Raw genomic sequence first — 144,179 nt, 5'->3', positions numbered from 1 at the left:
CCCCTCCTCTTCCTGGTGGTCTGAGATCTGGGTCAGAGCGTGAAAGGTGGCACTCCTGCTCAGAGTGTCCCCAAGACTGCAGGAGCGAGTCATCGGCCTCTGTCACGTAAAACAGGCTTCAGTTAGCATTAGACTGGAAATCCAGCCCAGTCTAATCAATTTACAGCCAGTAAGTATTTTCATGAGTCGAAATACACAGTCGCAGTCTAAATCAGATAAAGCACAGTTCTTCCTGGAATGTGTACTGACTCTCTGTAGATACCTTTAAATACATTAAAGGTGCATGTGAGGGCCTTGTTGGCCATAGCGAGTGCATGTGATTTACAGTACGAGGAGATCGTGAAAAAAGTTCATTGCATTGTCTTCATACCCGTCGGTGAGTAAATGCGTCCATGTCGGTGGCGTGCGGGAGCAGACAAAGATCAGCTTTCAGCATGTCGGAGCAGCTCGCATCTCTGTTGCTCAGGTCATCTGCGTAGTAATAGGAACAGTAAGTCAATAAATTCATTTGAATTCATCCCAGTTAGCCCTATCTTAGTTGGTCTCTGTCTGGGAGACAAGCTATTTAATGAGGTCCTTGTTTTCAGCCTTATAAGCCACTCTAGTCTCACGGTTATCGGCCTTGTCGGCCTTTTTTCTGGTGCACAGGTCACCAGGTCCGTTTGCATAGCATTAGCTGGTGCTGATACTGGACGCAGCTAGATGGGGTTGCGTGGCAACCCGTTAGACACACTAATATCTGTCTGGTCGATGACATACTTCTCTGACAACCCAAGTTCTTTCCCACAGAAAGCCCGTATTCTTACATTTTCCAAATGTCACTTGGTCAGCGAGCAGATATCTTTTTTTGCCGCTATCATAACAAGCAAGACGAATGAGGCTGAGAATATGGCATCCGAGCTAGGCCCCGACTTTCTCAGGAAACACATTGCTGTGATCGGGATAGATGTTGGAATGTTTGCCGCTCTGAGTTAAAACTACTTTAAGTTTTATACCTTTACAGATTGAAGCCTCGAGACCCCCTATGCAGTTAAAAAAAACAGTCTTTTCAAATAGTTTACCCAGCGAAAAAATTCAGCCTAATTTCTTAAACACATGTTTTTCATTTCAGGGGCCTATTTTTGAAAGGCTGGTTTGACATGGACGGGACTTTAGATGGAGTCAGAATCAGATAAGACAGTGTAATTGGTTTATGTGTGTCAGCAGTGGAATCTTGTCTGGGTCCTGCAGAGACAGTGGAGTACAAAGAGGGGGGCAGCGAGCTGGCACTCTCTTCATCACCTGGCTGGTCTGTGAATCACTCTGTAGAGGCTCATAACGTCTGCCTTACAGCTACGCAAATTCAAAACACAACTTTCTTGACTCGAACAACCGAGGGGGGGGAAGAGATGAGTCCTGGCTGAACGTGAGGACGCGCAGGAGCACCCTCCTCCAGCTGACCTCAGACACAACAGTGTTTCTGCGAATTCCTGAGAAAATCACTTCCAGTCTCGCTCTGTGACTTCTTTTTACCATGCATGGGAGAGGGGACACAAGATGGAGAGCTGTCTGAGAATGCTAATGGAGGGTGGCAGTACACCCACCCTACCACAGCCGGGTTGAGACTTCACACAGCCAGGAAAAGCCCAATCAAAACAGAAGGACAAGAAAGTTTGGGCAGAGTTAGGGACACAGACATGTTGCCTTAAAGGGTGAAATCACCAGTAACAGAGAGATGGACATCATCCCCGCTCTGAGTTGGCTCAGGCAGGACAAGTCAAAGCATGACTGAGTTCCCTTACCCTTGACTGGTCAGCACAGACAAACACATTGCATGCTTACACACACACAAAGATACACTGAGCAGTCGAAGTTCGCTGAGTGATGAAGTTTGACAACAGCACACACACAGGGTTAATGACAAAGCAAAGCTTTAGAGTCAGAACTTTTCAGCACATTTCTGTAATGGATAGGCAAAAGCGATGCTTATCGTTTCCAGTATTATTGTCCTCTTCTGGTTTGAAAAGAAATTAAGCTCTTTGAGAGACGACCGAGGGAGGAGAGCATGCTGAGTCACAGGAACCCAAAACCTGGGAACCGCCTGCCCGGCCACGCACTGGGAATACACACACAATGGCTAAAAAGGGATTCCAACAAAGGGGAACTTCTGCAAGTCCCAATGGAGGCGTTCGAGGTACTGTAGCCATGTCACATAATGACTGCAATTTCATCTGAATGGGGAAATGAGATCAAAACGAAGAGACAACACATGAGCTCAACAGCTGGATGGAACAAACCATCATCTGGTGCCATTTCCCCTTCACCTGGAGTTTAAATACAAATACTTTTTAAATTTATAAACTCACCCAGATTTGTTCCCCATTATAGAGAAAGAAACCAAGACAACCTTTGGGACAAATGATTTTGAAATAAAAAAAATAAGAGAGCATTGTGGAAACACGACTTGTCATTGTCTGTAAAGCGCACGTGTTAGTAATGACGTTAACGTTCCATCCAGAGAGCCAGCATGTACACTATCAGGACACTAAAACTGAAACAGCTAAATGGCATTAAGACGTCATTCATTTCATTACACCTGTGTGTTTCCCACTGTGACATGTCAGAAGGACTTCTGTGAAAATGGCCTATTGTTCCAGGCCATGTTTAGCCTAGCTTAGCAGTTAGCCTCCTAAAAAAGAAGAAAATGTACGTTTCAAAAGCTCATAATTTGTCTCAATAATATGTTTTATTTTCTTAGCTTAGTATCTATAGCCAGACACTAATAATCACTGGGGTTTTGTTCAGTGGCTATGTTTTAAAAGTATAATTTATAATAGTTAGGGTAAGCCTGGGTTAGAGTTGCTCGAAGGTACAGACAAAGCAAAGCTAGCTGCTTCCCGTGTTGAGGCTAAGCTAGGCTAAGCGTCACAAAGCTACTGTACCTCGCTGTTAAACACACAGACACTGATTCGACGTGAATCTCTCGTCTCCTGGGGAGTCGCTCTCTATCTCCTAGTGAGAAAGCAAACAACCGCATTTTCCAGAATATCAGAGCAATCCTTCAATGGAACAGCACTGGAGATGTTATCCCTGTTACACTCACTTTTCTGAGGGCACTCAGGGAGAGGAGCCACCTGGCAGGTGCTACTTAATAACGTGGGCTCTGTTCTCTCTCCCCCCCTCTCTTTGGTTGGCACAGCCTCCCCCTCGTCTCCTGACTGATCTTTTAGGCTCTCTTCAGGCTCATCCGCACTATCAGCACTGACTGTGTTCTCAGCCAGTGTGAGCTCCCCTGTTGGCTCCGCTGCCTCCACACGGTCCATCTTTTCCTCATAACTCTCCTGCTCGTCAGCAGCAAAGCTGACATCACTGCCAGATGTGTGCGCCACACTCTCCTCTGAATTCACGTCAAAGAACTGATCATCATCGGCGACGTCAGAGGGAGTGGGTGGGATCAGATTGATGGCAGGTCGTGTCAGGAGGCTTCCAGAAGCTGCCGCGCTGTTAGCGTTGCTTGAAACTAGCAATGGGTCCCCCTCCTCTTCTTCATCATCCTCACCGCTGGTACACGTGACGGCTGGTTTGGCCTGGGGCAGTACAGGGAGTGAAGACAGAGGCTTTAGTCGTTTCTTTTTCAGAGCCCTCGGGCAGGCAGACACAGAGCTGGCTGAGCGGGCCGTGCTGTTCCTGGAGGTCACGGGGTCCTCCTCAAACAGGCTGAAACTGGTGTTAAATATCCCCAGATCCTCCACCGTGATCTGGATAGCCTCCCTCTCACCTGATCCCCGCTGATCCAGGTATGGATGCGGAGGGCCCCCATTAATCTTCCTTTCCTGCTCCTGCAGAGGATCCTTCTCCTCACCTCGCAAACACGAGCAGCAGAACAGCCTGCGTGAAAGAGGTTGCGTGCTCTTCCTCCACGGGCGCCTACGAGGCCGTTGCTTCCCTGCATTTGCACTCGCCATAGCAGTGGCTGCCTGACTGTACACTGGCTATACTGCTAAACACGCCATTCTGCAGTTTGATCAGATTAACCTCTGCAGACTGTAAGATAAACAACCATCTGCATCTCTGAGATTTAATGCTGCCCTGCGATAGAAGCCGCAGCATCTGCATGCAAACGCTCATCAGCAACATGTGTTGCTTAGGAGAAGAGTGAAAAAAATGGGCCAATTCATGCACTCGAGCTCAGGTGAACAAATGAAATGAATGCAGGTCTTTGATATGTAAAGCAGCATCATTGTAGATACAGCTCTGATTTCAAAGGCCTCTAATAAGACAGCAATACCCTGCCAAAACAACATCTTTGGGTAAACTATATGTAATGTAGATAATAACAAGAAATTTAAATCGCTTAAAATTAAATCATGCATTTGCATGATTGTACAGTGTGTGTGTTTGTGTGTGTATTAGTGCACGTGTCCATGCATGTGATTATATTATTCGGTGTAAATCAGTGTTCAGTTTCTCTGCGGGTCATCTGTCGAGGACTTACTGCGAGTATGGAAGCAGGTGTGAATATGGGCCGGCGGATGCTTGGCTCATACAACCCCTATGGCATCAGATGACATTTCCTTCATTCCGCAGGCCCGGTCCTGTTCTCTGCTACATGATAAGTCATCCAGCTTCAGCTTAAAACCATTTTGCCACACCACCCACATTGAGGGCTTGTATGAAAAGACGATATCCGCGTTTTTTTCTCACGCCCATAAAGTGACAGTAGAGTGATGGGAATAATTACTGCTCAACCAGTATCCGCCTCTCACCTTGCAGACTCTCTTTAGAGTGAAAGGAAGCTGCTACTGTTCCCTTAACATTGCTGTCTTCAGTTTTCTCCCATTTCTACCCCCATCAGGTTCTCCCTTGTAAGAAATTTAGCTCATGTGTTTACAAGCCAGTTTTCAAATGCTTAGCTGCTACAGTGTATGAAATCTAGATTAACTTCCTAGGGTTTTAAAGTTATTCTACATATCTCTCTTCTGTTATAAAAGTTAGCGTCAGTGCATTAAATTACCCACATTCACATGGAAAACTCAGCTCTATGTTTAAATCTAAAATCTACCACAAAGGTTGCCTTAATTGGGGTTTTAACAACGCTGACTATTTTTTCCCTTATAAAAGCTGACCTCAGACACAGTAACTATTCTCAAATTAGGCTAAACAATTTGTTGGCATGCAGTAGTGTAATTTCTGCACACTAACAGCAGATATGAGCAGAAGTAGTTAATTCTGTTTGTCTAGATAAGCTGAGCTTTTCAGGTAATGAAGTTCCAGGGAGACTTTGTTGCTAGGCACGAAACTACAGCACCCCTAGGTGATTTCAGTGGGAGGCCAGCTGACTATTGACAGACCTGGGGCAAGGCTGAAGGCTCTTTGTAGTGGAGTGAAAAGTGCTTTTATACCCATGTCAATCAGAGACCCACATGATGGAATCCTCGAGAAGAAAAGGTGATCTGGAGTGAACAACATGGCCTCACATTTAGCAGCGCATGAGAAAATATTTGGGTTCAGTGTTAACTCACATTTGAGCGTGACACAGTGAAGCTCAAAGGACACAAGCTGAGAGCTACAGTACATTTGGAGAGGTGAGGAGGACATGCATCAGAGAAGGGAAACCTTCCCTCCACTTTAGAACAGCTGCAAACCATTTTTGGAATTAAGCATTCAAGAGAAGAGAAACAAAAAGTATATATAATGTATGTAAATTGTAAGGCAGTGTTGAGAACAAGTGTGCATTGTTAAAACATTGTGCAATATTGTTAAAGGGGGGGATTTGAAGGACGGGGTCTGTGACATAATTCTTAGCAATACTGCATGGCCAACAAAGGGGGGCAGTAGAGAGCAGATGCACAACACTCACAGGACATAAAACAGAACCCACCACTTCTTAGAAAGACCTCCTCTGGTATTCACAAGTCTGGATAAAGTTAAATCACACAAGTGCTTTTCATTCGCAGCCGAGCGAGGCCAGCTTTCATGATATCTTGATCTGGTATTTGCAAGAATATCAAGTTTGCTTGTAATCCGTTTTACATGTTGTTTGAATATACGTAAGCGGTAGGGGAACGAAAAGATGTATGTAGGATTAATGCTCCATCCCCTTTATATGGGATATGTTTGAAATTAGCTGAAAATCTGCGACCTTACTGGCAGATTTATGAAAAATTTGCTCCTTGTGATATGAATGTTGAGAGACAGTGCAAGTGACGGAGCAGACAAAGATGAATGCCTCACAGCTGCCATAGCCTGGGGCCATTTGTGGGAGACATGACTGAGGCAGACATGGGAACCCATTGGTCTCCTCTGTCTGAGTGACGACGTAAATTTAAACTATTCTAATTATTTGTCTTTAATTTAGCCTAAAGGGTTTATTTGGCTTTGTCCATGTGTGCGTGGAGTTACATCACCGGACTTCGTTGCACTCGGTGAGTTAGTCTACATGTCCAGACGTAGGTCCGTGAGCATCTGAGCATGCTCTGAGTGTGTTTTTACTGGTCTCCCTACCAGAGAGTGGTAGATTCTGGACAGCCCCCAGACGGCCGTGCAGCCAACATCAACACCAGCCCTCAGCTCTCTGAAACACCCTCACCTCTTGCTCAGTTGCAGCACAGTTAAACATGTTGAACATTTCCTGTGACAGTCATGTTTCCATAGGCATTGAGACTCTGGATCTGTGGTGAACATGACCCTGTTTGGCCATACTGAGGACTCGCACAGGCACACACACGCATGCAGACAAAAAGGAAAGAAATAGGGGCTTTTTTTTTTTTTTTTTGCCGCTCTAGTTCACAGACGAGGAGAATGCTTCAACCAGCCTGTAATTGCATTTACTAAACAAGACAGCAGCATGAGTCACTTTCCAGAAGCGAGGAATGTCACCTCTTCCTGTGAAAAGAGGAGGAATTGAGGGCGTTATTGCTTCAGAGCAACATTCAGAACCCTCTTTATATCGTCAAGGATGTTGAGCAACCGCAGAGGCCCAAACAACGCGGCGGCGTTCTCAGAGCAGCGAGGGGGGTCTACAAAAATAAGCATATTCGGCCGAGGATGTTGAGGTCCCGATTCAGCAGATAAATCAACACGTCTCGAATTGAGCCTGTTCACCACCGAGTCTCACTTAAACAGATGCGTCCATTTTGCTTACACAGATCTTCCTGTTTGTGCTCGCCGCCACCAAACCTCTTGGAAGTCGGACAAAGTGTGGCAAATATTTGCAGTTTCCCCTGTGGCTGATACCTAATAGCATGAGAAAAGACGTTCGGCGGGGGGAAAGGAAAGGGCAGTGACCTTGAGAACTTCTGGGTTGAACTTTCCCCTCCACCCCCCACGCCCACCCCCCAGCCCTATGCTCCCTAATCAATTACTGTTGGCAGTCAGGAGACCACCAATGATTAGCAGCAGCAAGGCAGACGTGGTTTGGGGGTTGGAGGGTGGGATGTGGGAGTCTGGGAGGGTGGCGCGTGGGGGAAAGAAGAGGAAAGAGGTTCTGGAAATGGCTTTGATCAAAACGCTGCCTCGAGAAAAGCGAAACGCAAGAGGACCCCCCAACCCCCGCGTTTTAAATGACCCTTGAACAGTTTTATTTATCTACGAGAATGAAAGACGGCATTATTTTGCATTTTATTTGCGAGGCTGTCGCACGTGAGCGGACAGCTGGACTTCCCAAACGCTGTTTACACTTGCACATGCCCAGTAGAATCCAACCGAAACCAGCGGGCACAAAGACAACAGCGCAGAAACGCCACACATAAACACAAACCTTTTTTGTTGTTCGGGACTTTGAAGCAGGAGGGAAATAATTTACAGGCTTTTTTTTTTTTTTTTATGAGAATCTGGGCCGTTCCCACGCCCAGTGTGGCAGGAAAGCTCAACAAAATCATTTGTCTTAGATTGGCTGATTGGCTTGCTGGAATCTGAGTACGTCTTTGACAGTGATTGAAGTTTAATTTGATGAGTGGAACTCTCCCACCACACCCAGCCACAACTGCCCTCCTCTCACTTCTATTCTTCTGCTCTCTTTTTCCCTCCATCTCGGATTCTTCCGTCTCTCGTCTTTAAGTTTATAGGTTTATCTCTTTTGCAGAGTGAGAGTGAGGCTGACACAGAAAAGGGGCCCACACTCCCGCAGACGTCAGAAATGTTTGCGTCGTTAATTCTCTCCTCTTGTTTTACAGTCGGCGGGGGGTGGGGGGGTTGTGGTGAGAGACAGTTTGTGTGCGAGGGGGAGAGAGTGAGAGAGATAAACACAGAGAGAAAGACTAAATAAAGAAAGATAAAAGGGGGGGGAAAGAATAAAAGACAGAGGATATGAGCAGGAGAGTAGCAGGGATGCTCTGACTTCATACAGCACAGCAGACTGCAGCAAGCTCCCACAAACCTGCTTTACAAGATGTGGCTTCCTGAAGGGCTCTCCACGGCTAGCCCTTTCTCCAAATCTCCCTGCACACAATTAATGCCATTATGAGCACCACTGGAAAGCTTCAGCTAAACAGTTGTGTCTACAGCTTTCCCATGGGAACACCATTCTGTGTAGATGCCAAGCACTCCGAAGTGATACGGTTATCTCTTTTCACTGATGTTCTTCCTTAGGGACTTGCGCTGTTGAGATAACTTTGAGGAAAATAAAGCAAAATCAAATTAAGTTTTATCTGCAATTTCAGAGCCAACGAGGATTATCATGATACATCGCTGAGCAATGCAGGCTGGACTCTGACTCGGGCCGTTTTGGAATCCAGTCCGCGGTATTGTTTGCTGCTCCGGGTTTGTCTTTGTCATGAGATGTTTTTCACAGCCAGACAAGCATGGTCACTGTGATGTCCGCAGCCAGAGCATCTGAGCCTCATCAGGCAGGCATTTCAAAGCTGCTGTCATGGGTATTTAGAAAGGGGCAGACCAAGGACAAAGGCCGACTATTGGCAACTTGTCCATTTTGTAGCCCCTTTGAGGTTTCCTAACGATGCCTGTGCCCTCATAGAAATCACTGCAAATTAATTTTAACACTCAGTGAAAAGACAGATTAGTGCCGATAGGATGGCACAAAGGGTGTTAAATATGGCGAGCAGCATGCTGGACCACAGGCCAGTCCTGGGACACATTACCCACAGCTGCCAACACTGACCTATTTTCACCAAACCAGCTTAAAGATTTTTTAGCAGCCTCTATTGTGCAAAGGCCCTGCAAAGCACACTATTGAAGTCTTATCTGCATGACCCCCTTTGGGTACGGTGCCCTTTGATGCCTCTTATAAAGGCAGTGATGGGGTTTTAATTAAGTGTGGCAGGTGATTAGATGGTCCATATTGATCTGGAGAGTTAGGGGCAGATGTTGTAAGAGACAGCCAGGGGGAAATAGCTCTATAAAGAACACAAACAAGGGCTCAAACCATTGTGGTGGAGACTTCAGCGACAGACACGACCCTCACTCTTAAACCAAGAAAGAAAAGTGATTTCAGATTCAATTATCTTCTTCGCGGGAGGAAATAGTAAGCAGATGGCAACAATAGTCACGGGCCTCACCACAATCAGCACTCTTCGTGGACATCTTTTCTTTGGGACAAATTTACCGTGGCCTCATGAGGTTTTCATTGAAGTGTTAGCACTAGGAGGTGAAGCTTGCCAACAGGTCAGTGGCATTACAGACATGACAGAGGTCCAAAGCATCAGAATATTTTATGTAAACTCCTTCTGACACCATACCCCTTCCATAAAAGATTTGCTTTGTCTGCTCGCGTTTTGTCAGTTTGATTCGCAGGGGGAGAAAGGGAGTTTTTTTGTGCACCAGAGCTATGCCTAATGTCCTTTAACTTCCTTTGCTGCATATCATTTCATATTAAGCAAGTATTGACATGGTCGACCAACGTTTATACGTGTCAGCATGCAGGTCAGTCAGGAGAACTTATCCTCTGTCATGCTATGAATCATGACCTAAAAGAACGCGAAGAGCGGCTAACCAGTTACAAGGTACAAGGGTTTGGGATTGTTTTTGAATGGTTCACAAGATGACTAATTTGCACTTTATACAGTTCATGGGAGAAATTTATGAAGACAAAGACTTGGAGGCAAGTCTGAGTTTGTCTGCTGGCTACCACTATGGGAGTAGAGTGAGAACCATATTTGAATGACGACCAAGTTTTGTAACACAAATAAATTACCTCCATTTAAGGGTACATAAATCTGATCTTTTGGAAAGGCAGTGACCCTTTTGAGGGAGCAAAGGCTAAACTTCTAGTTAGATTCATACCATTGCTGAGTGAGAAGGGAATGTGTTTACTTTTAGGAAATAGCCAAGAATAAAACAAATAGGACCGGGGAGAAATCCTAAAACGTTAATTGACGAAGAAGTAAAGAAAGATTCAGAGGGTTCAAACAGACAAGTTATCTAAAGACTTGGTTTATAAAACAGCTGTTACACTGTGTTAAGCCCTACTGTACCAATACAGCTCCCTTTGTACTTGGCATGTCTTTAACAAGAGGCCAAAACTTTGAGTAATAAGCAGTGGCTGACACATAAACAGCAGCTTGTGCAACAGTCTTCAGTCTAATCCTTGTTGTGGATCATCACTCATTATTGTCAACATTTGGTGATGTGTGTGCGCGCTGCCATATGTCCGTAGATTGGTGTTAAGTTGTGTGCAGATGTCACTGATGCCTGAGGAAAAGGCTAGAACGTCTGCAAGGTTCTTAGTTCTGTGCCTGCGCTGATTAACAGTCAACTTTTGAAGAAGGATTTGTATGCGTGCTATTAATTAGGACAAACCAGTGGTGAAAATATGACTAATTTTGTTTGTATTTGTGTTATGCAGGTCGTTTTTAGAATGTCAGCATAAATAACGCTATTAAAATGTGTGTGAGTGTGTGTGCAACAGTGTGAGAAAAGAATGAACTATAGGCAGGTTTTAGCGAAATCAGACCAGATCTAAAAATAAATGCGTCGTGTCACAGAAGACGTTTGAGCCTGTTTTTCCTCTTCACTCCTCCGGCCTGTCTGATGGGTGTGATATGCTGTTATGCCACAGTAAAACCATGAATGCAAGGTGTGCTGTGATGTCTGATGTGTTATTGTGTTCTTCCTCTCTTGCATATTAGCAACTTTAATTTACTCCTGATATCACAAGATATATTTAGGTGATTTGTGGTTTTTGGCTTGTGTGTGTGTTTGCATGCTTATCTGTATAGATCTCAGGGTGAGGGAAGCCCATTCAAGACCGGAAAAAAATCTTTATTTTATAAGTGACTGAGCTGGAAAGAGGCACACACACACACACACACAGTTCATTTTTCCCTCCATCACTCACTGAAATCTATTTATGAAGGCCTGGCAGTGCTGATGCAGGATGGCACAAAGGCCACCTTTGAGAGCATAATATCACACATAATGTCACTCAGCACCTAGAATGGCTTTAACAAAAAGCCTGGAAACACAATGGGATCAAATGTACTGTATACTTATTAGTCACCTGTGACAGCCGTGAGTGTTCATGCAGATCGCCAACATTTGAGGAACCAGGGCAGTGATCCTTTAATTTCCCAGAATGAAGTGAGGACAGAAACCTGAACCCTCTCAGCGGCTAAATTGGGAAAAGGCAGCACAATAGTTGCTCATTTCCTCCACTGAATAGACTTTTGAAATAACCTCAAGCGTATTCATCCTCTTACCATTATTAGAATTTGCATGACACTAAGTGCTGTTCGTGTTAGGAACCCGTAATGGTCCTATTTGTAGAAATGATGCTCTTGTCATTTCGCACAGGAAATTACAACCTGAGTTACTGTCTGGTGGTTTGTTCATTTACAAATTCCATTAACCCGTCACATCCTGGTTTATCTTTGCTCCCATTAACTCTTACATATTGAATATAGTGTCTGCTGAAGTGTTTCTAATTTCTAATATTTTTGGGATCCTTCGTGCTTCTGTTTTGCTGTGACAGACGTATAATCTCCTCTGTCCTCCGTGCTGCTGGGGTGCGAGAAGGGAGTATTTGTGTTCTTTTCCTCCCGTGCTGACGGTCCTCTCAGGAGGCCTTTAATGCTGCATGTCTAGTCACGCTAGACAGCAGCAGACTGTTTTAGTACTCAGGTTGCTGAAGGCTGCTCTCTCACCTTGACCCCGCTGAAACTGGAGAGCTTGAATACTTTCTTCCCCCGTTTCTTCAAATAGCAACATCAGGGTTTTTTTTTTACACAAGGATAGTATGGTCAACGCAACCGGAAAACCACTGTTTCTGTGTATTCAACAGGACTTATAATCACAATATATCTGCCTGCTGTATGTATCATTTCCTATTATTTATTGTTCTTTCCTCTTCTATCCTTTGCCTCTTTTCTGTGTTTTCCCCTGTTGTTATTGAGATTGAGCCTCTTGTTTAGTGCAGCTGTCTTCTATTACACTGTTTGTTGTATCAGTGATGTACTTTTGGGTCTTTAGGAGCTACTAGGAGCATGTGCTCGTTGCAACCAAGACATTTTTTGCAAGGCAGCTGGAAAAAACAAACAGCAAAAACAACACATTGTCACATAATATCCAGACAGCAAATATATTTCCATGACCAAGCAACATGTTTTATTTGAATATCAATTAAAATGGAAAATGCGTTAAAATGAAAAATATATTTATTGCCTATAAATTGAATGGTCAAATATCCTGTAATATAATAATTTCACAATTTTTCTAATGTTTTTGTGTCACCCTAAATTACAATTTAATAGATGCAAATAATAGTAACAGTAATATTAATCATAAAAATAGTTGTTGGCCTGCTGTTTACACACGTGAACACCCTTTATATCAAAACAAAAGCATAAAACATTCTCTCAATTGTTGTTGAATGCACTTTTATCAATCTCCATCATGCTGTACTTTACCATTACTAGCCATACAGTACCCGCCTTACAGAAAGACCACTGTATGTGCTGAGCCTTTATAGATATAGCTTGCATCAGCACTGTGAAACAGAGTGTTGATCATCTCTAAGCATCTGTTTAAGCGCAGGAAAGCAAAACCCCACTACAGCAAATCGTAGCCCGTTCCAGCTCCCTTATAGACGGCAGCTCAGACTGAGGGTCAGCTCGGGGGTCAAAAGGAGGGAACAGGTCCATATTGTCAGTTTGATTAGGACTCATACGCTTTGACAAAACCCTGTCCCCAGCAGCCCCCTCGCCTCATCCCGGCCCTGGGTGGAATGCAGGGGAATCTGATGGCAGACAGGAAGTCCTTATTGTACTAGTGCAGAGATCCCGGAGCCAGACAGCATACGGGAGCGATGTCATCCCTGGCCGGGCCAGGCATATCTTTGTGCTTGCTCACCGCGTAACAAAGACGTAAATAAACACTGTTACACCCACCAGTCTTCAACTGTCATTTCAATTAGGCAGGGTAGTGATCGAAAGCCGCGGCCTGTGTTTTTCCCAGCCGTGCCGTTACCTCTGACCCCTGCGGCTCGTGCCTGAGGTGATTTTCTTTATTAGTCCATGGGGTCAGTATTTAGCCCCATCGCCATCACTAGCTGGCTGAAATCTGCAGAGTCAACACTCTGCCTTCCTGGCTGTTAGCTGCATTAACACAGTGAAGCCCCACAGCCCTCCCACTCCCACTCCCCAAACATCCTCCCTAAGACCAGATAACATCTCTGTCCTGTGCACTCATGAGCCGGCCAAAAGCCTGTGTGCTGAAGCTGGGCTTCTGCACATGTTGATGCAGAGAGGCTTTCTAGGAAGTCGATTCAATTTCAGTACGTGACACTGGACAAAGGTTTTACCAACGCTAACAAGTTCAGAGTTAGAAAAGATAAGAATCTTTCTTGGCCGCTTAAACTGGTCTTACTTTCTGTGGCTGCTGATTGATTTTATTACCTTGAACTGTCTTTCAACATCCAAACAGCCTGAAAATAAAAGTTATTAATAGACAAAGGGCTAAAGTGTACCTTGAGGCTATAATTTATCTCATAGTTTTTGTTTAAATAGATATATGTAGGTTCCCCGACCACACGCCATATAATATTGGAGGTCTTGACTTTCTAAACCATCAGTTACAACTAGAAATGAGGCGAGGAAGTTAGCAGAGCTGTGACCAAATGATACATTTTCCAGGAAGCCAAGCCTTTGGGATCGAAACAGTAAACGTTTTGTTACTGGCAATAAATCATGACATTGTTTAATTAGCGTCCTCCAAATTCTCATTCATTGCGGTGAGCCTCTGAGATGTTTCCCTCTCTGGCTTTTACTCACATATTTCTCAAGATATTCCACCCACCAATTTTGCCACTGAGAGAGAGATAGAGGCAAATGGTAATTACACAGGAGGGAAATCTGGTGAGGAATAAAATGGGCCATTGTGATAATCCTCTAGGAGGGATTTACAATCCCTATCAGATAAAGAAACAGCCATTTGCTTATCTGGCTTTCTGGGCAGCTTTTCACATTACACACTGTTTTTTTTTGTTTGTTTTGTTGTTTTTTTTACCATCTAACAGAACGATGTGCGTAATTACAACCTCTGTTGCAGATAAGACTCAAAATCCATCATTTAAACAAGTGCAGTCTCACCAAACTGTCTCCTGCTCTCACTGAAACAATCTTAAACATTGATGAAATACCGTTCCTCCCACTGTTCTCCAACCCTGGGCTTCACCTGAACCTAATCTCACGGGGCATCTCAGCTATACAAAACCCTGTCAACTTGAGTAAGACGATGCCTTGTTGGTGGCGGTCTCTAAAGACCAGCGGGGACAATGGATCAAATACAAACCGAGGGGCTTTGAACTATTATTGTTACTCTGTTTCCCTCTTTTGCCCAAGCCTCTGCTCCTGATATCTCGCTTACTATCCGACTTAGTGAAAGTGCCTCATTCCAGAGCGGGAGGAAATTTCTGATTTGCCTAGCTCATCTACCTGTGACCTAGATAACAGCGTTTGAGCACATGTAGATTTAACAGCCTTCATACTGGCTTACTAGTGTGTTTAATCTGATAAAAATCGACTTGGAATTCCCCTACATCCATCTGGCTGCAGGGTCATAAAACAAATGCAGTTTGGAAACCATGGGTGTGTAGGTAGATCACATTCGCTTCAGAGGAAGAAGAAGGATTTGAGAGTAATAGATGACATGTAACAGGATTACATGTGATCCAAATGATTATAAATTTCAATGTAAAGACAACCCTTTAAATTTCTCATTCTTTGCGTACGCGCCTGTAATCGTTCAATTGTCTTTTCCCCCTCGCTTTTACGCGCCCTTTAAACATGAGCCATGAAACATTAGTCATCCGCAAAGCGCTTCGACGCAAGTGTACTCAGGAGAGGAGCTTGGCAGATATGATTGCAATATTTAACAATAACAGCCTCATAACGGCACGGTCGCAAAAGAAGTCATAAAATTTTCATTATGCATTTTCAGACATGAGCCATGCTCCGACAACTGTCGCAGAGGAGAGGCAGCTTGGAGAAGTGGGAGCTTATTTGTGTGTAGATATAGAGCGCCGCCAGCTTTCATGAATAACACAATAAAACAGTCTGCACAGCACTATACAAATCTTCCAGGTTTCCAAAGGTTTGAAAAATGGGACTTTCTTTCGCAAGAGGAATCCCGAGGAATCCGATCCTTGGATATCAATCTCTGTCTGCGTGATAAAGACACTGATGACAGAGGAGTTGATCACTGGCCTAGGGTGGGGTCCGTGCATATTTGTCTGCAGTTCTACAGTAAATGCTGCTGTCTCCACCCAAACTCAAACCACTCCACAGACTTGTCTTTCTCCCCGAGCTGTCTGCAGACATCAGTTCTAACATATTGTACACGCTGCATTCACCTTCGTTCCATCAGCCAGTTCCACAGGACAGGACCACGAGGAGCCTCGGCTAATGAGAAAACAACATGTATGTAATCAGCTTGAGAGAACGGGGGGAATTCTGCAGACCTCAGTAAAGCTATCGCTGGCAGAGGCTGCTCATGATACAGGCCTGTCAGTTTCTGCCAGCTGGCACAGGCGCCCTGGCAAAACCGTGCCTGGTGGTTAATGGATCATAAAGGTTTGCTGGGAGCCGCTTCACAGCTCGAGTTGATTTAGCAATGTAACACAAACCCATTAGTGCAGCGTTTGTGTGTAAGCAAGCATGGCATTCAGACTCCATGCACCACGCAGGCTCCATGTAACAAAACACAGACTTACAGCCCTTGTAAATCATCAGGTCTGGGCAACGTGCGCAAAAAGGCAGCTACTCATTTCATCAAAAGAAATGATACAGCTTATCACATAATCACTGTAGAATTATTGGCATGCCCAAGGCAATTACTCTCAACTTCTTCATGTTAAACCATTGGAGCAATTTCCTAAGCATTCAGTCCACAAGAACGATCCATTAAATTCAGAATGATGCCAGTGTTTGTAACTTATTATAAGTTACAAGCGCTGCCTTCAACCCCTCTTGAGAAAACTGCCTACATTGTTTTGCCTTCTAGTTTCATAGCACTCCACACGTATCCAATATTAACAATTCTGCATCTCAAAGCTGAAATTAAAAAAAAAAAAGGTTCTCGCTTACCTTCATACAAAAAGGCCCTAGATCATCATTATTCCAGGAGTGTACAGCTAAAACTGAAGACATTATTCAACCCTCACTTTCTGTTTTCGAAGATAAGTGACACACCGTGGATGCGTTGGCATGAGAACAAGCCTGGCTGGCTGACAGAAAGGGATTAAACAGTATTAAGAGTGTCCAGATGCAGGGCCACGTGCTTGGACGTGCTGACACACTGCACCGGAGGGCGAACGGTGATCAGAACCATTAGCATCATCTCTGTATCCATCCTGCCACTGCGTCGCATTTGCACATGGGATCTTCACAAATCAGCGCATGTAAATAAAGACAGTTAGATGCTAGCTACTGTAGCAAACAGCTGAATCTCTGCTTTTACACATGCGCTTTGTATCCATTCGCTGTCTGTAGGTCTGTTGTTTAAAGCTGATTATAGTCCGCCAGATGGACCCCAGAGCCCACACCCAGTCTGTCACCAGCCCACCCCTCAGTGAAGGATGCACATCTGGGTCACAGCTACATTTGAAGATAACAGATGAGATTTTGTGAGTATAGTGTTTGTTTTTCAGATTTATTCATCATGGTCATTGCTGTGGGCTTTCTGGGTGCCATTACAAGTTAATCAGCACAGAATCTCACACGAGGACACCCACAAGATGATTTCATTTTCTTTTATGGCCCATTTAGATATAATTTTTCTATATAATCTACATTTCCTCTGAGGTCATTGTAGGAAGGCAGAGTTTATGAACCTGTAGTGTTGTTACAAAGGCCAGAAACTCCCCAGCCGCAGCTCTGAGGCCGGCCCTGCTCCCTGGACGGCCTCCCCTGGAAGTCTCCTGTGACCCCTCAGACTTTCCATAAATCTGCTGAGTGATTGCGGTGGTCAATTAACACTCTGTGAATTGCTCCCGGTGGAGAGAACGGTCACATCCGTAACAGCAAGAAACCAAAGCCGCGGGTTCACTCCGAGTTCTGCAATAATAACACGGTGGACCTGGTACAATGAAAAATGGGTTGAGGGCCCAAAACTATAATAGCAGCTATTGTGCTGGTGGTCACACAGTCACTCAAGTGCAATATTCAGGAAGGCCATTTCATTACATCCAATAGAGCCTCAATCATGTGTAAAATTTGCCGTTTGAATGGGCTTGCTATCATATCAATCATCAGTGGCTACAGTGAAGGCTAATGGAGGTCCTTTCTTCCTGCTGACTCCTTTGGCTTAATTTAGTGTTTTTTTTTAATCAAGGCAGGTCTTTCACTGATTATTGTTGTGCTCAACCAGGGTGCTCACACCAACATGTTTCCTCCAGATTAGAAGAAAATAGAGTTTGTTCTGCTGGAGGAAAGAAATCAATCAAAGCGTGTTTGATGCTGAACACAGCAGTAGAAACAATATGTTTAATGTACATGTCCTGATTTCGGACAAGAACTATGGTCGGCCCTGCTAAAGACTGAAAGAGCTAAATTTAGGAGAACAACCTTTTTTTAATTTTTGTTTAAGAATATATGAATATGAAGTATTAGCGGCTGAAAACTGAAAACTTTTTTTCCCCAGTTTCTGTATCCGTGTATCCTATGTATCCTTTTTACCTCGTGCCTCCATCAGGTTGACATTTGTGGTTTTGAGTAAAATGTCTTTTGAGTGAATTGCCACAACATCTGTGATCTCTAACTCTTTATTTTGGCATAATCAGCAAGTCAAATTTGCCTCTTACTACCTTCTAGTTGTCAGCATGTTAGCATCATCACAGTGAGCATGCTCAAGCATCGCTTTGCCTAAGTACAGCCACAGAGCTGCAAGCATGGCTGCAGACTCTCAGTCTTGTTTTATGAGTAGATTAGATAACAAGTAAGCAGTGCTCTTACACATGAACATATAAAAATATGAGCATTCAGTGTGCTTAAAACAAACTATTTTACATGACGAGTCCTCTGATTATATCTAAGAGCAAAATGTTTTGCTTACAAATGGCATCTAAAGAAGGGCCTTGTGCTGGAAAACATCACAGCATTAAACAGCATTAAATTCCTTTATTCGTAGCCTCCTCCTGGCCTCATCACACCGTCTCTCCGATGTCTCTGTAAGAACTCTGTGGCTGTTGCACGTCTTAGTTTTCTCATGCAGGGAATGGGGATAATGGCTCACACGGTACGCTTCCAATGAACTAACTGTCAAAATCTTACAAGTACTTCATTTGAAGCACAGTGAGGCCTTCACATGTCCCACGCTCCTCCTTCCATTATGGCCTCTATCAGGCATGAATGGTGCCACTTTATGAATGCATACATGGGGAAGTGTACAGTCGAAGATCAGAGGATGCTGACGTTTGAGATTCACTCAGCAGCTGCAGGAAGCACAGGAGGCCCCAAAAGGGAAGTGATGCAGTCGGCATAATCGCACCGATGATTCACAAAGGCTGCTGCTTTTTTCAGCAGCTTTTGTGAATCATCAGTGCACCCACAGTATTTCATCATCACCGAGAGATTAGCTGTTAGTAGTGTAAATAAGGTTTTTTTCGAGTAGGAATAAGCCTAACAACTGGACTTTGTTTGTGTATCAAGTATGAAACACTACATGCATTTCATATATACCACAATTTGAAGTTAAATGACTGTAATTTGGTTATTCTGGGGAGTCTTGGCATATTTTGCATAGTTTATTGTGCCAGTAATGAATTTGAATGGGACAAAAGTTTAAAAAGAAAATAATAAGCAACCCCACTTTTAATTGAATGCGCAGCTTTTGTTCCTCAGCCCCAAATATTCATTACTCTAGGATGACCTCATCTGTGGTCACAGTCATGGGTGTGTGTTGATGGTTGAACACTTTTACTTTGTTTAAAGATGTTGTGACTTGTGTGGAAAGTGTGGAAAATAGGTGGTCAGTACCCCCACAAACCCCTTAATTTGCACTTTGTCGGCCTTGTTTTTTACGATGCTGCAAACAATTATGTATACAAGGAACGTCCCATAAAAGACACTAATATAAACACTTTATGACTGCAGACAATCTTTTCCCCAGCACAAAGACATTATAGGAAGTAAATACATGACTTCATCATCTATATATTATCTCTGGAGTTAGAATATACACCCTTGCAAGGTGCTTGGCAAGAAATTAATAGCAGACACTTGCTTTATTCCAACATGTAGTGCAGAGGCCGGTCCAAGTCCAGTCCGGCTTTGTAGAACCCAGCTGTGGCTTTTGGTCCCTAGTAAAATGTTTTTACGTCTAGACGTTGCACCAAAATAGAACCACTGAATGGATTTAGCTGAGTGTCAACCATGTCCTACCCACAGGATCAGTGTACTTTCCCATGAGTGGAGAAAAGCACTCTTCCGTTCTGTTATTTGACTTAACAGTTCAATAGACCTATCAGCTGGAATAGTGATGTTGACACAGCAATAAGGACGGGTGAGATAACAATGATATCTGATCGGATCTAGATTTGTAGGCACGCATGCAACACTGCACTGCAGTATTTGTTGTGGATAACAGAGTACAGTTGATTCAAATTCAAATATTTGAGCAGAAGAAAAAGCTTCATTTGATTGTGTGTAACAATTAAAACTACAGCTGCGACATTTAGGAAAGCCCTGCATGTATAATCAAGGAACTGAGGCAAGGCGAGGCTCATTTCTGTGTGGACTGTGCCAGTAAAAGAATGTACTTAGTGGGGGAACAATGATTGGAGGAAAAATGATTTCTGAAAGAAGAGAAAGGAGCAGACTTGGATGAGTGCTATCTTTGGCTTCTCCCGGTGATGAAAAGCAGGGAATGTGTACATTTCAGAAATTGTCCAAAAACTGTTATTTTACTGGTCCTTCAATAGTCTGTTTCTTTTAACTGCTGACACATTGTTTGCCCAACATGCCTCTGGGTTTTGTTTGTATGCCTCTGTGCCGGTGTTAGCCATGGCCGGAGGCATTATGTTTTTCATGTTGTTCTCCATCTGTCTATCCATATATTTTCATTTTTTTTTTATCATGGGACGAATCATATATATATATTTATATTTAATACCTGAATTTATTTTTATTTACATTTGTCTTCTTCTTTCTGCTGTGAAGTTGTCCATTTTAATGTGGAGACCTATGGAGATTTTTCATTTTTCTGTCTTTTCTGTCTTGCTGCTTGATTATAAACCATACTAATTGTGACTGGAGCAAAGCAGGAAGTCTGGTGGCTGTAAAGAGCAAGAAAGTCTGCATTTTGAGAAGGATGTGGTGAATGGAAACAAACACAGGACTTTAAGCCAAGAGACCACTGTGTGCGTCCGGTGTGAAACCGAAAATCAGCATTGACCCATTTTAATTTAGGCACGTCACAGTAACAAACTTATTTTAACCTGCGATCTTTTCCTAAACCTGACTGACAACGTGTGTTGCCTAAACGGAAGCAAACTGCAGCTGTTTAACAACGTTAACGCTGTGAGGACGATGGTCCGGTACAATGAATGTCTGCCTTCATGGGAACTCAAAACACATTTTTGGCCATAACTCAAGAATTCATATGCTAATTATGACAACATTTCACACTAATTTCTCACAGAATAATATGATGACACATTTCATATCCAAAGGGTCAAAGGTCAGCTTCACTGTGACCATAATGTTCTGCAGAAACCCTTTTCTGGCCATTATTCAACACCAGAACTGAGGAGCAGATGGACTGTGACCTTATTTCACATTTGATCAGATGATTGCTGATATTGAGCTTCAGGGGGTTGTTGTTGCACCATGTTATAAAGCTCTCCATCAGTCCTCTGTCCTCACTGGAATCTTACATGTCAGTAATGGTGATATCATGCATTTCACCCAAAAAATACACTTAATGCCTTTTATTAAGTTCCTTTAAAGTTGTCACTACGTATATTATGAGTCTGGACACATATGGATGTAAACTACAACTTCACTGGCTGGCAAGGGGATACAAATGTGATGCGGTAAATCATACATTCTGAATTGCTCTGCAATTTACATTTCCAGTTGACTGTTCCTTGCTAAATTTCTTTGGAAAGGTGCTTGCCCAGTGAGCTAATGAGTCAGGGTTCAGGAATCCCCTCATTCACTGCTAATGCACAGAGACAAACAGCGAGGATGGATCGGGGTCTCCAAACATTCTCCACAGGCTTCATAGAGCAATCAATTTATCACAGGCCTGGTAGAGCGGTGCCAAGGCTTTTAACTGCAACACAAGACGCACTCCGTGCTGCTAACACAGGGAGAGCATGGAGATTGATGGCCAGATGAAGCTCTATTATGACTAACCCCACTTGGTGGTTTTCAGACGGTGCCGCCGGGCCGCTTTTGCAGTGCCAGTGGTGCTGGTGGAGCAGCGTGACCCTGCCAGTAAGAGTGACGGGGAGGACTTGCGAGTGGCACAGCGACATACTGAGGATGTTTTGTGGAGTCTGAACGATCTGATCTGCATTGTGTTGATCTGCAGTCAACAGACAGTGGCCCAGCTCTGGCAGTGGTCCACGCTAACAAATACCAGATTTAACTGTGGAGAACAGATAGTCTCCACTCTTATTCTGAGTAATGTCTGCCTCTCATTCATTTGGGCGGCGCATGAAAAGTTTTCAGACACCGGGGCCATGCCAGAGGTGACATCACACCATATTTTCTCCTCCTATGAGGCATACTGCTGCAGGATGTTAAGGAGGGTGACATGACAAAACCACCTCTGCCTACCAACGCGTACGTGTCGACGCCCTTTTTATGTGCGCGGTGTGAGAGTGTGTGTGCACTTGCCTGTGCCAGACTGTACGTGTTTATGATCGTGTGTGTTCAGCGTTTGATGATAGTGCAGGTCTGTAAAGCCGTTTTGCAGAGTTAAATGGAGTAGGGGTGAATTGCTTGAATAAAACATTTATTGGACCACTGTGGCATTATTCTATTTTCTCTGAACTTTTTTAAAGAGGTAGAATAACTCATATTTCTGAGATCTACATCCAAGAAATAGCCGTTGATGTCTGGGGTTACGCCTGATGAGCTTGCAAATTACAACTATTCTACTTTAGAGGATAAAATGTCCCTTATTTCAGATTCTTGCCCTTTCCTTTTAGTTTTTAAATAAGTTTGCTTGCGATTGCCTCACATTTATCCTTTAAGCCTTGATACAATTAAAAGACAAACGTATATACCTTGTTCAACTCTACATGTCTTCTCAATTAATCTTGTTAAAACATTAGGAAAGCAGTTGTCTAATCCATATTATTACAGATTATTATCCTACCTTTAGCATTTTTTCAGGCCTTTGTAGACCACATGTTTTCTTAACTCGCTACTGGCAATGATTGTGATTATACACTTTTATGTTCCATCCATTGTAAGCTTACTCTTGCCTGAGCCACTCTGCAGTGTAATTTATATTTCAGCACTGACTGCAGATAAAGACAAGGGCCTTTGTGTCTATGACAGATGGAATGTAACCAGGAATTAACCGAGCTTCAAATGGCCTAATACAGCTAAATAATTACCCATGATGATTGCAGTTTGTTTAAGCACTAGATAGAGAGGGCCTCAGAGGTCTTGTGTTTCAAAACACTGTTTTGCATCACGTGTTCTTGTTCAGATCATCACTTAGGCTAGATTTGCGGTAGTCCTTGCGGCTGATATACGGAAACATGAAACAGGCATCACACCTACAACTTCCCCCGTGCAATCAGGGCTTGTCTCTGTGGTCATCACGGTGGTTGACTCTCAAGTTCGTTGTTTTAAATTCCCCTCTTAACTGCACATCATTTAGTTGTTAGACTGGGAGGGGGAGAGTGATGTAGGAAGCGAGACGATGGGGAAGGGGGAGTGTGTTTGCGAGGTTTTTTTTCTCCTTAACTTAGTCTGTCTTCCTGCTGCATTCCCTTGTCCTCAGTCTGCAGTCTCTAACAGAAGCCTCTTCAAGGAGAGGCTGGTCGAAGTCAGACAGGGATGGTCCTGAAAGAGGCGTATTGTGAGGTCACATTCTTCCCAAATGCAGGCAGGAGCCAAGTCAGTAGCTGGCGGAATTACCCCCATGAATCATGCCCATTGTGATGCCTACCCAGGATGAGAACATGGAAAGGAATTAGGTATGGCAGAGCCTTATCAGCTTCCCATTCGGAACCGGTCGGCCGTTCGGCGCGAGCAGCCGGACAGCCTTTCCCATCCTCGCTCATGTAGAGTGTCCGCGAATGTGGAATTCCTCCACTGCCATGTGTTGTTACTTAAGGGTGTGCTGCAGCCAAGTTACTGCGCACTTTTCCATCCACGCCCGTCCTCCTGTCTGTGCACTTCCTTCCCTCCCATTTACCCAGAGATCTTTGTGGTAGGTCCTGGAGTTCAGGCAATATTAGGTTGCACCTCTTAAAACATGTCAGGCTTTGTGGTGAAAATTAAAGAATGGAAAAATGATGAAATGTAACATTTTGCTTAGGGCTTTTTCACATTTAAGCAAAAGGGAGAGAAGATGAGACGGATGGAAACACATTTGACAACTTTTATCATACTGAGTTTATTTTTCATGTACGGTCCCATTTATTTCCTCTTAAACAGCTCTCTGCAGAGTCCATGTTAAGTGGTATGTCTTGGGTGGCATCTTTGGTTTTAAGATCGACCAGTTGTCGCGCCAGTAAAGCGAGAAAGACGTGAGAAACAAAATATTTTCGCAGTACAATTTTGAGGGATTTTATATATTATTTCACCTCAACTTTCCATTTGCATGCATTCATAAGTTGCTGCTTGCAAAAAACAGAAATCCCCCTCAACTCTGCTCTTTGTCTTGGGATGAGAGATTCTTACATGATATGACAAATGAAGTGAATTTCATGGTGAACAAAGAAATGTGTTTGTCATTTTTGTCAAGGAGGATGAAAGAGATAGACATCGAGAGTGAAATGCTGTAATAGAAAACACTCCACAGCTAAGGCATGCGTCCTCACTCAAAACCAACCCTCTGGTGATTTGAATGAAAAGCGCCAGCAGAGGATAAATGAGTCTGCTGCATGATAAACTATGCAACGCAGCTATGGAGCCTCACATGACTTCAGCTAAAGGTTTTAGCCCTCCAGGACTTCGTGATGGATGGTAAACAATCCTGAACCATTCTGAAGCTTGTAGGAATGAGGTAATAGCAGCGAGACAGGAAAATGGACTTTGCCAGGAAGTCTCATGTCAGCATTTTCAACTGTCCCCGAGAACAAAAGAGAAAGAAGAAGAAGAAAAAAATCTTGCTGCATGAATCAAGCCATCCTGTATCTGTCTGTGTGTGTGTGTGTGAAGTTTCCATCAACGCCGGGCAGGACAGGGTGTGGGCAGGAGTCACCCCCCCACCCTCCTCCAGCCCCTCCTCCCAGCCCTCTCTGCCTGGGAAGGGCAGGCTGGGTGGGGCTGGCAGAGCTCGTGAGGGCCCCCATACCTCATAAGGGCATGACACAAGCACTGACTGCATACATCCGGGGAGTGAAGTCTTTGTCATAACACAGCTCTCCGCAAAATAAAATAAACACACGAGAGGGTGAAAGGAGAGGGTGGGGAGAGATAAGGACAGGCAGGGAGCCAGTGGGAGCAGGTAGGAGGGAGCGGAGAAAAAAAAAAGTTGTGCAAAACAAAGAAAGGGAGTGCGGGAGAAAGGTGGCGCATGAAACAAAGCGACAAGCCCCCCCAAGTTGATTACTATTGAGTAAGCCCCGAGTCCATTAGGCCAAATAACATCCAGGTGCTGCTGTGGCTATGGTGGCTTTTTTTTCACTGGGGTGTAAACGACCTGCTCCTTTTCATGCTCCAACACGGGAGGCCGGGAAACAGGCCAGACAAGCGCCATCTCCCCTGGGCTATTCCTCTCTCCCTCTCCCCTCCATCACCTGAGTCCCATCAGGAGTCCCGCTGCTCCTCCAGGCACGCTCTGTTCATCCGCCGCCTTTGACATCACCCGACAACATTGTTGCTCTCTCATCTGTGTGTGTGCGTGTGTGTTGAATGTGGGTGTCTTCTCTCCCCGCTTTAGACCTCCCTCCATTAACTGTTGCAGTTCTCTTGCCACAACTGAGCTCGGGGGGCCCCCGAGCTCACACCAAACACGCTTTCTTTTTCGCGAGTTTAATGAGGACTAGGAGAAAGAGAGGGGGAAAGAATGCTTGGCAGAAAAAAAAAGGTGGAGGGATTTTTCAAAACAGCCACAGAGGATTTATTTGACAGAGGCAGAAAGGAGAGAGAGGGAGAGTCAAGAGACATTCTGGATGGGGGAGACAAATATGTGCGCATGGAACCACATTACACCCATGTTACCTCTCATTACTTCCAGATAAGCAGCAGTACACCACAGCTGGCTGCTGTCTCTCAGTAATGACCACTATAGTACAAATTAGTGGCTGTGGCCAAGCCCAGTCTCTCTGGCTATTAGACCTGGACTCTGCATCCTCCGGGTCTGTGTTTCACAACTCGAGAGAAACAAGCTCGAGTCATTACGTCCCATTTGAGGCTGCAAGTCATTCAGGCCATAAAGTCCCCCTTTATTCTTTATTCTCAGAGTCGTGAAGTAACTGGATTACAGTAATCTTGTTACAGAGCATAATAAGTGCAATCCATTAGAGACAGAGTCAGAATCACCTTTACTGGCCAAGTACACGTTTACAAGCAATGTGACTTGGCAACATTGGTGCTAAGACACACACCTACGCACATGTATATAATGGCAGATGGAGATGGCATAGGACAGGACACCAAAGGGGAAATTGGGACAGGACAGTGCAATTAATATGTATGATATTCAGATATAACACTGGACACTGGACATCTATAGTGTAACAGTAGCTTTATTGTTGTTGTTTGTGTGAAAGCACAAATAGTATATTAACAACTAAATTATACTCTATTATATATTAAAGTATGATTAATATGGTAGAAATATTACAGTAGTTACATACTGTATATCACAGTCCTCTACACGTCTCGCCACCCATTCTTCCAAAAATATACCTTCATTTGGTTTATTAAGGACTGTTTAACATGTGGCGCCAAAATCTCCCATAGGTGTTCCATATAGGCCATAGCATATAATTCACATCCTTTTCAAAATCATTAAAACATTCACCTTTCATGATGTTTCTGTACTCATTTGTTCAGGTTTATTCTTTGAAGTGGAAACACTTTAAATAGCCTTTATTGGTACTACTATCATCACTGCTGTCGGAAAGACAATAGGATCACTTTGGTTTTCCACAGAGCCCAGCGACGGCCAAATTAATGATGCGGCGCATTTGTTTCCAAACTGAAGCGGAAGAAATGAAAAGCTCAAGAGCACCTTGGAATTAAGAGAGAAAAAAAGGAGTCACTGAAGAGGTAAAGTTAAATTGGCATCATTTCATATGGACTAATAACATAGTTTGAGTATTGCTTTGTGCAAACACGTAACTACAGCAGAGGTTGGCGTTGGGGAGGAGGGAGTAGTAGAAGAAAAATCAGGAGAACAAGTGTTGACTTAGTTCATTTAATCTAAAACAGAGACATGAAAGCAGACAGAGATGGTGCCACCCAGACAGGATCACCAGTCAGGAGTCAAGATTTTCCTGGGAGATCATACACGGTGGCAGATAAAATTGCTTACTTTGCTTACTACTTCATTACTTCAGAATAAGAACTTAGAGCAAAAAACTTGTCTATTGCAAGTTTAATTTATCATATCCTATAGTTATTTTATATTTAAATTTTATTGGTCAATCTTTTTATGCCAGTGACAACGCTCTTGTTAGTCATTATAAAGCACTTATTAATGCTTTACTCTGGGGGTTAGGGTTGTTAAAATTCTAATTCGTGTGCAATAACTTCCTTAGTCCCTATAAATAAGCAGTAATTAGGAGGTTAGGGACAGGTTAATTAGGAGGTGAGGGAAAACTCTTGGTTAATGCACTAATCGTTGTAGAAATGCAGAATAAAGTATTAATAAGTGCTTTGTGATGACTACTAAAGATTTTTCCCGACCACTAGAAGTACTAAAAAGTTGATAACAATCTCACCTCAACTTCCATTTAGTAACTGTTATTGAGCTTTCAGTCATGTCACATGATCATCATCAGCAGACGTCTTTCCATGGAGCGAAGTCAGAAGAAAAACTAGTGGCAGGGCTCAGTTTGTGTCACGAAACGTTCATGAGACCATAAAGTAAAAGACAGACAAAAGGTAGTAAATAGATGGCCACCACAGACTCTGCAGAAGGCTTTGCATGTATGCTCAGGTGACTGTAGAAAGATGAAGGTGCTCAATCACTCCAGCCTTCACCATTGCCCTCATGTCTCCAGCAGACCTTCGTGGGGAATGTATTGTGCATGTCAAAACAAGAAGTCCTTGCAGGTAATGATCCTGCGAGCCTCCTCTCCTCCTCACCACAATATTTGCACTGCTAGCTGCTGCTTTGTGCCCCCTGTTTACCCCTTTTTCTCTCAGAAGCGCTTCACCTCTGGTTCGCCCCTTGATTGTAAAACAGTTTGCATTGTAGTACGAGCTCCGTGTCGTCCTGTGTCAACTCCCTGCGAGGATGTCTGTGAAACATTCACTCAGCGGGGATACGAGCAGTTACAGGAGGCTGCATTGGGGCCAAACCAGGCAGAAAATCCACTCATCCCTGTGGTGACCATTAGATGTGGTATGTTGACGTGATACAGGACCGGGTGGCGTTTGAGGTGAGGAGGCCTCGTCAGAAGACACAGCTCGCAGTCTTGAGGATTTCAGCCTTAAAACACCGTGACAAGGAAACAAAGCCGAAGCTGTGATCCTTAAGCCCCGTAATGACTGTGTGCATGTCATCCATAGGGACTGATCTCATTTATGTTTGCAGTGTTTAGGTCTGCGAGCCTCATGCTCTTGCCTGCACTCTATAGCAGTGTTGAGGGAGTGTCTGGAATCTGTCCAGCTCCGTTATCGCTACAATACAGAGATGTGAAGATGGGTGTATCTAGATTTGTGAGCACAGTGAGTGAAATGTGCGAGCACAGTGCTGGGTGGAGATCACAAAAGTAAAGGTGTGTGTGTGTGTGTGTGTGTGTGTGTGTGTGTGTGTGTGTGTGTGTGTGCATACCATATGTGTTTGTTCATATTTGTGTTTGTACATGCCACTGCTCCAGAGTTTGTGTAAGGCATTTATCTCTTACTGGAGGCCTCCAGGAGGAAAATCTGTTTCAGCACTGAATAAATGTTATTTATGGCCACTTTGACAGATGCTCATACAGGAACTGTGTACACGGAAGCCAACTCCAAGCACTTGGCATAAACAAACCAAGTGGATAAATCCTAGTTCAAAAAGCTGCTTAACATTACCGTGAGAGGATCTTGCTTGTGCGGAGAATGAGGAACATTGTTTGGAATAGTTCAAGGAGCTCTGCTGTTTGCTTTAAACAGAAAGTTTTGTGAATGAGCGGTTTGTTGAAAACATGCAGAGATGGGAAAAAGACATGAGGACATCACAGTGTTGAAAAAAATACAGCATGTACAGTAGTCAGCAGAGAAATCTCTGAGCTCGCGATCGACACTCCTATGACTTTTAGCCTGTCAGTGCCCTGGTCAAATGCCTGCCACCATGACCTGAACCCTCCCATCACCAGTGCATGTTCTGCCATCCTGCCGCCTATGATGCAATAACAGTAAACCCACACTTTCAGTGGAAATCAAGCGTGTAGTGACAGATCAAAAATTACTGCATCAGCTTTTGCCAAAACAAGGAGTCACTACTGGCATGGCGGTATCACCCGAGGGATGGGACTGCACAACAGATGATCATCTTATTATGTGATTCATTTCCTTTAGGGTCTTGTTCATCATTGGCGTCACATTTTAAAATTCTCATGCAACAGTAATTGGAAGGTTGCACAGGAGGACCAGTTGCTTTTACAACGCAGGATTTCAACACGGATAGCAAGTTGGACATGCACCCGTTTAGGCGGTAGCACCTACACAAGTGGATTTTTGCAGTGTAGATTTTTTTCACCTCCTGGTTGTGTCAATGTGACGAACCCTCAGCGTGGGCGAACTTGCTGTGTCTTTGTGCTAAAACCCAAACCCTTTTGGCTCTCCTTGCCCCCTCTCTGCCCTACTCTGATGCACTCTGTTCTACTTCAGTAGAGCTGCACACTTGCATTAACCCACTTTATTATACTTTATTATGTTTGATTTGCCCAGTAAAACACACAGTTCCCATGGCAATGACGAGGCTCTGCAGTGAAAGCCTTATTTGTTTGCCGGATGGTTTCCTCACCCTCACTGGTTCACTGCCTTGGGTTGGACTCACATGTTTGGTGGATTTGATGAGCGAACAGCAAATGTTCACCGCGTGTTGGAAATGGTCCATTTCTGACCCAATTCTCCGCTCTACAGTGTAAGCTAAAATGCTGTATTAAAAACAACATACTGTAGCTGGTGTGGCAGGGTCATTGGAGACATCATGAAAAAAGAAGTGTGTGGCATTTTTGCGTTCATTGAGTGCATTCCATTTACTTTCCAAATTGCAGAATTCCCCAGGCTTGAGCACATGGCAATGATAGGTACTGTAGCGTATTGATGCATGCTTTAAGTGCCACATAACCCATAATTAAAGCCATGTGTGCCACGATGCATTGTGTTTTTGAAAGAAAATCTAAGACAACAAGGTATCAGATCTGACGGCCAAAATTAGAGTGCATTCCACACTCAGCCATTAAAAATTAGAAATCCAACACTGGTGACCAGCAGATTCCTCCTGGGATTTTTTTCCCATTGCAGTGAAAGAAAATGCATCATCCTGTTTAACTGCTCCGACGGAATACAACATCATTAGCAGGAGGTTCTCAACCAAACTACAGGGCATTTTTACAGTGGGACTGGCCGAATAAATCAGCTCTCTTGGAGTTCTCAAACTAAGTAGGTTTTACTTGGCCTCTTTGATCTCTGCAGAGCACCTGCATCCGATGTCTCAGGGAAAATCCTTTAAAAGTCAGAGGCATGTTTATGTGGCTGCCACAGAGACCTGCTTTCTCATCACTTTATTATCAAGTCTTTTAACTCCGTCTGTAAGAAACCAGACTGAAGCTCCTGAGTGGTACCAAAGCATGAGCATGAGGAAATACCTAAAGACATAATAATCATTAAATGATTAAACCAGGAAAGGGGGCACTGAGTCATCTCATGTGTATTCAGTGTAAGTGCTGCAACTCTCAGGAGGCACCTGTGTTCCATCAGGATGCCATTAGAGTCTAAAAAGATCACGTCCAGGATCCTGCAAACATCCTGTTTCTCCTCGCTCTGTGTGTATGTGTGTGTCCATGTGTACTGTATATGTGTGGAGGAGTAGCGGGCAGGGAGGGGGGGTACTAGGCTAAGTTGTTTTGTTTTAATCAGTTTCGCCTGTAATCACACTACTTGGAGTTGGCAGGCGATGAGACTGGAGATGGGCCCGATGCGGGTAAAATGACTTCCTGTCTCTCGCTCTCTCACTCTCCGCGGGCTGACTCATAGCTGGGGAGCGGCCGTGCGTGTGAGTGTGAAGACGAGGGGAAGTGAGCTCACTGGTGGGCCGAACTGGTCCTCTTGGGGCCAAATCGCTGCCCGCTAATTAACCACAGAGTGGCCCCTTCCCAGCAGCACCCAGCAGGGAGTCCGCTCACCACAGCCACTGAGCTAAGAGAGTCAGTGGTCGCCGTGTGCAGCTCTGCAGTACTTTCTTGCATGAGCATGTGCACAAGTGTTGATCCTCTCACTAATCTAAAATGTACCTGGCAAAGCGCAGCTGGCATCTCTGTTCAACACTTTGAGTGACATCAATTGTTTTCTTTGAGCGTCGACCTTGATGATCTGGCTGTGGTCCTGGGGCCGTGTTGCCCATGTTGCCATGACAGCGTGTACCTTGTGTTGTGTAATGTGTTCCAGATGGATAGGTAAAGCCAAACATACTACATTACACCAGCGTCTGGTAGAATAATCTTCTACCACCTCCAAAATGCTTTCCTTGGATGCAGAAAGGAAGTGATGATCACGATTTACAACAATCTGCTTTGATTTCTGGAAATCTAGACCACCACCTTGTCTTGGCTGGCTGTGACTTATAATCTGGCAAGGTGGGAGTCTGTGGCTTGAAGCTAATAGGCAGCCAAGCCCACCCACACCTGACAATCAGGGGTAATATCCAATAAAAAAAAGGCAGGCATGAAGTGACCAGGGATTTGCTTTTTTGATTTTTACTCACTCTTGAAAAGTCAGGGTAACTATTTAGCAGCTCACCGCGGAGTTTCAGGCATATTTTCGTTCTAATGATGGTAAACAACATATGGTGGTCTGGCTCACGAGGGTAGCAACATGCTGATCGACAGATACTTTCCAGGAGAATATGTCCAACAAGGGTGCAGGAACGATTAATGTGGTCAAGTAAACAGAATGATCTTCTTTTTGCTTCTTTTCTTCTGGGGTTGAGCAGGACCTCGAATAAACTCTCTTCAATATGGATTCTGTTCAGCAGCATTACAGCAGTGCAGTTACTGTACACAAAAAAGCACAAAAACATTTGTATGCTTTAGCTTTTAACTAGTAAGTTGCACTGTTGTGTGTGTCTTATTTGCATTCAAAGTTGAATATTACTGCAAATCAAGACTGAGATGTAGCAGCTTGAAGGGAAAAGATGATTAAGGTGATTAAGAATTAACTTCATCAGCAACATTTCGATTTAAAAATCCTGGTTTCTGGTGTGGACACTTCTGTCTGAAGTGATGAATCAAAACTCAGCAGCGAAATACAAATCCCCCCCTAAACACTGTGGAACTGTGTTCAGTCGCATTACCATGAGAATTTGTGGGTTTCTCATTACTGGTGATTTCTTTTTCATTTTGGACCACACATGAGGTAACATGATAGACATCATATGAGATTTATAAGACTAATATTGATATTGATACTTGTTTTAATGAAGACAAATTACATAGACATATAATAATGTCTCCGTCGCCCGTTTGGCGCTCCCTCTGTGCACTTTAAAATAGAATCATTGCTATCTGTTACAGCACCACTTGAGAACCAGTATTGAGAGCCGTATGACAGCCATTGACGGTAAACGCGTTAAAGCTTTGCATCATGGGATGTGTCATCAGTTGAGCAGTTGGCATGGCACTATGTTGATGTAATATGGCAGTCATTATCTTCCAAACTCCCTGCCAAAGGAGGAATACCCTCTCAAATGTCAAGTCAGATCATCTCTGTGGAAAACCGCACTGACTACAAGAGCCAATTTGTCACACTGCAGCTTGTGGCACCACACCAGCTCCAGTAACATTCATCATTGCCCTGATTGGCCCTCATTAGGAGAGCAATAAAATGATCTGACTCCGTACAATCCCACTAATCATACAGATATTGCATTTTCTTTTCATTGTCAAATCCAATTGTTGGCCAGAGGATTAATTCCATTTTTGGCCTGCGCTGCAAATGACTACCACTTTAACTTTAATTGCCAAGAAAAATAAATGCACAGGAATTTGTCTTGGCGCTATTAGTGCGGAGGCAGATGGACAATATACAAACCGTACTGACAGACATACAGTAGAACAAGGACAGCAGGACCTCACAGACTGTGTACTAGGGATGCCACAGTCTACATGTATATACAGTGCTTAAAGAAATATATATATTTCAGCATAAACTGCCTGCTCTAAAGTTTGTTTTTAATCTGCAGGTTGCTTTGAATGCAGATGGCATGGCCCCCTTCCATGAGTGTGGCCTTCAACCCAATGCAATGCAAAAACATTCTGTTCATTGTTTTCTTTAACATAAATTAGTTCTGGCTTTGCCTTAAACTATTTTATATTGCAATGTTCTGTTTTGCTTAAGTGAAAGACAGTGTGTGTGTTTGTGTGTGTGTGTGTGTGGGGGGGGTGCTGATGATTATTCTGAGCTGCACTGAGCAATGCTATTATTGCACAGGCATGTGAGAATATAGCTAGTTTTCTATATCCAGAGGGCAGGAATGGGATGGCTCCCAGAAGCATCCGGAACATACCTTTCTGTTGTGATTGGGCTGAGATTAAACTACTGAGGTTACAAACACAAATGTGGACCACATATGAATTAATGCAAACTACAACCATATGAAGCTGATGGCAGACAAATGAAAGAAGGAGGAAAATAGACAATGACTGCAAGGTCTATTGTAATTAGAAGCAGTGGGCCTGCTGGAAATACCCCACTGAATTGATGAGATTGATTTTGTCTCCGTCTGCACACACACATCTATAAGTACACCCTTTTGCACGTGCAAATGTACATGCACACGCTCGCATGTGCATGTACAGAGCTCTGGAGGATTTACTTTTCCTGGCATGCCTACCATACTAATACTTTTATACAGTGAAGTGAAAAAAAGAGGTTGTAGTCAGGCCCTTTTGCCAATAGCTGTTGCAATACTTCTCTCATGCAGAGTGAAAATTTGGGGTTGGGAATATGAATCCACAGTGTTACAGATATACACTAAGTAGGCAAGCCAGAAAGTTTTCTGTAAAACCACCCCTGCATTTCTGGTCCCATTTAACTCGATGAACAGTGTGAATACATGTTCTGTGGAAAAACATAACACAGTTTTTAAAAATAAGCTGCTGAACTTCTTGGATTAATTGAAATGACAATTCAGTTATGTCTCGTCTCTAAATACTCTGAAAGCAGACTGCGCTCAGTTTCATACGGTTAATTCCTTTCATAACATATCAATTGCTGTAAATTTCCCTTACTGAGATAAGGAAAGGTAGGAGTATGGGAATGTAGAGCAGGGGTTGTAGGGAAAGCATGTTTCTGAGGGAGAGCCCTGCCTTGATTTCCCTTCAGAAAATAATAAACCAAGCCATTTTTGTAAAGGACGCACTCTTCTTGCTCAGGTTTGTACATACAGCTTAGCTTTCAGTCTGCTTTCAATATTGTTCCACAGCAGCTGGCAAGCTACAACACACACCTGGGTAAACACACTATGCTCTAGCTCAGTCCTGTTCTCTCCCTGCCTCTCGGTGGAGCCGATGAAGATCATTGGCTGTCGCAGGGGCCTTCGTTTATCTTCATTCTTCATCCTGCTCCCTTTCAGGCTCACGGGGCTCATCTGCGACCGCAGATCGAGCTTGCCTCACCAGCACTGTCCATCCAGACACCGAAGGGACGCCACGTCGAAAAGGCCCACCCAAAATCCCTGCAAATCCTCCCCATGCAGAGCAAGCAGGACTCACAGCAGCGTGCATTACCTCAGGAGGCTGACATGGCCCAGCCCCTCCGCTCTGGACTGGAGGGCTCGTTTACAACCAGGACTTTGATTGTATCAGCCCTGGTGATGTCAGCCTGCTCCGCTGCTAACAGCTTTCTGCCACTCTCTCCCAGCTCTCCCTCTATGTCAGTCCTGCCAGCAGATTAATCCATTCCTCCCCACCACACACTCATCACTTTCCCAACAACAGGCACAAACTCGTACTGCCGAGAGAGGGATACAGGCTATTAATGTCTCACCTGACTGAAATTTACATAGTGCAAGCTGCTCTCACCCAGTCCTACATTACTATTTGGTGCAGCAATTTATTTCACAGTATTGAAAAAGCCTGCTCCTGTGCTGACCTCCCCTCAATTGCAGCGTGGGCCTCCAGATGCTGGTGACTTAACCCCTTGCCTGTAAAACAAGAGCAAGAAAAACACCCTGGTTATGATGACTATATTGGTGGCCTCGTTCTCCCAGGGAGCAGAGGCTTGGCTGAGGCTCTGTGCGACTACAGTGGGCCAGTGGGTATTAGTGGTTACTGTAAAGTTTTTTTGGGACTCATTTAGCTTGGTGTCAGACCAGTGCGCCTTCACTGACCCTTCCTCCTCTGCTGTGCCCCTTGTTGCCCCCCTGCTGTTCCCCCTCAGAGTGAGGAACTCCATGTTAGAGGTTTGTAGATCTCACCGTTATTTATTTATGAGTGTTTAAATGCCACAGCACCCTGGCAAGGGCTTTAATGGAGGTGAGACACTCCCATGTCGCACTACTCCCCTCAGTAAAGTTTTACAGCGTCCCACCACACTCTCCAGAGAGGCCAGGGGAAAGTGACGCCATAGCCTAGGAAAATACTCTGTACTCATGCCTGGGCTGACACTCTGGTGCAGTAGAGTCGGGGGGCTGTGAGGTTTTGATGCTCCTTTCAAACAATTCCAAATGCTGCGGTGGTCAAATATCACACCTTAAAAGCACAAGTAAGCTGCTAAAATGCAGTCAAAACAAAGGACTGTGCCACATTTGATAGCAATTATCGTAACATAATGTCGCTCATGTAATGGCGCCCTCTCGACTTGTGCTAATCAGCCCACAAGCCGGTTGTATCTGTCAGGCTTCACCACCACTGCGGCTAATGGATCCCTACTTTATCATATTGATTCTCCCTGTAAAGCCAGCCCTCCTGTCAACCCACCCACCTTTCCCCCCTTCCCTCATATGGCCTTGATGAGATCCAGACTTGGTGTGGAAGCATATTAAAGTGGCCCAACAGTGTCAGCAGGAGAGCTAAATGGAAGGTAGTGAAATCTTTTGAACCTCTGTTACATTATAACAGTTCTAAACACATCCAGCTGGGTCCAAAGTTCAGGGAAGACATAAAAGCGCCATTGCATGTTACCTTGGTGGATGATAATAGCCGAGCACCACTAAAACTACTAAGACAGTCCACAATCAAAGGGCCCAGAGGAAAGACTCCCTGCACTTCTTACTGGCTGCTAATGGCCTGTGTGTGTTACAGACAACCTATCTGATAGTCGTTATATCTCCTATAACACACACTCTTTGTGTTGTAAAGACAGGGAACTTTTTCGGTGTTAGTGATTAAACTCCATTAACTTGGGGTTAATTAAAATACAAAAGACTTAGAAGAACAGTAATTACCCTGTGCCAGCCAGATAGGTCACCCTTTAAGCAAGTTACAGCACACTGATCTTGATGGGAGGCTGCTCATGTCGTGACTTCATGGCTGCCAGACGTCTTTGCAGACTTGTTTTACAGGAGTTGGACTGCTGACATTGACAATATTGCTGATTCTGTCTATGTTACAGAGGAGATGAGCTGGGCAGACATAGCAGAGCGAGGCCAGACAGTATACAACATGTGTGTGTGTTCCTTGAGCTATGTGTTGGCTGTGGGCTCCTCTGCGGCGTTTCAACCACACACGATAAATATGAGCTTGTGGTGAGGCCGTGGTGCCCCAGGAATGCTCACATGTGGTGGAGCGGCTCTCACCACCATTGACAAGAGAGTTAGATGGCTTTTGGTCATCAAGATTCCTGGTGGGGAGAACTACATAGGAGGCCATTTGATTTCAAGACTTGAGGCCGTGGTTGCCAGTTTCCTTTCTGGCTCACGTCTCTTACTAAAGCGTGTTATTTGTTTACTCCAAACTCTGACGAAGCAACCAATCACACTATTGTTTACTGGCTGACTGATCTTGGTCAGGGCCAAAAATGCACTTAATCACCAGTTACCAGCATCTGAAACAAACATGGAATGGCATGGGGGACAGCAATATTTCCCAGATCAAGTGCAGCTATGAATGTCTCTCCATATTTATTTATACAACTCAGAAATGCTCTCACAGCCTCCATGAGGCCGAAGTTAGCTCCGGCATAGCTGGATTGGCCCGAAGTGCAGGATCTGGCCAAGAAAGCGAGCAAGCAAGAAGTTTAGCAATCTGTGTAAGATGCCAAACATAATATGAGCCGTGATAAGATCAGTCTTAGCTGTGAAGGCATCAATTTAAAACCCGGAGGCAGCTAGACTAACCACACCCAAAAGACACATGATGCCCACCGCCTATCTGCACACACTCCTTCGTATTTTGCTATCTTCTGGTACTTTGATGTAATTGGGCTTGACATGACCTGTCCCTCCCAAGCCAAAACTTACTTTAACATGTTCAATTCCATCAAACTGGCCAAGTTAGACGAAGCCAACGATATCTACGATGTGTAAATTGATGCACAGCAGAGACAGTTTTATAGAAGCCACCGTACCAAAAGGAAAAGCGTTCGTCCTAAATGTTGTTTCAGCAATTTGATATCAAGAGTCCAGAAACATAGAGCCAAAGTCATTTGTTAACATCAGCAGTTGCGCCAAAATATTTCTATGGATCTATCATTCATTCCTTACAGAGCTCATTAGATGCTGGCATAAATAATACAGCGGCTGGACTTGAAATTATTTCATGAGAACCAACAAGGACACAATCATCAAAGGGATTTAATTGGGTCAGTTATGCGGTGGTCAAGCTACTAAATCCATTTTCTACCACACATCAATAGTAGGAAGAAGTCAGTGTAATTCATCGGACTCTAAAATGCCCTCTTCTTCTACACATCCGTCATCGGAGACTAATCTGTTGTCTCCCATAACTTCATGGCTGACAAGGGTCATTCGCCTGAGGCCCCGGCGGAGACTATATCCCCTCTCTGGACAGATGCAGTGGCATAAGGGGGGCCCGGATGCCCCCCTCTCCTCCTGCTGACCTCTCCCTCTCTTCCAGAGTCTGAGAAAGGGTCCCGAGGTTGAGAAGGTCCTGGGGACTGGACACATTGCGGCATTAATTACACACTCAGTTACCATTGAGCCTAATGTTTGGCCTCCCCCCCTGGGGTTAACTCCTTCCTGACAAGCAGGGAAAGTAATGGGGCCTCTGTGGCTCGTTTGCCAGCAGTCAGCCAAGACAGCTCCTCTACGTCCTCTTCCGCAGCCCTGTTCTCGCTGACTGACAGCAGCTAAATGCTTCAGTCCCGCGTCGCTTCGCAAAGGGATCGCACACAGGGAGGAGGAGACGGAGATAATGGGAGGTGTGAGGCGGTGGGCGACAGGCGGGACTCTTCATCCCATCAAAGGCTTTTTCGCTGGTGGGTTTGTGCAAACAAAGATCCTTTTTTGGGGCGTTATCTGTCGGAGGCTTCTCCTGCTGACACCCTCACTGTGCCCGCGACTGTGATTGGCTGAGAGGAGAGAGAAAGAAGAAAGAGAGCATCGACAGGATATCCCCCCTGGTTAACAGCAAAGTAAACACAGTAGAAAGAGAGAGAAGGAAATCTACCTCTGTCACACAGACTCGAGGTGAGATGCTTGCAGATGTCCGTCCATGTATAAAAGATTACTTCCTGAACTTCGGCGGGGCTGGCCTTCTTCTCCAAAGCGCTGCCGGCTGCAACTGTAATCACAAGTGTCTCTGCCTATTGCTGAAGTAATCCGATTTCTGTTGACAGGGGCTGTAGTCGGTAATCTGATAGGAGAGTACTTACAATATCAAGGCTTGTGTTTCGTTTGATTAATTCATAGCCTACAGGGTCTGTGAGATAGAGGGAGAGCGCAGCATGAGATCATGACCCTGGAATTCTAAACAATAACCATCTGTGGTGAACCGTGTTGAGCTCGATCCGACTCTCGCTCTTCCTCCCTCGCTTCCTTTTTCTCTTCCTCCCTTCTCTCGCCTCGGCCTCTCTCTGCGAGGGAACTCGTCAGAACACACCCACACGTGAAACACGCACACGGGCACCTGCAACGGCCGCTTTGCACAACCAGCCAGGAACCACATATATGTCGCGACATGCACGCTGTTAAAAACGGCATGCTCCTGGATCTGAGGCACATATCACCAAAACACCTGAGCGTTCGAGAGCGAAACTCCTGTGTGCTGCACAGCCCTCTGCTTGAATCATTTTACTAGCAAAGTTGAGGACAAAAGCTTTCCTGATTTATTTTCCCTTTTAGAATATCATGTAATTTAACAGTTACTTAAATATAATCATCTTGGCAGCAGCACCCTACAGGCTGTTAGTGTTAACAGCAAAGAAAAATAATCCCTGTTCCATGTTGTATTTAATGAATTAGTCCAGTGCGCTGCGCTGGAAAAAAAAAAATGCTCCTATGTTTCTACATGCTTGACTCTGACATTTTAAAAGAGGGATGGACTGAATTAAAAGTTTGAAGAATTTCTTTTCTCCGCTCCCCAAAAAAAGGAAAACAACACGTCTGTAAATGTCAGAGCTCTTCCAGCATCTCCTTCGTTGTTGAGGAAAAGTGACGTGGTTTGTTCTCTTTCAGCTGGTTGCCACAGGGCTGCGAATGATAGATGAAGTGTTACTTTGCGGACTATTTTTAACTTTTCCAAACCGATGTTCAGACGTCCCATCTGGACAGGGTTAGGGGCAAGGCAGCACAAGTTCTTTGCCATTAGTTACAGTAACAGACACCGTGAGCTCTTCTCAGAGGTCAGAAAACAAACATTGCACTTGTTTATGTGCCATGGCATGATGAGTGCAGCCTGGTTAACAGTTTGGAAGAGGTGATGCGTGACTGTTTAATATGCTTGGACAAAGTTGTGTTAAATGTTGAAGGGTCGGTTTAAAAAGCCTCAGAAAGCCTTTTCTGTTCATAAAGCTGAATAGCTGAACTTCCACAAAAGTGACAACATACCATATCAGTGTTTCTGTTCAGAACAACAGGTTATTAGACTGTGCAAGAGGTCTGCACTTGCAGCATTGATGCTATAAAAACTAGTGTTGGGAAGGTTACTTCTGAAGTGTAATAGGTTACAGATTGCTAGTTACCCTGTTAAGAATGTAGCAGTAAAAGTCATGTTACTATTTTAAATACTTTATTAAAGTAATGTAACTGGACTTTAAAGGTGAAAAGTCCCAAAAACATGAACTGAAACTAGGTGTAAACCTCACAACAGTAGCCTTCGGTAGTCTTCAGTGCACATAAATAACATGGCGGGATGGGAGGCACTTTATTTTAGGTGACTGATTGCAGTAACCTACCTGTTTCCTCAGGTTTGACATGGAGCATTCCTGTGTTGACAGCATTTTCACCTCTGGCAAACAAGCTTCACGCTGGGAGAGGCGGTGCAAATTCAAACAAAGGAGCCAATAAAAAAGAACGTACAAAATATGAGCGCATGCTGCCCAATGGAAGGAGCCTGCCTGAACGTAGAGACAGCTCCTTGTGAGCGTTGTGCCCTTGAAGGTGTTGCACTCGAATTTGTCTCGATGGCCGAGTCCCTGATTTTTCTTCTCAAGAAAAAAATGCATATAGAGGATGACCATTAGAGTGATTGAATACAATGAGGGAACTTGTTTCCTTGCCCTTTAAATATCCTTCAATAAGTCCAAGTCCCATAGTTCTTATATGACTCTGCAGTATAATATTTGACGAAAAGCGATTAAATGAGTTCGTAAACATCTTTTTCTCTCCCAGCCACCTCACGTGCAGATTTCTAAAATTACAGGACCTACAACCGGCCTCCACGGGCTTTGCTTTGACCTTTGACCGAACAGGATGAATGACCTGTGAGGGATGTCTAGCTATCAGCCTGGAATCTCATAATGTTTATGCTTTAAGGGGTGCGTCAGGATGAGACTGTTCGGCTGAGATTCTTTTAGAGAAAGGGAGGTACGCCCTGCCTCACGGCTAGAGTTGAATGTCAAGTGTAGATACGCTGCAGAACAATGCGGCGGCAACACCGTCTCTAATGAAAAATGTCCTCCTGTCTGCAGCTGGAGCAGAAGTGGCCCCACAGAGCTGCTCTAATACGCCACATTTCCATTCTGTTTTTCATTTCCAGACGGACCACAAGGTCCACAAATAACTCTATATAGCACATAATGCATTTTATCAGCGGAGGACTCTCACTTCATACCACTATTTTTGATTTTATAGTGAGAAAGGGTGTTCCCTTGATTATGGTTATGCAGCGAACAATAACTGGAGTTAAGTTTCCCTCTGTGCGCCTCAAATAGCGTGTCCACCGCAGAGAGAGCCTTAGGTTTTCAATTACACTCTCAAAGTGGTCCCCGATCGCTCCCCTTGTCACAGGTGGTGGGATGTATGTGGAGGGGCAGAACCTGGTGTTCCATTTAAGAAATATGTGGGAAAAAGTCACTCTGAGCCCTATTTGTTTGGAATGTTTTATGGTTGCAGATGTAACTCCTACTGCGCCAACGTCACTCTGAACTAACGGCGTCTCTGCTCTGCCTCTAACCACTAATTACAGCAGCTAAGCCCCTCATCAGATGTGGGACTAATTAACACGTAGCGTAACCAAAGAATACAATTTATTTTATATTGTACTTCACACATTATATTGTAAATATAGAAAGACTGATGCTAATTTTCATGATGTTTAAAAGCTAAAACATATCTTGAATGTTGATACAGCTAATGAGCAGTGTTTCAACAACCTCCTAAATTAAATTTACCTAAACTCGAGCATAAACACTTTCCCTGTCAGTCTCTGTCACCTTGCGGTTGGCACTTGCCCGGGTGGCCCCATATTGCTTTGGTGGGAGCCTTGGGGTACACAATATTATGAAGTCCCACCCACCATCTCTCTCTTCACACTCATCTGTTTTACATGTGTTATTTGGGGGGGCAGTAAGCCACCAAAGTAGAATACAAACTTCCCTCTCAAGGAGCTTTGTGTTTGAGAGAACAGGAGAGAAACAGAGTAAGAGACAAAGAGAGAGAGCATTGTGTCTGCACTCCCAAGCCAGAGAACCACGGTGCTCCACCAGAGGACTCTGAAGGGGAAGCCCACACAGCAGGAACAACAGTACAGTACAGCGTGATGGGAAAACATCCACGGATTGATTTTCACCAGCTATAACAGAAACCCAGAAGAAGAAAAAAAAAGAAAAACACTGACATGCATATCATGCTTAAATCCGTCGAGCTTCCTTTGCTATATGTCATGTGTAAAGCTGTATCCTGTGGTTCTGCCTGGTGGTCAGGCAGAGTGTCTGCAGGGGCCTCAGGTCCCTCACCAGCACTCGCAAGCGAACTGCGAGCTTTACCTCGGACAAGCAAAGGTCAACGGAGAAAGAATCGTTCATCCCTGTTTCACTGATGTTTCATTTTCATACTACAGCTCAAAGTCTTGATCTGCTCTGAACACCATGTGGGAATGTGTGACGAGTCATGAATGTGCCATGAAGGATCACACACTCAGCAGTGACCATGTATTCATACACACATGAACAAAACAAACAAAAATGAGTTAATCTTAAATTATTTTATATCTTCTTGGAAACACGCTCATTGGCTGTCTTACCAAGACTTGGATGATGAAATCGATAACTTTCTTGTATCTGTATGATAACTATGAGGTTAGCGTAGCTATCTTAGCTTAGCATAAAGACTGGAAAAAGGGGGGGAAAGCTACTTTGACTCTGACCAATCAGGTAACAGTCTGCCAGCACCTCTCAGTATAACTATTTAGCACTTTATATCTTGTTTTTCTATTCCATTCAAAACATGAAGTGTAAAAATGACACAGGAGATTATGTGACAGATGATTTCTTGGCCAATGCAGAAAGCAAGTTGCCTGGCAACCTCTCAGCGATGACAAGGTTCCAGGATGCCACGACGTGTCATCCTTACACTTTGGGTTTTTTCACAGATTAAACAAATGAGATATAACATGTTAATTAGTGAGCTTAACCATGCTACTAGCTTCATATTTACCGTACGGACATGACAGTGGTATCAATCTTCTCATCTAGCTGTCAAGAAGAAAACAAATAAGCATATTCCCCAAAATGTTGACTTTTTCCTTTAAGGAAGTGTGCAAGGAGTTATGGCTGCTTGAGCCATATGTTCTGGTCAAGTGCTCCTTTTTTGTCATCATTTAAGTCGTCCCCCCCGCATGCAGTTACATATTTAATCCAAAGATATATGTGTCCTACGTATCAAACCTCTTCAGCTTTTGTCCAGATGTGCAGCAGTGAGTATAGAACCAGAGCAAACGGCCTCTGAAACTGACCCCTTAAAAGGCAGCAGCGCCCTTTGACCCCTTCCATCCTTCCTCACAGGAACACACTTCCAGACACACACACACTCCTTACCCTCGTTAGCAATTAGGATTCATTAGAAACTGGAAATTTAATTAGTGGTTTCAGTTTGTCATCGGGCAGCATTTCCTCTGTCTGAAAGCCCACCGCACAGGCATTAGACACCACTAACGCCTGTTAGCGAAGAAGGAGTTTGAAATGGAAATGCTGTTGTGGCCGACCTCCACACCCTTCTATCATTTGTTTTAACCGAACCCGCCCAGAAATAAAATTACTCAAATGTAAGGGGATTTTCAATTATTTTTTCCCTCTCCTTTCTCTCTTACACTGCGGTGCTTCTTTTTTGCAAGTGGAAAAGCAGCACGCTTTGCGGAATCCAGTCGCCCACGCACTCTGTCAGGACACTTGATTCCAATTAGATATTTTTCTTTGCTTTCTTGTTCTAGCCTGTCTGGGCCTCCTGCTTTTATCCCTCCCTCTGCCCTCCCCACTAACTCCCTCACTGTTGAACTCTCCCCTCCTCTCTCCCATTTCCTCGCTCGTGTCCTCATTCTCTCAATCTCTATCACAATATGTAGTTTTGTGAACCGCAGTACCCTACTTTGCTTTCATGTACTCGCACATACGCAGATTTCTCACAGCCCGGCATCCTGTGACCGATTTTAAACTTTGACACCGCCACAAACACGTCGGTGCTGTAAAACGCTGTGGCACGACTACTGCAGCAGAAAAAAGCAAACAGTTTCCATAATGATAAAGCAAGGATTTAGAGGTGGCTTTAGAAGTTTGCAAACCGCCTTTGTTTTGCTCCTAGGCAGTGAATATTTATTAACCTATGGATCCATTTGATTACAGTGTGAGGTCAGCTCCGTGCTGTGAAGGTCCTCCCACACATTCACTAATGACAGCCTAGCCATGGAGTGCATACAATACATTTCACCCAGAGCGCAGTAGCCACACGCAATTCTTCATCCAAATTACTGTAATTAAAACATTCCACAACCCTTCATGTGTTATTTCTTCCTTCATGTGCTGTTGTTTCTTGTCTCGGCTCTCTTTTAATGCGACAAATCAAATGGAGGCTATTAGTCTCACAGTAGCTGAGATTTGCATTCTGTGTTTGGAAATCCTCCTTCTGTCTAGCGACACTAATAGTTCTGCTGACTCACACGGACTACACGCAGCCCAAATGCAGGAAAGAAAAGTCTCTCCCTGTTATTATTAGCCTGAGAAAGAAAGTCAGTAACATTTCTGCACAAGTACGGGTTGGTGCACCAAAAGGCTATCTTTGCTAGCACTGAGTCCATTTGATTGTCACAGGCCGCAGACGGATGATTTAGAGTGCAACTCTTCAGCCTAAATTGCATCCAAGCGGGGGGTTCCTCTGCAGCGTCCAGCCCATCGCTTCACAACTGCGGGCCTGAAGTTTCTGCTCCATGTTGCATGGAAGTTTCCAAGAACCGAGCTATTGTATGTGTCAGCCACATTTATCATGTAGTAGTACAACCCTGGAACATTCTGTGTTGCAGTTTGCAATTTCATGGCTAACCACAATAATCGAATAATAAGAATATCTAGTATGTTTAATTTTTTCAAAGTTGTATCTTTAGAGTTTGGCTTGCAGTTGAATTTGTTACTGAGCTGGCATGGCTGTGTTTCTTACTATGCAATTGCTTGATGGTTGGCTAAATTAATTTCTATTGGAAAAGCTGAGCTTCAGAGTCACTTCTGGTTACCCACCTTCAATTAGTCATGATTTTTGGTGGAAGAGATGGGCCAGCTGAGGCAGTAAACTCTAATTAGGAGTGATACTCAGGGGACAGATTAGTACTGAATGTATGTGGATGTGGGGGGAGGTATATACACACTTGTTTATCTCTCACCTTCAGTTGAACGTACAGACTGCAGAGTAGCCGGTGTTGTGCAATAACAGCTATGCTGGGCTGTAGGTAGCATGCACCGCTTTCAGCTAAGAAAACTTCTTACTGCTCACTCGAGGTCGAACCCTTCATCACACAGAAAAGGGGGATGGATGAAAACGCACCCCCTGGTCAAGGAGAGAATACATTCAGTAAGTCAAAAAATCATCAGATTGCCTCCAAACCCAAAACACATCCACCTCATCCGGAAGATAATATCTAATGTCGTGCATGGCCTGGATGTAGATAGCAGATGGACCTGCAGATGGACCTCTCTTATGTACTTTCCAGATGACAAGATTTACCCACAGATTCAGAACCCTCAATTGCACCGTAAAGCAACCTATGCTCAGCGAAATTACATTTGGAAGATGGCAGGCAAAACGATATCAAACAAATTGATTTCGGCCAGAGAGAACAGGAAAAAAGTACGGGGCCAGATTTAAGTGGAAAACCTACATAATTACAGTAATCTGTGCTATATTCAAGGCATTTTGCTTTCCTTACTACTTGGAAAAAGAAAATCAAATTCATAGCAAACTAAAACGTGGAATGATTAAATAATTGTGTTTACCATTAAATATAAATGTCCTCCTGCAGCTCTTCATGCAAGTAACCGTAAAAGGCAGTAAGAATGTTTCCAAGGCCCTGGAAGAAGTCTTCCAGGATTTCGGAAGTGCCAGCAGGTGGGATTCTGACTATCCCTGAATATCGTTGAATCTAAATGAGGAACACATGCCTTTAGCCAAGCATTAGTTTAAGATTGTTTCAAAATCTTGCCCCAAGAATCTCCTCCCAGTGCGCTTCAAGGAACCGAGAGGAAATGTTGCATTGACAGACGTGTCATCGGGGAAAGTTTGGACCACACAGGAAAATCCTTCATGGCGCTTCAAGGACGGAGCCATGCAGGCATGAAAAATCTGCAACTGGAAGAGAAGCCTAGCCTTGCACTCTGCCTCTTAAAATGCACTCGCTCTCCTTGAGTGTCTCCAGAGTGGGACAGATGCAACAAGGCAAGGCGACCTCTTGGAGGGGTCAAGGAAAAACACAGGGACGCTTGGAAGCCGGGGGGGTATCTATCATTCACTGAAGATGTTGGCACCTCAGCAGACACACACACACACACACACACACACACACATGCCCGAACATGCACTAAGAAATCGCCCGCACACACTTCTCCATCCTCTTTTCATGACAGGAGGTCTCTAATGAATGTGGCACTCCGGAGACCCTTGAGAGGAAGCAAGGCCGCTCTCCTTCAAACCGCTGACTCTGCAGGGCACAGAGAGGCCCTCGCACGTCTGCATTTCACAAGATAACCGGATTGCAAAGCCGTCTCCAGACAAGTGTGCTCTGTCAAGGGCTGAGGGCCGTTTTTATGTCTCCCTGTCGCTGTCTGACAGAGACGTGGAAGGTCGGCTCTGAAGGAGCGCCTGTTCGTGGCTATTACAGTCGCTGGTACAGTGATGGGGCCCCTTTGACGTGACAATACCCACATTATCCATCTCTCCCTTTGTCTGCCTCTGTGATGTGCACCAGGCACTCTGTCTTGATACCCAACACACACTGTCAGCATGCTATGGCCCCACTCAAGTGACTGTATAAATTCAGATTATGGAAGAATTATTCTGGTCTGTCTGGCAATTAAATACACTCATGTGTGGCTTTCTGGGGCAGCCAGCCAAGCTCTCATCGGCACCAGTCCCAGTCCGATCTAATTCTACCAAGCGCCTCCCTTTGTCTGTGGTAGTACATTTTTTATCAGAAGGGAATGTGTCTCATAGGATTGAAATATCTCTTTCCACTCACGCCTCCTGAAACCTTAAGTACAAAAGCAAAGGCATAGAGGATCTCTTTTGGTCTGTGTGGCTGCGTTGGTAAATCCAAACAAGATGAGGCTGTCTCACAGTCATCTGGAGTTTGTGTGACAAAAAGGGATGTCCAGTTCAATTCATTGTTATTTAATACTCATCGTGGCTTGTTCCCCTAGGAAATAAAACGCCAAGTTCTCCGTCTTGACTCCTCTGTTGCTGGAGAGTGTAATGAGCAACTGGCGGTGGATAAAACACAGTAAAAATCTATTTGAGGGCCAAGTGGATATTCTGAGACATGGTGCAGGTTGCCCGTGGTCTCTGGGTGTGGAGAAGATACATGTTTATTTTGGAGTTGAGTGACAGTGAACACAAGCGCAAAGGCTCTGAAGTCTCAGGGACAGGAGACATCACGTCAGAGCTCTCCTCACCGCAGTGGGAGCCACTAACGAAGGCTCGCTCCCACCAACATGCTTGTAACACACACACACTCTCACACCATCACCTTCAGAGGGGACCCACCACCCTGCAGCAGAGCCTGGCCCCTCGCCAGCGGAGAGGGAAGAGGGGGTTTTAAGTGCGGAGCCTGGCCTGGCCTCATCCAAAACGCAGAGACCACTTAAAACACATTCCTGCAGCTATTTAACACAGCGGCCCAACACAGCTCAACAGCTGAGGTCTTCCAAACTGCGAGAGCAGTTGAACCGGCTGAGGTCGGGGTGCAGAAGGCCGATACTGTGTGGGGGGCTGTGGGATTAAGCTATTACCTTAACCACGGGAAGTCGATGAAATATGAAACCTAGTAATTTCACCAAACCTCCAGTTGAGCTGTGCGTTTCTGCACAGGTCTTTCTGTCAAACTCTTATCTCGTACTTTAATTTTCGGGACACCACCACTTATCACGGTCATCTCATTGTTGAGGCTTGCAAAGAATCATCAGATAAGGAAAGACTTGACAGACAATAGTGGATCAACTCAGAGAGAGACTTATAATCAGTAGAAACTATGATCAGAAACCAAGAAGCCAACCCTCTGGTACACGATGCCCTTATATGTAAAACTGCAGAGGTACACAAGCTGAATGGCAGCATAAAGCTTTCATGTCTGACAAGTAGAAGCTTGTCACATCTGGACCCTGCAGCCATATACATTGACACACCTACAGAAAACATAATTACAACTAAAGCTTGTAAGTTATAGTTTTTTGGCACGATGTTCAGTCTTTCTTTGTAATAATGAAAGGTTTCGTCCACTATTCCCTCCACATTAAAAATGAAGGGATGGTGCTCTGTAATCCCACAAGCAGGTGCCTCAGATCGGCTGCGTAGAGCTTTATTAATAAGAATACTGTTTCTTAATAGACACATATAGAACCTGCAGCCATACTAGCAGCAGGTATAATGCTTACTATGATCACCATCTTATTTTCGCGTGTTAGCATGCTAACAATGCTAACAATTAGCACTAAACACAAGGTGCACCTGAGGCTGATAACGTCATTAGCTCTGCAATATTTGCTAAGAGATCAAAGTACCGGACTGATGATGGCGCAAGATGAAACGCTAATGAATCATCAAAATACTACAATTACGCCTGAGGAGAGCATGAATGTTGGCAGTCAAATTTGGCAAAAAACCAAACAATGTCAAGTCATTGGTATTTATCCACCAGGGACCATGAATGTCTGTGCAAAATTTCATGGCAGCAGACCAAGGTTGCCACCCCTAGAGCCACTAGTCAAACATAGGCCTTAAAATACTCTGAAGTTGGATGATGTTTTAGTTTTTAAATTCAGTGCTTTTATGTTCAACATCTAAAGATGTCGTCCCTTTTGCCAGATAGTTTCCTCAAAGACTAAATCATCTTTGCGCAGAAAAGACAGAACACACAAAAGCTCCATTTCTCTCGGGGACACTTTGAATAAAGCTTTGAATTATTTTCAACTTGAGGGGCAGATGAAAGGTTTTTATTCCTCTGCAGATGCATGTCGACTTCAGGGTAAAGTACTCCCAACTTACGTGCAGTTACAGTTAAGTTTAGACTGCGAGTGATCGTGATTGTAAATGAAAGCGTGCAACACTCGGCGCTCTGAAAACTCACATGAAGGCTTCAAATAGAACATTCCAGTGAAACAGCTCTATGTTATTTCGCTTCCTTATAAAACATCTGGTCTCACTTTGCGGTTGATTATTATAGAGCCTCAGGCTACCTGTAGTATCATGTTGGACGATTAAGTCACATCAGGACAGTACATACAGTAATCTCCATTTTACTCAGGACCCTCTCTAATGATCTGATGTGACCACAGGGCGTTAATAGCCTCTGTCAATGCCCACGTGAACTCGGTACATTTTACGCAATTTCGAGGGAAGCATAAGAAGCATTCGACTGCAATGTTAGAAAAATAAGGAGTAACTGAGGTCACTATCTTGCAGAAGAAAGAGAGAAAGTCCCTCTGGTTAATCTGACAGAGGTGGTAGTTGTTATGAGGAGGACAGATAACACATGGGAGCATGTGGAAAGAATCACAGTCGCAGTCTCAAACACACGCGAGTGCAGGCACACAAACTTCCTGTCACAAACACTTCCTTCGCGCACTTTAACACATGCAATATGAAATTCAACCCATTCAAACACGCCTATATACACCAGCGCTTTTATATCCTGGTTTACCGCACAGCTCGCCTCTTGCACAAACAAACTCTTGACTCTTTCTGTCAGATGACTTGTTACATACTGTATGGTCATTTGCACGCATGCACATATGCACACACACACACACTGGCCTCTTTTTTGTTTTCCTTTTGGTCCTGCACTGGAGCATGGACAGGCCAAAGCTCACTTTTCAAGAGGGGATGCTTTGAGTTCCAGAGGGGTGCACATGAAAGAGTAGCAGAATATAAAGGAGTGCCCAAGGATACACTGCAGCGCTCAATGTGAGGACAATTTAGCCCTGATGGAAAACCTGGATCAAAGGCCTGGCCTCCATAATTGCACATTCCCCAACAAACACTGTTCCATTTGAAGAGTGGGCCAGACCTCCGGACTCCTGAGACCTGTTCCCGTGCACAGACACAGGCCGCCCCAGTCCTTTCACCTTGCTATGTTCTCTATCTCAATGTCTCGCTAAAAGATTAGAGAAATGCTTTCATTCCAAAAGTGCTCACGATTTCTCTGTGAATGTCAAGATACTGACGGAGGCTGAGCCAAACGGCCCTCGAGGTTTCGTCTCTCTTTTGTTAAAGGTCACCGAGTCATGGTTATCGCCATGGTGAGTCATGGTGTGATATGACAAGACTCATACTGAGATGCAGTTTACTCAGTACTTTAATCTCTTTGCCCTTTTCTTAGGTGAACTCGAGGCTGCAATGTACGAACATCACCAGTAAGGACACCTAAGTGTTGTGGTTGCATAAGAAGTTCACAAATTAATGACTGCATCCCACTGCTGAGACTCCAAAACAAGTTCCTGCTTTCCTGACTAATTCTAATGATATTAGGATGATCTGTTTAAACCCGTGGGTTTATCTTTATGAGAGAATCCGTTGTGTGCAGGATATACTGTAGCTCTGCCTGTGCTTACCTGTAGGAGCTGGGCAGGAAATTGATTTATAACCAAATGTTTCTTGCTTCCCTGAGCGCTGCCTGCAGGTTTATTTTCTTCTGTACACAGGTTCAAGCACCAGAATGCATTTTCAGAGCTTGTAAATCTTGCTTGGACATCTTGACTGTGCTGCAGGTGGGAGACCTCGGGATATTGTGGAATGTCTTGGCTCTGCTGCGAAGGAAACCATCAGCAAAAAAAAAAAAAAAAAAAAAACAAGCTGTAAATATTACAAGTCAACATGGGAAATCTTCAAGAAAAACTGACTCTTTCACTGTCAGCATTTTGAGAATTTTACTTTGTTTGCCTCTCGAATACTCACATTACCAGACGTTGTTTTGAGTCTTAAATCCTCAAAAGTCACAACTCATATCATAAACCGGTGGATAAGACAATGATCTACGTTTTGTTTGCGCTCATGTTGCCTCACTACTGTATTCCTTCCTTTTGCCCTGTCGCCGTACATTACAATCAGCATACTGATGCTTGCACTGAATCTCTCCTAACACTGCACAGGCAGCGGCAGAAAACCAGCGTGGTTGAGCAGGCACTGACAGTTCTGTCCATGAGAGCCTGTGAGTGCTTACTCCAGGACTTCTGATGGTTTTATGTTGCGTCTAGACTTTAATAAGTGGTTGTGTTTTCCTGAAAGCGCACCCCAAATCCCCCCTGAAAGACCTATGGCGATGCTTTAGTAATAAAATACTATATGCATGTGTTGTTGAGCTGGACTCAAATAAACATGCTCCTAATAGACCCGCATGTGGCAAACCTACAGAAAGTGCCCTGTCATCAGAAATATCACTCAGTTTGTGTGTGTTTTTCTGCATGTTCCGACATCCTGGCACATACTTTGAAGAGGTTTTTATGAAGTAGACGTCACATATGGAAATACTACAGTGTAGACAGCATAAATAATTTGACTTCTTTCCTCAAAACTCTCTATGATTTTAACCCTTGAAGTCAGCATGGGAGCGTGGAGCTGCATAAACAAACCTGCAATTAATATCGAGCAACCGGAGTTTGACCATAGCGGCAGCTCTCATCCGCTGTTTCTTAGCTTTAAAGCAGGACAATGTAATTTTGGAAAGAAACAAAAGCACATTCCTCCTCTCACAGATGAAAAAGTTGAATTCATGTGTTATAAAACACACACCCGCTTAACATAATGCAATACACTCTGGGTATCCAGTTCTAGCATTTAGTATCAGCTCATAATTGTCACTTGTGGACATAGTGGCTGCTTTTTAGCAAAGCAAAGTTTTAGACTCACTTTAAGGTTCATTCCAATGCAGCTTTGGAGGAAGAATCATGACTAGTGCAAAGTCAAATGTAAATAAATACCTCAGTTATCAGAGAGCCTGACAGACTCCAATCAACCCTATATTTTTGGGTTATATATATGAGTTGTACATCATATTTTGTACTTTATTGTATCCTATTTCAAACTGACTGTGTGTTTTACGTGCTCCTCCTCCTCAAGGACTATAAATAAGAATTAGCAGTAACTTCGGTACAATTTTGAATAATGTCTGGTCCATGTGAAGCTAAAAAAAAGTACTGTAAGCTGCCTGTATTGTTGAAATATAACCCTACAGCTCGCCAACAGTAGTTTATGAATCACTGGGGCCATTAAGATCTAGACACACTGATACGCATACATCTACCATCTGCAGCTCACCTGTGACCCAGGCCTATTATAGTTGCTAACCAGATGGACCATCAGATAGCCCCTCTCTCGGGACTCTGTAAGTGTATAGGCCTAAGTCTCCCATTCAGCGCTGACCTATCGTTAACCTGGGAGGATTTTCTTCAGTTGTCAGTGAAAAGCATTTGAGCGGGTCAGATTGAATTTCTCCTTTTCTGACATTCAAGTTCAAAGCAATCGTGTCGAGTAGGTAGAGAAAATAACCGAATTTAAGAGCTGGCTTGAACATTTTTCAAAAGAACCACGATGGGGTTATGATGAAGCATAATGATCATTTCCTTGCCGCTCTAAGCTTTGAGGGGAAGAAAAAAAAACTTAGACGACTGAGCATGTCCAAGTTTTATTCCTTCTTGGCTTCGGCGAAACCTGTTGAGGTGCTAATAACAAGACGCAGACTGTCCACAGGCTCGATTTTGACAAGTCCACAGTCTCCATTTCACTGAGAGGGTAGATGACTGTAGAGATGAAAGCGGGGAGGGGAAGGGGAGGCCTTTGGTGTTAATCAGGTGCTGATTGGCAGCTTGGGAGCCTTTAAGAGTTTGGAAAACCTGTAGAGAAAAGGGTCATTATCCCTGAACACCACTGCATTTACTCCTTACTGTTGTCAGTGGCAGCACTGAGATCAGGTCAAAGATTGATCCATACCCTCTTTAGTTCAGCAACACCAAGGAGAAAGAGGGTGCGCCTCTGTCTTATATGTTTCTTAAAGTTAAGTATATTTATTTTTCTGCAGTCATAGTCCCCCTGTATTAGTGTGTGCGTGTGCATGATTTTTGGGTTTTGACTGTTAGCTGCTTGTTAGCCAGTCCCGAGCCCCATCTATGATTTTAGCACTCAGTACAATACTCACTTTTTTCTGTATATTTTGGCAGTCTTGTCATTCACTGTCACCACATCTGGACCCATGACAGAGAAAACACTAGCCAGATGCCCCATTCTTTCTCTAATGCATGACAAACACAACGCTGAGTTTGCAGGATCTAACCCAGCACGTGTTGAAATCACATTAATGAAAAGTCACTCCTAGTGTGAATCAGTGCTAACGTTGCCCCTAAACTCCACCGGGTGGGCTGCAATGCCTTCCGGCCAAACATGGTCGTGGAGCTGATCGCTGCCATTGTAGACAATGCGTGCAATTCCAGACGATTGTATGCTAAGTTGTAAAGGGAGAGGTATCGTAAATCATTAAAGGTTGATCACCATGTGTACGGTTTGGAGGGAAAAAGGGAAAAAAAACACTGTATTTGTATTCGCAGGCTACAGGCCGCAGTGTGTTGGTCTACTGTCAATAGCGTACCACAGCATGTTGACATCATATCTAGCAATGCCCACATGTATCCCCACCACTGCCACGGCAAACTATAGCTGTACTGCCATTATTACTAAAAACCTGTCTTCCTAAACCACCAGCTAAACCCTGTGACTGAACCGTACCGAGGACAGGAAGATCTCACCCTTTCATGCCCAAATAAAGCCCCTCTCCAATAAATATGTTCTCAAGATCTTTTCGGAAATGGGACACAAGTCGGCTAATTGCAGGGGTGGCAGGGGTTAAAGACTTCCCTCAACGTTTCAATCTGTCACTCCTCGCTGCTGCATGCTGGGACCAAAGCCTGGTCCCGAATGTGGGAGTCCATCTGCGCCTTTCCAAGGACGCTAAACTGTAGACACCCCAGAGAGGCTGCCACTGCCGCCTCAGAGGAAGCACACAAACCAGCTGTGTGCCACACACACCCTTCACACTCGCACGGATGCCTGTTAAATTCATCACGCCACTACTGCGCTAACATCTCAAATAAAAATGCGATTTCTTAATCAAAAACGCCTCTCAGACTTAAAACTCCACAAACTGCAGCTAACACATTTTCTCAATAACGCTGCTCCATTTCCATCTAAAGTAATGTCATTCACGATAAACTGCTGGCAGCGGCAAATGTTCCTCTTTATCCTGTTGGGGCCTCAAAGTTATTGAAGTCTCACTCATGCCTGTTTAACCCCGGGCCCTCACAGGATATGGCATGAATTACACGCACACACCACACTGCTTAGATTGTAATCTTTTGATAATATACAGCCAATTTCCACCATGTTACATGCAGCTGATTGGCGCAGAGTTAGTGGAGCAGTCCACGCCTCCTTCGGTGTCACGCTGAAGTATGTGACAAGTCCCCAGTGGTACAATATAAACAATCACATAATGAAGCTTTCATCAAGATGCTCGCAAAGTTTTCTCCTTTGTCTCAGACTAATCATTGTTTCTTTTTTAATTAGGCAAACACGGCTCTTTGTATACACAATTCTACATTTGCAAATTACACTTTGATTAGCTTTTTCTTTCAGATGTTGCGAGATAGCAATGCAGATGGCTAAGGAGGGAGGGGGCTGTTACATATTTGCTGCTGTCTTTCAACACTAAATGAGGGGTGTTTTCTGTCTCTGGCAGTTTGTTTAACCACTTATATGATTGGATTGCTCATTAATTCTCATTCTGTCACGTCCCAGCATTAATCATGTTTTAACTGTGCCTTTTAACAGCCACCCTCAACATCTGTCTAATGATTTAATGTTGACATATTACACAGTGAGTTGTTTTTCTGCCACTGATATATTCTGATGCTTTGATGCAATGAAGCGTTGTAATTCATTTTAACCAAATTAGTGCTCCGCGACATATTAGATTTGATATGGTGAGGCCCGGGCACATTCTGCGAGGAGCGAGTCTATAAAAATGAGTATGGCCCTTAAAACAGTTAGAGGGGAAGTTGTTTTTTTGTGTTTTAAACTATCAAAGCATCTTAAGTCATGTACAAAAGCCATTTTTGTCTGTAGGAAACAATGATAAGAAGGACAAGCAGGATGTAAGAATGTTCAAGATCCTTATCATTATTATCCTTAGCTCTTCCCACCCAACTTATCTTGATAGGCCGTCAACTTTGAATTAGCACTCAACATGAGGCTGAGGTGAACAAATGTCAATCTTTGCTGTTTATTTTTTCTACTTTTTTCTTCATTTTTTTTTGCTTCGTACTGCTTTCTGCATGTGTTATTGTGCTATGATTTCCAAACTCTGCAGCCGCTAGCCTCAATAGCCACAACCCAGCTGACTGCTGGTCACCACACCTATAGGAAACACACCCACAGGACATGGTTCATGCCTCAAAATATTGAAAATATTATCCACATCCATTTGTTGGGTAAACAAATATTTTGCTGGCCAAAAAAATCCATCAACTTATGTGAAACGTTCAGAGGCTTTTGCAACAAAATTGCCAAAGAGCATCACACGCTTTGCAGAAACTCTGGCGAAACAAACAAGAGTCTGAGGGTCTTGCAGCTCTGCAGATTTTGGTTTTTGTGAGTTTACTTTTTGCTTTTTGCTAATATTCATACTTTTTCTCCTCATCTTTTCTACCGTGTAACATACAGCAACAGTTTCAAATGCACCTTCCCTCATGGTTGCAGCATATTCTCTTGTTTTTGAAAATACTATTAGTTGTAATCTGCAAACCTTTTCTCTTCAACTTTTCCAGAAGCATCTCTGCAAATCTTTACCTTTGCAAATTTCATTGCAAACTTTTTGTCCTCACAATTTGACTGGCATTTCCATTCAGATGTTCATATGCAAAATTCAAAATGCTCATAAAACACGTGGAAACTCGTTCTATTTTATGGCCTGCAAGGGAGTTAGAAATGTACACACAAAGTCACAGAGGCACAGCATGTGAATGTCAACTCTGTCTCCTAAAAATTATGTTCATAATCAACTAATTTGCCTTGCCATTTTGTTGGAAACAAACGTGCGTTTACATGTTTTATTGTCAAGACGAATTCTCAATGGTGAATGTTACACTTCCTGCATCAGAATAAAACATAGCCAATGAGCATAAATCAAATCGCAAATACATGTCTTCACATACATATTTGCCAAGGACTGATAATGTATTGTAAATCTTTTCAGTTTGTTCATTTATAATGACTTTACACTTTAAAAAAAAAAGGTGCATGTTCCAGCTTTAAGACGAGTATATGAATGGTTTGACACAGTGGAAGGACGGAGGCCAGCTGTGGTTCTGATCCAGCCGTTCACTTGTGTGGGTCCAGACAGATCAGTGTGAGGGAGGGTTTGCTGCTGTGGGGCTGCTCCACCTAATCCCAGGGCTGCATTACACAACCAGTCCAGTCAAACAGCACACAGACGTGGGGACTTCCCCTTCCCTCCAAAGACGTAGAGGAATACTGTATTGCCTCATGCACCACTGAGGTAATATCATTACTTCAACCAAATGCTGCAAAGTATAACCTGAATAGCGTCTTAAGTGTCCAAACCTCATTGTGTGAGAGTATATGAAAGACCAATTTTTCCCAAGAAATTTAAAGCAATAGCATTTCCATAATTTTTGGATTATTAGTGCATCAAAATACATCTCACGGTGCTATTTAACAAAGTTTTCGCTGGTTGTAACATTAGTCTGCTGAGAGTTCTCCAACAGAGCATTACCTTGACTCCTGCCAAGAGTATCGAACAATGCTCTTAGTCATTTTCATGATTTTGTCTGATAGATACCAATCAAAGTTTCTGTAGGGGAAATCCATCACATGGGTGTGCAGCAGCTCCACGAGGTATTGTCTTTTGCACGCAACTCTGAAATTACTGCTATCCACTGTTACTGGCGCTCTTTCAACACCTGCAGGGTGTTAAGGGGTGTCATTTCTAAAACGGCCCAGTACTCTGTGGGTAACAGTGTTCATATCTGTTGGAGCATGGCTCATAAAATCCACCACCTATTATCATATGCAGTTCACAGGGGCGTAACTGACCCTTCGCCAAACCCGTCCTGCAACTGTCCAATCACAGCCAAGTAACTCTAACCAGGCCTGTCAAGCTTTGTAATTCTCTACATGTTGATACGGTCTTTATGAGGCTCTAAGGAGAGCTGAGAGATAAGAGATATGAGGGCGGCATCTTTAGTTTTTAAAAGACCTTAAACACTAGAGCAAACGTGTGAGGAATGGATTAAACTTTGTCTTTAAGTGCTCCATAAGCTGCAAAAAATTTAGCATTTTCTTTTTAATACCACACTATGGAGCAAAAGTAGGTCTACACTGAAATACACAAACAATGCTGCTCTTTTGTGTACATTACATGCATCAACAACTGGTGAGGATGTTGATGTTGCGCCTGCTACATGTAGCTTTAGCCTCAGTCTTTTAGCATTATATCATTTGTGCAACCATCAAGTACATATTTAAGACCCTTTTGCAGGGCTCTCCTGAGAAAATGTGTCACATGGAAATGTCACCTGGAGACGGACTTCTCACCTGAATCACAGAGTTTGACCGCTCACATTAGCTCACATTAGCTCACATTAGCTAGCTGCACTTATACAATGCGCTAGTCATCATTTTAGCCAGCGGGGGCTTAGCGAACAGTCAGTTATCTGTGAATGTGGTTAAATGATGATGAGAAGTCTCTGATTTTCAGCACTTTCCATTAACAAATGTGACACTTACCCAGACCTTCAGGTCAGGTGTTACTGTAAGAATTAAAGTCAAAGGCAGGTTCATTTCTCTTCAGTAGCATAATGAGGAGAAGAGTCTGTGTAAAAAGTACAAACTGGATCAGCACTGACATATTTCCCTCGATAGATAAATATGAACTTGAAGCAAAGCGTTGGGTCTATCTCTGAAAACAAACAGGGCCATATATTTCACTTGGAATAACAGAGATCAGCTGTATCAACACTGGTCCTCCTACTGCAGCCAGCCACCTCAAGTGAGAAACCATCGGGCCTGAGAACTGTCCTCCGAGTGCATCAGAGCAGACATGAGGCACAGCCGTTGTCATTCGGCTGAGTGGGATACTGAGCTGATCAGGGTTTGACACCAAGGATATCTGGTTTAATGAGCAATCTCATCTTGATACGACTGTCAACTCCAGAAGAATGTTCAGACGGAACACAAATACCAAATCTACAAACAGACGGAGCTGAACGGCACTTTATGGCTGCTCCGATTTGATGGCAGTATTATGTTAGCGAGGCCGGCCTAACTTTTCACTCGCAAATAATCTGACTGCTGTTTGCACTGGCACAGCTGTTTGCGTCGCCTTTGTTCAGCTGTCTGTGCGCTCCCTCCCTTTTCCCGCTTTGATAACATAATACTCTGAGTATGTTTCTGAGGGGCAATAAAGTGAGAAGGAGCCGCTATCTGCTCTTTGATTGAGCAACAGCAGATTTAAACACATCCCACGAACCTGGAACACTCTACCAGCCAGTGTTTTCTCTCTCTCATACATCCTGAGGCGGTCAAGTGTGCGGCAGGGTTGAAAGGCTCAGAGAATTATTTACTTTTTAAGTCAAAACTGTTCACAACACCAAATTTCCAACCAGCCGACTACCAACAGTCAACCTTTGCCTAATCTTAAACTAGTCTTTCTACTTTTAACCATAGCCACGATCTATTCCTAACCTTAATCAAGTCTTTTTTTAAAAAATCAAGCCTCACCAAACATTAAACATAATGACAACAGATGATAAAATGATCATATAAATAATTTTCGTAATGCATTTTGGAAGATATTGTATTCAGAAGTGTGTATGTGTTTCTTTTTAGTACAGCTACACAAGCAAGGAGCTGCTTTGTGTCTATTTGCTGCCTTAAATTACCAAAAAAGTATGCAAAAACCATTGGTAGCAAAGTAACGGAAGCAAAACAGGCTTCCATTTATGCTTCCAGGTTGAAGCATAAATATTAAACTAATTCAAGTAGATACATAGTGTTTACACACACACGCACACACACTAACACACACACACACACACACAGGATGAAAGAGCTTTTCCTTTTTTGCACTTGGATGACAATAGCATATTTGGGTTGCAGATATTAGACCATTTTAGAGGGTTGACTCCTCATGTATTTCATTATATAGACTAATTAATCTGGTACATTTTACTTTACTGACCGCTTTTATGTAGATTTTTTTTTTGTTTTTCTTCTGCCACATGTTCAGTTTCAGTTTTAAGTTTCAGAAGCTTAAAACTTGCTTGAGATAATCTGTCGTAGTGAACATTGAGATCATCATCATCAGTTTATTTCTCCATTTCACTTCTCTCAGACTGATCAGCTCGTTTCCATCACTCAGCTTGACGAAGAAATTTCACACAGTCAGCTCTGTTTCTGCCAACAGTGCCCCCAATTCCGTGTTCAACATTCCCGCCTTGAGCAGGCTCCATAAAAGAAGCTACTGTGAGTCAGCAATATCCTTATCGTTATCATCATAACACCTCCGCCTCCCACCCCAAAACACCACTTATCTTGACAAGCTGTCAGCCTTGACTCAGCATCCAGTAAGAGGCTGAAGTATAAACACGTGCTAAATCTTTGCCCCCCCTCTTGTTACTGCTTTTTGCATTTGTTAATGTCTTACGATTTCCAACTCTGCGGCTGCGAGCCTCCGTAGCCGCAACCCGGCCGACTGCTGGTCACCACTCCTATAGGAAACACACCCACAGGACATGGTTTACGCCTCAAAACGTTGAAAGTATTATCCGCAGCCATGTGCTGGGTAAACAAATATTTCGCTGGCCAAAAAAATGCATCAACTATACTGTTATGGAAAAGGAAAAAAATTACAGGGGAGCTTTACTAGCTGTTCTCGTTTCTGTTGTTGCTTCCCACTTGTCTGCTTATTACTTTCATGAACTGACGCTGACTGATTATATCACCTTGCTGATAAGGGACCGGTTTTGTCATGAAGTCTGTTGGACTGACATGTTTCCTCCGGCATGTGTGTGTCCGAGCACACATAGTATATAAGATGTATTAAATGTGTTTTATTTCATAGAAGGTCAAAGAATTGTAACCCAGCAGATCCACCTTTGACCTCACAAAATCCTTGTCCCTGTCAGCACTGCCTGCTCATGTGCGTGCCATCAGTGGAGCTGCTCAGCGTGTGTTGATTGATGACAGTGGACTCTCTATATTAGAGCCTTGTTTGTAGTTTTGGAAGTTGTTAAAGTATACACATCTAGACTAAACGCGTACAGTAAGAAAAGGGGCTCAGACTTTGGGAGCTGCAGGCCTCATACAAGCATGACCGCGTGCTTAGTCACAGACCTGCAGGCTATGGTCGGGGGGGGGGGGGGGACTCTGTGTTTTGTTTCAATCATCAAAGCTATTGGGTTTAGGGTCTCCTCTCTGTGCCTATCACTCAGCAACACTCAGGGCCACTCGGACCCTGAAATTTTACTCCGGGCGGCTGAGAGGAGCGGGCGGTGGGGCTGAAGAAAACGTCTCCCTGTCCTTGCTCTGCACTGCCGGGGGTCAGTCTGCCATTCTTCTGTTACACAAAAGACTTCTTCAAGTGCCTGTGTGACAATGGACTTTAGATCAGTGGAGCGTAATGATTGCTGGTTAACGTGAATGCACTCCGTATTAATTGAGCCAGAATTAATATGAAGTTTTTAGCGTTTTTTATGAGTTGGCAAGGAAACTTGTTAGTAGCGTCCAGTAACCATGACTAAATGTTCCTGCTGTCCTTCATTAATTTATTTGTTGCATAGCAGACATTATTGTGGTGGATGATAGTTAAAGACCTGACGGATTGGTCCCAGACTGGGACCCACTCAGAGCCTGTTAATGAGCACAACCTCTCACTTTCAACCCTAAGAGCTAACATAATGTCACTCGCAGGCTCCTCATAATGAACGTGCACTAACCACATGTCCACAATAGCAGTGAAGCATGATTTCACCAGACAGGCCTTTAACTTAGCACAAAGGAATGTCAGATGTGCTGACACAAAAGATCTCCCTTTTTTCTCCTTGATTTACATAAAGCATAATGCACTGAGGGAGATGAGACGTTCAAGCGTTTGTGCACCACATTAAAACACATTCAGGGATCCTGATTAGGTCGGAATGAAAACCATTATTAAATAAAAATAATTAAAACAAGTTTTGGAGTCTATGGTTTCCAGACTGTTTTTGTTTAGCCCTCGTCACAAACAGGGTTCGCTGTGTCTGTCGGTGAATTAAGAAAACACTGGGCCCCTTCTGCTGTGCCGACCTCGATTCACAGATCCTGTGAGACTTGCCAGCGGTTCGCTCTCTTTCAGCGCGAGTCGACTCAGCCAGTGACAGACAGGCACCCGCGTGTCAAAACACTGTCTGCCGCCGCTGCCAGCCTATAGTCAGCCCCAGACAGCATGCAGCAAGGCACGGTTACACTGTCATCCTCGTCTACATCACTAACATATGGATGGAGCACATTCTTGTGTGTGACGACATATGCAATACATTATAGGAGCAATACATCTCCTCGTTGTGAGGCAACAAAGCAGCCAAGCAACATCAACAGTCATTCACTGATTCTGATAAATGGTTTCTGAAGCTCCTCCATGCACAGTCCTCCCTCTGATCTGCAGCCCTCATCTTTTAGTTCCTCTCTCCAAAACGACTTTCACTCGAAGAGTTTAATCTGTGATTTTAAAACTTTCAGTCGTTCTGTTCACATTTCGCCTCTGCTGACTATTATCTTTGCCAGGCAGTGTTTCAATATATTTCTTTTGTCCTGTTTGCTGCTAAGTGGAACACTTTGCTTCAGTGTTTTGGATCATTTAGTGTGGAGTATCCACAAGAGGACAGAACCAGGCGGAGATGCCAGTTTGTAGCAAACTGACACCTCTTCAAAGGGCTGCGAGTCTGCCAACCATGCAGAGGTATCATCTTTCTGACCTGAGTTCAAAAGGCAAACACTCGCGCTCACACTTTAAGCTGATTGGATGTTTAGCTTGACAGTGCTATATCTGAACGTTCAAGCATCTATATTTGGCTTAATTCAAGTTAAATGAACAGAGCGGCATACTGGTACCTGTGTACTCTGAAAGCAGCCAAATAAATGCAACTTTTTCCCTGCGCGTCTATTTTATTCCCACTTCAACCACTGGAATGCTCTGAGGTACAGGACGAAAGGAAACTGTGAGCCTGAACATTCCCATTTCTCACTTTTCATGATGTCTTGGATGCAGCGGCACGGTGCACAGAATTTCCCTGCCTTCACGTGATGTAGGAAACCATGTTTTGTCGCCAACATGTTCAACTGCAGGAACATGGAGGATTTCTAGAGGACAAAGGAGCCCATCATTTTTTACTTGGACAAATGGGAATTGAGCAACATTTCCAGGAAATATGTAGAATTAAAGAAAAACTGGGACAGATAGTCATGTGTGGGTACTTTGTATGTTCTTTTGTGCAGTACTGATGATAGCTTAAAAGGTGAATGTTCATTCACCAAGTTATATTAGCTTTTTGACCACATGCCTTTTGAATTGACCTTATGTATAATTAAATCACTAAAGTCTTTTATTCTATTTAGCTCAGCCAATAAGATTAACAAGAACAAGAAAGCAACTGTACCAGGAAAATTGTAGTAATGTAATACTCCAGATAGTATAAGCAGATAGTTATTTGTTATTTTCTCTTACACCAACAAAATAAGCAGCCTTCAGATTAACTGTACTATCATGCTTTACAGTATGTTGCCTGTATGACAACCACACTTGCATTGCCTACATGCTATTTGTCACCATGCTGTGTGGAAAATATTGCTCCCACTGACAGTTTTATGACTACTTCACACAGCATTTTGAGCGTCATGGCCAAGAAAAAAAAAAGAGATGGCAATAAAACCCTCCTGTTGCCTATTAAACCATAGTGAAATTTAACCATACTGAGGTTTACCATTGATCATGTGTCATGGCTCCTATTGTGCAGACGGAACAGAAGCATGACATTCTCATGACATGTCTTCACAAACTGTCTGAAAAATCTCTAATTTGTCTGCACTACAGGACATGGTAACGACATACGAAGTTAAAGTCTGTCAGCTCGAGTCAAAAAAACCAACAGTCAGATGTTCAGCTGAGACGAGGCTGCTCTCTGTGGACGCATATTAGATGACTGCTCCAGTTAATCCAGTTTAAAGCAGTTAGAATCAACACTTTTATGCAAACAGTGGATCCCATCACTGCTTGCAAATGAAAGGCATCGCTCAGAGTGACGAACCCACGAGTAATTATCCACCCAGTGTGTCCTTCAGCTCCACATAGTTCAGCGTCTTTTCAGCTTATTGTTTTGGTTTCTCGCCCCCAAATTCATCGCTCTCATGCCTTTGTTTTTGGGTGCAGGAGGAAGCTGTTTTCGCTAGAAAGTGTATGTGAAGACCTAAAGCGTGGGAAACATTTAGCCTGGCTCAGTCCAAAGGTAGCAAACTCAGACTACTATCTGCAAAGCTCACTAATTAACACATTTCATCTCATTCTGTGTACCTGTTTCCCCTTGTTTTATGCTAAGATAAGATACTGGTTCTAGCTTCATGTTTAGCAAACTACATCAAGTTGTACTTCCAACAAGAAAGCTATCAGGCATTTATTCCCAAATAGTCAGACTATTCCTTTAGAGTACAGAAAAGTTGGGAAAAAGTAAACCAAGGGGCCAACGCACGCAGCAACAGTCAAGTGGTGCACCTGCACGAGGTGATTTACATCATGTGTCAGACCTTTTAAACCAGCAGCACATTCACAATGGGGATGGAAGTGGGCTCATTAGTTTAACATTAACAGGTAGTTGACATGCTCCAGTGAAGGGGAGCATCCAATATTCAGCCTTGCCTTGTGTCTTGTAAGTGAGCTGTTCCCACATATTTCCATGTTCTTTGTGACTGCTCCACCTCTCCTGCAGCACAGTCAGACACATGTCTGTAAACAAAATGAATACTGTCCTTCTCTTGTTAGTTGACACTGTATAATCTAATTGTCAGTATATTGACTTGCGAAATGTTGGCATTGGGTCCGAGCCCAGCACTAAACATGACAAGGAATGAGTTTATTGTTGTATGAGATTAACAGAGCACACTTGGACTATATTTTAACTACTTACTGTGAGGAAAAGTGTATAGTAAACATTCTGACAGGCGTCTTCGATTGAGTTTTAAATCTCGTATTGGTCATATTTTTACTTCCTAGCACCGCATGCTTTTTAATGTCATATCACGGACTTCCATCCTGAAATAACAGTGTGGCTTTCAATCAGCGGACTTACAAAAACAACATCAATTCAAGCTGGCTCGCTCCAGAGTGAGAAGATTGAACATGAAAACATATATCAGCTCGTGAATGCCTGTTCTATCTCAAGACTCATTCCTGGTGTGTGATCACACGTTTTGTATGTGTGTGTGTGTGTGTGGGAGAGCTGGTGGATTTTGTTTACTGTAGAGGAAAGCGAAATGCCGGGGTCGCCTGTATTAAAACTGACAGGCCCATTTGGAAGCAATCATCAAATGTGTCATGGAAAAACCGCTATGTCATGGCACAAGGGACGTCAAGACTTTGCCAGCATCAATATTTTCCTTCAAGGCTGGCAGTGGACTTCGTTTTGACTGGGCTTATGTGCATCGAGTTCCTCTCAAGTCTGCAGGTCGTTTTTTCCAAGAGCTTACAGTAAGATGAATAATTGCCCCCCTTATTTCCTCTGACACACCTGCACGATCCAAAGTTTAATGTGATCGACAAACAGAGACAAAAGAGAGGAAGAGTTTTATCAGTGTCACCTCCTCCAGATAGGAAGTTCAGGTAATTAGCCGCGCTCACCTCAAGCGAGGGCCAATATCCTGTTTGAAGAGAGCACTGTTCTGGCTCACTGATCCTGAGGGCGACACACACACACAGGCCCTCCTAGCTTTGGGAGACCACCTCGGATGGTGTGATGGGCAAAAGGATCTAATCTTTCCTGCCTGAATGGTTTGCGTCCTCCCACCTGAGACTTTGTCACACTGATCAATGATTTAAGCCGCAAACATTCCTCTGCATTCCAGCTCGCTCTCAAACAGCCAAACCAAATCTAATCAAACACAGGTTTGACTCTCCACAGTGAAGCGACTGTGCTATGACATATATTACGCACTCACACGCTAATCGCTTAATCACATGATGGCAGGGGTCAGCTCAGCAGTATGAGCCCTGGTATTGTTAGCCAGGTGGAAATGCTATGCTGGCGAGTAGTCGGTTACTAGCCTAAGCAGAGATAATCTGATTTGTTTCACTGACTGCAGCCCTCTGGCCTCCCCTCCCCTCAGAGGATCAAACACCTCCCTGGCCATTAAGGATGTGAGGACACACACACACACACACAAACTGATGATACATTCACAGCTTCTTAACCTGACGTATGTTCGTGTGTGCGGACTGCTGATCCAGCCGTCCCTTTGCGCCGCTGACGTGCACGCTAAAACCCCTGTACTTCCCCTCTGTAAGTGACTTTGGGGAAGAAAAAAAAATGAAATAAAGACAACTAGAATAAACATGACATGAATGAGTCACCCACAGCACCACCACAGCAATTAAGCACAGTTTGAACCAATGAAAATCTAAACCCATGCTCTCATCCTAACCCTCTATAATCCAATTTTTACGTAACCCCCACATAGCAGCTGGACTCCCTGCGCACTGACCGCATCGAGGTACTCGCACATCCACAGTCACACATCAAAACACCGTCACCTCACAGAGCGGGCTCTGGAATAAACGTGGAATATAACATAGCGGCCAGCTTTAACAGTGGAAAATAATATTTATCCGAGCGCCGATTGCCAATACCATCTGTAACACGTTCTGTAAAAGCGGCCCCCATAAACACACCATGTAAACACTGTGATGCTTTTAAATGGGTCAAACAGTGACCCAGAGACAGATCCTCCCTTTTCCCTCTGTAGCAGTCTGAACTCTCATCTCCTCAGATGTGCTTCTTCACCTCGCACATTTTTCACTCACACACACACCAACTGACCGACTGGCTATATGGTAGCTAGCATATGCTAGCTGCTGGCTTTCCCACCACAACACTTTGAGTGATCGTCATAGCGCCACAACACTGTATTGATGAGTCGAGATGATTCCACTGCTGCATTACTGTATTACAAGACAGAAGATCAGATATAGATGTTTCCTATATGAACAAACAATGAAAAGTCCATTAATGCAGCTTTCTCACTGTGTACTGGAGGTTTCAGGTTTCCACATTTATCTTGTGTTTGTTGCACAAAATCCTCTCATACATGAGCCTAACAAACTCAGATTTAAGGTGACTTCTGCCATTCAGCTGGGTAAAACAGCCTTCGGGTGTCAACCTCTGCACATTTCTCATTCTGCGCAGTGAAAAACAAGCATCAATCTTAAGCAGCAGTAAGCAAAACACATTTATGAGTGGAGGTGGACCTCAAACCTGCTCCGCTTTGTCTTCAATTCCTACTGGAAGCAGAAGCATGCAGGAAAACGCACAAGTAGCCGCAGCTGATCGGTCCCAGCGCTTTCCAGACGATAATGACATTAAAGTAAATGGGATGAAATTTTAAAAAGAAGGCTGGTAGTTGTAAATCTTTTTAGGAGAGAGTGCACCACAGATTCTAGTAAAGGTAGGGGGGAAGGGAATGCTCACTAAGCACCTAATCCACCACATTCTTGTTCTTCAATGCCATGCACTGCGATAGGAGGGGTTGCAAAAGGCTGAGGTAATTGGATTGGAATACGGCATTGAGTGTCAGACAACAAAAGATATCCATCTCTCTCATGGCCGTTCAGCTCTTTTGTCGCCGGCTGGAATTTATTTAGTCATTCACTCCACTCTTCCGAGCCCAGCGAGGACAGAAGAACAGGGGCAGGCCACCGGGACTGGCTCAGTCTGGTGGTCTCGTATGCGGGCCAGTGGAGTCACAGCGCCTGTGCAGCCGCTGTGTGAGGATGTGTGAACCACGGATCCCCCAAAGCCCAGGGGTCATTTGTGTGATCATTACCATAATCACATTAAGACTGCAGGAGATTAGCACCATGGCCTCAGAGGAGAAACCCTGTCTTTGCTCCATGACGACTACAGACCATGCTTACAAGGAACAGTGAACACGCTGCTTGGATACCTATTAGCTGTGTGATAGACGGGCAAACTGGCAGTCAAGTGGAAGAGTTGGACAGAGCAGGGAGGCAGCCTTACTCAGCTTGTCCTTTTGAAAATGCCACTTTTTAAATTGATTATGTGCATTTTGTATGTTTTGTGCAAACGTGTTAAGACAGGAAAAGACATGATGGTGATGCTGAAACTCACTTTCTGCTAAAAAAAAAAAAACAAAACAAAAAAGAAAAAGAAAAAATGTTTATTCCTTACTGACAATAGATTAATTCAACAGGATTATACTGTACACCTCGCTGTCCTATCATTATGTGTTTCCATTGATGATCAGTACCATCACCACTGTCCCCTCACCCCTGTCATCAACCAAACACAAGCATCACCTCTGGGCAGGTCATGGGGGCACACCGTCACATCCCCCCAAACCATCCACAGTCTCGAGACTCAATTTTAGCTTTTGCCATCAAGGCAAAAAGAAAAAAAAAAGCATCCCTAGGGTTAAAACCTTCCCCAATTAACCCTAATTACCCTGAGAGAGCATTTCAGTGAGGCCTGTAACCTGAGATGTCTATCAGTTCGGCAAGTGAGGCGGGCGGGGAGGCAGCCGTACCTTTCATCTTGAAGTTCAACCACAGGAAACATCTGAATCTTGAGAGCAGTGATCTAAGATGGTGGAAATAACACTTAGAGGCTTCGCTCTTCGACTATAATTCCACCCCAATTCTACACATACTGCTACTACTTTAAGCAAGGTGTTTCAAGGCAAACGCCTAAGCACATTTATCCTTGCAGAATCTACTGTGCACATCTTTGTGTCACTGAGGAATCCAAACTAAAGATACGCCGCTTGCTGCTTCAGTGAAAACAATGAACTAGACCTTGGTTACCTGAACGCATTCTAATGAAAATAGTGAAAACATACCAGAGCTTTCTGCATATCAGGTTCAAATGCATAGGAGAGACACGTGACACCCTCATAAACAGCTATAAAGTGTGATGGTGAAACATGACGCAGTTACTGATTGATACGGCCCTCTCTATGCAATGCACCAGTTCCAGACTGTGTTTCCTTGATTGTGACCCATTGACTGATCTGTGTAATTGGTCCACACAAATCACTAACCACAGGGGCAGGGGGGGTTCCCATCCTCTCATATTAATGTGTGTGCGTAGTCACTGATCCAGTTCACAGATTGCCTTCTTGCAGAGGTAAAACTGGCCACAATTGCCCTTCGACACCAAAAGCATCCTCTGGGAAATAATACCTTTCAGCAGCCTGTCAGCGTATTCCTCCGTGTTAAAGCCTCGGGGTTTCATCCAGACTAATGTCCATTATGTTCGGCTGTAAACTAGGGGTCGATTGCTTGAAACCGCCTTAGATTGCAAGTCATTTGAAATGTGTGACATTCCTCAGGCAGGCATAAAACCTGCAGGTCTGCCACTCTGGGGCACTGTTGTGTGCACTCCTGCTAACATCATGTTGTTAGCATTCAGATTTATTGAAATTCCAAACGTGAAGGTATTTTTAAACAGCTGAAATTGTGCAGATAATGCGAACCCAGTGCTCTTTATCCAAGGCTTGCATGACAGGAGGAGAGACGTCTGCCATACCGTGCATTTAACAAAACGCCCTGTACTCAGCTGCTGGCCTTGGTGCTCACTTTGCAGCCCAGATGATTTAGTGTGTTATCTAATGACACAAATGTAGAGGACAGTAAAACCAGCTAAACGGGGTCTACCCACCTTTTAGGCTGACATTAATCTTTATGAGGTAAAATAATAGTATAAATTGTGGTCAGTCTAGTGTGCAGCTAACGCAGGATGTAAGAAGATACGGAGATGCAGAAATTGGTGCTTGTCTGAGAACGTAATTCATTCATGTTTAGGTCTGTGGCTGCGATGACTTGTGATTATCAATATGAGTGCAGGTCACAGATTGTTTCCACTCTTATTTTCCATCACATCACCGCCAAAGAGTCCTCAGGAGCGATCCTGAGCGTATGATTATCCCCATAACGCGAGAGGGGCGGGCGCACCGGGGCCCTGCTCATGAATATGGAGGCCCGCAGCTCCGCAGACACTCCCTCCCTGTTGAACTTGTGCAGCCAGCTCCGGCTCGGGCCAGCAGTCAGTCAGTCAGTCAGTCAGTCAGCAGTGGGCTCGGCTGCCGCATGGCCACTGTGTGAAAACTTTCCTCAGCACAACAAGTGGAAACAGTCGGATCAGCAAGGAGAGCAGGCGCTCGGAGAGGTTCAGGGACATACTAGGAAGAGGTCTCCTATGAATGTGGAACTGGCGCTCCGCTCATCAAAGTGTCGTTTCCCACTCGTGCATGTTTAAACCAGAGGAGAGCTCTGGTGCCGTGTGTCGGCCAGACGACTAGTACAAACGAGCGGCAACAGCAGTCCGGAGGCATGATTTTGAGACGGGGCTCGGTCGTCGCTGCCTTTTTGCTCTGCTTTCTCGCCGAGGTATGTGTCAAAAAAAACAAACAAACAAACAAAAAAAAACATAGCGGGCAGGGTCAGTCGGTTCAGCGGCTCGGATGCGCTTTGGTTGCATGTGCGTCGCCTTCTCCACGCGCGCGGCCATGCTAGCGTTACGCGCAAGCCGTGTCTCATGCAAACAAACCGCGTCCGCTGTAAGCCCGCAGCCGCAAGTGCAAACGGTGTTCAGAAACAGCCCGCTCGTGTAACGAGGTCAAAGTTTTTTTCCGCTGCATTCACTGTTCTGTCTTCAACAGGTGTCAGAGGGATCGGGACAATTCGAGTTGCAAATCCTATCGATGCACAATGTGAACGGAGAGCTGCTGAACGGCGTGTGTTGTGACGGCACGCGGAACACGGCGGATCGAAAATGCACGCGGGACGAATGCGATACGTTTTTTAAAGTTTGCCTGAAGGAATACCAGTCGAGGGTTTCCGCTGCAGGGCCCTGCAGCTTCGGAATGGGATCTACGCCTGTCCTCGGAGGGAATACCTTTTCTTTCAAGAGCTCTGTGAGGAATGACAAATCCAGGATAGCTTTGCCCTTCAGTTTTGCCTGGCCGGTGAGTTGGAGACTTCAAAAACAAAAAAAAAAGAAAAAAGTGTTTCCCGACGCTTCTGCAAAAAAAAAGGGAGAGAAAAAGTCTGTTTTTGCAGGGCAATTCTATGCAATTACTGTCCGTCAGTCATTCTCACTCCCCAAAAAGTGGATCGAAAGCACAACAAACAAAGAGCGAGCTTCGCTTTTGGTAGTTAACCCTCTGTGAATTATCCTTTTGAGGAAGGACCCCCTGGTCTCCTCATCATCTGCGCCAATTAACCAGGTGCAGGTATTTTTCTCCATCAGACTTGTCTGTTCTGTCTCAGTAACGTTTAAAACCCCTTTGTGTCATCATGAAACCTCAGTGAGAAACTATGACTGCAGTGAAAAACCTTAGGACGCCAGTGTGATTAAAAATGAAATGTTTCATGAAAAAGATCCACTTTAGCCCCCCCTTGTAAAACTGATCTACTGTCAGGAAACTACCTTGTTCAGTGCATTCTTGAAATGTTCCTCATAAATATTTTTCCCATGTCTGACTTGATTCAACAAATAAAGTGGAGATGAAGAGTTGGGCGAGCTGCGTTCTCCCAGATTCCCCCTCCTCTGCCCCCCCCGGCAGCTGCTCGTGTTGCACAGCAAAGTAACTTCAGAGTGAAAACCCCACTTTCTGGTTTCCTCAAGTGTCAGCTCTTCTTTGCAGAGTGAATGCACGGGCCTGACAGGCCTGTGGGAGTGTTGTAGCTCTGCGAGAGAGATGATTTGCCATGCTGGAGCGCATTTCGATGCAGTGAAAAAAAAAAAAAAAGAGCAGGACTGTGCACAGACTGACTGGCCCCACAGCTTGGCCCGCAAACTCCTCCGCTGTGCCTGATGGGTGAAAGGCACAGTCCGCTGGTATGTGTGTGTCCAATTACATCAAGGCTATTTTTACCTCAATCCTGATGGAAGCTGTTGTTGTAATTTCGAGCATTGTGCTCAGCGGTGGCCTCAAACAGCCCGAATGAGTGCAAGAGCTGGAAGATCATGAGTGATTTCCTTCCATTTTTATGCGTGTTACCTGTGGGGCAGAGCAGATCATTTAGATTTGTGCTTTCACTGTGATCCAGTAAAACAGTGTTCTCAGCAGGGCAGCGTGCAATTTGATATGGCCTGTATTTTTTATTTGCTCTCCACTTAGACACTGGCGCCTCACACCTTTTTTAAAGACAAAGGTTTCTGTTTATTTTCACGCTATGGCAGCACTAAGTTGGCATGGACGCTCTGAGCCAGATTAGTCTCATCTTACTGGTTGAAAATCATTCCTGCTTGAAAACAGCGCTTGTTGACATTGAAATGAAGCCTGGTGCCGTTTCCAGTTGGAGCACTCGGCTAGCTTTACTCCCGTCCTGTCTGCCATGTTGATAAAATGTATCAACATTACTAAATGGCCCGCATGTCCTCAACCTAATGGAGGATGTTCTTGTCCTCTTGGCAGGAGATAAATGGAAATACCAAAACCGGGGGGTTATATTGCCTGTGAAACTTGCAGAATAAGATGAAGCATGTGTATTGAGCTGTGTCAGTGTTTCAATCAGGAACTCTCACATGCAGAAAAATGAATTTGATACAGCTGTGTGGTAGAAGACAGGAGTTTGGAGCACCCGGGCTGAGATTTGGGAAAGAACAAGGCCACTAGTTAGACCCTCTCATCCTTCACTTCAAGTGCTTTACTTCAGTGCACATTAACAATCGTCAGGTTAGGTATGATATCACTCTTTGTCCTTTTCATCAGTTGATTGGCTGTTGTGGACAGATGGCAGTGTGGTGCAATTGGGTTGTTGGGTACTCCGAGTTCATGAAGCTTTTTTTTTTTTCCTTCTTTCCCCCCTTCATCCTCTCTTGTGAGCTGCATGAAGCTGGCCTCTTGTCCAGGCCAAGGGCTTTGTTTAAGTCACGCTCGGTTGGACCCCAGGCATTTCATCGCTTTAACCTTGCCACCCACAGTAACTGCTGCACTTAATGAGGCCGCACACATGTGCTCGGACCAGGTAGGGCCGGAGCCGGGCGTCCAGCTGGATGTCGTCGGCTGGACGTCTTTAACGTTAGCACATGGCTGTGCTAGAGCCCCGTATGGATTCGCCCATGTCTGCTTCGTGCTTTTATCCCGCAGAGGAGTGAGGGCCCTCACACTGTATCAAGCAGGGACAATGGCGTGCCCTCGGTGACTACAGTGAGGATTACGGAGCATAATAGAGGCGGTGCAGCTGTAATGCCAGCGCAGGGCAAGCAACAGGAAGCAGTTGTAGTAGACTCAGCAGTGATGAAGTTGGCTCTCAGGCAAACTGTGACCTTGCTTCTGTGGCCACCTCAGCATATTTACCCATGTTACACACAAGGGAAGAGGAGGCCTTTTCTATTTGGACTTGGTCCAATCCCTCGGAGGTTAGATTGAGCTTTTAGAAGCACTTATCTTCTCACTTGCCAAATAGTTTCTTTCCAGAGTAATCTCGTTGATCTGGCACCCTAATTCTGCTCAAATCTTATTTAATTATGCCCTCATTTCAAAGCATAATTTCCCTCCATCTTTCACTTAACCCTGTGCCGGCGTGTCCTCTCAGACCCGGGACATGTTGGCATCGGTGCGATTGATTTGTTGACAGGCCGAAGCCGTCTGAGAACCGGGATCAGGTGAGTCGCAGAACAATGGGCGGCTCAGCCCCGAGGGCGAGCGCTGCAGGCAGCAGCTGTAATGACACGTTTGTTTTATATAGTCTGCTCTGATGTGGCAGTTAAGTGCAAATTGCTCAAGTGAAAGAGGGAAAAGAAATGTGTTCTGCGTTTTTTTTTCTCCCCACCTCACCCCGTCCTCTGCTTTAGCGAGGCCTAGTTGCAGCGCTGGTGTCAGTGTGGCGTTACATAATGGTTTCGCTGCTTATCAGAGTTGTTTAAAGCTGTTCGGTAGCGTGACATGCATAAAAAAGCATTTTAATTTGCATCAACTGTGCCCTGTTTTTGTTTCCTGTGATGGTGAATAACCCTCGCAAAAGACAGACGACTGGCTGCTTGTTTAGTTTAATTCTTGATGTGACTTTCATTCCCGGTCCCGGGTCCATGTTTTGATCTTGTTTGCCTTGCGAGAGATCCAAAATCTGCTTGCAGTGTCTCTTGTTTTCGTTGGCAAAAGGGTGAAATTCTTTCATCGGGTCGAGGTTCTGTCCTCTGGGCTGACGTACCTTTACAGTACGTTTAATAAGCTGTTGGTTGTACAGCAGTCTTCCTCCAGCTCTTGTTGTGATGAAAATCTCTTGGCAAACAATGGATTCCTTCCTTCCCTGTCCATCAGTGCAGCCGGTGGCTTTGAAGGTGATTATGAGAGTTGTCTTTTCACAACTGGGTTTTATGGCAAAACAGGGTGTGTTACCTAGCAGGCCCAGTCATCGGTTAGATCTCGGTTTGATACTATTGAAGTGATTGACTCAGGAAAACTGATACAGAAGGTCAACATCCCTTTGACTGGACTGTTGACATTTCCTCTGTGCTGAGTGTAGGCCTCGACCTGCCTAATCTGTCGGGCCTTGCCTTTATTTAGACTTTTGACTTTTGCCTGTTATTCCATGAGACATACCATTTTGTTTTAGTTTGTTAGATTACCTTGTAATGGTACATCAGATGGCTCCATTTTCAGTTAAGGTCAGGATGAGAGGCCGTGTGTGTGTGTGTGTGTGTGTGTGTGTGTGTGTGTGTGTGTGTGTGTGTGTGTGTGTGTGTGTGTGTGTGTGTGTGTGTGTGTGTGTGTGTGTGTGTGTGTGTGTGTGTGTGTGTGTGTGTGTGTGTGTGGTGTATGTGCGTGTGTGTGCTGGAAAAAATTCCCCTACTGAGAGGATTCAGTAGTGTTCTTTGGCAAGTCATTGTGATTCGAACTGGAATGATCTTTATCGCTTATGTTGCTTGTCTGTTGGACAGTGTCTTCTTGGCCAGGAAAGATAAGAAGACATATGGCCACACTTATTGCACTTGGACGTGTGTGCATGTATGTGTGTGTGCGGACGCTCTGTAGTTCAAAGAGAAGTTGTGAGTCAGCTGGGAGCCTGGGAAAAGTGAACCTGGCAGTGGCAGACGGTTCCAAGCTGATAACCGCTGGGGAGTTATGGAGTGTTAGTGTATTAGGAGTCAGGCAGTATCTCACTTTCTGGAAGCAGTTATTTGGTCTGGAACTAAACATCCAATAATGACGAGGCCGCTTGTCAGATCAAGCCAGTGCGACATTGTTGTTGGATAATACAAAGCCCGTGGATCTTCAGCTGTAGTTTACTTGATGTGAACTGAGTGAAACTCAGCTGGCGAATAGTAAACATTCGTATCTAAGGCCGCTGTGTTTTGGCTCTGAAGTTTTCATAGCGTGGGCCTTACTGAGGTTTATGTAGTGCTAATACGTGATCAGTCTGTGGTGACGGTGATCACAGTGCTGCAATCGCTTCCATGTCGAGGCAAGTCCAAATCGTGCGAGCTATGGGTGTGTTGTCTTGTTCTTGTAGATCTGCCTTCAAAGGAATCAACTAATAACCCATTACATGTAATGCGAAAACGGTCCACACAGTGATTTGATATGTTTTTTTTCTCCCATTAGTCCGGCCCTGGACACCGTGTGATGTTTTGTTGCGTAGCAGGTGAACCAGGCTGGTTGATGTTTTCATTTGGCAGGGATCCATTGTTCCTCCTGTTCTAACTGCCTGTAAAATGATAATGTTAAAAAAGGCTCAGAATGATTATTAGAGGGGTCACTGAAAGGTGGCTTAACTGTAGGAAAATACTAAAAATTCTAATGCAAGTTTTTTTTTCCCCTCCATATCTGCAACTTCTCTTATTAGTCACATGCACGTCAGTTTAATGTTGCAATGATGACTAATACTAAAATTCTGAGAGACTGATAACTTACTCAGTCTATGTGTGTGGAAGTGATGTTGCATTCGAGTTCCTGTTTTGGGGATGAGCTCACAGCGTCTGACGCTGCTGTGTCATATATGTGGGATGTCTTTTGCGTTGCCATTTCAAATAGATTTTCCCCGACCCAAAAGTGCACCAGAAGTCCTATGTGGACATGCAGCTGGGAGTGCAGACACTGGAATGATGTATTCAAGTGCAGTTGTACAGGCTAGAATCATTGGAAAAGGTAGCATGATACTGTTTAATGGTTGATGAGAACCCAGAGGACTCTTGTTCTTCGTGTTAGTATAGTAACTAGCTGTAGGTTGGGTCTTAGTAGTAGATGATTAGGTATCACATTACCACTGACTCACTCGAGTTGTGTGCCAAGTGATTGCAGCCGATTGTGAGTCAGAGTGTACTGTAAAGCCCGGGTTCGCTGGTGAACCCTGCGATTCAAATAATAGCTGCCCTGATTGCAGTGAAATATTGGCAAAGGATGAGATGAATGTCTCCTGGAAAGATGGAAAGTTGAATGGCTCCCAAAAACAAGGTGAAGCCATGAAAAGGGTTCAGGAGTGAGTCATCCCTTTTTCCTTTCTATGGAGAGTGAATAGGGGGTTTCCTTCAAGCAGGTTTGTTTACCATGAAGTCATTGCAGCACGGAGGGCCACAGTGGCCATGCAGAATTTCTGAAATGCCTCCAAGCAGCGCTGCTAGGTGCAAGCATGTGTGCGAATATAACAAGTAGGTGTTTCTAGTGGAAGCTTGGGCACTGCAAGTGGATTACACTTTCTCACAATCGCATACTTTCTCTCCGACTGTGCCGTGCACGCTCGCAGACGCATTGTTCGCTCCCTCATGACTGTGGGCGCAGGGCAGCGTGAGCGTGTAAGCCGATATCGGTGTGAGCGCTACCGACCCCGAATCGGACAAAGCGTTTTTCGGGAGCGCTGAAATCAAGACAGGACCTCCAGAGTGTAGCGCTCATTCAGTCTCTCTCGATCTCTCCTTCCACGCAGTTTTTTTTTTTCGGCCTAACCATCCGTCACATGCACTTCTTCTTCTACTTTTTTTTCCTCTCTCTCCTTTTTTTCCCAGCCTGTGTTGACTTTGCCTTTAAGCAGTGCAGTTTGGATTGTTCGCAGCATTCTCAGCACATGGCACCAGAGGGTTAGAAATAAGCATGAAATTGGAAATCCCATATACATTGCAAAACAGAACCGACTGCGAGCTCTGTCACAACACTGGAAACCATTCACTGACTCCTCTCACCACATTTTCTAAACGTGGAAAAGCAGTTCCTGAAGAGAGCACCATGACCGAGATACGGACACAGTTTTTCTATGTGCCGTTGTTTTTATTATTATGGTCATTACTTGCGAGTCTGTCCAGTGTGGCCTCGCTCTGTCTGGCTGCTCTCTGGTGTATCAGACGCCCTCCGGCTCGGTGGGTGTCCAGATCGCCGCCCATGCATCCGTCATCCTAATCGTAGCAACCCGGAGACCTCTGCACCGCCGCGAGCTTATCCCCTCTTAATCAGTCCAACGGGACCGTTGTTGTAAGTTAACAGTGAGCAGCTTCCGTTGTGAGCGCGCTCAGTGACAGGGAGATGAAACGTCATTGGCAAGGCTGGTGAGGTCGTGGGAAACTACAAAGTTGTGGATTTGGAATTTTTTTTGAAGTATTGAATGATAAATTTGGAAAGGAAAATATGTTCATGTCTTTGTTTAGTTAAACTCTGTGACGTTTGTTAAAGGGGAAACATGTGTGGAAACCTGGTGCAAGTTAGTTTGCATGGTAACCAACAAACAAAAGGCTGTGAGCCGGTCTGTGGTTCTCTGCGCCGTTTTACCAAACATCTATCACCTCGTCACTGAATGGTAATGGTTACTGTTTTGTCTTATGATACAGTGAATGCTTGATGGTCCTGCTCTTGGCTAACGCTCCTTTCCTCTCCGTCTTGTCTTCCTCAGCGGTCTTATACTTTGATAGTGGAAGCCTTGGACTTCAACAATGAAACCAGTGGTGAGTATTTGTCCTTGTCTGGCATCTCCATCTCGCCTTCCCCTCCCTTTTTGCCCCCCCCACCCCCCCCCCCCCCCCCCACCCCCCCCCCCCCCCCCACCCCCGCCTTCCCTCCCTCACCGCCACGTCTGGGAGGAGTCGTGTTGAAGGTCAGACAAGGAAGTTTATTCTCCCTGAACCCCCTGCCCTTTTCCACATGGTCCACTGGGTGTGTGTGTGTGTGTGTGTGTGTGTGTGTTAAGAAAGTGTGTTGACAGGTGCCTGTAAGGCGAGAGAGCAGGACAGGGAAGCGCGGGGGAAGAAGAAAAAGAAGAAGCAGGAAGAAGAAGCAGGGACGGGGCAGATGGGGTGGCGGGGGGAGGTGCAGACAGGGAGAAGGAAGTGTGGCGAGGTAGAGGAGGGGAGGAGACCCGAGGGGGCCACGCCGCCCCCCTTATGAAAATGTTTTCATTTGGCCGATGAGTGATGTCAGGTGCTGCCAGCCAGAGTCGGGGTCACACTGTCTCACTGTCACTGAGGCGTGAAACACAGAGTTCATCCGGCCGCCCCAGCCCAGCGCTGCGACCCGCCCGCAGTCACAACGCTGGGGGGGTGTTAAAGTTACCTGTGGCGCAGGTGGGCTACAGACTGCGAATGTGCAGCTGAGGGCTATTTAGTGTACTGCGCGTTCCTCCCAGGAACGTGGCTGAATCTAAATCCCGGTTGCCAGGTTAGGTTTCTGCCGTTAGCTGTGCTGGGATTCCTGCCCGCTGCTCGGCGGTCAGATTGGCGACAGCGTGGTGATTCCAGCAGAGGGGGAGGGCCTTACCCCATGCCTTTTTATGCAGGGCTGTTCAGGGTCAACAAGGTTTCGGCCTTTTCTGCTGTATTTGCCGCTCCCCAGAGAGCTATTAGGGCATTGGTGTGAAAAGCCCCCTGAATGTACACAGTCAATGCTGGTTAAGCCCCTCTGAGCTCCACCAGGCTAGCTCACAGCTCTCACAGCGTCATGTGTCGCGGCTATCCTAACATTTAAACACCGACTGCTTTCTAATCAAAATTAAAAGCTTGACGCTTATGTAAAATTTCCAAGCACAGTTATTTTTGTGTTTGAAAAAGTCAATTTTGTATGACTGATAAAAGTTTTTACAGCTGAAAAGCTTTGATTTTCTCAGCACAGAATGGCTTTGGTGCTGGAGCATGACCTTTCTAAGCTTTATGAAGCTTTCCTGATTTATGTTCAGCTCCGAGCCAGGCAGCAGGTAGTAAGGATGTGCTACTCCTGACACTGCAGGCCAGCAGTCGGTAGAGAAATGCCACACAGCTGAGCTCTGGATTCCAGACCACTGCGAAATGTTACCGGGCACTGTGATTTCAGTGCACACCCCCCACCCCCCTATACACACCACAGCACTGTAAATAAATGACAGCAGGCCGTCCCCCACTGCATTGCATTGCATCATACTGCACAGAGGAGCGATTCACCCAGCGGTCAGCCACCTCTGCTCATGTGAGTGCAGTAAATAACAGCTGTGACATATTTTTCATTCTCTCCCAGGTGGAAGATTTGGATATCAAGTAGCGAGCGCTTTCGTGGGCGAGTGAATGAGCGGTGTTAGTGCGCAGGGCTTGTATGTATGCACACAGTGTAATGCGTGGAGATGAGGCTGAGCGTGTTTGTGTGCCATCACAGACCCCCAGGTCAGTCCTTGTCCGTTTGACTTGTTATGTTTGACGTGACAATAAGTCTGCCTGAGGGTCCAAGTCTGTGTGTTTTTAGGTCTCTTAAAGTATTGCGCAGTCACAACATAGGCCGGGCCTTTGCTGAAGTATAGATAGACTCCTCCAAGTGTGTAAAAACGAGTTGACTCGGGAATTTTTGACTGCAGTTCATAGAGGAATGCATGCGAGAAAGGCCCGTGTGGAAAAAAAGTGCTGATGGCACACTGGCAGGCTTCCCAGCAGTGACTGTGGCATCGGTGTCCTCCTCACGCTGTAATTTATGGCGGCTGTGGTTCTGTCCTCGCCTGAGCAGATGCAGAGGGGTAGCATCTGAGACCAGTAATATCCTCAAGCTGTAAACCTGAGAATCAGAAACCAACCAGGGAGAGTTGGAGAGGGAGCGTGAGAAAAAAAGCAGTTAAGAGCGCTCATTACAGGCAGCCTTTTCCTTTTTTCTGTATTTCCTCCTTGTACTTTTCTTCCTCTCCAGCACACATAGTTGCTTTAATTACATATAATCTGCTATCTAAGAGATCTTCTGCAATTTGTGTCGGAATTTTTGGGGCATTTTTGGGTTCCCACTGTATGATCAGGGAGAACGCTGCAACCATCCAAATGCGTGACGTAGGATGCTGCATTCCGCTCTCCTCTCCCTGGCTTAAAGTCTCCTGACAAACACTAAATTCAACTTTTCAACAAGAATTTTGTGGTCTGTGATGATCGTGTCAAAATTGACGTTTTAGGCGCAGATGGGAAGTTGATAGAGAAGTCCTCTCATTCCGGCATGATCAACCCCAGCCCGCATTGGCAGAAGCTGGCTCACAACGGCCCCGTGGCTCAGTTCGAGTACCAGATCCGGGTCAGCTGTGACGAGCACTACTACGGCTTCGGCTGCAACAAGTTTTGTCGGCCCAGGGATGAGTTCTTCGGGCATTACACATGCGACTACAACGGAAACAAGACTTGTCTGGAAGGCTGGTCGGGACCTCACTGCAACACAGGTAAGCCCCGCTGACTGCAGCATGTAGCGACAGGTGACATCACCTCGCAATGGAAATACTGATCAAGACAGCAGCTCGAGACAGTTGGATTAGTGTTTATGACTCTGAATAAGACGTCTAAAGCTAGCAGCCAGACTGTAATCTATGATTCATGCTGATACGCTGTCTGTTGCGTGGTTTGCATTGAATGGAGCGCTTTGTTTCTGCACTCTCACTCCTCATCATTTCCATTCAAATAAAGCTTTTCATTGCCTGTATGACCAGGAATAAACTTTTAGCCCCAGGAAATCAGCCTGGGAAGCAGTCAGATTCTTGTTAAACATTTTACTGTGCTATATGGCAGGCCCAGCTTGATTGTTTGTCGACAGCAGCGTTTATTCTCGCAGGCTGAAATTATACCATCTACTGCTAATTAAAATGTGCCAAAAAAAATGGAGCTAAGTTTGAATGTAGTTATCTGGCAGTGATTCTACTTCTTCCTCTTCTAGCTATATGTCGACAAGGCTGCAGCACCGAGCATGGATTTTGTATGGAGCCGGGAGGATGCAAGTAAGTGATGAAGTCTGCCCTGTATGATTTATTAGTCAGTTATCAATGGTTTTACTGCATTTTGACTATGTAAAATGTCAAACACGGTTTGTTCAAGTGCCGTTACTTTTTTTGGAGGCTGGTGCCAGAAGCATGTGGTGCGGATCAGTCAGATATGTAGGGATCGTGTCCAAGCACCAGTTCTGTCGTGGCATGGATTTTTCCCCCCATACGTGCCTGGCGTCCTGGCCAAGAGACTATCAGTACCCGGGCTTAAGCAGAGATGCAGGCTGAGCTGCAGATCTCTCATGGAGCTTTGGACCGGAGCTGCCCGTCTGAGGAAAGCAAAGGCTCGACTGCCAAGGCTCCACGATGGAAATGTAGCCTATGCGTTTCCCTCTAATGAGGCAAGCGTTATCAGTCAAATCATGTGTAACATTCGGATGAGCCTTAAAGTGTATTGTTTGTGTAGCTAATGGCTTCCTAATGCTGTTTATGCACACAGCCAGAGGAAAAGCAAGGCGCAGATTGATATCAGAGCAGGGCATTGTGTGCAGTAACAGTTGTATCTCATCCTCATCCTGGAGGAGGCCCCGCACTGCCCAACTCTTCCCACAGCTCAGGCATTGGTTGCTTTCTTAGTTGTCTGATTTGGCTGTAAATCAAGCACAGGGACGATCAGGTTTGTTCATTTTGTGCCGCAGCTTTGTTGTTTTTCCCAAGCCTTTGACATCATCAGGTTTCTTGTAAGTGCTTGTGTGGCCACTGGCAGAACAAGAGGTTCAATTGCTTTAGTGTCTGTACAGGTGTGGCTATATTTAAAGCTCTGGGTTTAACTTGTTTTATGTGCACTCTGCCAACAAACTCTCCGAGCAAGCTCGACCGCTGTTGTAGTCGGTGAGTAGTTTCCCATCGTTGGGCTGCAGCAGAGTGTTAAACAACAGCAGTACATAGCAACATTGGCTGCAGGCTAGGGCAGCCTCTTTGTCACTCACTTTATGTCAGCAGAGCCACAGCTAATGACGCTCTGTGGGATTTTCTTTCAGCGGTGACGTTTTTAATGATACCCCGTTTGCATTGTTACCGATACATCAATTACAGTGCACCTGTGTGCCAAGATTACCACAGTAGATAATTGGTTTGAAAAGCATTAACTGTGCAGCCACAACATGCAGATTCTTAAAAGACGTCTGTTTCCATGTTGGGGGCTGAAATCTTTATGTGCATCAGCAGTGCTACACAATGTAATGTCACATTCCCTGGTAATTTGGCTGCGTAATAACTGTAAATGATTTAGGATCCCGCCGGGGAGTCGTGCTCTGCTTCTCATGGAGAGGATTAGCACGCTTTTAAGAATAGCCTCTTTAATCACAGACTGAGGTTTACTTAACCACCGCGTTTATTTTTACAGTCCGTCCGTTTCTTGGGGCTAATCAGCGCGCCGCTCCCCCAGGGGGGACACCGTGTTTCCTGTCGCTAGGCTCCACAACAGCAACAGTATCGCCACCTAGCCACCTTTTTAAAGAGCGGCCTTATCAGCCAGGCTGGATTGCCGTCTTAATTATGGAGCCCGGGAAGAAAAAGGGCAGCATTATCAGTGTAATTATGGACCTGGACATTTCAGTGGTCGGCAGGCTCCCCTCCTCAGCCTTGGGGCACAAGCCAGAGTCCTGACTCATGGGAACCAGGATGAGCGGCAGAGCAGCCGAGAGGAGGGCCGAGCGGTCCTCTGTGCGAGGACGTCGCTACTGCCAAGCCACAGGCACAGTGTTGTTAAAGGGAGCGTCTGGCCGCATGCTAATGTTAGCTGTGCTAAAGGTCCCAATGGAACTGTAATTTAGTGTTTTGTTTTTTTCTGTTTGGTAAAATGCTAAATGCTCCTCTGTTTCCTTGTCCCCAAGTATTGTTTAAAAGCTGTTGCATAAACACCCTGCTGCTTAAGATTCATTTGTGGTCTTTTAAGACACAGCGCAATTGTGAGGGCAAGAATACTGCCTCTTTGTTTGTCTCATTCGTGCAGCTCCATGCTGTATATGCTAAAGTGTAGCTCATTAAGTTCAGATTATGGCTGTATTGCTTGTGAAGGAATTTGGAATCAACAGAAGATTAAGATATTAGCATTTGCAGATGCCACAGGGATTATCTGACCTCACTGTGAGTTTGTGAATTTGCCTGAATGTTGTGCATGTGGCATGGTGTGTGTGTGTTTTTTTTTATTTGGGCTGATTTATATTTGAGGTCCCACCTCTGAGGCTGATGGCATGGCTCTCTGTGTGTCTTGCAGGTGTCTGTATGGCTGGCAGGGCCAGTACTGTGACAAGTGCATCCCCCACCCTGGCTGTGTACATGGCACCTGTGTGGAGCCCTGGCAGTGCCTGTGCGACACCAACTGGGGCGGCCACCTTTGCGATAAAGGTTAATTCCCTTCTCTGATTTCAGTCGCAGTCGCTGTAGGAGCGGCCCGTGTTGTGTGAAAAACAAACTAAAGCGGTGTGAAATGCTCTTTTCCCAGATCTGAACTACTGTGGCACTCACCAGCCATGCCTGAATGGAGGGACATGCATCAACACAGGACCTGACAAGTACCAGTGTACCTGCGCTGAGGGATACTCGGGTGCAAACTGTGAGAGAGGTGAGCGTCGCTTATCTTCTGCAATCTGATCTTGTTATTATTGCAAGCTTTAAAGGGCACGAGTACCGCTCAGCCTGTGAAAACAGGTGTTTAGACGTGTACCACGCAGGATTTCCCACAAAACAATGTGCAGACTCATGCAAAAGTAATCCCCCCAAATAATCACCTGTGATCCATTATAAGTGTGTTGCAGTGTGTTCATCTGCAGAGACCCTGCACTGCCAGTATTTTCTCCTTTCCTTCTTATTTTGCTATGTTGAGCTGCAGCCTTTGAGCAGTGGGTGTGCAGCCTCCAGCCAATAACTAATAACAGGGCAGTCAGGGCGTTATAAGAAGGTAGCGACCAGGCTGACACTGTCATCTGTGTGATTTTTGCTCAGGCTCGGGGAGCTCCACTACATTCTCCTGTCCTGACACAAAAACAATTAGCTGTTGCTGCTGGCTTGTTGACTGCTGTCTGTAACACGACAGATTACTCTGCATTATAATTATGTTATTATATTGACTCTAGTACTATGCCTGTTACTGAGTTGGGCTGAAGATGGCTGAATGACAGGTGCTGAGTAGGATTACTGTCGCTGTTCATGTACTCAAACACCATCATTTACACGCGATTAACACATGAGTTTAAGTATTTGCGAGATACATCATAACTCATTTTCCTGCAGGTAGTCGGGTACACCACTCCTGAGCCTTATGTAGGTATGTGATGCTGCAGGTGGTACGCTGCACCGCGTGTGTTGTGACACCTGCAGTCAGGGGCCGGAGAGGAGGAGCCAAGTTTGAATGTTGTGTTTACAGACAGTAGCCTGCATAGTATACCTTTAATGTCTTCTGGAACAGTGAAGGGAGCTTTCTAAAGCCTGAGGAAATCTCATGGGGGTTCAAACTCATGCTTGCAGTTGTAAGAAGTGGGAAGGTTCTGGGCTTGCTGAGCTTACAGACAAAAGGTCAGAGGTGCCTCGAGTTTGTAATCAGAGGAGGTGGTAACTCGGCAATAATCTGTTTCCACTCCAGCACCAGTGGCCCCCAAGTCAGGTAATCCACCAGTTTGATCTTCAGGGGCCGGTCATCCCTCTGCTCCTCAGACACTTGAGACAGATGGGTGCGGTGCTAAGGTTCAGCTGCCGCGAACACTTACCATGGAGATGATGGTTTTTTCCTCATTAAATCTGAGCCTCGCAGGGTGCTGACAGCTTAACTGCAGACATGTCAGGAAACCGTGCCCTCCGTAACAGGAGGTCCTCCGACCAGGGGATACGTCAGGCTATTGTAACACAGAGGCCCCAGGGTGCAGCGCTGCATCCTATCCCCTTCCTCCTCCCCGCAACATGTCAAGAGCCGTCCACCGATCACCTCCAACTGCCTAGTTATTCCCAGAGTGAATCATTCATTTTTGATTCATTTGGGACCCACTCATCCTTAAACTAGTCCATAAAGGAGAAACTCCAGGGCAGTGGCTCCCCCTCTCCCGCTCGCCCTCCCGCCAGCCTCTCATCTTGTGCCGCCGCTCAGAAGAAGAATGGCGGGGAGTCAGAGGGAAGTCACGGTGCGTTGGTCAGGTCAACTTAGCATGAAAGATGATTTCCTGGTGGTGTGGTCTGCCGGGCGGGTAATGAGAGTGAGATGGGGGGACTTTGAGCGGGCTTTTGGGACAGGGGAGGAGGTGGAGGAGGGGTAGGTGATGGGTGAGGGAAGGAGTCAACTCCCTGGGTATGTTCTGCTGACAGAGGCCCAGGGCAGAGGAGTCAGAAGCTGAAATGCATTTTTGCATCTGATCTGTTTTCTTGTGAATAATGGGGCAAATGTAGACCGCATGATGTCACAGCGAAGACCGTCATGGCTGCGAGCATAAAAACATCAATCTGAATATCAGGTTATCAGCCAAAAAGGGTAAAGTGTGTCCGGTACATTTGTCAAATTTAATCACAAAATAAGTGTCATAAATTGACGAAAGGAGTATCCAAGGGTGGATTTTTCCTCTTTGAAATGACTCACAGGGGTGTGTGTGACCTGTTTTCAAAAATGTTCTCTCTCATTCTAGCGGAACATGCCTGTCTGTCCAATCCGTGCTCTAATGGAGGGAGCTGTTCAGAAACCAGTCAAGGCTACGAATGTCAATGTGCGCCAGGCTGGAGCGGCCCCTCCTGCACCACCAGTAAGATTGCACTCAACCAGCAACCCACTAAATGTCAGTGCCCTCATAGAAAAAAGTCACGTTGAATAACTGGAATTGACCTCTTCTGCTTAGACGTTGATGACTGCTCACCAAACCCCTGCAACCACGGCGGTACCTGCCAGGATCTGGTCAACGGTTACAAGTGTCACTGTCCCTCACAGTGGACAGGGAAGACGTGTCTGATAGGTGAGCCGCCGAGCCTCTTTTCCCCTTTCCACCACTTCACGCCCGTCAACTGCACGTGCAAATGCCACAAACCCTCTCTCTCCCTCTCTAGATGCCAACGAATGCGACAGCAAGCCTTGTGTCAATGCCAACTCGTGCCGCAACCTGATTGGCGGATACTTCTGCGAGTGCGTCCCTGGTTGGACGGGGCAGAACTGCGACATCAGTGAGTTGAAGGCTGTCAGCTGCAGCTGTCCAGCTCCTGCCTCCTTCATTTCCTTCTCTCTGCATTGAAGCTGCAGCGCAAAGGCATAAAGCAAACAGTTGGACAAGTGCAGCCTTTTCCTGCAGTGTAAATGAATCTGCTGTATCATTATTAGCCCTGTGTGTGGCCCCGGCTGTGGTGATTAGAGGTGGCTCAAAACAATCCCGGGACTAGTTTCACTTGGCAGCAGGCGGGATTGCTCAATACTCTGTGTTGCACTGATTGTGCTGCCATGTTATCCAACTCTTGCACAGCGCTCTCTTGCTCCGACAATGTTTTTAAAGGCCCCTAGCATGGGAAACATAAAGCACAGACTTGTTTTCAAAGACAGACTATTTAGTCAAGCTGTTCAGAATTAATCCTCACATTTGTTTTCCCGTGCAGATGTAAACGACTGCAAGGACCAGTGCCAGAATGGGGGGACTTGCAAGGTACGTGTCGGGTCAAAACCCATGCAGCTTTATCTGGTATCGCTGCTTTGTTTGCCAGCTTGTTTGTTTGTTTTATTGTGTCTTTTTCTCAAAGCCCGAGACATTTACAGCGGTTATATAAATAGCTGCTGTAAACTGTTCCCTCCAAACCGACAGCGGAATTGTTGTGGAATTCCTCGCTGAAATCAAATCTGAGGGGAGTGGGTTCAGAGGGGTTTCTAAGGGAGGGACACACAAGTTTCTTGACCACACTAGATTGAATTACCATAAACATTATTGTGTTGAGCCCGTGCCAGGAAAATGTGTTGAAATAATTGTAGAGCTGTGATAATGTTCTCCAAACTTGTCGCGGCCCCCCCCCCCCCTCTCAGCCCGGCTCCTCGCTCTCTTCTCTGGTTTGACAGTTATTGTTTGGACCCCACCCTGTCGAAACAGTTGATGAAATTTGCGGCTCACCCCGGTTTCTCTCTCTCTCTCTCTCTCTCTGTCAGGACTTGGTAAATGGCTATCGTTGCACGTGCCCCCCTGGCTTCACCGGCGAGCACTGTGAGAGGGACATTGACGAGTGCGCGAGCTCGCCGTGCCTGAACGGCGGGCGCTGTCAGGATGAAGTGAACGGCTTCCAGTGCCTGTGTCTGGCTGGCTTTTCAGGAAATCTGTGCCAGGTGAGACGCGGCTCCCGCTGCTGCCCCAGACACAATTAAGCACACATGCATCCATCCTCCCTGCTATCATTTAGCATCTTAAGCCCTTGCCCTCTCCCCCTCCCGGCCCCCTTTCTACCAGCATTGCTGTATCTTTGGGTTCGTTGTAAAGTTTTCCTGCCCCACCCTCTCAAATGGCTGTTGTTCCACAGTCCTCCTTTTTAAAAGGGAGTGCTTTGTTGAAGCTGCTCCTGGCTACAGCGGGATACATTCCTCAGCGCTGAAGCCCAGACTCAGAGGACGGCTCCTATGTCTCTGCCTTGTTTTTCCCCTTCCTCCAAGTGCTGTGCGTGTGTTGTTTCCTGGCACAGCCTGTAGGGAGGATGCTGTGGGTTTTGCTCTGTTTAGTGTAGCAGAAACTATGTCAGCTATCAGGTTCACCGCTCTCTATTCAATACCTTTCTGCCCTAGCTGGATATCGATTACTGCTCGCCCAACCCGTGTCAGAACGGAGCGCCCTGCTTCAACCTGGCCACAGACTACTACTGTGCCTGCCCGGAGGACTACGAGGGCAAGAACTGCTCTCACCTCAAAGACCACTGTCGCACCACCACGTGCAAAGGTACGTCTCCTGCCTGCAATAACCGCGAGCTTCTGCTCTTTGTCTTTTTCCAGAGCGTTGCTGTAAGGCGATCCGCGTAGCGTGCTGTAGTAAAATTGTGAATAAGGCCAGGTCTTTGCCATTTGCCTGAACACTTTACCCACAGTTTTCCCATGAGGGCAATACCTATATTTTAGTTTCGTGCACTCAAGGTTCTTGGCCAAGGTGAGCAGTTTTTTGTTTTTTTTTTTAGCGTAGCTCCCTTGATGAATGCCCCCCTCCATCCCCTCAGCAAAGCTTTTCCAGTGATTCTCCCCTCCTCTGAGTTCTTTGAAAATCTGGCAGACGGCTGATAGCACTGTGTGTGTTCTTGGTAATGACTTGGTGGGCTACCTCTTCTTTTTCCCCATCAATGAATGTGCACATTTTTCTTTGTGTGTGTGTGTGTGTGTGAATGTGAGTGTGTAATTGAGTGAGTGGACCAACCACGGAGTCAGATACCAGACGGTGAGATTCTCTGCTCTTGGCAAGAATTAAGTGATTACAGGGGAGCAAATTCACCCGCTCTCCTAACCTGATCAGACAGGGGGAAAGGAAGGGATTTCAGTGCAGAGTGAAAAAGATCACTCTGAATTGCTTATGAAAGCATAACAGCTTATCGCTGTTTCTTCTATCATTTGTTTTTTTTTTATAGGACACTTTTTATCAGGGGATGGGAATTTTTTTTTTTTTATCTGTAAAGACCTGTTACCTTGTAGATCTCTCTGTCACTTGTTGGCTCCCTCACTCCTTATTTGGAATAGCCAAGTCTGATTGACAATAAACTAGATGCCCTCCTTTTCACTTGGAAGACACAAACCACGTTTTAACGATTTGGAGCGAGTGTTTGTTCAAAGAGGCTTCGCCAGTAGTGTCACTGTGTAATGATCTCTCCTCTCCACAGTGATTGACAGCTGCACTGTCGCCGTGGCGTCCAACAGCACGCCGGGAGGAGAGCGCTACATTTCATCGAATGTGTGTGGACCTCACGGCCGCTGCCGGAGCCAAGCCGGGGGTCAGTTCAGCTGCGAGTGCCAGGAGGGCTTCAGAGGCACCTACTGCCACGAGAGTAAGACCAGATTCCACAGAATACGTCGCACAACTAATCGCGATAGATCGCGGCGGCTCAAATACTCAATCTCACATTTCTCCCGTCTGTTTAAACCCCAGACATCAACGACTGCGAGAGCAACCCGTGCCGCAACGGAGGCACCTGCATCGACAAAGTCAGCGTATACCAGTGCATCTGCGGCGACGGCTGGGAGGGCGACCATTGCGAGATCAGTGAGTAGGGCTGCTTGTCCCGCCACCTCAAAGCAAAGCCTCACCTCCCTCACGGGACTGTATGTGTTTCAACATAAAACCGTCGGACTGATGATGTGTTGGATGTGCCACACATAAATCACACTCCCACCTGATGTCTCCACCAGACATCGATGACTGCAGCACCAACCCCTGTCATAATGGAGGGACGTGTCGAGACCTGGTGACTGATTTCTTCTGCGAGTGCAAGAATGGCTGGAAGGGAAAGACATGCCACTCCCGTAAGAGCCCTAATTTTAATTTTTTTCCACACCTGTGTAGTCTGTCTGTGCAGGCTCATGGTATGTGCTTATGGCTCTATATAATTGCCCAGTGTTCTATACATTTTTGTGTGTTTTTTCACACTTGTGTAAGGGAACAGCTTAAGCCACCCTAAGATTTTAAATGCTCCCCCCAGGCGAAAGTCAGTGCGATGAAGCCACATGCAACAACGGAGGCACCTGCCACGACGAGGGCGACACGTTCCAGTGCAAGTGTGCCCCAGGGTGGGAGGGTACGACGTGTAACATAGGTGAGTCAGGGCGGTCTGGTTTAATGTCTCATATTTACACACACACACACACACACACACAGAAGCTTTGTGGGAGAGCTCCGTCTTGTCCCAGATATTAATCAGATCTGTCAGATCTGTGAAGTCCACAAACAGTTTTTATCCCTTCACTCTGTCAGCGCTCCCTCCTTTCTCATCCCCCTCCTCGCCCATGTCTCCCTCCCATGTGAGTGCTGACAGACATCCGCTTAAAATCCCTGATTGCACTGACAATACACTTCAAAGTCGTGGAATGCAGATTCCCTCAGAGAAAACAGAAACCCGGCTGAAAAAAGCCAACCGACCAACCAACGGCGGTCCGCTGTGACTGTTTAAGGTTTATGAGCGCTGATTTCACTGCTAATCCTCTGAAGCTGGGGGGAAGAAAAAAAAAAAAAACGTGCTAACAAAACGACACTTCTCTTTTTTGTCTTCCTGTCTCTCAGCCAAAAACTCAAGTTGTCTTCCAAACCCGTGTGAGAACGGAGGTACCTGTGTGGTGACAGGGGAGTCGTTCACCTGCGTCTGCAAAGAAGGCTGGGAGGGTCCCACGTGCACCCAGAGTAAGTGTTCTTTCAAGGGGAAAGGTGGACAGTTATTGCTATTAAATGATGATAAACCTCCTGCTACCTAGTGCAGAGGTGAAGTCCTGCAACTGATTAAATCAGACTGTCCCAGCCCCTCTTGAATCTCCTCTCTCTCCCTGGCTGCTGCTGGCCATGTGAGGAGAAGAAGAAGGAGGAGGAGGAGGAGGAGGGAGAAAGGGGCTCAGGAAAGTGGAGACAGATGTTTCCCCCCCCCCACACCCCACCCCCGCCCTCCTCCTTGTCCAACACACCCCTCTCGTCGTTGCATTCCTGTCCAAACAGTGACATGTCGGCTTGTTCTACAGCTTTCCTCCATTTCCCTGGCTTCCCTGTGCGCATGCACTCCAAAACATAAATTCCCCAACTTTTGCGAGGGAGGGAGGAAGAGCCGGGGTGGGAATGTGGGTGCGGAGGTGTTGTCGGCGGCGAAGACGGCGGGGGCTGGAACTCATTTTCGAGAGCCGACTCGATTGTGTTGTTAATCAGGCGGTGTGGAGTCCAGGCGCGACCGGCCCAACACGCCTCTGCACACGCAAGCTCAGACGTGCTCTTTGCTGTCATGTGCACTAAACAGTCATACATGAGAGAGTAGAAGAAGAAGAAAAAAAACAACACACTCATTACATTCTGTCTCTCTCTCCCTCCCTTTCTCTCTGTTTTTTTCTCTTTCAGATACCAACGACTGCAGTCCCCACCCATGGTAAGTGGAAGCCAAACGTTTCCTGTAGATTCAGACAGATGTAAACAGGGTGCTCCTCCTGTATCGTAGTTTCTCACCTGCAGGCTTTCTCTCTCTCTCTCACTCACTCTCTCTCTTGCCGTGTCTCTGCTGAGAACCAGGCATACACCCATCCCTGTCATTCCTGAGAAGCAACCAACTCTCCCTCTTTTGTGAACTCCCAGGCACGACACTTAATTAGGCACACACCAATGGAACTCGCTCCCAAACCCACACTTGTCCATTAAAACGAACGAGTCTGAAAAGTGGTTGCCTTGATTACCTTTGAGAAATTGTTACTGTGTGCTGACTGGTGAGAAAATCCCAGCCTGAAACGAAATCCGACATTCGATGTCGGTGTGAAACTTGCCTGAGATGCAAACTGTAGTCTCACTCCCCCTCCTCCCCCTCCTCCCTGCAGCTACAACAGCGGAACCTGCGTCGACGGGGATAACTGGTACCGCTGCGAGTGCGCCCCAGGCTTCGCCGGTCCAGACTGTCGGATCAGTGAGTATTAACCTTGCTTCACGCTCCTCCCTGATCTCTGTTAGATCGGGGCCGGGCCGCCGGACCGTCACCGTCGCCCCAAATGGAAGGTCTAGCCGGCCAATTATCTGTGCATTGGGCTGCAGGCCAGGCCGAGCCATTTCGGTGTCACTCCGCCGGGCCTTGCTGCTGTCCCCGGGGGAAACCGGCTTAGCAGGCCAACAGCTAATCAGCCATGCTCTCTGACACTGATTACACAGATTGTTTTCCCTCTTAAAGGCTTTCAGATGGCCACATTCTTTCCCATTGCAAACCCTTTGTTCTGCTAAGTCCAGCCTTTAGCTCCTGCATACCTGCTAATGATGCTGCCTTTAATAAAGCTGCATGGGGCAAAAACGTCCAGGGCTGATTTAAAGCATGTTTGCTTGTTTTTTATTGGCTGGTTTGTATGTGTATGTACTGTTCAAATGACACATGACCTCAGCGAATTTAGCCTAGGAATTAGATTTGTGTGCTGACTGCTTAACCCAATATTTGCGTGCTGTCTGGCTGTGCTCTTAATTCCAAAAAGGAGCCATTCTTCACCTCTCGCTCTTCTCCTCTGTGACAGATATTAATGAGTGCCAGTCCTCTCCGTGCGCCTTTGGCTCCACCTGTGTGGATGAGATCAATGGATATCGCTGCCTGTGTCCAGCAGACAGGACTGGCCCTCACTGTCAAGAAGGTATAAGACAATAAACCACCAAAGACAAATCCACAGAACACACTCACCCTCTGTGAGAGATTTCTAATACTGTGGTTGTATTTAACACAGTGACAAGAAAACCGTGCTCTGTTAATGGACACGTCACCGCCGATGGAGTCAAATGGGACGAAGATTGCAACACTTGCCACTGTTCCAATGGGAAAGTTGTGTGCACAAAGGTATGTGTAGACTAACTCTGCCTACAGGGTCAAGGTGAAGTGTTTATGATGGCTCTGTACAGCTGTGAAGCACATGATGTCATTGTTTACCAATGGGAGAAGGGCTGTGGAGAAAAGCGGTGCAATAAATGGTTATAAACTCAAAGGTTGCAAGGGTGGTTGCATCCTCGCGAGCCGTCAGAGATCTCAGGTTAGGGCCATGTCGGGGACCGCAGCACTCGGGGTGGAGTTGGTTTGGGAGTGTCAGATTCCTTTCAAAGATGATGCAGTTTGTTTTGAAGAGAAACACAATGGCACTGTTAGAAATAGGTGTCGGATGCCAGTTCAGAAACTCCCAAAATTACACTGGGTGAAGATTGGCTGATCTGCAGCAGAGTTGTACCATGATTCTAACCACCAAATGAACAATGGTGCCTCACTGATACTGCTGCCCTCAGGAAGGGAATGCATCATGGGCTGAGAAATGATCTGGGCCTGTAAGGTACAAGCTACTATGTTATGCATAGTCTGATATGGGAACAAAATTGCGTGGGTTTTACCGTACTTTTGCAGTACAGTAGCTTGTGTGTTTCATGCAGATTACAGAAGCATATCCTTTAACATGCAGTGCAGAGAAACGAATCTATACAGAGCCACTATTCTCCTTGACTGGGAAAACCGGTGCCATTGATTCGATTTTCCTAATGTGTTTACAGTCCTGTTCAGGGCTGGAGTGCCTGGTGGTCAGCGCTACGGACACATTTCACTCGCTTCCTTTTTTTTATCAGTTATCAGAGACAGTTTCTGATTTAAAGTAAACCATTTTCCAGTTTTAGACTACTTCAAGTTCTTGTGTGGCTGCTTGTGTATTGAAAACATTCATATATTTATGTTAATGTAAGGCATCAACAAGAGTCTACAGCCACAGTAGCGGATCTGTGTGATTGTACTTCGGCACAGCAGTGCTTTGAGCTAAATACTAACATTGGTGTGCATTGGATTTGCAGGTATTTTCTAAAAAAACAGAGTATGGGATACATTGACCTGCTAGTAAAGCTCATTATGATTTATCTTGTGGGCAAACAAACCATGTATTTGGTGCTAAAAGCCTTACTTTTAATATTTTTGAATACCCTCCTCTGTCTCATGACACAGATTATGAATTTCTAAATAATACTAAGAGCTACAGTCCAGCTGCTGGCTCCAGAGGCAGAGTGACGCTTTGTCAGCTAATGTGCTCACAATGACTTTGCTGAAGTGCTGATGTTGGTCCTGTTCAGGTTTGTTAATTTAAAGAAAATCTCAACAATGTTTCCCCCGCCATGTTTTTCTCTCCAGATGTGGTGTGGTCCCACGTCGTGCCACATGGGTGCCAAAGGTCGAGGCGGGTGTCCTTCAGGCCAGAGCTGCATCCCCATCAGGGAGGGCCACTGCTTTGTGAAGCCCTGCCTCGGCCTCGGCGAGTGCTGGCGCACCAACCCTCCCCCGCCTCCCACCAAATGCTCCAGTTACCAGGACAACAGCTACGCCAACATCACCTTCACCTTCAACAAGGAGACCATGCCTCGAGTGAGTTACCTAGGCACCAGGGAGGGAGAGATTAAATGCAAAGGTTTTGGGGTCATTTTTCATGCTTCTCCTCTGCCACCACTCTTAAATGAATGGGAGCAGCAAACTGTGAAAGATCAGATTTTCAGAAGTGCTTAACCATCTCTCCTGGGCAAAAGGATTTATAGTCTAAGAGTCCTGAACAATTCAGTCACATATCTAAATGTGTTCCAGGAGGAAAAAATGTGGGGATAGTTGTCTCTTCTCTCCCGGTTTTTTGTTTACTGCATCCAAGTTTTGGCGTTTTTGAGAATCAGGCATTCATGACTTTGCGACTCATGCCAATCCCCTCTTAACCCGACCGCACTGCAAGATTAATCTCAGGATCATATGGATGTGAGCTGAACAGGACCGCTGGCGACTCTGTCACCACATCTGATCATCACTCGCCAGTTCCCTAACAAGCATGACAGCAGATAGTGACAAGCATATGAGTTTGTGGTCTTTAATCCAAATGAGGTGGATCCCAACCAGATAGCATGTTGAACCAACTGCCAATGCAGGCCTAGCTCTTCCTTTTTTCTTCTTGATTGCCCTCTTATTTTTTTTTCCATGTGCGTTGACATTTGCTTCATTTCTTCTCCGTGTCCAGGGCTTGACTGTGGAGGATGTCTGTAAGCAGCTGAGACGCTTGTACGTAGTGAAGAATTTCTCCTTGGAGCATTGTGTGTCAATAACCTGTGACCCCTCATTCTCAGCCAGCAACGAGATCCACGTCTGCATCGTAAGTACCTCCTCCCACTCCCAGTCTGCCATATGTTTGTCTGGCTCTATCAAAAAAAAATCCCCTTTGATTTATAGCCTGCAGCGTGCATTCTTCACAGCATTAAGACACCCTCTAATGGGATATGTGGTGGATTTAGGTTTGGTTGTTTTGTGTCATCAGTTGACAGCGAGTAAACACGATCAGTGGCAGACAAGCTCGAACTTAAAGCAACAGATTTGAAACCTCTCCATCTTCCTGTCACTTGTAGTCTGCCGAGGACCATCGCCTGGACCGGAGCCCCATTAAAGAGATCACAGACAGGATAATCGACCTGGTTAGCAAACGCAGCGGTAACAACACCATCATCACCTCCATCGCAGAGGTGCGCGTGCCAAGCCCCAGCAAAACTGGTATGAACCGCCTCCAAACTCTGGTTGTTGTCTTTCATGTTTTCAGACTTGCACACACTTGCATGCGAAGAAATAGGTGGGTGGATTTTTTGGATTTTTGTTTTGATTTTCTTTTTTTTTTTTTTTTTTTTTTATAAGATCTGATGAGATAGAACTGAGCACCAAAGAACAATGTGCACACGTGAAAAATAATTCCGAACCTCCCACATAACTCGGGCCGCCCAGGTCTGCCATCTCATGGCAGTTGTAATGGAGCTTAAAAAGCCTTGAGCCAACATTTGGATGGAAAGAGCAGAGCTGCTCGGCTACGTGGATTTAGATTGGCTCGTACTGGCTGGACTGGGACTAGTAAGACTCCCGCATGTGTCCACCATTCATCAACACAGTGACAGCAGACTGCTGCCACGGCCAAATAGAAACAGCCTCCTCCTCTGTTCAGGGCTCAGAGGTCAGGTTGCACTGGCGAAAGCATGCTAATGATTTAGCAACCTTGACGCAGGGCTATAATAAAACCTTTGGTGTATTGTTTAACCTGGACTTCATTCTTTTACATTTGTGGCATCTCTTTGACCTGCGATCATCCTCTTTTTTTCACCCATCAGACTACCTAGTGCCACTCCTCAGCTCCATCTTCATCGTCATCTGGGTCCTCGTGCTGGTCTCCATTTTACTGTGGTGCATGCGCCGCCGGCGGAAACAGAGCAACCACAATGGGACGTCGGCCGCTGTCTCCGAGGACAACACGACCAACAACGTCCGGGAGCAGCTGAACCAGATCAAGAACCCTATAGAGAAGCGTGTGGGCCTCACGGTGGCCATCAAAGACTACGAAAACAAGAACTCCATCATTGCCAAAATAAGGACAAATCATCCCGAGGGGGATGAGGATGACAAGGAGAGGCACTTACAGAAGGGCCGCTTTGCCAAACAGCCAGCATACACACTGGTGGAGAGGGACGAGAAGACGCCCATCTCCAATCCCAACTCCACATCCAAAAATCCTAATTGGACTAATAAACAGGACAACAGAGACTTGGAGACAGCAAACAGCATCAACAGGATGGACTACATTGTATAGCAGACAGCTGTGTTGCTGTGCAACCAAGCCTTATGCCTTCACACCCCGGTGGTGGGTGAAACGGGGGAGCTTTGGCATGTGTAGTTAGTAAACTGTCGTGTCAGTCGTGACCCCACAGTATTTTCAGATATTCCCCGTGTTAATTTAAGTTTTGACAAGCTGGCTTACACTGGCAGTGACAGTTGCTTTGGTTGGCTGGAAACACAAGGCACTGGTATACATTTCACTGTAGAACTAGTCGCAAAAAGTGTCCTCCTCCGCATTTCATCCCCCCCCCCCAATTTTTTCAGTTTAGTGGACACATGGAAGGGGCTCCTGGTGTAATTGTTGTACAATGACTAAAACTACCCGACGTGTTCAACACTAGAGCTAATTACTTTTAGTATGTGGTTGAATTCTTTCTAGTTCCGTTTGGAGAAAGTGCCTTTTCAGCTTTAGACTTAAGCAACTGTCAAATGAGAAAAAAAGATCAACTTTATTATTTATTTTTATTTTTCTTCGGAGGGAGGAGGGGGGGCAGGGGAGGGGAGGGTTCAATGTCAGCAGTTGCTGCCAATATGAAGAATTTATGTGTCGATTTAGAACATGTAGATATGTACATTTTTTTTATTAATCATTGTGTATATTTGATTTATTAACTTAATAATCAAGAGCCTTAAAATATCATTCCTTTTTATTTATATGTTCTGTCTAGTTTGAAGGTTTTGATAGCTGTGGAAGCCTACCATTTCTTTCAATGACTTAATTTTTTTTCAACGCATTCTATAAAAGCCAAATTTCAAAGAAGACAAAGGATGGGCACTTTTCGCCTGAAAGAAATACTTTTTTTCTTTTTTTTTTTTTCTCACATTTGACATTTCATTATTTGTTGCCAGGACCTTGATTGAAGGCAAGTGAGGTTAGGACAACAAAAGCTCATGGCTGCTGCAAAGGATGGACATGGTGGCAGACATATTGCTTGCCACTAATGGTTTAATACTTAAGGGAACAAAAATCCTCCAGCGGCTTCAGTTTAACCCATTGACACATTTCAAAGGCTGTCAAAATCCACCAACTTGCAAGGCAAGTCACATCAATATGACACGCCAGAATTCCCATCTGCTTTAGTCAGCATAATATCATAAGCTAGACCATGAGTACTTGAACAGTAGGGGGGCAATGGGAACACTGTAGAATCAGATGACATACACTGCCTTGCTCGGCAAGAATCTGCTTTGTTTCTGTGCACATTTGTTTCTTTTTAAAAATGAGGCTCTTAAAGACAAACATGTTTTATCTCATTTGTTAACCCTTTGAGATCATGGCAACATTTTTGTCCTATTTTTGACTTTGTGTTACAAACTTGAGAATTATGTGTTGATCTGGCAATATATTTTTGAAAGTCATATTTATTAAATATTTTGTATGAAAAGAGAATTAAAGTTGTCTTTGTTCTGGAGAGTGAGTGAAGCGTCTGTCTGTGATGCATCAAGCCAAACATGTCAGAGCATATGAAAGGTTTCTCATGCAGCTGGCGTGGGAACCGCTGCTGGAGAGACATCATAGACTTGAGCAAGGTCTCTGTCCAAATGTGTTTACAGCTAATTACATTGTAGCAAGCCATCGCCGTATTAAGTGAATCCTGGAGATGAAAATACCCTCGCTCCTCATGATCCTCAGACAATGTTGCTCTTGTTGGTCTGGTTTTAGTAGCAGGCTTAACTAAAACCTTTCAAACTAGGCCTGAGAAGCCTACATTGAAGTGATTTTAAGACTTACTCCTCTGCAGAATCTGTTTAAAAGGATTAAAGGCAAGACAAGAGATTATCAACACCTCTTGAGAATAACCTTAAATACATTAGTACTTACAGCAGTTGGGTGAGTTTCACTAATCCACCATATTGTCTCTGTCTTGATAAGAACAGAACTGGTGTCTGCTTCTCAGGTTACGCCTACTAATACTGACAGAGAATGGGAACAGGGAAGCACTGGTTTATTAGCATCACTGTTGTTGGACAGACTCACTGTCAAATTGCCATCAGTCTGGACTGTGTGTGAGCAAAACAATGTGCAGAGATCTACATGTTATTTCATGCTGGCTGCCTCCTGAGAATTATCAGCCTATTTGCATATTTCCACATTTTCCCAAGGAAAAACAAACTTATACCAAAACATGTATTTCCAGGAAGATAAAAACAACAAAAGTATTCAAGCAACATCATATCATCAAGTAGAACATGTTGGGGGTGTGGGTTGGGGCTGAACAATTAAACATTGCCGAAATTGCATTGTGGCCAAGTGCAATATCCAAATCTCAGGAGATGCAGTTTTTTTGACAGAGGTAAAATGTGCCACAACACACCTTTAGAAATGAAGAACTGTGGTGCTGCAGAGATTCCCCAGCCTACGAATTATATCCTCCAGATGTAAGTGAGCATGCTCACTTTATACAGACCCCAGCAAAAAAAAAAAAAAAAAAAAAAATCACATCATCATCATTTTTGGATGTTTTTCATTGAAAGTAAAATGCGCAAAATAAAAACACTTTAATCATAGCGTGCAGCGCTGCTTTGACTGACTGCTGGCTGCCAGTCTGGACTGTGTGAGAGCAAAACAATGTGCAGAGATCAACGCTATTTCATCCTGCTTCCTGAGAATGATCAGCCTGTTTGCAGATTCAGAGATTTTTTTTTCTCTCTGGGAAAAACAAATTTACCTTTATCAGAAAATGTCTTTCCAGTAACATAAAAATAATGTATTCAGGCATCTTGGGTTTACATTGGGGTATGAGTGACTGCTAGCCCCTAATTGCCCCATGTTGTCTCGGGGCCAGGGTAAATTGAGTGATATGAGCAGCCCTGAGTGTTGGGGCGATGACAGCAGCTACATTTGAACCTGTGATACTGCAGACATCCTGCTATTCCCACATAAAACCACTAATATTTCAATAATGCTCAAACACCCACACATATTTGGTTCAAGTTCATATAAGAGCTGCAGAATCTGCTCTTGAATTTAAAGACACATTTAAGGTGCTTAGCAACTAAGTATTAAGCAAATTGTATATGAATGAAATTTAACTACAACTGTACATTTTTGAGAATGGGGTGATGAAATAAATCTGGAAACAGCAATCAATCACACCAGAGCTTCAGCGGGGAAACTGGACAGTTTTCAGACACGTAGGAGCCAGTATTTCAGACTGAAAGCCATGACGTACTGCATGGCTCCTGCCTGTCTGAAATCCCCAATCTTTAACACAAAACCAAATCTAGACTCCAATTAAAGGTTTTTGACTTTCATTTGCGAGCCTCTCTTGACCACCACTACTTATGGGTGGAGGCAAAGTCTGTTTCAAGTATTTGACAAAGCGTAACTCAAATGCTCATGTATCAATTGCCATAATATGTTCAGCATTTAATCTGTGTGTGTGTGTGTGCTCTGTATGTGCAGCACATGTGAAAAGAATAGATATTGTAGTCAAATGTGACACGTGTACAAATGCATGACATCTGAGGAGACTGCATGGGGTAAACATGTAGCCTGACACAATATCATCTCTATCTCTGTGGCGTCAAACATCTTTACTGTAGCTTGTCTCTCCCCCTCAGGACCTCTTCAGTCGTCGTAATCTAGAGGTTCTGGGCACATTTACACTCCCCTCCTCTCCGAGTGTGGATCTGGAACTAATAGAGGAGCCTGAGGATGCAGGCTTGACAGATAGGCCCCTCAGACTTGCGGCCAGCCTGTTTTGGTTTGTCTGTGCCGTGTTATTGCTTGTGAGGGGGAGCCTCTGGGCCCGTTTCCCTAGAGTAAGCAGCTCTACTTCCAGTGTGGTTTTCTTGCACTCGGAGACTGGGAAAGCCTTGGACTCTGCCTTGGCTTCTGCCTGAGGAAGGGGCGGCAGAGGAGGAAGGTCATGCTTGGATGTTTGTGTGAAGCACTCGGTGGAGTGAGTTTGTACTGCGGCTGGAGGTCTTCCAAGGCACGTCCTCTTGGCCCTCTGCGGGTGAGGGTCTTCCCCTACATCGCTCGGCTTGCACCTCTTGCTCTTGCTGGTCTCCTGACTGATTTCGTGTTGGCAGACTACTGAGGCCCCATTTGGGCTGATGCTGTCTGGAGGGCTAGCCTCAGTCTGCTGTTCCAGGATCAGGTCCTGCTTTCGAGTAGTCACAATTTGAGCCACGGCTTCATTTAAGGCACTGGGGAGAGGCACCTTGTGGTCTGCCTCTGGGAGGGCCTTCTGTCCAGAGGTGGGCACAGTCTCTTCTGGGCTTGATTCCGACTCTCCAGCTCCTAGTTCCCCTGTTTGGTTTTTGGGGCAAGCTCTCTGCTCAATCTGCTGCTCGTCTGTACTGGAAACACATCGCTCTTGCTGGACACTAGCTTGTTTGGCTCTGAAAAAGTTAAAAGGATGAGAGGATATGAACAGATACTTGAGTGTCCTCTCTGACTGGTGGGGTTGGAAAGTTCTACATTAGATCATACTTACATCTTTTGAAGCACAGTCTTCTTTGTTTTTGTGGGGCTGTTTAAAGGCTCTTGGATTTCTCCCACTCTGGAAAAATATTCTGATCTGCTTTGTTCGCTCAGCTCAGTCTAGAGAGGACAAACAGAATTGATGTAAACAAAAAATATTATTCCTGGCATCCCCTGGAAAGGTTTGGCTCCACAGCAGACTGCTGTCATCATCTGGCATTGTCGGGCATTATAAAACATTCACTAGGCTGCTGGAGAAATTAGAATATAATCAATACAATTAAAAGACAAAATAATCCAATGTGATAAACACATAGAGTTCATATAAATGTATCATCTTCTGATCCTCCTGAATTCTAAACAGTGTTGCCGCCTCACTATTTGAACTATGATACAGTACAGGAGGAATGTTTTCTATAATGCCTGTAGAGACGCTTAGTAACACCCGAGCTGGCACAAAGAATTAGTGCCCCACTTGATACTGTCCAGAGAAACCACCTCAAAGGCTTCAGAAACTAATCACTGGCTTGTCATAGTGTGACATGTGTTTCATAGTCTCCTCTGTGTGAGGCTTGGAGTGATACTCACAGGCACAATTACTAAACGTTGAAAGCAACTTCACAAGTTTAAACAGCGATTAAAGAAAGATCGCTAACAAGATGAAAGAGCAAGGCAGAGGAAAAATAAAACTGAGGCCTGTGAATGGAAAAATGCAAAAATGAGGTGAAAAGTATCTCAAGACAGAAGTGGAGATAAAAACAAGTTAGTGGAAGCAGCCTCATGGTTAGCAGACTGAAGAAGCACTTTGGCTGGTTTAAATGAAGTCTCTCTTCACTCACAAAAAGGACTCATTCTGAAACTGTATAGCTTCATAGATGAATAATTATTCATGCCAAAACTTACTCCATATGCCACTATATACCAGACTTTCTGTAAAACACACATTCGTTAGTTGGTTAAAATGGTGAACGATGGGTTGAAAGTTAAGTGAAGCAGATTAAGGAACATCACAACATGTGCCCTCAACAGGCCACTGATGAGGGTTAATCACAGGTCTTTTCCTTGGCTGACCTCAAACAGACTCTGGATTTATTACAGTACAAGAGACGCTGCTGGTAAATTGAGCAGAACTTAAAGGTTGAGAGCCTGTCAATTAAAAAAAAAAAAGTTTATCGGAAATTAATTACATCAAAAAAGTTTGTGGGAGAATATCAAAGCACTCTGGTGTAGAGACTGAGCTGAAGTATACTTGTTAAACTAGAAGAAACAGCATACAGGTGAAGAACTTCATGATTTGAGTAACACACTGTAAACGAGCAAGACTGAGAGTCTATGGTGATGCCAGCAGCTCTGTGAGGCTGTACAAATAAAAATTTTGACGACATGATGGTGCTAGATCAGGGGTGGGGAACCTCTGGCCTCCGGGTCACATGCGGCCAGCGAGACTGTTTGATTCGGCCCACGAGGCAATTCATAAATAAAAGAAACTCAAAAATATAACTACTTAAAATAAAGAGATAGTTAACACTCTTTGACGGAGTTTGGATGCCACACAAGCAGCTGTATTATGTGGGCAGGTTTTGTGGTGAGCGAGCTGATAGCTAAGAAGCTAAAACCTCACTCAGAAGGAGAATTTGCAGCCTTTTTGCTGCTGTGAAGCTGCTAGCATCAGACAAAGTAAAATTGTTCCAGAGTGTCAGTTTGTCTTGAATAATTCGTAGAGATGAAGGAATCCTGAAGTGGGAACTCAGTGATGGTGAGTGCCTTTGTTGTGGATGGTACCAAGAACCTCTTAGAGCTGGAGCCCAAGCTTCAGCAGCTTCTCAGCTCTCTGCTTTAAAATGTGAAATCAGTTCCACTCAAGACTGACTGACCAAACCTGGAAAACCATCTGCGAGTATCATCATCATCACTAACATCTGACATCAGATGCCTCGCCAAAGAGAAGCAGTTCTAGTCATCGTAGAGGTTAGCGTGATATATGTGTTCGATAATTTAGTATGATCCTCAGAGGATGTTATAAAAATTTAAATGGCCCTCGATTGGAAAACGGTTCCCCGCCCCTGCACTAGATGAAAAGTTAAGCGTTATTACAAGTTGATACATCCTTTCATCCTCTGGCCACGATGAGTGTCTGTACCAAATTTCATAGCAATCCATCAAATAGCTGTTAAGATATTTCAGTCTGGACCAAAGTGGCGGACTGACTGACATTGCCATCTGCAAAGCCATTCCGCTAGCATTGCTAAAAACACTATAGACTACTGCAGTGGGAAAACACAACCAGACACAAGTTAAATCTTGGAAAATTCGAGGTTGTGGCTGCTATGTTTATTTAATATCAGCCATTTTTCAGATCGTTACTATTCCATAAACTGGTTGGTAAAATGATCAATGTGCACTCTAAGACGGGAAAAGCCAATGTGGTAAGCTCTGGCATCCAACAGTTGCTGTGAACACGGAGAGGAAAATCATTAATGCCCTTTACCACATGTCACGATACCAGGACAACATATGACTCGAAACACAAGGGGAAGAAATAATTGTCCCAAGCTGCAAGGGTAAGCTGGGGCATTGTGGGTTTACATTGGGTGTTGAGACCTAGCAACTGCACTCTGGTCTGTGGTGGACAGAATAAAGAGGCCAGACGGAGGGAGGGGAGTGAATAAGGAGGCTGGGCAACAGGGAAGTAGGTGGAGACGACAAGAAACAAGGGACAAGATACTACAGAATGAATAGTGTTTAGAGGGGAGCACAACAAAAGAAGAGGCACCCCCCAGAGTAATATCGCCTGACCTCAACAGTCTCTCCAGCATGCCCACAAAGCCAAGAATCCTCACACAGGAAGTTCTCCACAGGCTGCCCTTTGTTCAGAGATAGAGTCATGCTAGAGTGTGGGCAGAGGTTCAGTCTTTACACTCTCTCATATCCAGAGCTACGGCCAGCCTTGGATTTGGGACAGTGACACACATACAAGCTTGCCTTTGCCCACGCACTCACACACCCACCCCAACAACAACAATTCTGAGAAAGATGTGGGTGCCATCATTTGCATTGTAATGCCTTGATATGTATTCTCGACTGTTTAATATGAATAAATGCTGTTTGAAAATGAACTTGAAAGAAAAATCAACAAGAAGCCAATGGGAGGTTCACTGGGAAAGCTTAGTGCCTCTCTGTTCCTGTCGGCACAACTTCAAAAGAGCGAGAGACAGACAGAGAGGGTGAGAGAGTGAAAGAACAGATTGATGGAAAGGAAGAAGCACGAAGAGAGGAAGAGGTTGGATATACATAACAAGTAGAAGCAGAAAGATAGAAAGCCAGACAGAGAGAGAGAGAGAGAGATGGTGCATGAATTATAATCACCAGGGGTCGGACATTCTGTATGTGGCAACTAGAGGAGAAGAAAGTGAAGGGATTAAAGATTGACAGAGAGAGAGAGGGAGAGTGAGAGAGCGAGAGGGAGGGAGGGAGAGAGAGGGAGAGACAGAGAGGGAGAGTTGGTGCATGAACAACATTAGAATTATCACATGCTATGTGGATAAAACAGTAAGTATTGTGTGGGAACCGAGGTGGCCTAATCTTGTACGGAATGATGCAAACTCCCAATAGCTGGAGAGCGTCCCATGAAGCAGGAGGGAGGGACAGTCGTAAATAAGAACCTCTACCCGCCGCCGTCGCCACCACCTCTCCCTGTGCAACAAGGATTTAACCCCCCGACCGCCGCCAGCCAGTCTGTTCGCCCCCACACAAAGCTACAAAACACTTCTCGTGATGCAACACGTAAAGTAGACCAAGAGTGCCCTCCCCGGCCCCGGAGCCTCCAAAACAACATGGCTCCGCCACGGGGGCTACAACAAAACAGCACATCTGGATGTCAGATTATAGAGATAAGCCTGGCAAAAGGGCAAGGAGAGCAGAGAGAATGAATCATCTGGTTTAAAAGGATACCAGCACAGATTCTCATAGCTTGCCCCAATGCTGGATGACTCCTGGAAACAACTTCAAAAAGATAACCAACTACAGGCTCCATAAAATACAGGGAATGAACGTTTTCTCCTCTGCCATTTAAGATAAGGTAGAAACACAGATAGGAAGATTATGTTGGTTATCTTTTAATGCAGCTGCACTTGAAAGTAATGCACTGATATGACCAAATAGTCTACAGGTAGTCTAAAATACTCCACTGCTGCATAGAATGATGAAACCTCTCTTGGTATCCAAAGACATGTCTTATTTAGTGCCATGCTATGTTGACATACAATAGAGGTTCACTCTATATAATCTACATAAATGCCCATAGTCATTCATCCGTACAATACAATTTTGCTGTGTAAAAACAGTCAGTTTTTCAAAAACCAAGAACAACAGGCTTTTTAGCAGCTTGATGACCATGCACTTTTTTTAGTTTATCCAATGGGTTTTGCAAGGATTTTAAAGGCCAGCGAGGTCAGAGACCGTTCTCAGCCCATCATAGAGGCATTGCAAACTTTAATCGAAGTTGAAACATGAAAATTACCAGAAAAAAACCCCAAGATGACAAGTCAGAAAACAGGCCAGCACGGAAAGCTCCGATCAACCATCAACTCGTATTTGCTTGTGATTTGCCACAGTGGAAGCCAGACTGTTTGCTCTTGTGTTACCCTGTCTTTGTACCTAACACACACAAAAACAGAGAACCGTCCTATAAAGCCAGTTATTCATTCATGTGTCAAAAAAAATATATATATATTTATACCACTTGGAATGCTTGCATGCCTAAAAAATCATAAAAAATGGTATCTTTCCACCGGAAAGCCTTTGAACAGCTTTGTGATGGCAAAGTCAGTATACAAAAACCTAAAACTGGCACCAAGAAACAACAACACTATTTCACTGTCAGGGCAGAAATACCTCCTGCAAAGATGTTCTGAAACTCGTCCACAAATTCTACCCCCCATCTTCCACCCACCCTGCTCCCACAGAGGAAACATGCCCTGTTTGTCTAAGCTCACCACATCTTCCCTGCAACAAAGTCAACAAACATGCATGGGCACATACTTGTCTAAAATAGAGGACAGTTCTGATCCCTCAACAATGACAAAGGTTTTTGGATCCACCCATGTGTAAGGATTAAGACAGGCCGTAAACTGTTTGGACTCTGTGCAAATCCACGATGGCAGCTTTGGACAGGTTGGAATGAAGGGACATGATCGTGTACTGTAAAAGATCATAGCCATGTATTTGGCTATGGTGGAGTGGAGATCAGCAGACACTGGACGCTTGGGAAAGCGCTGCTGCTAGCTGTTGCGAGCTGTGAAGAACAGAGGCGCGCTGAGGTCATGAGTAAACACACAGGCTCGTCCAGAGCTCAGAAGAGGGGGGGGGGGGACTGGAAACACATCTGCTCTGCCTTTGATCCAAACTTCTGCGGCCCAGCACGCCACTCACCTCAGCTGCCCACTCTGTGCCTGACTAGAAAACAACGGCCACAATCCTAAACACTAGCTCTTCCTTCCCATGCTGCCCTCCTCACTGTTGGTGCTGACTCACAATGGGAGCAACTTCTTATGAGGGACTTGAATCTTCAAATGTCAAGGAAAAAAAAAAAAATTTTCTAAGAGATGCCTTATGTTTGCTTCCCACGGTCATTTCAATGGCCCTCTCCCTGCAGACCAACAGTCAGTTGGTTTCTAGACTGCAACAGAAAGAGCACTTCAGGTATACACATCAGATATTCATTTCTTAATGAGTAAAATGTCAGATTAGGATTCATTTTACTCAACAACTCCTACACATGACGGTCACGACTTGAAAGGCGCCAGTATCTGAAATCTCCCCATTAGTTTCCGATGATGTAATTTAAGGCTGAATCAGACAAGTCACGTAACTTTTTAAAACCTGACAATCATGCTGACTCATGCAGCGATTGGCTGCATTATGGAGGTATTTCTTTGCCTTTTTGAGTATAGAATCTAGTGAGACACAATGAATGACTTCTAGAGAGAACTGTGTCATAGAACAAGTAGTGCAGCAGGCTTTTTAACCCAACACTTCTGCCTTCCGCCATGGTTGGACGGCATATTGTACAAACCAGGTTGTTTCAAACAACCCCCACCTTAAACATGCATTTAAATTTGCTTAAACCTGCTTGGAGGTTCAGCTAACAATTACTCATCCATTAAAGCTACACTGTGTAACTATCTTACCTGAATATAACAACTTCAAAATCACCTTGATGGTACACTGACTTGCAATAGGGAGACTATGGCTTTTGTCCTTCCGACTCTGCGCCCCCAAATGCCTGCTCTTGCGCAGTCTTGGCGCTACACGTGGCGACGGCCGTCTGTGGCATGTCAGATATGTTTGTTCTTTTTTGTTAAATGTCTGTCTTTAATTATAATGTGTTTTCTGTTGCGGTTGTATTTGTCCGACAGTTGCCACAGAAACAAAGGGAACTTCCGAAAGAACAGCAAACAAAACTATGTAACTTGGGTGAGCGGGTACGATCAGCCGCGAGTGGTGCATAAAGCTGTATGGCACTACATCACACACCACCAACTATGTCGGTGAAACTGGATCATATTTTATGGAGAAAATATTTTCCCTCTGATGTCCTCAGTTGCTCTGCCTCAACTGTCTCTGATTTATGGAGTTTCATGATGGATAGATAGCTTTACTTGTTGAAAAAGTAACTGCTGTTAGCTATAGCTGACATCAGCTAGTTAGCTCAGCTAGGCATACAGCTAACTGACTTTGCCCAGACTGGAATGGAAGCTTGGAGTATTGTGGAAGTGTTGGAGTTTACACAGCACAGGAGCATTGGGACCGCTGGGAGGAGGAGGTTTTCAGGCCCGAAGTGGGCAATGCTGGTGGGGAATGGTGCTAGAATGGGCACTGGAACCAGAGCTGGGTGAGAGGGCAACTAAACCTCAGCAGCCTCTAAGGACGTCATGACAGAGGTGAAAATAAACCAAAGAAGACATTGACAGAGGAAGCTAAGAGGGGAAAAAAAAGAGAGGCCAGGCAAGGTTAAACGGCGAACTGGCTTTTAGTCAATTATAAGAGGACACGACAAATGCCGAGATGCTTGCTGTTGGGCTAGTAAGTAATATTAGCTTGCTTGCTTTTTGTCTTGTGTTGTAGCACTTGCTAGATGTCTGGCTGCGTTAGCCAGTTAGTTCTCGACTAACTAGGTTTTGATCATGAGTAATGTATAAGTATATGTATAAGTGAATTGCAAACCGAAATTGCAGGGATGTCGAAATTGCAAAAAATACCTTGCATGATGTTGCTTAAACTGATTTTTTGTGAACATGTTAACACTAATGTTATTTCCATCAATTCCTGTGGGAAATATCTGTCTTATTTGCTGCTAGATGCTCCAGTACGTTCACCAGAGCTTTTTGCTGAAACGTGATGCCAGCTGCTGCTGCTGGAAACGGTGTCGATGAGAGCTGTGAAACTGAACCAAAACAGTCAAATTGCGGCTGTAAAACCAAACCAATGTGCTGAAAGACACTGCGTCGACCAGTTCACCCAGAGTTGGGTGATGATTCTATGTGAGTTCGCCAACCCTTCCACATGACACATTGTTATTTGATCCACTGTTGCAAAATGATTGATTATCGCAACAAATGTCATTGGTTTGTACTTGCCCTTGATGGTCCGCTATGCTGTTTCATATAAGATGTGATAAATCTGCACCTTCAAACTGTAGCCTGAGTACAAAACATCAATAACAACTGACATCCTGGTTCCTACTACACTACTGGAAATGACTAAATCTCACCATTTCTTCCACTAACTGAACCACAGCTGAAAATATGACGCACGGTATACAGGAGACATACAGCATGCTCCAGTGTGGGAGAGAGACACTGGCTTTCACAGGACATAAGGCCAACCATGATGTCACCTTAGTTCCCTCACAACATAACCCCCTGACCTCGTGAGAAGTGCTAATTTGATGAGTCTACATTTCCACTGTGGTTAAGGATTTTTGTTCAACAAGTCACACAAACTGATTCCTAACAACAACCAACTGAAATACAGGGAAACGTGGCATTTTTTTTGGGACTAGCAGGCTCCTGCTGTCAAGAGTTGTGGGATAAAAGACCCCTTTTTAAACATATGACCAACTTTGACAAAGACCCCATTAGACAGCAACATTATTATGCTGTACATCACTTGTGATTCACGGAACAAACTCTTTTCATTTAGATTTTTTACTTTCTTGGCAACATTTTGTTGAAAAAACTCCCTTCCTGACAAAATAGAGCAGAGCAAGGGACGTAAACAAATAATTGTTTTTGTCATGTGAAAAACTTTAGCCTTGCTGTCTGGTATCTTTCCCTTACAAACCACGTTTGAGGTTGGGCTAGTGAGCGCTCCACCACAAGACTCCCACCCTCCAATTCCCTCTGCTTGTACTGTATGAGCCCAGAGAACCACATCCTGAGGATAGGAACGCAATCGACAGCAATGCCTCCTTGAACTGGAAAATTGGTTACACAATCTGAACTTTTCACTGACGACTGTGTTGCTCCACTAAAAATATTACAATCACTGCTTTCATTGGAAGCCAAACTGTGGAGAGTGCAGAGACATTTCAAAGGGAAACAATAGCAAAAACCCCATAGAAAAACAGCAGGCCACTGATCATGGGATGTGATGGGAGCGATGTCTGTCCTTGATGTGAGTGCCAAGGTGAGAGGCTCCACCACCATTTCCCAGAATACTCCTGGGAATTTGGGATCAAATGAGCACTGACCAAAGGATACTTGTCTGTAATATGAATGGACAAAAAAGAACTACAGTAGTAGGTCTTATGACATGGGCAACAGTGTAATATAATATACACAGTATATACAAGTATGCACCGAATACAACTTTATCTGAGTCGAATCGCTCAAGACATGTGACATTTAGCTGCAGACAATCTGAATTCTCCCTTAAAAACCCACAATCTACGTGTAACAGAAGGATCAAGAGTGTTGTTATAGTATACTCTTGACTATAAGAAAATGATTTATTAATGATATAGTATTCTTAATGTATACTGAGGCGGTTAAAGGTTAATAACTGCAGTGCCACAAAATTCTACTTTTGGCTGATCCCTGCTACATTTCTCCAAAACAGATCGTGAGCGTCTGAAAATTATCCTGACTTTCTTAAGATCTAAAATATACAAAGCTTGTTTTGGCTATAAATTTACGTTGAGGTTTAAAACAATCCCACGTTTGAATTTGACAAAAAAATAAATCGCAGCTGGGGTGAACTGGCAGAATGTGGGAGCAGGAACCTTTTGAAGAAGGGGTGACTCTGCAGCTTTAGACCCCACCTCACTTCACCCAACCCCCCGCCATCCTCTTTTTTTCCCCCTTCACGAGGTCTCTGAAAGCCCCTCCCAAACAGGAGATCATCATATATAAAGTGAGAGCACAATTTGGCAACACATCCCTATAATAGCACACAGACGCATGCAGGACTTTTTGCCAGGCGACTGGAAGAGGAAATAGAGGAGCATAAACAGCACTCACTGCGGCCGGGATCGGGTTTCCATGGTGTGCTGAGGCATCCTCTGGACAGCTCACACACACAACATAACGTTCAGGAAACACACGCAAATCTGATGGCAGGCAAAGAAACAACACAGACCGCGCTAGTTAATAACGTGGGCTCACCTCTAATTATGAGTCAAAGTCAGACAGAGGGAATTGTGGTGGAGGTTTGAATTTACTTCTACAAACACCAAGAATTTACTATGCCTCAGACCAAGGAGAAAATGGCAGTTTACAGATAATTGCAGAGCTTTATGAGCCACGTTAGCAGCATGAAATATTAGAAAATTTTATGCTAACAATGGCTCCTGGGAGTCATATGACAGTTTCATCAGATTCAAAGGCAAAGACCATGTATAAAAACAATACTATTACATTCATTATATGAATGAATGAATTCATTTGATGCTCAAAAACAAATATAACACAGAGGATGAAAATACAATCAAGCCTGAAGGCTTTTTTCCCTTGTGGTCCTCTAATATAACATCTAACACAGAGCAAGATAAAAACAAAACAACAAACAAGACAAGCGAACACATTAAAATCAGCATAGAAATAGAAACAGCAGGGCAGCTATGACAACATGCTCATGTTTTCTTAGGCATGAAAAGCTCAAATTAAAGTTGAAAATGCTACATGGTTCTTTGTAACCGTTTTTTAAGGCACCCTCAAATACGTTCTGTGAAACACTCAATTTGAGATTTGTGGGTAAATTATTCCACTGTGCCGCTGAACTGTAGAGAAAGGTTTATTTATTAATGTTTTTTTTCAATTCTTAAAGGTATGAGGTCTGCCAAGCTGCCTCTTGTAAAGTAGTTATGATTGTCTTTTCATAATGAAAGTAATTAAGTGCTTTAGTACCATTTGTATATACAGTATATTAACAATTTTGTAAGCGAGCAGCATCTCATATCATAATAATAAATCAAACTGACCGCAATATATTCAATATCTGACCTAAGGCCTGTGACTTTGCTTCCTACATGTAAGTCATTTGTACTCTTTTTCTCCACCTCCTGCATTGTCATGAGTCAGGTAAAAAGTCTCATTTTCAGCCTCAGATTCCTTCAAAAGGACTTAAAACTTGCCATTTTATGATGTATAATTAGTCATCAGAAGACTTAACCATCTGTTTTATAGCTAATAGAATTTTTTTCATGACCTAACCACTATGTACAGCTAACTCAATGGACCGAATTACACGACCTTTGACCCCAGGAGACTAGGTCTAATTTGATGTGTAACGGACCTGCTGAGAGAAGCCATCATCTCAGTCTGCAGCAGGTCAGTGCTGCCTTAACATCCAGGCCCCTAGGGAGCAGATATTAACTTTACTGACAGGAAGAGAGACATGTTGGTCCCATGAAAAGGTGGTCAAGGTTCACAGGCACTCGATGAGCCATGGAGATAGATTCTCACTGCCCTCCGTAGACAGCCCTCCAATCTGTCTCTCTCCCACTCTCAGTAGCCTCTCAAGGGAACCACTTAATGGCTGCCTGTTCTCAACAACACCCCGAGCAGGTAGGGACAGGACATAAAAACAAGTGAGGGGGAGAAAAGTCAACATGCAGACCACAGATGACTTGCTCCTTCTGTGGGAAATTTGGCCGAGTTATAATCATTCAGATGTCTATTTCTGATTCATTTGAGTGAGAACTGAATTATTGAAAACATGTAGGTTACATACCCCCATAGAGCTGCTTGGCAATACATCTGAGGTTGATGTGCCGCTTCAGAAAATTGGCGACTAGATTGAAGTTTTTCCCTATAAAAAACAAAAGAGAAAAACAGTTTGTTTGTTTGTTTGTTTGTTTTTTTAAAAAAGAGACCAAAGCAAAATGAGTGTACATGTAAGTGCACAGTTTGAAAGCTTTTAGATAGGACTTTCTGGATGGTGTGTGCTGGCATTATTCAATTCACCATATCACAAAACAGCCACTGCTGGCAATTTAATCCTTTTCTGGTCATGCATATATTCTTCAATCAGAGGACGTGGTAAATCTAAGGACAAACTATGAAAGGATTCTTGATCCAATATAAAACCCTTCACATGATGAGTTCCAAAACTAGCACTACTTCCATCACATGCTGTGGAAACAGGCTATGCTAAGCTACGGCTTAAAGTGATCTAGAGATCAAATTTGTAGGAACACAGCAGCTCTACTTCCTTAACACAAAAATCAAAGCCCATCCTTTTTCATTATTGTACTGTGGCTCTACATGCTCAGATACATCCCATCAATTTCCAAAACCAGCTAACTCATTCATGGTGTGAGAAACTTTTCATTTCAGCTCTTATTTAACTGACCTCCCAGTTTGGCACGAGCAAAGAAACCATGGCCTGGGCCTCTGCTCTATTTGTCATGGAATGTTTGTCATGGTATGTAAGATGTGCTGGGCAGAAACAGTGGCCTGTTGCCTAATCTGGTAGGAATTTGTTGACTTAAAGCAAGGGTCTGGCTAACACGCTATGCAGTTGTTCTTCGTAAACAGAACAACAGTGCTGGGAATCTGACAGAGCATGTTCACTCGCTGGTACCTACTTAGTACCCTTTTCCTCTTTTTGATGCAGTGACTTTACCACCACCTCTCTATAATTTTTCATTCTTATTTGGCATTCTCTAATTGCTGTTGCCATGTTAAAACCTCATTAACTGCTAATTATGGGTAGTTTTGTATTTTAATTCCAATTTAAGGATTACTTGTCTTGCATAGTTTGAGAAAAATACTGACCTCTTGCACTCAAGGCTCTTTCAGAACTCCCTGGATAATGTCAAATATGCACTGTCATCAAGCTAAAAACGAGACTGTCTTTGCCTGTTTGTCTCTGAAAAGCTGACATTTTTGAAGAGGTTTTCAGCAACAACCCTGTCAGTCTCTCATCAATAAAACTAACACAAGCCTCCTTTAAAAGCTGACCTACACCCAGGGCAAATATGTTCCACACTGCATTAGCACGAACATACAACACACAGAGCAGATAGCATGTTAACAGCATTGGCCCACACACAAGTGTGAGGGGGCCCTCGTGAACATGTCTCTCTCTCTGTTAGCTGATGTCATCTCAGCACCAACTCAAAGCATGTAATTATCGTCTTCAAAAAGAAGCAGGCTTGTGATTCTTTGGATGATGACGTGCAATTACGGAGACAGTTTGCCACAAAACTGCCACAGGTATACGCCTAAGTCCATTTGCAGTGATTAATGGCACCACCTCGGCTTTCGTTTTCTCTGTGCTTGTGGTTAAATTAGCAGCCAGGGTCACTACTTTAGCGAACACTCTTTATACTTCAAAAACATACAAAACATACATAAATGAATAGAGGAATAAATTCACAAGACCATCAAATCTCTTTCAAACTAAATAAGCTCAGCCTGTCAACTAAAAATAAATCCTTACAATGAACAGCTGAGTCCTGTGCAAATGAAACTAAAGTGAGAAATGAACGGGTTAGTAAGACTTTTGAAATATGGATACCTGTTTGTTGCTATGACAATAGGCAATTAAAATCAATATTTTCTAAAGATAACAGGGTAGCATTGTTACCTAGGTGACAGAATGAAACACTTGTCAATTTAGCACCTATGGGAATAATTCTGATCCCCAAAAGCAATTAAGTGGAAATTTAGCCTACAGCAAAATTCACCTTAGTCAAGATATGTGAAAATACATTACAATCTCTCAGAGACAGAACAAAAACAGATGCATAATCTGCATAATAAAAAAGATTTTGCAAGAATAAGTATCAATTTTGTGTGAGACCTGGTATTGAATGACAGTGCTTTTCTGTCCTCTCGCTATGCATCAGTTTCATAACGTGTTGATACCATAAAAAATCCTACATAAAGTAAAGGTTTGGTATTTTTCAGTTGTGAATTCTTTGCACTCGATGACTGCCTGAAGGGTAAAAGCCACTGACACCAGCTTGGTAACTTGTCTAGTGGCGCTCTTCCAAGCCTCTAATGCAGCCATCTTTACTTTTGGTTGTTTGGGGGGGTTTCTGGGGCTTAAGTCTAATCTTCAGCAAGTGAAAAACATGTTGGATTGAGATCAGGTGGTTGACATGGCCACTCATAACAACAACAACAAATGTGTCACTGTCCAAATTCTTAAGGACTGCACTGTGTGGGTTGGACATCTAGTTGAACTAGGAGACACATGTTAATGTGAGTAAATACGCTATAGGAGCACCACTCTCACTGAACTGTCTTTAGAGTTGGAGTCCTTGGAAGCCTGTCCCTTTAATACTTGGCATACATAAAATATGCAGTAATACTGGATAAGCAAACACACTTTTAAATAGAATGCTTTATTAATCCCAAAGGAAAACTGCATTAACACACTGTATGGTATGTTGAGCATGTTTGTAGTTAACAATAGCTGCATTCCTTTATTGGGAAAAAAATCTGATTTTCTGTTATTCTTTAAATAGCAAAGCAGTGATCATCACCCATTCTGGATGTCTACCCAGAGAGAGAGAGAGAAAATGTAGATCCGTATCTTTGTTTTCTCTGCCCATTCTGGGTTCAGGAGGGACCAGGAAGCAAGCATCTTTCATTGCACATTCATGGCTTTCTATGTTTTTAGAAGCTTTGATTTAGTTCGTTTAGCCTCATGTCTAGCTCTGCAACTATTCTCATTGCAGTCCCTGGTGGGCTGAGCTTGCCAATTCCCAGGACAAGTTTGATAGGGACGTCTGGACGCAGAGTTGGGAACCAGAGCAACACCATGGCCCGAGACATCAGCTGTTGCTCCAACTTTATAACGTCCTGCACAGCGCAGAGTTGCTCTTGGCCCTCTGCCCGGGTTCTCTCGTGCTAAGCTTACATTCATGTTTCTCTCTCACAAACAGTTTGCTAGTGCCTCCTCTGGGAATGAGTGGCCCCTTTCTGTGGCAACTGTGGCCTACAGTGGTGCAATACCCAAATCTGCAGAGTACAGACTTTAAAGGGTTTCATTTGTACTTCCTTCTAGAGAAGATGGTCTTGCTTAATTTTTTTGAAACCCAATGCACAACAATATTATGACAGGTCAAATCAAACAGTAAACAAGCCAGCACGCCATGTTTTCAGAAATGTGGTAGATAATACTGTAACCGCTTGTATGGAGAGTCCTCTACCATCTTGTAAAATACCGCAGGACAACTGCAGAAAAGAGACACAGACTCCACAGGGCTGGTGCCAAGACTAGAATACTGTACTTTCGAGACACAGACACACAGACACACACAGACACACACAGACACACACACACACACACACACACACACACACACAGACACACACACACAAATGCACGCACACAGCCCTGCAGCTTTCACCGCTTCCTGGGAAAACAATGAGAGGAAAGAAAAGTCAACAAACCAAAAGGCATCCAGAGTGACTAGGACTGTAAAATGGAACAGACAGGGGTGAGAGGCATTCAGACCAGGGTCAAAGGTAAAGCCCCAAGGAACAGACTTCATTAACTTCAGTCATATCCTGAGGAGATCATTAAAACAGCCATAGAAAACATAGCTTATTCCTTCTCACCATCCGCATTCCTGGCAGCCCATGCTGCCGTGACTCCTGCAGGAATCCATAAGAATTTCTACTCTGATATGGAGAATTTTCTGGAGTTCCTTGCAGGTCCTGGACATGCACAACACTCAGGGCCTTTTACAGGAATACCTCAGTGAGTGTCTTCACAATGCATTTACATGCACCTGGTAACTCTGAGCTGTCTGCTCGGGTTACCTGATTTCGTTAATGTAAAGGAGAAACCAGTTTGCCCGAATCAGGATAGAAATCAAAAGAAATCCCATTTAACACAGCAAGACTTTAGGCCTAACTGGGTTTCAAACAAGATGTTTTATCAAAGCAGAAGTGCACGAGTATACTTTCAACACATAAGCAAAGAACCATCATGGCATCAGTGCCAACGAATGAAAGGTAAGATGATAACTTGTACGGATGCATCCTTGTATGCAAAAAAAGTTAAATCGCAAGCCTGACCAAAATTAAAATGGGAATAAATAAGTCTAAATAAGGTGGTTTCCACCAATGAATGGAAGGTTATTTTAAAAACTCAGGCATGTGCACAATAAGGAAAAAATGAGTGGCCACTCAGTCAGTTAATCCAAATGTTTCCACCAAAAATGAAAAACACTCTCCAGGCTGCAGTATTATATATCATTAATGCACTTAAATTATGCCAGCACTGCTTCAAAAACATGGCACAGAGAAGGATGAGAAATCTGATTACCCGCCAGCTGCATGTAAACGCAGGTTTTTCAGTAACTTGGTTATTGCAGTGCCTTCTCAGATTTCATGCCGTAACCTGATTTATGCCATTAACCACGATTCGAGTGTGCATGTAAATGGGGTGACTGTATGTCAGGAGAACTGCAATTCCCACGCAACCCCTTTATGAACAGGAGTTGAATCAGCAGGACAGTCAGACATCAGTGCCTGAGAATCCTGCTCTTTTGACATCTCTGCTTTGATGTGGACCCCCTCCCTCAGCCCTCAAGTGTGGGTGGAGAGTAGGGGGCTTAGAGCGATAGAGAGGGGTGGAGTGGTGAAGGATGAGAGAGCATGAGGAAGTTACCCATGTGTAAGTGGGGGCTTTCCTGGAAGGACATCACTCTCTGTGTGTAACTGTAACTACGGCCGTAGCAGAGCACTGTGCCTTATCATCCTGCACAACGTCCACCTGAAACAATATTTGCACATGAGTGTTCAATTTAACATTTGGGTGACCCCTTCATCGCAGTTACAAAATACGCCGCAGCATGGTAGCTCAGGCCAACCCATAATGCAGCATGTGACTAAAGTGGTGGGGAGCATTTTGGAGCACAGAACAATTATCAAGGGAAAAAAAAATGAGTTCTCAGAAACATCTGATGAGAGAAATGCACTCACAATACAAAATGTCATATTTAATCATCATTATATCTTAATTAGTCCAAGAGGCCACAAATCTCTGAAAGCACGGCCACTGTTTATATTAAAAGAGCTTTCAGAATGAGGACGATGCAAACTGCTTATTTTGCATTAAGCTCCTTTGGATTAATGTTGTGCAGAGCAGTTTGTGGACTTGAGTTGTGCACTGTGCTGGTCGTTTAAAACTCGACACAAAGTCTTATTGGGAGCAGGCTGTCCCTGCTTGTTGGGTTCTCTGCAAATTAGGTTTGCAAGTAACGATTATCGATTCATCTGCTAATTATTTTCATAATTAATCAGTTAAACATTTAGTCTATTGAATGTAAAAAAATAAAAAAACGCAATTTCCTAGAGCCCAAAGTGACGTGGTCCAATCAACAGTCAAAAACCTCAGTAAAACCTTAAGTTGACTCAAGATCTGAGTTTTATTTAACATTTCAAAAAAACATTTAAGTGATGTAACGCACTGACCTTGTGCGAACAAAATGTGCCTGGAAAGCCTTAATGTCTAAAATTAAACTGGGCTGCTGTTGCTAAGGCCATCCTAGGCTAGCCTTTCCTGACAACACAGGGCAAATTTGGCACACAGCTACAATGACATCTGTCCTCAGGAAAAACCACAGAGCTCACAAGAGCACACGACACAGGCCCACTTCTTTCAAAGCAAAAAGCAGAGAAAAACAACGACATCTTCTGAAACGTTTCAGTCATTCCTAAAACAAGGCATTCTGGTCAGGCTGAAAACTTAGCATGAGTTCAAGAGAGTGAGTGCCATCTCCCAGACCAGATTGTGGTAAAGTGGAACAGTCACATGAATGCGATCCGTGCTCAGGCTCAGGCCCTAATTATATGGGAAAAGAGTGTGGTGTGACAGCTATGGCGGGGATTGTGGTTGTGTCCTAAGAGAGTGCAGCTGACCCTGCGGAGAAGGAGAAGGAGAGAAAGTGAGAAGACATAAAGAGACAACATGAGGAGAGCAGAGAAGAGCAGACGTGGAGGGCAGAGGCGAGGACAGGAGAAAGTGAGAAGAATATAGCAAAGGACAAAAAAGAATGAAAGTGTGCGTGTATTTGTTCAATAATAGGGAGGGAGGTTGACAGTGGAGTCAGAGTGTCCTATGTGTTGCTGCTGTGTATGGCCAGGGGCTTTCAGGAAGGATTTAAAGAGCCACAGCAACACCACAAAGCACCAAGGGAAAGGGGGTTGCCCAGCAGGGGCCAGGGGAGGGAGGGCGAGCGGGGAGAGGGGCAGGCTGGCCGGAGTGGCTACTCTGATCAGGATCCATTTCCAGCCTGGGCCTTGGAATTCCTTTGTTCCTGTCACAGGTCTCCGTTTCCCCCTCGCCTTAATCCCAGCCTGCCTCACGCCCAGTAACACAGAGCAGGGCAGGTAACTCTGCCACAGGCATGCCTCTCTATTTACAGACCAGTCCCCACATGGCAGCCTCTCATATAAATAATAATAGCTGTGGTCACACTGAGGAGAAAGACAGTGAGTTAATATTACAGGTTGTCACTACAAAAATGCTTCTGTGTCAGAAAAGTTCTGTGAACTGTCTCAGCAGGGGGCTGAAAGGATGGCATGTGTTCATTCTCCCTAAAATGGACTTCCAACAGACATGCAATGGTTTATATAGTTGTGCATTTTGTACACAGAAAGTCTCAGTCACACTATGACTGAACAGTTTTTCCAAAACTGTTTTAGCCTGGGGCTGTAGGCCTTCAAAGAGCCAGAGAAGCCAAGCAAAGCTAAATCTATGACAGGGCAGCGCAAAAATTAACCATCTCCCTTTCAGTCTCGACACATCCTCCGCATTCTTCATTGGGAGGGAGATGGTCATTCGTAAACACATTCTCCAACAGTAAAGCTATCCAGCAACACTTGTGCTTTCCCGCAATGGCCGTGGCCAGGCTGCCTTAAGCCCCCTTCATAGGGCTGCCAAGAGGAGTCAGTGGTACACTGTGCAGCACTCGCAAAGCCCTCTCCCACGGCTATTAGTGACCATTCATCTGGGGAGCCTGGGAAAATGCCTCTCCAGCCTGCCGTGGCCATGGGGAAACAGGCTGGCAGGTGTTCCCTCCCCCTAAGCCCTGGCACCTGTGCAGGGAGAGGAAGAAGGAACCAGCTCTGCCATGGGCTAAAACGAACTCTAGGTACCACTTTGCCAGGGCTCCTCCAACTCCTCCAACTGGTAGGAAGACTCTCAAACACCGGGCTAAACCATACCCGAGCTCCGCCTCACATAGAGAGATCAATGTGGCCGTATCAGTGCTAATAGAAGGCGCAAGACATCTGGTAATGTACTTTGGCAGTTTGAAACGGCATGTTAACTAAATCCATGTATAACGGGCCTTCTCAGTTTACACTGCTACGCATGAAGCACCCATAAGGCAAGTTTTAAATGACTACTAAAAAACACATTAACAACAACCCCAACGTTAATTAACCGACCTGAACGACTACGATGGAATGCAATTTGATGTGTTGTGATGTTTAGTTTTTTTGCTTGCCTCTAACATGTTCTCATTGAGACTCTTTACATGTGTTAAATGTCTTGTTTTATGTGTTAGGTTTGTTTTGTGTGTACCCCAGGAGGGGTGGGTGCTTTCTCCGACACAGATATATGCACCATCATAGAGAACAACATCGGTATCCCCTTGAGGTAGAACAATGCAAGACCATGAGAAAAAGGAAAACCAAGATAGCACACAATCAGTTTAAGTAAACAAAAAATAATCTAATGCAAAAAGTAGAAGTGTATTATTAGCGTCTGGCAAATAATCCCTAGGGAAGCCTGTACAGTATGTTATGTTGTCAAAGAGGGCCATGCCTGAAATGAACAGGTTTTCTTTCTTTTGGCTCGTTTTCTGCAAAGCAGTGGCATCTTCATGAAGACAAATGTGACACTCGCGCTGTCACAGAGCATAACCACCAGCTCCCTCACTCAAATATCATATCAAATGACAAAAATGTATTCCTCAAAGCACAGAGAACCCATTATCCACTCATTTTCAATCTGTAATTACTCTGAGAAATGTGGGTGTGTTCAACACGGTCTACCAGGGAGAATGCAAGAGGCCTCTCCCAAGCTCCCCTTCCTGGGCTTCCAAAGTTGAACATGTCCGTTCGGCTTGTCCAGAGCCAAGATGTTTGGTGGGAAAAGTTCCCTCTGTTCATCTCTCTAAAAACATAAATAAATCACATCACTATGAGCTAATCATGAAATCTCAAGTAGCCTGGGTTAAAAAAAAGTGAGGGGGGCTGGGGGTTGACAGTTGGAAATTGGCCCCTGCAGCTGAGATTGAAAGAAATGGTTTGGATTTATGTTGGCAGAAGACATGGGATAAGCCTCTCTCTGACATGTTCACTGGGTGCTATACACACACAACACAGCTACATGCATAAATACAATAACCCATAGAGATAACTCAGATAGAAACACTTGCACTGAAGGACCTTGGAATGTTAAAAGCTGTTGATGGCTCATTTGAAGTGCCAACAGCTGAGGCTGTTACGCAGTTCTTACTGCTGTCTGTTGGCGGAAGCCCCTGTGATTTCACACTGGCACCAGCTCAAACACCGCCTCATACAGACCCACATTCCCCCTCCCATACCATCCCACACATAGCACCACACTCCATCCGCCTATTCCTGGCCCAGACGTCAGTACTACCCCGCCTGACACCTTTCTCTATATGCAACACAACATGCACATGCTCCAGCACATACACATGTCTCACTCCAGGATATCCAACTTAATTCTGCTCTCAAATAACATATTGCTGCACGCAGACACACACAGATGCAGGTCTTCTGCTGAAACGGATAGACACAGAAAACCAGATTCCACTCCCTGCTACGGACAGCCTGAAAGTCCTGTGAGGATTAGCAGGTTAGCGTTTGACCTGCTTGCAGAATAGACGACCCCTATACTTAATACCCACCCTGGGGTTTGCTGTGCTTCCCTCCCTAAGCCTGTAGTCTGTCCTCCCCGTTTTATGGCTCCTGCCTGCCTGCTTGTTTCTCACAGTCACAGTCTCCACCTTTACTGCTCTGCCACCTCCCTCACATGGGACAATGAAAAGACCAAGAATGTCATTACACTCACTTAAGACCTAATAGGACGAGAGCACATGAACTGTGTAGGCCTGTTTTAGGCGCTACACCTTTTCATGTTCTGCGAGGGGAAAATTCTCCGATATGGTATGGAGTCATGTTCCACTGGTTACATTCTTTTTGGCAAAGCTGCAAGGAGCTTAATCATTTTTACATGCATATTTCACTGCTGAAATACTGATAGTCCCCTTGTTCACACAGTGGAGCGAATTTGTGTGCGCAAGTGTGTGTGTGTGTGGAGCCTCAGTCTGTGATCTCCATCATCAGAGATGTCTGTCTCTCCTCAGTCTGTCATGGGCAATATGAGAAAGGCTTTTCAGTAACTTTACACTGTCAGCCTGTTCACACCTAGCCCAGGGGGAGGATATATCTCTCCAGCACACTGTCGCTCCTTCTGATTTTCAATGGCTCTGTCGCATATGAGCACCTGTGTGCACGCATGCACATGTGCACGCAACACGTATGCCTACTTATGAAGACTATATGTTCATCAAGAAAATGACAAAACTTGAATAACATGTACAGGTACAGCTGCGTATGAAAACAAATGCGCTCGTGGACTAAGGTTGTCAAAATACCATGTGGTTAAAACAAAATGATTAATTATACATTGGATAGTACCAAAAGTACCAACGCTATAAAAAAAACCCCCAAGGCTACACAGTTGAAACAACGAGGAAGAAAATCAACTGGTCCTCAACCTGTGGCTGCTAGGGCATTCTGTCCAACAACGAAGCTGCCACGTGACTGGAGGCAGAGGCAGGCAGCACTACACAAGAAGATGTTAGAACTTCCAGCCAGCGGCCCGTCACTGTTATTTACCGCTGTTTTGTGTTAACACGAGAAGCAACATTAAAGGAATAAAAAAGAAGAAAAGAAAAAAGAATAGAATAGAAAAGAAAAGAATAATGAAAGCAATAATTATAACAAAAAGAATGTGTAAGCCTATATGGTAGAGAAATCATTTAATTCTGTACCAGCGCTGTGGGCAGGCTGCTAGTTAAAAAAAGAAATCCTATTTTGTGTGCCCAGGACTGTTTTTCATTTTTGCTGTGGTACTAAAAGAGGTATTGAATATTTTATACACACACACACACACACACACACACATATATATATATATATATATATATATATATATATACATAAAGTATATAGCAAAGTTTAAAATTCTGGTATCATGACAATGGTAACGCAGTTTTAGTGGACGGGAAGACTAAAGTGGAGGGGAGTAGCGTGAGAGGCAGAGCTGCAGCCACAGGAGAAACTTTATGGGGCTGACTGCCCTGTAATCCCACTCTCACAGTCAGGCCTGCCCTGCTGAGTGAGCCCAGTTTAACTGCCTTTAACTGCTACCTGTGACAAACCTGTGCCTTACAACACGCAGCTGGGGGTTCCTCTGAAGCTAGGCTTACAGTGCTTCAAAGGCATGTGTGTGGGTGGCTGGAGGAATGTACTAACATTGGATAAATGGGAATGAATTAATTGTCTTATTCACAGTGGATCGTAATTTACTGACTTTTCTCTCTGTGTATAGGGTTGTATAATTATTTGTATATATGTGTCACGGCAACTGTTTCTGGTGTTATCCAGTTAAGTACAAGTACAGATAGACAGGTGTGCCAACATCACACACCACTGAAGGGTAACAAACATTAGCCATTTTAATAGACATCCATTTTGTGCCAAGTTAAACACTGCAACACAATATGAAAACTCCTATCAGCTCTTGCCTTCAGGTCACACCCTGGGCGTAGAAAGCCACCGTGTCCCAACTAGTTCTGTTGTCTTTCCTCCCACACTCTCCTTTAACAGGTAGCCATGAAATACTTTTTAGACTGTTTTGTAACTCCATTCCCGTCCTCCTCAGAGCTCAGTGGCCCACGTCCATGCACACAGCCATATCTCTCCACTGAGCTCCAAGTGGATAAATAATGGTTTTGAGTTCATAGCCAAAGTAAACCATTTTACTTATTCAAGAGCTGATGACAGACACACCTAGGACAAAGAAAGGGAAGACAAAGATGACTACATTCCAGAGGAATGAGCAACAGTGAAATCAAAACAGAATAAATATAACTCGTAGTTATTACCAAATAACTATTTCAACAATACTCCAAGGAAACACATGAACAAGAAATGTGATACACAACGATGGATTATAATGAGGGTCTCAGGATGGTGTGTTACCGTTCAAAGAAAAGGCTGAAGCAGGTGCCAGCTCCTTCCTCTGTTTGGGCTGTCTTCTACTATGGAGGGACTCTGTGTACTGCTTAACCCTCTGGTCCACAGCATCTCGAACCAGGGTTGTAACCTCCTACAAACAGTGTGCAGATATTTTAGTACAGCAAAATGTTGTTGAACGGCTGAGAGGAGAGCAGAGGCAAACAACAGGCCAGTGAAAGGCCAGTAAGGCAACTCCACAAGTGCCTAGGTGGAGGGATGAGAACAGTTCTGCAACAATGAAAACCCCAATGAAGAATAGACAGAGGGCTCAAAGTCATTTCAGATTCCATGCTGCTGCTGTCTTTTGAAAAGGCCCCTAGCAGAAGAGAAGCCATATATTCACTCACACACTTATTCACACCCACGCCCTTCTCCCTGTGTCTGTACCTCGATGTGATCTGTAGTAAACCAGCTGCCGTCCTCTTGGCCGCCCAGGGGCAGAACGTGGAGATCCACCAGCACGGCAAAGTTCCCACACTGTAGTACAAAGAGGAAGGACAGCCACAGGTTGCTGAGGGGCATTGAGCTCACAGACAACAAAGGAAATCAGAGTGTGGGTGATTGACAGCGAGACAAACCACAACGACCCCCTGTGTCCTCAAACATCACCCCAGGCCTCTCATGGCAGTCTCCTCCCTCTTGTTTCTCTGTCTAGCCATCTCTTTACCAATCTCTTTGCAGAAAGTACGACCCTGTCTGCCTCCTCAAATTTCCCCTATGCCAGCTTAAAAACTACTTTCTCGTTCTATCAGCTTTGCAATGCAGTCACTGCCTCAGGTCACAACCGACTGCACAGAGAAGTCTGAAGATGCACCACATAAATGGGGATTATCCTACTTTGCATCAGAGTGGTCATGAAACTCCACAGATCTACCCTAAAGCACTACATGTTTCTGCACTTCTGCACTGTAACTTTTTGAGTGCTGTAGGAGTACTGTGTGTAGGGGGCTGCAGAGTGGATTCCTAAGGCACTACGTCATTGTGTCAATGACAATAAGCTACAAGGGACAGGGAGGCCAGAAATGCCGCGGCTGGTTAAGTTTCTGTTACATCTTTTTCAGGCCAGCCTGATTATGGTTTACACATGAGTGCAAAAGCTGCCCACTGCAGAGAGCAAATGGATGTGGGTCTCGTGTGAACTTCGCCTCTCCCAGGACAAGGAAGTAATGGATGGACTGAGACCACCCACAATATGACACAGCTGAGCAACAAGTACTGCCCTAAAACCCAGAGTGATAATGCAGCAGAAAGCATTGAGTTGAATGGGGTAGCAAAAACACAAAAAGACTGAACCAGGCACAGATTTCACGCTCCAAGTGCAGAACTGGAAAAGACTGTGTACAAACAGAAGTGAGTATTCATTTAGTAACAGGGAATACTTATGCATGCTAAAAACTTTGTTGTGAGCCAGACTCATCCACTGGGCCAAGGTTTCGCAGACAGAGGGACTAAACTCTACAACCCAGACTTGAGGGATGTTCCTCAGGCCTCTCTCTCTGGATGGTCTGAGAGAATTGAATAACAGGGTGTGTTGGGGAAGGTCCCCACTACTTAGGTCCTAATTCTAGACACAAGCCTACACTTCCCATCTCCAGACTCTCTCCAGTTGCCTCCTCCTCTTGTTGAAAAGGAGTTTGGTTAGCTCCTTTCTCAAAGACGGTTAGAAAACTGAAGTTGGGTCAGGAACCTTTGTCAACTGATGCTAAAAGGTTAGCTTTGAGCAAATCAAGCTGCGAAAAATCTTTTTTACCCCTATGAGAGCATTTCTCTTTCTCATTGTCTTTCTGCGAATAATAACTGCAGTAGAGCTGCTTTCTTACTTCTACTTGCCAGTCAATTGGAGGAGAGGGCGCCCCCATATGACCAATCAAGTTAATTTCTGCCATACCTTGCTGTGTTTCTCTGCAGAACAGGTCAAGTCCCAAAACCTTAATGTGTGCCAACTTGTACTTAAGTATGTCTCTGCATCAGTGTTACCAAGACTAATGGGAAATTAATGTTCCACTAAGTCTATTATAAAGGCCATGAATTAGTCTGTGATCTTCTGACTCATCATGTCACAACTTGAAATAAATAAAACGTCAATGTTTTATCCAAACAGTCAAAATGTGATAACTACAAATAGAAAATTCTCAGAACTAACTTTGCCAAAACACGAACAAAAAGTGTTACACAAACATGCTTCCACAAAGACAAGAATGCCACGGAGCAGAACGGAGCCCCCCTTATATGCCAGCCCCTTGTGTAAAAAATGTGTGCACGTTGCCTGTCAGTATAAACTCGTCCCTACAGATCAGTATTCTCTCCATCGTCTGCCCTTTGTCTCGCAGCGGTCCACGGATGACTGGTGGCCTCAGCTGACTGCCTCCAACAATTACCAGTGTGTGGGAAAGCCTAGCAACAGAGGGTCAGACCTTGTCAATCAAAACACAGGGACCAACTAGTGGATGAGTCCCACAGTGGTTTCTTGGGGTTGGACTTGACACACGCTGGATAGGTTTTGGTATCCTGACTTCAGTTTCTGACTTTTGAGACCTGAGAATGGCTTTACAGACAGTATGACATATAGCAACACAACCAACTTTTACCAGTTTATCAGATATACAGGACCTGCAATAAATCATGTCATGTCATTGACAATGTGTCAGAGGACTGTTAATTCACCTCATAGTAATTTTTGCAGTCAAAGTTAATGCTGGTGTTGCATGGGACTGCTTCATAATTAAGGGATGTTGCTAATATTATGTCCTCTGCGTGCGTGTAAATCCTGACAGGGACCACAAGATAAATCTTCTAGGGTACATAGCTCAAAATTACACAAGCTAATGCTATAAAGAGCAACACAAGGTTAATTTGATCAATATCCTGGAACAAAGAAAGCAGTATAGGGAGTTGCTCGATCCTCATGGAGAGACTCAGCGGGGTGAATCCCCTAAAGTGGTTTTCCGAGCTTCTGATTGAGTCTGTGTTTTGGGCTGACTGCCAGACATCTACCAAGCCTTAGACTAACTTCCTTTTATCACATTAGAGCAGCAGACAAGACTCAACTGGGAACTGGACATTAATGATAAACACTGGTCTGCCCCTTACACAAAAACAGCATGTGATTCCCTGGGCTTCTCAGAAAAAGGGGAATTTTGTCAGGAATGCAAACTAATGCAATCCCACTAATAAGAAAACAATTAATTTGCTCAGCAAGATGCAGCGGTTTGGTGAAGGTGCAAATTTCCTGCTAAAGTGTCAATCTTTGAGTCAAGGCTGTGCTGTTTAGGTGCAGCTATCAGAGCTTTGACAAAGGAGGTCTGTGTTGAGTGTGGCAGATAAGACAAAGAAGCAGCAGAATCTAATTTTACACAAAGGCTCTGACTACAATCACATCATGTGGTCTAAATTTGTCAACTTCCAGCACAAAGAGTGACCTGTGGATCTCTAAGCTGAACTCTGTCATGAACTGTGACCCCCATGTATCCCCCTTAAAACCCAGCTATGGCCCCTCTTTAGTGAGAGCTATGCAAGCAGTCTAATACTTTGGAGATGTAGTAATACAGACCACAAGAAGCTTGTCTTCCATGAGCAACACAATCTGAAAGTACCTAAAAATCCAATATACCCAAAACCAAAAACAAGATAGCTTCAAAACAGCCCTCTCAAAAAAAATACATTAACACTTTCTCTACAACACCATCGCTACAGTATCATGAGCAGGACCCTAAGGTTTTAATTAGCCTGACATTCATTTATCAAATTCATGAGCAATTCTATTTTGTGTACTTTGCTTTGACACATTTAAGGCAACACTCTGAACAACTGTCACTGTTGTTGGAAAGAAAGGTTTGATAAAGGGCCAAGTTCTAGAGGAAGTTACTCTTTTCATACATACTAAAGTGGGCCAGCACTGCTTTGTTCTCTGTCTTGCACAGGCTTTTTAGAGTTATGAACAGAGGCTGAATGCTGAAAGAGAGGCGGCAAGGAGCGCTATTTAATACCAAATCCTTTATTGTGCCATCTTTTGTGTGCTGTCACACAGTGAATGAATAGGAATGAGTCTTCCTGCAGGCTAAGCTCAACTCCTCTATCCTAATTCTCCCCACTGCCAATCTGATATCCACGACCTGCAGGAAAAAAAGGGTTAACCAACAAAGATAAAAAAAAACAAAACATGAGAAGCATTTGAGACCGAGGCTGCCCACGTAGTCCACAGCACAACATGAGAAAATTATTTCATATTTTCTGTCTGCAAATAAACAAATCCTGACTCAAACCCACTGACGGCTCCTTTCCCTTTCTAGTCTTCAGGGTTCTGGTCTATATCACTCTCAGTTCCCAAAACACTCTCTACCTTCCCTTATCTCTCTCCCAGACCCGGCTCTCCATCCTCCCGCCTGTACTGCTCCAAGTTGGGCACGGGGCCCAGACTCCTTGAGCAGCTTCACCCGCCTCCCCACCTCGCTGCCCTTTGCCATTGCTATCGCGCCGTATAAGAACCAGACCATCTCGGACTGCACTTAGCTCAGAGGCTAACACTAACCAGCCGCAGATGTTTACATTGGGAGAGAAGGAGCAGCAGATGCGGTCTCACTCGATAAAGCTTGCATCTCTCCCACTCTCCCTTTGTCTCTCTCTTTTTCTGACTCTCTCTCTCTCTCTCTCACTCTGCAAGTCTGCAAAGAACCCAGGGGAGCTCTTTAGATCTGTGGGTGTGACAACCTTGCTCTCAGGCTTTATTTGCCTCATTCCCAGCTCTCTCTGTGCTGTGAGTCACCTGGGTTTCCCCTTTAAAAAAAAGGCAATTCTTTTTTCCAGTTTTTCAAACTGCCAGATACTGCGCGGTGAAGCTTGAGACGTGATTATTATTATTGAGGCGAATGTTATTTACAGATAGTGTGCGGAAGTGTTTTGTGTGCAAAGCTCCCTTTATTCAGGTGAATGTTAGCACACCTGAGTCCTCTTTATTTGATGATAAAAAGAGACACAACCCAAGAGTGGAATTCCAGCAGCAAGAACAGACAGGAATATCTCCAGGTAACACTCAGCAAACAAAACTCAGGCAGACACATCCTTGAGAAATTGGTAGATAGAGAGAAATTGCAGGCTGAGAAGTGTTTGGCCTCATTAGTAAATGTGATTTCTGCACAGGGTGCTGTGGGGCAGTGCTGAGATGAAAGGAGGCTTTTTTACCCATGGCACCTTCTCTTTTGAAAGATACTCCAGGTTGAAAAGTGTCAAAATGTTTCTGATCAGACTGCAATGATTTTGTACAGAAGCATGATGTGTGGTCTGATATGAGCTCATCTACAGAGTGACAACAACACTAAACAGCACATAAACCTCTGACATTAAACTGCTCTGTGATAACTCAATCTTTTATTCTTAAAAAACTCTGTCGCAACCCACTACATTAGATGGTTAGAAAGTCAGCAGTGCATATTGCTAATAGAAGGCAGATTGCAGGGCTCTGCAGCGGTAATGTCCTGGCAGACAGCAAGCACTTCAGTGGATCAGTGTTTTAGCCTGCAGGCCCTTTTCGGGAGGTCTGAGAAGTGGCAGGTCACTATATAGTCTAAGCCTATTTAAGAAGGAGCATACCAGCACCTCCTGCAGTCGCACAGACCAAGGAAGGAGCTGCTTTAAAAACATCTTAGAAGAAAGAATCATAAAACACACTGCTGAACAGCCTATTAACATGGCACAGTGAATCAAGGAACATAGCTCATAACTGCTTCAATAATACAGCACTCTGCAGAGTTTACAACATGCCTTTATGAAATCAATGTCTCTGTGCAGATTTTCGTTCTTTAATATTCTGAGAAGTTAATTCATTCATTAAAAAACATGGTGGTGGTGGTGGTGGTGTTTGTTTTGCAAAAGAGGAGCCTGGGGTAGTGCCTTGAAAGCTATTGTTTGGACTGATCCCCTCTAACATGCTTGTTTGTGGTTAGCTGGTTAAGCATGGTAGAGGCTGTGTGCATTTTCTCAGGCAGAGTAACACAACAGTATCATTATGTGCCCAGTGGGAAGGAACCTTCCGTGAACCTCCAGGGTTTTACTCTCCCACAACCAACTGAGGGGGCTGGTGGGGTAGCCTGTATGCAGGCGTGCATATGAAACAAATAAAGGGAGTGAATGCAATATCTGGTCAACTAGGCACATATGGCATTATGGAGGATGTGAGAGATCAGTGCAAATGTCTGCAGCCCTCATCCAAAACTCTCAATAAATGAAACATCAACAAAAGAGAAACCAGTGGCTTTTCCTGCACTTAACAAAAACATCTGATGTGCATTATTACTGACAGAGCATCAGACTGAGGATGAACCGCTTGGTTTTTTAATAGAATGACTTTTCTCTGCTCTGTATCGCTGTGCTGATTAACAAAAGGCTCTTGGGGAGGCAGTCAGTTGAGATTTGCAAAAGGTGACCAGAAACTCTGAATAATGTTTTCTAAGGGATGAATAACAACAGCAGAATGTGGAGGCAAGACAGTTGAACCATGTGTCTGTACTTCCCCCTAGTGGCCAAAGAATTTGTTATGGAGAAGGAGAAAACAAATAACACACAGAGCAGTTGAAAAAAATGGCATGCTGCAAAACGTAAACAGAATGTGGTAACTTGATAATCATTTTATGACATATACTCAACTGAAAAAACGACAAAAAGTCAATACATTGAATGTTTAATCTAATCAGCTTCTTTGATTTATGTAAATATCTGCTTATTCTGATTTTTTTTTTTTCAGCAACATGTTTCAAACAAGCTGGGACAGGAGCAACTAAAGACTGGGAAAGTTGTGGAATGCTCCAAAAACACCTGTTTGGAACATTGTTTACCTGTGTAAACAGGTTCATTGGTAACAGGTGATAGCATCATGGTTGGGTATGAAATGAGCATCCTGGAAAGGCTCAGTCGTTCACAAGCAAGGATGGAGCGAGGTTCACACATAATCACATGATTGTATAAAGGTTAAGTATGAAGTTACTGCATAGGCTAAGGAACACTTAGTTAATAAACACAGTTTGTTTGCAAATGATTGGATTCGGTTTTCATTTACGTTTTACGCAGCATCCCAAGTTTTTTTGAATTAGAATTATAGAAGACGTTGCTACAGAATATTAATACTGGAAATGTTAGTGAAGCATGCACACTATACATTCTTGTACTGCATATTTTCCCCCACTGCAGAACAGCTTTTCAGTGGTTTAGCATAGACCATAATGACTCTAGCCACTTGGTGGAAGTAGTGTCTGTAGCAGTTCTACTGTTTCGCAATAACACAAACATAGCTGTTTATCATGAACGCTGACAAACACCAAAAAGTTTAATCAAATGCAGATTCATCTTATTCTTCAGTATCTATCTAGTGTGCATTTTGTGTAGGGAAACATTTTGCTTAAAGTAATTAAGAGGCTTTGTGGTCAGTGAACAGCACCCAAAAGCTCCATTAGTTAGAAACAATAGATTTTCCAACACATGACATATGCACATGTTTACAAGATATTAAAGAATATGATTAAAGTGTTTAGATGATAACCTTTCACTTTTGGGCACCATTTTTTGTGATTAGACCATCTTGCTTTGTAAAATGCACTCATATCAAACTAAACACACAAAACTTCCAATAAATAGGTTATGAGCTCTAGCTTTGTACAAGTTTTTACAATGTAGCGTGGTTACAGCATTGAACAAAGTGTGCTGAGGAAGGCTCTGAGCAAATATAATTGAAAAAAATCTAAACTTATGACATTAGACATTAAATGAGTTAAACACAATATTTATGTTTTTCTTGAAAATATGTTGAGCTTTTATCTGCAGTTACCTCTATGTAAATTAATTCTCAGCTGTATTCCAATGGTAGGCTCACAAGTCTAATGTAAAGCCTTGAGTTTTCATAGCTATTACACATAAATCTCGCACATTAATATAACTGAATTAAATTTAATATAACAATACACAGTGTAAATTAATAATGATCTATGTTGGAAGTGTGGAGCAGAAAGTGGCACATTTATCCATGCATTATGGGATCCTTCCCCTGTGGGAAAAAGTTATAGAGTATATGAGCAAATCATTAAATTGTGAACTTCCCAGGTCACCAAGACTATGTCTCCTTGGAGACAGAACTGTGGTACCACAGTTGAATAAATACAGTTTTAGAATATTAAAACTGGCCTAATAACATGTGCACGGATTATTCTGAGGTGTTGGAGGAATCCCCAGGCTCCCACACTGAGTATGTGGAAGACACAGATAATGGGGACTGTGGCATGCGAAAATATGTTGGGGAGATTAAACTGTGAAAATGATTTGATAAAAGAAAATGGAATGATTTTGAAAGACAAATGTATTAATTTACCTGCCTTATCTACTTACTTACCTGCCTGTCTTATTTTTATTTCTAGTTAATTTTTTTTATATATATACTATTTTTGACCTCCATTTTGTCTGTTGTTTGTTGTTCGTTTGTCTGTTCTAATAATGAAAATACAATAAAAATTTGAATTATAAAAAACAATACACAGTGTATTTCTTTGACACAACACTGCGCTGCAAGTAACTTTATATTTTGTGTTTCATTAGCACCTACCTTAATGACAAATTTGAGAGGAGCCATTGCAGTGAACACAGCAGTCAGCTAGTTTTACCTGAAACAAGTGTATAGGCATTGATTACACATGGCATCAACATTATCCAGGGATAATGACATGTAATACTGTTAGTGCACTGTAATGTAGTACAATGTAATGTCAGTCCTAACATGTACCCAAAGGAGTTTTGGTGGTGAAACAACTGTTACCTAGCTAACACTAGTTAGTTAACGTTGTGGTACGCTCTGGCCTTCATTTGCTATGTTCAGTTACTGTTGGACAAGCCTACAATAAATTAACGTGGCATCTTCAGAAGTAGCCGTATTAAAGCTTCAAAAAACAGAATAACTGGAGTTGGGCGTCAACAAGGTGTTGTAACGTAACGGTTTATCGAGTAACGTTAAGTTATCGATTAAGCTAACGTCAATCTGAGCATCCGGGCTCACAAGACGAATTATTACTGCGAAACAACATTATTGTCCTACAGATAAGCCGTCATTAGTATATAACACGTTACAGAAGGGTAAAAAACTATTCTGGTCGATATAACTTTGTGTGAATAGACGACATTTAAAGTTACAACAAATTTCATACCGCCAACAGTTTGAATGTTTGTCAAAAGATGGCACGGCAGGGGTGACGTCACATCCAGTTTGTAGTCCAATCACAGCAGAGACAGTACGAGTCGGAGCTTTCAGCGGTCGACTCTTAGCGAAAAAATAAGGCGGAAAAATTGAGTAAGGTAGCGAATTGACTGCACATCTCTGTTCTAAAGCGGAGTAGTTGAGTTATGGAATTTTAGGCTGACTACCTGTCGTGACAGCAAAATTTCTACAGACTGGCGAGAGAATGCGAAGATTCACTGATAGGACCCCACTAGTATCCAATGCTATGACCGCTACCATGGAAACCAGTTGCGTAGTGAAAAAGCCCGCATTAATCTCGACATAAAACATTGTCTAACGGTACTTTAATATTATTTTTATCACGCAATAGCCAGTATAATATCAAATCAATATTGTTTGTTTTTTTCTTAGTATACAATGATAAATATTCTATCCAGAATGTGTTTATTTTTTGTCAGGCAATGTTATAAGTCTCTATATCCGAGTCGTGGTGAGCAAAGGTGCTTAACGTGGAAGCGTCAAGGTACCGTTTTCTATCAAATTTCGCCTGACAGAAGTTTAAGGGATACCATTGTCGCTTATAACAATTATAGAAGCTGTAAGCAAAAGCTAAACGCACAGTTTGACGTTATGCCAAGCGACTTCTGTAACATTAGGCTGTCGACAATTGTCCTACGGTGAATTTGCTGCGCCAGTGCTCTCAGATATCACCGGTTAAGTGATGTCTCGACTCGTCAAGAAGTCGCCATCTGTTTGTACGGATCTACCGCTGGACAACACTGATATTTCTAACAAGCTTCATTTGTTTTATCAGCTTTTGAGATCTTGCTTCGGTCCGACAGGTAGACTAAAGCAAGTTCATAACAACATTGGAGGGCACGTTGTAACCACCTCAGCCTCCTCAGTTCTCCTTCCAGCCATTTCCTCCTCACAGCCTTTCATCAACCTGATAAAAACCTCTATTCTCAACCACGTTTCTCGTTTCAGTGACTGTGGTTTGTTTGCTGCCGTTCTTTGTTTGTCTCTCATTGAGCAAGCAAAGCAGTCTGGCCTCAGATATAATGTGGCTATCGGAGTGAACAAGCGTTTGCTGGGTCTGTGCACCAGTTACCTCCAACGAGAAGACTGCGGTTGTAAAGTGAAGCTCGACTTCTGCAGCAGCCACAACTTGATCAAATTAGCTCGCAGCATTATCTCCAGCAAACCAGCATGTGTGCTAACAGAGGAGGAGGCACTTCACATCAGCAAGTTGGCTGTACAAGCTTTTTTGCTAACTGTTCCGTGCAACAGCCCAGGTACAGTCAGACTTGGAAAAATAGTGAGTGTCTCTGTTGAAGGCCACTCTGTGCTAAACTCTGCAGTGTTTCCAGGTTTACTGGTGGATATGCCTGATGACTTTTTCCTCAACAAGGTAGAGGACCTGCAGTCCAATCTACTGCGTGTGGTGTTGTTCAGTGCATCTCTTGCAGGAGACCTTTGTGAACTAGGAAATGGAATAATTGAGGTGCACCCAGGTGTAGACACAGACTCGCAGATCCTGGATCAGCTCCTGGAGCTTGGCAAACAGGTGGTTAAAGATGAGGTGACGGTCTTTGTGTGTCAGAAGGTCATACACCCAGTCCTACAGCAATACCTGAGGAGTCACAGTATCATAGTAATAGAGAGACTGGGAATCACTCTCATGGAGCCACTAACTCAGCTGACAGGTAGGCCTCTAAATGTTTTAAAGCCATTATTTCAAATTCATATCATAAAGACACCCTTTTAAAAACCACAGGACTTTTAAGTTGGTTTTGACATCCCAAAGTTTCAAAAATAAATGAAAATGTTTTTTCTAACTTTAAAGCTACTTGAAAAGGTAGAAGGGAAGCGGCAATACTGGAATGTGTGTAAATGTAAGATAATAGCTCTGATAGAGCTTTGAAATTTCTTTTTGATGTGAATGTCTGCATGTACATATGGGTAGTGTGCTGTCCAGGCAGGTGTATCTTGTACTGTTACTTTGCACTGAGTGTGAGGTCCTCTTTTCTGTCCACTTTAACAAATAGGTGCTCAGCCTGTGGCCACATTACATTCCACAATTCCAGCCAAGGCCTATGGGAAGGTGGGGGAACTCATTCTTAGGCAGTTTGGATCCAAGAATATGCTGCATATACATCCTCCTGCAGAGTCAGCGGTCTGCACGATGATCCTCTGCCACAGGAATGAGACAATGTTAAGTGAGGTGAAGGTAAGATAAAGTGAGGCATGTAGGGATCGTACTCTTGGCTTCTTGGGTTTGAGTTCATTCTGTAAAGCAGAAATATGATAAATAATATATGGCCCCATAAAGCTCAATTTTTATAACACAGCCAGAGGGGGTGATTCAAATCTTCAAAAACACTTTTGATGAAATCATCCATCAACTGCAATCAGATATTCTTTTAAATCTACTTTAAAACACACAAAACTATATTCGAGCTGGGTATGACAGATGAACTGATGTGTTCTGTTTGTGCGTCTGTTAAAGGTGGTGTGCCAGAAGACAGAGCATGTGTTGAGACTCACCTTGAGGGAACCATCCGCCTTAGTTGGAGGTGGGTGTACTGAAACCCACTTGGCTGCTTACATCAGACAAAAGGTGAGATCCAATCTTAAACCAGTCCACTTTTATTGACTCCACATATCTTGACAGCAGCTTCATTAAAACATGTCACGATTCTGCTATATTTTTAGAGCATGAACGAAGTCACAGAGACAGTATCAGCGCTACGGTGCTCACAGGCAGAGTATTGTCTTGGGGTGGAGGGATTCTGCCGCTCTCTGGAGTCTGTGGCTGCAGCACTGGAGCACGATGGTGGGAATTCTTTAATCGACCTGACTCATGCTCACCACTGGACTCTCCCTGCAGATGTCATGAAAGACCACATGGAGGATAACTTGGGCTTCTGTGGCTGTGGACTAGTGCAAAGTAGCCCAGATAAGAAGTGGACTTATCTGAACACTAAATACTCCCAGTTCTCACCTGCACCACTGCCGAGAGACACTACTGTGCAGCCATGTGTGCTTGACTCCTTCACAGCTAAACTCAATGCATTGCAAGTTGCTGTAGAAACTGCTAATCTCGCACTTGATGTGCGATATGTAATTCAGGACATGAACTAGAAGAATAGACGTTTTATCTAGTGTGGAACTCTGGTTTGTGATGATCAGAATGAGGAATGAATGCTGAATGAAGTAATATTCAGTTCAGGCACCAGACACGAGATGTCAGCATTTCCTTGAGTGATAATCTGATTGAACCCTGGTGTCGTGAGAATGTCTTGCCTCTATCTTGTTGTCTTGTGGTTTACCTCTCAAGATACTGACTTATTAGCCCACGTGTCAGTAATATTAAGGTAATTTTACAACCAAATACTGATTACTGTTCTGATTGCTTTTATTAATCTGTTACCATTTTTTTAACTTTTCAGCCAATAACACTTTTTGTGAGAGTTTGCGAGAACATACAAATTCAGAATTCAGCATCTAGGGAAGATATTAGGCAAAGTTTTATGATCAGAGAGACCATGGCTGTGGCTCAGGAGATAGAGCAGGTCATCCTCCGATCAGAAAATCAGTGGTTCGATCCCCCCAGTCTGCATGTCCAAATCATTCAAGACACTGAACTCACCTCCACTCACCTAGTGGGGAGTGATCTGCCATCAGTGTATGAATGTGTGTGTGAATGGGTGAATGTTACGAAGTTGGTAGACCAGAAAAGCACCACATAAATGCAGTCTATTTGCTATTCACTCTGTCTGGTGAGGTATCTGGACCAAGTTCCATACAGTGTGATGAGATGTCCCAGCTCTCTCTTCGCTACAGTGGTCAACTATGCTCCGAGACTCCAAGATACTTGAACTCACTCCCAACCCGCTGTTCTCCAGCAGAGAACAATGGCCTTAGGTTTGGAGGTCCGGTTTTTGCTGTTTCACACTCGCCTGCAGACTGCCCAAGTGTGTGCTGAAGGTCATGGTCTGATGAAGCCAGTAGAACTACATCATCTGCGTAAAGCAATTCTGAGGTCCCTAAACCAGACAGCCTCATCCCCCCCTGGCTGTGCCTTGCCACCAAGGAGCTTCTTCACTACCTCATATACCTCTAGGGATATGGATGAGACTTCCCAGGAGCCTTCAAACTCTGCCTCCTCCATAGAGGACATGTGGGTTGGTTAAGAGTTCCTCAGAGTGAACTTTCCACTTCTCAACAATATCCCCAGTCCAGGCCAGTAGTTCTCCTCCCTGATTCGCAACAACCTGAGCCAAGCCCTGCTTTCCCTTCCTGAGTCAATGGTTTGCCAGAGCGACCAAAAGTACTTGTCCACAGCCTCTGTGAACTCCTCTCACACCTGGCTGTTTTCTTTGGCCACAGCCCCTCTGGCCTCCTGGTACCCATCAACTGCTTCAGAAGACCCCCAGCTTCAAGGTGGAAAGGCCTTCTTCAGTTTGAAGGCCTCCTTGCCGCTCATATCCTCAAGCAGGTTCTTAGGTTGCTGCCATGACAGGCACCGATGACCTTCTGACGACAACTCCTACTTGACGCTTCCACAATGGAGGCCTTGAACATAGCCCACTCAGATTCCATAACCCTGTGAGGACGAGAAATTCTTCCAGAGGTGGGAGTTGAAGACCCCGCAGACAGGACCTCCACCAGATGTTCCAGGAATGAGATGTGTTATTTGTTATATATGAGTCTTTTTATATATGTACTTTTGCATAAAAATAAAATTTTATTTCTAGTCACAAAATCTGTTGTGCACCAAAGTATTCTGTTGGGTCTATGTGCAAGTGTCTTCCATTTCAGTTTGTATAGAAAGAGTTAAACAATCTGTTGTAACGCTTTTGTACAGGACTGTAACAACAGCAAGCAAAATCATAGCAGACTCTTGTGCTGTAAAATGAATGTAATTTCTGTTTAGAAATACAACAGGAGGGGTGGAGGTTGCTGTGCTGGTCATTTGCTGTTGGTTCAATCATTGTCGGCCCTTACAAGATGACCAGCGCCTTTTCGCTTTTTCTCTCAGAAGATGAATGGAATCAAAGCTTTTCGTAACTTGGGATAGTCTTTGAATTTCTCTTGGTAAAACCTGTAAGAGAGGAGCAGAACGTGGTATCTGTAACTCAGAAATGTCCGAACTCAGGCTATCTGTGATGTTTTAGCAAAGGTATTTCCTTTTTTTAATGTCTGGCACCTGTGATGGTAATAGGCTCTTGGTCCAATAAAACACAGGCTAAACACAGCAAATGAGAGTGCTGGAAGGGACCAGGTAGCTACAGCATAGCCGCACCACTCCACTGTCTCTCCTAAGTAGTTGGCACCAGACACGTATTCGAACAGACCTCCTGCAAGAGTTTTAGAAGACTACAAGTCACTACAAGTGCAGATTGGGTGAGAGGTTATTCAAGTGCAATCTCTGTTTCTTACCTGTAGGAATCTTGTAAACAACTTCTCCTGGTTTCCTTAAGTTGCGCAGAATATAGTCACTATGTATATTAATGGCCATTCCACTGTAAAACAGCAGTAAACCTAGAAAAATAGTTAAGAATTTTCACAATGTATGACACATCTAAAACGATATAGTCTTGTAGGCCTTTCATGTTTTGGAAATGAAAGTTTTTAAAGCAAAGAAGAAATATTTATCCCACCAGTTTTGTAGCGATAGTCAGCTGACCATTCATCATCAAACTGGGCACAGTGCAGGAGGTAGTGTCCCTGCAGAAAACCATTTAGAGAGCAGAAGAACCCTCCTGCCACCATCACACTCAGTGGGAAAGGCCTTCCTCTGGTCAGCAGTGAATAGACAAATGTCCTGTGATTGAAGACATAGTAGATACAGCAGGTGGAAAGTGGAGCAGGACAATTACGCATTTTATCCCTGCTGGTACACGCAAATTACATGTTTTACAACCAGGCAGAGCAACTTTGTACAAATGATTTAGCATTTAAGTGCAGGCAAAAAAGGTGCCATTAAGGCCCATTCTTCCTTCAAGGGAGGTTACCAATGCATTCTGCACAGTGTTTTAGCCTTCAGATTACAGCAGCAGGAAATCTCCTTTCCACTGCTCCCTTTTCAGTGTCTCCATCTGAAAATGTAGAATTTGTCTGAATACAGTGGCTGCATACAGACTGTACAACTAGCAGCTATTGGTACAATGGCAAAATTTATCTAAAAAAATAATACTACATTTTTGTGTAACTCCTTTTCTGAATGTAAACATTCAGAAAAGGAGTTTTAACTTAATGTTTTCAGCTTGTTTAATTTTTCACAAGTGATCAGTGCCATAGCAAACCGGTACGGAGAGTAAATCTTCCAATGAGTGTAACTAGATTCTTCACCTAACATTAATTCAGAACACCCCTATACTGTAAGTATAGCTGTGATGCTCATAATGTACAAAATTAGGTTAAGTAAATATCAGGCAAATAAAAAAATAAGTCAATGTAAGAATATATAGGAAATACCAGACATAATACAATAAATATAAAACAATACAAAAGAAAACATAAGTAAACACAAGAAAAACTAAAAACCTCATTAAATCAGTGTAAATAACATATTAAATGTGATGATTCTATCCTGCTGACAGACTGTCTTCTATAATTGCTTGTATTTTGAATGAATGGGGGTGTGTACTTTCTTACACACAACTCCAAAGACACTGATGTACATTTTCACACTCCCCTTCACATGCACATTAAATGGCCCAAACCAGACATCTCTCGCTCTCTCTTTACCTTTGAATGTAGTGCGTGCAAAAGGTTCCAAGCAGCAGGTACTTCCCCATACTGAAGGGTTTGTGCGAGGTGAACATTAAAAGTAGGGGAATCAGGAGAGCCGGCATCTCCTGAAGGAACCAGGCTAATCTGGCCGGGATCGTCCGAGGTGGAGGAGAGAGTCCCATGTGGCGCCCATAGGAGGGCTGTGTCTTCCTGTGATGGACCAAGTGCCCGAGTCCTGTCAGGATCATCCCACAGCTGAGATAGTTGACTAAGTCCCCATAGCAATGCATTTCACAGGTCTGTGCCTCAGGGTCGGGGAGCGTTGCGGTGATCTTTCCCTCTCAAAAACTTATGTTAAGAGTCTGTACGACGCTACTTGGATGTAAACAGCCTCTCTGACTCCTCCCAAAGCAAAGAGAGAGGTGTGTCAGCTGACTGAGCTGTGAGAGTGCTCCCTTTTTAACAGTGTTGGTACAAACAAAAAGGAAAATCTGTGTTGGCCTGAAGTCAACCAGTGTCCCTTGCTTGTAGAATCTTCTGTCTGTCCACCCTGTTTGCAGACATGCACAGCTGCTATTCTTTTAAGGAAAAATTAAAGTACAGGAGTGTAATTGATATGATCCTCCGGAGAAAAGTGGCAAGACCACAAAGACCAAACTATTAACAAAACCTGTTCTTCTTGATCAGGTTACTGACTTAGCTTAACGACTCTTTGAAAACGTTACACAGCAACTGGATTTTGCTGCAGAACCGAATTTGCCCAATATACTGGCATTTGCGTAAACAACAATCCTGCAATAAATCCTTCCTTCATGAAGGTTGTAATTTTCAGTTTTTGTTGGAAGCTGTTTTAGAGAGGTGTTCATTCAACTTTATGACCATTTTGAAGGATGTAGTTTCTGGTGCTGTTAAATTGCATTTTGTCAAACTGACAGGCTTTTGACTATTTTTTCCACCTCATCTGTATCAATGAGGGTAACTTAAATATTTAATAAAATAAATAAAGACACCTCTGTGGATAATACAATCTTGAAGGTAGGATTTACTGCGGGACTGTTTCATTAGACTGCATTAGTTCTAAGTAGATGTAACTAATAAACTAGCAACTAAGTGTAGATACATAAAAAATACACTGCTATCTGGACAGTTCTATGTTCTGGAATGAAGAACTGTGTTCATTTTACTATATTCCTCCAGCTGCCTGGCTCCCTCTGCTGGTGACATTTCAAACTGTAAATTGACACTGAATAAATAGTACACCCAGGACGTCTAAATTAGAAGTGTATGTAGCAATGCATAGACTGATAAACATATTAGCACACACGTTTGACAGTTTACAATCAAACTAACACTACATGCTTCATCTGCTGCAATGCTAAAATATATGTGGCTACTAATCCATTGCAACAGTGGAGGAATAAAGAGCATATTGTTATTAAAAAATGAAATGCATATACCAAGTTAAATAGTATTCTGTGTGACTGTAAATACTTGAAGAACAAGACACCAGAGGAGACATGCTTTTCAGTACATTTTACTTGTTTTGTAACATGAATCCACGGCCTTATCTGAAGAGCCTTTTGGGATGCTTTGTCAGTGGAACCTGAGATAAAAATAACTCCATTTAGGGAGTAGTTAAGTAGTATATTTTAGGTTTTTGACGTGTAAGTTCCTACTCTCTAAGCAAGAGAAAATAATACAAAAACAATTTCTAAAAGACAAACAAAGATCCATAAACAGAAAATGAACAGTGTTGAGGTTCAGCCTTTGTCTCTCTACAGGAATGAGGTGAGGTGGAGAAAACAGAACACCACTCCCTGCTGGAGAAAGGAGATAACAGTTGGTGCCCTTTTAGACCAACAGATGAAGGGGACAGGTCACACACTCCTGGAGTGTTGGGTGAGCTGGAGACACTGTTGGGCCTTAGGCATGGGGGGAGGGTACATGTGGAAAAACAAAAACTGAAAGAACACATTCTAAAATAAGACTAAAAGTGAGAATACGCTTTAAATGTATATGTGCAACAGTGATCAAAGGCACAATAGCACAGTGTGTCATGCTTTGCTAGTTCCCTTAAATTAACGTCAGTCACTTGGTTCACTTGGTTTACTTGGTTCAACCAGACATTATAGCTTAATGCTAAATGCGACGCCTCTCGTGTTGCCAAGGGGGATGTTAGAGGACTGCATCCTTTAAGAGGGAATACTTCAGCAGCAAAAAAGTCAGTGAGTGACACTCGAATATCAAAGGACAGGACAGCAGACGCTGTGGTCCGCCTATATCATATTGTCATTGAAAGCCTCGACTGCCACTATGAATCAAGTTTTTGCATTCAGCTTTTGTATGCAGTTTGTTTATCGATGAAAATATCAGGAGTATTTCAGGCAGCAGGGCTACATGACACTACAAACACTACCTTTTGTAAATAACTGAGATCCTCATGCTTGATATTTCATAATATAAATATTCTTGCTTTGTTTTGTTTTTATTGCAGAATCAGATCCAATAATATAGAGCAGGGAGCAACATCTGTCACATTTATGGGCAGATTCTTAAACCTTTTAGCAAAGCATAATGACTTTGTGTGGATATTAAAACTCAGGCTATCTATTTCTTGTTTTAGCTACTGCCTCGGGAGTAATTCTGAACTGAATTCTCATGCACTGAGAAGCAATAAATCTGAAATGCAAACCTTTGAATAAGGATGAAGACTTAAATCTTACCAATAAGGTTTGGCATTCTTAAATCAAGAATGTAAGTTACTACAGAGGGAACAGATATGAGAGTCCCTACAATTTAACTGGACCATCTAGAACAAAACAAAGGCTTTGCTGCTCTTACAGAGCTGAGTGTATAGCAAAAGGCATTTCCTACAAGTCTGGCAAAAAAGAAATCTTCGCTCGGTTCTCCTATTCTGACAATTCAACAACTACAGATTCAAGGTGGCAGTGTAAACAAAGACTAGAGGTGTCAGTGTTGGGAGTAATTTAAATTATATCCAATTTCTGTAGTAGTCGTAAAAAACAGATCTACAGTGCTACAATAATATAACTGGAATCTGGGAGCAGTGTTGCACCCACTTGTTTACTGGGCGAACCGTATTGATGGCTTTAGAGCTTAACTGACCACACTGCTTTTGTTCAACTCTACACACTACTTGAGTAAATATCATCACATCTAAAAAAAAACTACTAAAAAAGGGAGAAATAAAAGGAGTAAAATGTGGATAAATGATAATATTTAATAAACTCAGAGTAATAAAGTTTTTGGTTTTGTACAGTCGGGGGTTAGTGAACTTTGTTGGGTGCAGCCCTTTGTTAGCAACTACAACATATGTTGAGCAATGGTAGTAATTACCTATGACACTGTTCTCAAAGTCGCATATAGCTTGAAGCAGTCAGTCAAACACTCGTTTCATTTTCTTCTGGCAAAATTTCAGTATTCTCAATTAAGATCTGCAATTTTATTTTCATTCCTTTTCTGAGGCAAATTACATGAGCACAGATCGCCAAGAGTCCAAATGTAAAGATTGCATTATTACAACTCAAATCCATCAGTCTGTCAGGGGGGGAAACAAGGGACAGTCCTTGCAAAAAACCAGAGTGAGTCTCCCAAGGGTTACTCCAAGTCAAACTAATGCGCACTCTTCCCACCTGTCTCCTCTAACCATGTGCTCCTACATAATCTCAAAACTGCACTTCAAACAAAATGTTTCAACCAAAAGCTCTGAGACACACTTCAAACTGAGAGGAGGGTGGAGAAAGGCGGAGGAGAGCTGAGAGAGAGACAGAGAGAGAAGACTGTATTGGCTTCGAGTGTCTAGGTCCTTCCTGCAAATAGTGGGCGTAACTGGGGGTGGGGTGAGAGGGAGGGTGTCTGGGTTGGGTTATGGCGATAGATAGTAAGGGCAGGGTGACGGTGCTGCAGTGGCCCCTGCGAAAGTCGACCTCAATGAACGATGAGTGCCCCGGCAGCGTAACTCACGGAACTGTCCTGCCAGTTCCTGCACTCGCTGGACTGGGCGTAGTTCAGGAAAGAGAAGTTCATTTCTAAACCAGACTTCCTCAGCTCCGCCACAGCCTGGAAGACAGTAACATCCACTTAGTCACTGATTCACACACCGTGCAGCATGCCAAGAGTGTACTACCAACAGTAGTGTGACTTCCAAAGAGAAGAAGTATGTTACCAACTAACTACACTAGTCAGTGGTGTTACAGACTGTGCTAAAACAACAATAACAGTCTGATCTTTTTCCTTGTCATACTTGAAACACTGGAACCATCTCCATACTACAATCCAAGAACAAAACTGTTTCGTTATTTCCATGTATCCTATCAACTGCTATGGATGCTGACTTTTTGCTTGGAACATGTAGCTTTACCTCAGTCATTAAGCATGATGTAGTGTATGTAGCCAACAAATTGAATCATAAAATCTGGCAACATCAGATCAAGATAATCATTTACAAATGAACGGTTATTAGCTAGAAATGAGAAGCTCCTTTTGATGACCTCTGAAATCAGGGACCTGTTGCATCATAGTAAACTGTATGTGGGAGAACAAACAGACAGCTCGATGTAGAGGTGTAGCAACTGTGGAGGGGGGTGGGGGTGCACTGCCCTTCAGGTGAGCGGGGAGCTTAGCAAACAGTCGATTGAACCCCCAGGAACAGGTCGACACGATGTTAAACACCAATAAACTTATGAGGCTCTTCTCTTTGGTACTTACATTTAGCAGCACTCCAATCGGGTGGCGCCCACAGATGGTGTTGCGGTACTTCTTCAAGTAGTTGGTGAAAGACATGGGATCCAGCTGTTCTATAATGCCCATCCCCTTCACAAGCATAGAAACAAAGGTTACACAATGTTAATGTACCCTCATGTCTACATTTTTTTAACTATCCTAAAAGCATAGATTATTGATTTTTATAGACAACTTATATCTTTAGAGAAATGACATCAGAACTCCATTTCTGATCTGCTTTTCCATACCATAATGTATACAGGAGGACAATTACTTCTCATGTTTTGATTTGTTTTGTTATGTCATGTCTCTCAATAATTACGTTTAGTTTGATTTATGCTCTTAAACTTATCATTTTTTGACGACTAGAAACGTTTATTGTCTTATTATCCTAACATAGCAGGT

At 44.2% G+C, this 144,179-nt stretch overlaps 5 protein-coding genes across 5 annotated transcripts in view; 2 read left to right on the top strand and 3 right to left on the bottom strand.

Moving 5' to 3' along the window:
• The first annotated feature begins 69,460 nt into the window (after window positions 1-69,460).
• Window positions 69,461-97,251, top strand: jag1b (jagged canonical Notch ligand 1b). The gene is made up of 26 exons (XM_041947132.1): window positions 69,461-69,790; window positions 70,063-70,368; window positions 77,228-77,279; window positions 79,724-79,981; window positions 80,470-80,530; window positions 82,794-82,924; window positions 83,022-83,141; window positions 85,186-85,299; window positions 85,393-85,506; window positions 85,598-85,711; window positions 86,135-86,181; window positions 86,673-86,846; window positions 87,297-87,447; window positions 88,370-88,534; window positions 88,636-88,749; window positions 88,896-89,009; window positions 89,186-89,299; window positions 89,764-89,880; window positions 90,577-90,604; window positions 91,044-91,129; window positions 91,719-91,832; window positions 91,923-92,032; window positions 93,350-93,580; window positions 94,212-94,343; window positions 94,594-94,735; window positions 95,338-97,251. The coding sequence occupies exons 1-26, from the start codon at window positions 69,734-69,736 to the stop codon at window positions 95,811-95,813; spliced, it is 3,642 nt and encodes a 1,213-aa protein (XP_041803066.1). The 5' UTR covers window positions 69,461-69,733; the 3' UTR covers window positions 95,814-97,251.
• Window positions 97,252-97,811: 560 nt separating this feature from the next.
• On the bottom strand, window positions 97,812-132,285 carry LOC121614157 (SLX4 interacting protein). The gene is made up of 8 exons (XM_041947952.1): window positions 132,259-132,285; window positions 131,664-131,721; window positions 123,470-123,559; window positions 123,047-123,173; window positions 111,504-111,581; window positions 109,793-109,881; window positions 100,285-100,391; window positions 97,812-100,189 (listed from the first exon to the last, which is right to left on the bottom strand). Exons 2-8 carry the CDS (start codon window positions 131,688-131,690, stop codon window positions 99,400-99,402), a joined length of 1,308 nt encoding a protein of 435 aa, XP_041803886.1. The 5' UTR covers window positions 131,691-131,721; window positions 132,259-132,285; the 3' UTR covers window positions 97,812-99,399.
• A 616-nt stretch (window positions 132,286-132,901) lies between these two features.
• mkks (MKKS centrosomal shuttling protein) lies at window positions 132,902-136,968 on the top strand. The gene is made up of 4 exons (XM_041947796.1): window positions 132,902-133,996; window positions 134,339-134,520; window positions 134,800-134,910; window positions 135,006-136,968. The coding sequence occupies exons 1-4, from the start codon at window positions 133,012-133,014 to the stop codon at window positions 135,432-135,434; spliced, it is 1,707 nt and encodes a 568-aa protein (XP_041803730.1). The 5' UTR covers window positions 132,902-133,011; the 3' UTR covers window positions 135,435-136,968.
• Window positions 136,969-137,114: 146 nt separating this feature from the next.
• Window positions 137,115-139,388, bottom strand: srd5a2b (steroid-5-alpha-reductase, alpha polypeptide 2b). The gene is made up of 5 exons (XM_041947946.1): window positions 139,047-139,388; window positions 137,957-138,120; window positions 137,736-137,837; window positions 137,503-137,653; window positions 137,115-137,397 (listed from the first exon to the last, which is right to left on the bottom strand). Exons 1-5 carry the CDS (start codon window positions 139,319-139,321, stop codon window positions 137,331-137,333), a joined length of 759 nt encoding a protein of 252 aa, XP_041803880.1. The 5' UTR covers window positions 139,322-139,388; the 3' UTR covers window positions 137,115-137,330.
• A 1,167-nt stretch (window positions 139,389-140,555) lies between these two features.
• Window positions 140,556-144,179, bottom strand: part of memo1 (mediator of cell motility 1) — an 8,354-nt gene continuing 4,730 nt past the window's right edge. The window contains exons 8-9 of the mRNA XM_041947207.1: window positions 143,760-143,864; window positions 140,556-143,111 (exon numbers count right to left, since the gene is read on the bottom strand). Of these exons, the coding sequence (XP_041803141.1) occupies window positions 142,980-143,111; window positions 143,760-143,864 (237 nt within the window). The 3' untranslated portion in view covers window positions 140,556-142,979. The remainder of the gene's footprint in view (window positions 143,112-143,759; window positions 143,865-144,179) is intronic.

Source organism: Chelmon rostratus, chromosome 11, assembly GCF_017976325.1.
Source record: "Chelmon rostratus isolate fCheRos1 chromosome 11, fCheRos1.pri, whole genome shotgun sequence".
NCBI lineage: Eukaryota > Metazoa > Chordata > Actinopteri > Chaetodontiformes > Chaetodontidae > Chelmon > Chelmon rostratus.
This window is presented reverse-complemented; position numbering and strand designations above follow the sequence as displayed.

Excerpts from the sequence above, each read along its gene's own strand:
- jag1b (XM_041947132.1), top strand. The coding sequence starts at position 69,734 with ATGATTTTGAGACGGGGCTCGGTCGTCGCTGCCTTTTTGCTCTGCTTT. Across the intron at positions 86,182-86,672 it reads AGAATGGGGGGACTTGCAAG|GACTTGGTAAATGGCTATCG; the intron begins GTACGTGTCGGG and ends TCTCTCTGTCAG. Across the intron at positions 90,605-91,043 it reads GACTGCAGTCCCCACCCATG|CTACAACAGCGGAACCTGCG; the intron begins GTAAGTGGAAGC and ends TCCTCCCTGCAG.
- LOC121614157 (XM_041947952.1), bottom strand. The coding sequence starts at position 131,690 with ATGGCTCCTCTCAAATTTGTCATTAAG. Across the intron at positions 123,560-131,663 it reads CTCTCAAATTTGTCATTAAG|TGTGGGAACTTTGCCGTGCT; the intron begins GTAGGTGCTAAT and ends TTTGTACTACAG. Across the intron at positions 100,190-100,284 it reads AAGACTGTGCTTCAAAAGAT|AGCCAAACAAGCTAGTGTCC; the intron begins GTAAGTATGATC and ends TAACTTTTTCAG.
- mkks (XM_041947796.1), top strand. The coding sequence starts at position 133,012 with ATGTCTCGACTCGTCAAGAAGTCGCCATCTGTTTGTACGGATCTACCG. Across the intron at positions 133,997-134,338 it reads GCCACTAACTCAGCTGACAG|GTGCTCAGCCTGTGGCCACA; the intron begins GTAGGCCTCTAA and ends TTTAACAAATAG. Across the intron at positions 134,521-134,799 it reads CAATGTTAAGTGAGGTGAAG|GTGGTGTGCCAGAAGACAGA; the intron begins GTAAGATAAAGT and ends CGTCTGTTAAAG.
- srd5a2b (XM_041947946.1), bottom strand. The coding sequence starts at position 139,321 with ATGCATTGCTATGGGGACTTAGTCAACTATCTCAGCTGTGGGATGATC. Across the intron at positions 138,121-139,046 it reads TGCACGCACTACATTCAAAG|GACATTTGTCTATTCACTGC; the intron begins GTAAAGAGAGAG and ends CTTCAATCACAG. Across the intron at positions 137,654-137,735 it reads TGTTTACAAGATTCCTACAG|GAGGTCTGTTCGAATACGTG; the intron begins GTAAGAAACAGA and ends AAACTCTTGCAG.